This window comes from Oncorhynchus keta, chromosome 15, assembly GCF_023373465.1.
Source record: "Oncorhynchus keta strain PuntledgeMale-10-30-2019 chromosome 15, Oket_V2, whole genome shotgun sequence".
Classification (NCBI taxonomy): Eukaryota; Metazoa; Chordata; class Actinopteri; order Salmoniformes; family Salmonidae; genus Oncorhynchus; species Oncorhynchus keta.
The window spans coordinates 24778983-24923161 of NC_068435.1; the positions used below are offsets into that span (position 1 = coordinate 24778983).

At 44.0% G+C, this 144179-nt stretch overlaps 3 protein-coding genes across 5 annotated transcripts in view; 2 read left to right on the forward strand and 1 right to left on the reverse strand.

Annotated features, from left to right (window-relative positions):
* The first annotated feature begins 25932 nt into the window (after positions 1 to 25932).
* Positions 25933 to 71194, forward strand: LOC118394649 (translation initiation factor eIF-2B subunit gamma). Its single transcript, XM_035788080.2, has 12 exons — positions 25933 to 26227; positions 26497 to 26658; positions 27988 to 28145; positions 41012 to 41171; positions 41589 to 41700; positions 52037 to 52126; positions 54864 to 54997; positions 55136 to 55326; positions 55602 to 55664; positions 57171 to 57319; positions 66278 to 66381; positions 70974 to 71194. Exons 2-12 carry the CDS (start codon positions 26511 to 26513, stop codon positions 71024 to 71026), a joined length of 1362 nt encoding a protein of 453 aa, XP_035643973.1. The 5' UTR covers positions 25933 to 26227; positions 26497 to 26510; the 3' UTR covers positions 71027 to 71194.
* Positions 71195 to 78199: 7005 nt separating this feature from the next.
* On the forward strand, positions 78200 to 113359 carry LOC118394650 (protein patched homolog 1-like). Its single transcript, XM_052463745.1, has 20 exons — positions 78200 to 78713; positions 80657 to 80849; positions 90096 to 90285; positions 90388 to 90457; positions 90596 to 90687; positions 96217 to 96412; positions 96594 to 96715; positions 99614 to 99761; positions 100430 to 100561; positions 100697 to 100945; positions 101192 to 101317; positions 102561 to 103452; positions 104373 to 104515; positions 104687 to 104867; positions 105050 to 105330; positions 106526 to 106663; positions 106841 to 106983; positions 110186 to 110564; positions 110703 to 111228; positions 111430 to 113359. Exons 1-20 carry the CDS (start codon positions 78567 to 78569, stop codon positions 111462 to 111464), a joined length of 4383 nt encoding a protein of 1460 aa, XP_052319705.1. The 5' UTR covers positions 78200 to 78566; the 3' UTR covers positions 111465 to 113359.
* A 19579-nt stretch (positions 113360 to 132938) lies between these two features.
* Positions 132939 to 144179, reverse strand: part of LOC118394651 (kinesin-like protein KIF2C) — an 18553-nt gene continuing 7312 nt past the window's right edge. For all 3 annotated transcript variants that reach the window (XM_035788084.2, XM_035788085.2, XM_052463746.1), the window contains 14 exons: positions 141875 to 141970; positions 141725 to 141779; positions 141466 to 141628; positions 141198 to 141288; positions 141049 to 141112; positions 140718 to 140809; positions 140376 to 140518; positions 139791 to 139995; positions 138670 to 138780; positions 137016 to 137083; positions 136836 to 136926; positions 135819 to 135902; positions 133443 to 133536; positions 132939 to 133311 (listed from right to left, as the gene is read on the reverse strand). In XM_035788084.2, coding sequence (XP_035643977.1) covers positions 133235 to 133311; positions 133443 to 133536; positions 135819 to 135902; positions 136836 to 136926; positions 137016 to 137083; positions 138670 to 138780; positions 139791 to 139995; positions 140376 to 140518; positions 140718 to 140809; positions 141049 to 141112; positions 141198 to 141288; positions 141466 to 141628; positions 141725 to 141779; positions 141875 to 141970 — 1434 coding nt within the window. In that variant the 3' untranslated portion in view covers positions 132939 to 133234. The remainder of the gene's footprint in view (positions 133312 to 133442; positions 133537 to 135818; positions 135903 to 136835; positions 136927 to 137015; positions 137084 to 138669; positions 138781 to 139790; positions 139996 to 140375; positions 140519 to 140717; positions 140810 to 141048; positions 141113 to 141197; positions 141289 to 141465; positions 141629 to 141724; positions 141780 to 141874; positions 141971 to 144179) is intronic.

Sequence of the window (144179 nt, forward strand, 5' to 3'; positions counted from 1 at the left end):
CTGAATTCATGTAAACATTACAGTTTTGAAAACATAGCTTGTCCAAAATTGTCTCTTGACACATCTTACTCTGGATAAATTGAGCCGCGGGACAGGGTAAGTTAAGCCGCCTACACATTTCTGTAATGACTTAAATATTACCACTACGATTTTAAAACCATGTCTATCTTTATTTCCCAAACACAATTCAACACTATCACTTTTTTAAGCATATTTTAAAAGAGGCTTAACACCTAACAATAAATTTGTAAAAAAAATAAAAAAATTGCACTTCTAACAGGCCAGACCCTGTTGTTACCTCCTGTCCCAGTGATAATGACTTGCATTACACCTGGGAAGAAAACACTTCAATTTGCTCAACTTGTCACCAGCTCAACTTACTCCATGGCCATTGGCTCAACTTAGCCCAATGCAAACATTTTGACTATATTAGCCCACACAGCTACAAGGATGCAATCTAATGCTAGGTTTAGGACCTCAAATTGAAGCGCAACTGATCATATCAAACTTTATTTGTCACATGCACCAAAAACAACAAGTGTAGACCTTACCGTGAAAGGCTTACTTTACAAGCCCCTAACCAACAGTGCAGTTCAAGAAGAGTTTAAAAAAATATTTACCAAATAAACTAAAGTAAAAAATAATAAAAATATATTGAACAACCTTTAAATGTTTTTGTTTTTTTTGGTTACTACATGATTCCATATGTGTTATTTCATAGTGTTGATGTCTTCACTATTATTCTACAATGTAGAAAATAGTACAAATAAAGAAAAACCATTGAATGAGTAGGTGCGTCCAAACGTTTGACTGGTACTGTATACATTTTGTGTATGGTATCCTAGAAACAAGGGTGGCTCAACTGGACTGTTCGTGAAGTCCTGGATCACATACATGTCCACGTTACAACAAGATATTATCTAAATATTTAATGGGAAGACCAGCATTTCTTGTTAAATTCCCCATGTCTCCAATCTCGATAATTTCCATGTGGCCTGTGGTTTTACTAAAGTCAATTTCAGGTTTTCATCTAAAAAAGACACAATTTTTCATTTAGAACTTTCCATGACATTCAAATCAAGAGCATTCCAGTTGAATATATAACATCAAATATGATGACTTTATTCAATGGAAATCCTTCTTATAACTACATACAGCATGCAGCCTTTGTTTTTGACCCGTAAAAGGGGTGAGGACAGGATAACGGGCTAGTTGGGCAGACGGGGAGTTGGATGTTGGCCACTGCCACCATCTCTCTTTCTCTCTCTCTCTCTCTCCTTGTGTGGTGGTGGTATACAGGCGGTTGGCCAAGCAGGAGGAGATGCAATGTCTCTTGGGTGTCTAATGGGGGTGTTGTGGCATGGCATCCACAGGGCCTTTCAGAGGCAGAGATGGGCAGTTCAGACAGAGAGGTGGTCCTCTCTCCATTGGGGAACCCACACAGGCTTTGTGCCAGGGATGAATAGAGACTTCATTTAGCATGCGGGTGCACTCTAACCACTGCTTGGTGCCAGGTTGACCTGCCCTTTCAGGACCAACCACATTGTCCTCTGGGTAGGCTGGTTGAGTAAAAGCTCACTCTGACTCAAGTCAAATTACATTTTATTTGTCACATGCTTCGTAAACAACAGGTCGAGACTAACAGTGAAATGTTTACTTACGGGTCCTTTTCCAACAATGCAGAGTTAAAGATAGAACTATATATATATACACTGCTCAAAAAAATAAAGGGAACACTAAAATAACACATCCTGGATCTGAATGAATGAAATATTCTTATTAAATACTTTGTTTATTTATATAGTTGAATGTGCTGACAACAAAATCGCACAAATTATCAATGGAAATCAAATTTATCACCCCATGGAGGTCTGGATTTGGAGTCACACTCAAAATTAAAGTGGAAAACCACACTACAGGCTGATCCAACTTTGATGTAATGTCCTTAAAACAAGTCAAAATGAGGCTCCGTAGTGTGTGTGGCCTCCATGTGCCTGTACGACCTCCCTACAACGCCTGGGCATGCACCTGATGAGGTGGCGGATGGTCTCCTGAGGGATCTCCTCCCAGACCTGGACTAAAGCATCCGCCAACTCCTGGACAGTCTGTGGTGCAACGTGGCGTTGGTGGATGGAGCAAGACATGTTGTCCCAGATGTGCTCAATTGGATTCAGGTCTGGGGAACGGGCGGGCCAGTCCATAGCATCAACGCCTTCCTCTTGCAGGAACTGCTGACACACTCCAGCCACATGAGGTCTAGCATTGTCTTGCTTTAGGAGGAACCCAGTGCCAACCGCACCAGCATATGTTCTCACAAGGGGTCTGAGGATCTCATCTAGGTACCTAATGGCAGTCAAGCTACCTCTGGCGAGCACATGGAGGGCTGTGCGGCCCCCCCAAAGAAATGCCACCCCACACCATGACTGATCCACCGCCAAACCGGTGATGCTGGAGGATGTTGCAGGCAACAGAACATTCTCCACGGCATCTCCAGACTCTGTCACGTCTGTCACATGTGCTCAGTGTGAACCTGCTTTCATCTGTGAAGAGCACAGGGCGCCAGTGGCGAATTTGCCAATCTTGGTGTTCTCTGGCAAATGCCAAACGTCCTGCACGGTGTTGGGCTGTAAGCACAACCCCCACCTGTGGACGTCTGACTCTCATACCACCCTCATGGAGTCTGTTTCTGACCGTTTGAGCAGACACATGCACATTTGTGGCCTGCTGGAGGTCATTTTGCAGGGCTCTGGCAGTGCTCCTCCTTGCACAAAGGCGGAGGTAGCGGTCCTGCTGCTGGGTTGTTGCCCTCCTACGGCCTCCTCCACGTCTCCTGATGTACTGGCCTGTCTCCTGGTAGCGCCTCCATGCTCTGGACACTACACTGACAGACACAGCAAACCTTCTTGCCACAGCAATGGCATTGATGTGCCATCCTGGATGAGCTGCACTACCTGAGCCACTTGTATGGGTTGTAGACTCCGTCTCATGCTACCACTAGAGTGAAAGCACCGCCAGCATTCAAAAGTGACCAAAACATCAGCCAGGAAGCATAGGAACTGAGAAGTGGTCTGTGGTTATCACCTACAGAACCACTCCTTTATTTGGGGTCTCTTGCTAATTGCCTATAATTTCCACCTGTTGTCTATTCCATTTGCACAACAGCATGTGAAATTTATTGTCAGTGTTGCTTCCTAAGTGGACAGTTTGATTTCACAGAAGTGTGATTGACTTGGAGTTACATTGTGTTGTTTAAGGGTTCCCTTTTTTTTGAGCAGTGTATATCGAAATAATGACATGAGGAATAAATACCCAGTGAATAACAAATAACAATTACAAGTAAAAAATATGAGGTGTACCAGTACCGAATTGATGTCGAGTGGTACGAGTTGATGCAAATTAATTTATTTTTATTTTTTATTTTATTTCACCTTTATTTAACCAGGTAGGCAAGTTGAGAACAAGTTCTCATTTACAATTGCGACCTGGCCAAGATAAAGCAAAGCAGTTCGACAGATACAACGACACAGAGTTACACATGGAGTAAAACAAACATACAGTCAATAATACAGTATAAACAAGTCTATATACAATGTGAGCAAATGAGGTGAGAAGGGAGGTAAAGGCAAAAAAAGGCCATGGTGGCAAAGTAAATACAATATAGCAAGTAAAACACTGGAATGGTAGTTTTGCAATGGAAGAATGTGCAAAGTAGAAATAAAAATAATGGGGTGCAAAGGAGCAAAATTAATTAATTAATTAAATACAGTTGGGAAAGAGGTAGTTGCTTGGGCTAAATTATAGGTGGGCTATGTACAGGTGCAGAAATCTGTGATCTCCTCTGACAGTTGGTGCTTAAAGCTAGTGAGGGAGATAAGTGTTTCCAGTTTCAGAGATTTTTGTAGTTCGTTCCAGTCATTGGCAGCAGAGAACTGGAAGGTGAGGCGGCCAAAGAAAGAATTGGTTTTGGGGGTGACTAGAGAGATATACCTGCTGGAGCGTGTGCTACAGGTGGGACTTTACCTAGCAGGGTCTTGTAGATGACATGGAGCCAGTGGGCTTGGCGTCGAGTATGAAGCGATGGCCAGCCAACGAGAGCATACAGGTCGCAATGGTGGGTAGTATATGGGGCTTTGGTGACAAAACGGATTGCACTGTGATAGACTGCATCCAAAGAGTAGGATATTGGAGGCTATTTTGTAAATGACATCGCCAAAGTCGAGGATTGGTAGGATGGTCAGTTTTACAACGGTATGTTTGGCAGCATGAGTGAAGGATGCTTTGTTGCGAAATAGGAAGCCAATTCTAGATTTAACTTTGGATTGGAGATGTTTGATATGGGTCTGGAAGGAGAGACACCTAAGTATTTGTAGTTGTCCACGTATTCTAAGTCAGAGCCGTCCAGAGTAGTGATGTTGGACAGGCGGGTAGGTGCAGGTAGCGATCGGTTGAAGAGCATGCATTTAGTTTTACTTGTATTTAAGAGCAATTGGAGGCCACGGAAGGAGAGTTGTATGGCATTGAAGCTTGCCTGGAGGTTTGTTAACACAGTGTCCAAAGGGAAAAAAAATCATACAATGTGATTTTCTGGATTTTTGTTTTAGATTCCGTCTCTCACAGTTGAAGTGTACCTATGATATAAATTACAGACGTCTACATGCTTTGTAAGTAGGAAACACTGCCGATTTTGCAGGTTATCAAATACTTGTTCTCCCCACTATATGTGGTGTGTGTGAAAGTGTGTGTGTGTGGAATCAATTTGTATGTGTGCGTGTGTTGTGTGTGGGCATACAATTGAAGTCGGAAGTTCACATACACCTTAGCCAAATACATTTACTCAGTTTTTCAAAATTCCTGACATTTAATCCTAGTAAAAATTCAGTGTCTTAGGTCAGTTAGGATCACTCTTTATTTTAAGATTGTGAAATGTTCGAATAATAGTAGAGAGAATGATTTATTTCAGCTTTTATTTCTTTCATCACATTCCCAATGGGTAAGAAGTTTACGTAGACTCAATTAGTATTTGGTAGCATTGCCTTTAAATTGTTTAACTTGGGTCAAATGTTTCAGGCAGCCTTTCACAAGCTTCCCACAGTAAGTTGGGTGAATTTTGTCCCCTTCCTCCTGACAGAGCTGGTATACTGTAACTGAGTCAGGTTTGTAGGCCTACTTGCTCACACACGCCTTTTCAGTTCTGCCCACACATTTTCTATAGGATTGAGGTCAGGGCTTTGATGACCACTCCAATACCTTGACTTCGTTGTCCTTAAGCCATTTTGCCACAACTTTGGAAGTATGCTTGGGGTCATTGTCCATTTGGAAGACCCATTTGCGACCAAGCCTTAACTTCCTGACTGATGTCTTGAGATGTTGCTTCAACATATCCACATAATTTTCCTACCTCATGATGCCATCTATTTTGTGAAGTGCACCAGTCCCTCCTGCAGCAAAGCACCCCCACAACATGATGCTGCCACCCCCGTGCTTCACTGTTGAGATGGTGTTCTTCGGCTTGCAAGCCTCCCCCTTTTTCCTCCAAACATAACGATGGTCATTAAGGCCAAACAGTTATATTTTTCTTTCATCAGACCAGAGGACATTTCTTCAAAAAGTACGATCTTTGTCCCAATGCGCAGTTGCAAACTGTAGTCTGGCTTTTTTATGGTGGTTTTGGAGCAGTGGCTTCTTCCTTGCTGAGCTGCCTTTCAGGTTATGTCGATACAGGACTTGTTTTACTTTGGATATAGATACTTTTGTACCTGTTTCCTCCAGCATCTTCACACTATTGTTTGTACAGATGAACGTGGTACCTTCAGGCATTTGGAAATTGCTCTCAAGGATGAACCAGACTTGTGGAGGTCTACCATTTTTTTCTGAGGTCTTGGCTGATTTCTTTTGATTTTTCCCATGATATCAAGCAAAGAGGCACTGAGTGTGAAGGTAGGCCTTGAAATACATCCACAAGTACACCTCCAATTGACTCAAATTGTCAATTAGCATATCAGAAGCTTCTAAAGCCCTTTTAAATTTACTAAGCTGTTTAAAGGCACAGTCAACTTAGTGTATCTAAACTTCTGACCTGATGGAATTGTGATACAGTAAATTATAAGTGAAATTATCTGTCTGTAAACAATTGGAAAAATGACTTGTCATGCACAAAGTAGATGTCCTAAGTGTATGTAAACTTCTGAGTTCAACTGTAGGTAGTGTATATGTGTGTATTGGTGTGTCAGTGTAAGTACACTATATATACAAAGTATGTGGATACCCCTTAAAATGAGCGGATTCAGCTATTTAAGCCACACTAGTTGCTGACAGGTGAATAAAATCTGTACCTTGCAGTTGCCGTACCAAGCGGTGTTGCAGCCAGTCAAGATGCTCTCAATGCTGCAGCGGTAGAGCTGAGGAGCTGAGGGCCCATGCCAAATCTTTTCAACCTCCTGAGGGGAAGAGGCTCTGTCGTGCCCTCTTCACAATAGTGTGTGTGGATCTTGATAATTCCTTAGTGATGTGGACACAGAGGAACTTGAAGCTCTCGACCCGCTCAACTACAGCCCCATCGTTGGGAATGAGGGCGTGCTTGCCTCCCCGTTTCCTGTAGTCCAAGATCAGCTGCTTTGTCTTGCTGACATTGAGGGAGCGGTTGTTGTCCTTGCACCACAATGCCAGGTCTCTGAACTCCTCCCTATAGGCTGCCTCATCGGTGATCAGTCCTGCCAACGTTGTGTCGTCAGCAAACCTGTTGATGTTGTTGGAGAGAGTACAAGGGACTAAGTACACACACCTGAGGGGCCCCCGTGTGGATGATCACCATGGCGAATGCATTGTTGCCTACCCTCACCACCTGGGGGTGGCCCGTCGGAAAGTGCAGGATCCTTCTGCAGAGGGAGGTGTTCAGTGCCAGGGTCCTGAGCTTGGTAATGAGCTTTGAAGGTTTTGAATGTTGAGCTGTAGTCATAGTTATTCCTTTTGGCAGGTTGCATTGCCGTTATTGGGCACCGGGACTATGGTACTCTGCTTGAAACAAGTTGCTATTACAGAACGGCTCAGAGGTAGGTTGAAAATGTCAGTGAAAATACTTGCCAGCTGGCCAGTGCATGCTCTGAGTACGTGTCCTGGTATTAAGTCTGGCCCCTCGGCCTTGCGCATGTTAACCTGTTTAAAGGTCTTACTCACGTCAGCTACGGAGAATAAGATCACACAGACGTACGTAACCACTATTGCTCTCATGCATGGTTCAGTGTTTGCCGCGAAGCAAGCACAGAAGACATTTAGCTCATCTGGTAGGCTTGTGTCGCTGGGCAGCTCGTGGCTGGGTTATCCTTTGTAATCCCGTATAGTTTGAAAGCCCTGCCACATCTGTCAAGCATCAGAGTCATTGTAGTAGGATTCGATCTTAGTTCTGTATTAACGCTTTGCCTGTTTGATGTCTCATCGGAGGTCATAGTAGTATGTCTTATAAGCATCTGGATTAGTGTCCCACTCCTTGAAAATGGCAGCTCTAGAAATCAAATCACATTTTATTTGTCACATGCGCCGAATACAACAGATTATCAAGAAATTATTACTTACAAGCCCTTAAAAAATATTGCAGTTCAATAAATAAATAAAAAGTAACACAATAAAATAACAATAACGTGGATATATACCGGTATCAAGTCAATGTGCATGGGTACATGTTAGTTGAGGTGCATAGATAATAACTATGCATAAATAACAAACAGCAAGTAGCAGCAATGTAAAAACAAAGGGTGGGGGGGTCAATGTAAATAGACCAAGTGGCCATTTGAGTAATTGTTCAGTAGTGTTATGGCTTTGGGGTAGAAACTGTTAAGGAGCCTTTTGGACCTTGAGTTGGCTCTCCGGTATCGCTTGCCGTCTTTGACAATTTTTTGGGGGCCTTTCTATAACCTTTATTTCAGTGCTAATATTGCATGTAATCCATGGTTTCTGATTGGGGTATGTACATGCGGTTACTGTGGGGACGAAGTCGTTGATGCACTTATTAATGAAGCCAAGTGACTGATGTGGTAAACTGCTCAATGCCATCAGATAAATCCTGGAACATATTCCAGTCTGTGTTAGCGTAACAGTCCTGTGTCTAAGCATCCGCAACCATCACTGGTTTATTTGTTTATTTGGATCCCCTTTAGCTTTTGCAGAAGCAGCAGCTGCTCTTCCAGGGGTCCACAAAAAAATACAAAACATGAAAAGTAAAAAAACACTGATACACTAACAAGGACAATTTCAAATACAACGATATACAAACAATACCAAAACATAAATTCAAACAATACAACAAATAATCGTGTGTGAGGGCCTCCTGGGTGGCGCAGTGGTTAAGGGCGCTGTACTGCAGCGCCAGCTGTGCCACCAGAGACTCTGGGTTTGCGCCCAGGCTGGGCTCAACCGGGAGGGCCGTGGGGTGACGCACAATTGGCCAAGAGTCGACCGGCTTAGGGAGGGCTTGGCCGGTAGGGATATCCCTGACTCATCGCGCACCAGCTACTCCTGTCGCGGGCCGGGCGCAGTGCATGCAGTGCACCAAGGTTGCCAGGTGGGTTGGGTTGTGTATCTGAGGACGCATGACTTTCAACCTTCGTCTCTCACAAGCCTGTACGGGAGTTGTAGCAATGAGACAAGATAGTAGCTACTAAACAATTGGATACCACGAAAAAGGGGTAAAAATTCAACAACAAAAAAATGCAACTCCATTCAATTTTTTAAGGTAAACTATTTGCTTGAGTAATTGGAGATGATTGTGTTAAGATGGTCATATCGTAGATAATTTAGGCATAACAAATCTTGGCGATATAACAAAGCTCAGGAAATATTTTTGTTTTCTGGGCACAAAACTGCCTCCATACATTTAAAAAAAACCAGTAACGGGTTCCACCGCAGATGCGGAAGGTCGACATATAGGAGGATGCAGTGGATTGAGACACAGCCCATGCAAAAAAACGTATCTCTAGCTTCAACTGACGGAGGCATGGGGGCATCAATAGACTCTTAAGGATTAAGGGCAAGGCATGCTGCTCTGTTTTGAGCCAGCTGCAGCTTTGATAAGTCTTTCTTTGCTGAACTTGACTATATTACCAGACAGTAATCAAGATGGGACAAGACCAGAGCCTGAACAACTAGAGCAGTTGATTTTTGTGTCAAAAATACAGAACATCTATTAATAGCATACATACCCCTCCCCATCTTCTCAACAACTTTGTCAGTATGACTTGCCTGTGATAATTTACCATCCAATGTTGTACCTAGGAGTTTAACTTCATCAACTTGCTCAATGGGCATGACTTTTATGTTCAACTCCAGTTGAGGTCTTAAAAAATGTTTTGAACCAAATACAATGCTTTTTGTTTTAGATGTATTTAAGACCAGTTTATTATTTATCACCGATACTGACTGTAACTCCTTATTTTGAATTTCCATGAGCTCACTAGGTTTGGGTGCTGACATGTAGAGTGTGGAATCATCTGCATACATAGTCATTCTAGCTTTGTGTAAGACCAGTGGCAAATCATTTGTAAAAATAGAGAAGAGTAACGGCCCACGGCAGCTGCCCTGAGGGACACCGCATTGTATGTATTTGATGATGGAGAAGCTTCCATTGAAGAACACTCTCTGAGTTCAATTGGATAAATAACTCCATGTGATGGGAGGTGATATAAAGTTTTTTACAATAACTATTTATGATCAATAACATCAAAGGCTGCACTGCAATCTAACAATACAGCTACAACTATTGTCTTATCAATTTATTTTAACCAATCATCAGTCATCTGAGTCAGTGCAGTACAAGTTGAGTGCCCTTCTCCATGTTCATGCTGAGTCAGTAGTTAACTTGTTCTCTGAAAATAGCATTGTATTTGGTTAAACACAATCCTCTCCATCAGTTTACTAAGAACAGTCAGCAAACTGATTGTGCAGCTGTTAGAGACAGCAAAGGGTGTTTTACAATGTTAAGGCAGTGGAATTACCTTCCTTCCACACCTGTGGAGACATACTCATTTAGACTTTGGTTAAAGATAAAGCAAATAGGAGTGGCAATACAGCCTGCTACCATTCTCAATAGTTTCCCATCAAATTTGTCTATACCTGGTGGCTTATCATTATTGATGAATAACAATATGTTTTGCACCTCTCCCACAATAACTTGAGCAAATTCAAAACAGCAATCCTTCTCTTTCATTATTATATATTTTACTGAAAAATATTATGGTTCTCTGTTCAATGTCATCCACTTTTTCCACTTTACAAGTGAAATAGTCATCGAAATGATTGCCAATATCAAAAGTTTTTGTAATAAATGACCCATAAAATTGAGTTAAGGTACTCCAAAGTGTTTCCATTGTGTTTTATGTCATTGATCTGTGTTTGGTAATATAATGTCTTCTTCTTTTTGTTAAGTTTAGTCCAACATTTCTCAATTTGTATTATGTCAACCAATCAGCTGAGCAGCCTGACTTGTTTGCCATCTCTTTTGCATAATTTATTTGAACCATACAATTGATCAATTCATCATCAATACAGGAGGGTCTAACAGTTATCACAGATAGTTTCTTAAGAAGTGCATGCTTGTCAACAGTTGGCATGAATATTTGTTTTAATACTTCCAGTGCACTTCCAGGATTCACTTCCTCATACACATCAGACCAACATACATGTTTTACATCTTCAACAAAGGAGTTGAGAAAACATGTTGTGTGATCTCTTGTAAATTACTTTAGGCCCAACATTTGTCTTTCCTTATTGACACAATGTTATGGTCACCACAGCCAAAGGAAAAATTATATTGTTTTGGAGCAAATCACAAATCCAACACTATTGGTATGCACTCTAGTTGGTTGAGTGATAACCTGGATCATATTACAGGCATTAGTCACAGTTCGAAGCTTTGTCTTGAGAGGACAGCTAATTGCTAACCAGTCAATGTTCACCCTGAAAATAGACACCTCTGTTAAATGGAAATGTAAAAAATACTCAACATCATCAGCACCTCCCCAACATCACCAAATGTGAAAATTGCACATTTCTATGTTTTGTATTAAAAAAAGATTGAGGAAATAAGTGTTTCCAATGACATCATCAGTGTGCATCATTGGAAACACTGATCTTCCTATATATTTTTTACTACAAAACATAGAAACGGGCCATTTTCACTTGTTGATGCTGGGGTGGTGTTGAAGATGATGAATACAAAGTACAAAATGTTAGAAATTTTCATTTAAAATCACACACATTATCAAGCATTTCACACATAACATTAAAATACTGACTGTTAGCACTTGGTGGCCTATATCAGCACCGCAAAATAATAGGCTTTAAATGAGGCAGGAAAACTTGCAACCACAACATTTGACAAGAGATCTTCTCTAAACTTAACAGGAATATGGCTCTGAACATGTAAAGCAACACCTCCCCCAAAGGCATTTCTGTAAATGTTATATCCCTGTATTGCAACTGCTGTGTCATCAAAGGAATTAAATCAGTTTCAGAGATGGCCAATATATGAATGTTATCCGATGTTAGCAAGTTATTGATTTCATTAACCTTATTTCTAAGGCTACATATATTAATGTGGGCTATTCTTAATCCTTTCCTTGGTAGCTTATCGGGAATATACATAATATGGAGACAAATGTTTTGCTTGTAAGTAGGAAGCAGGATAGAGTTATGGTCTGATTTGCCAAAGGGAGGGCCTTGTAGGAGTAAAATAAATCTAGTTTTGTTTCCTCTAGTTGCACAGGTGACATGCTGGTAAAAATTTGGTAAAACAGATTTCAGTTTCCCTGCATTTACAATCACCGGACATGAGAAACGCCGCCTCTAGATGTGCATTTTCTTATATGCTTATGGCCCTATCCAGCTTGTTGAGTGCGGTCTTAGTGCCGTCATGGTAAATAGCAAGGTCTGCAGCTTATCATGAGGTTTTCTAACTCAGGCTAGCAAAACCTTGAGACTTCCTTAACATTAGAGATCGCACACCAGCTGTTGTTAACAAAGAGACACAACCCTCCTCCCTTTATCTTGAAAATGCATGGAAAAACCGTTGAGATGTATATTGTCCTTGTTCAGTCACGACTCTGAGAAGAATATAATATTAGTGTTTCAGGTCCCATTGATAGGATAGTCTCGAACGGAGCTCTTCCAGTCTGTTCTCCAGTGTCTGCACTTTTGCCAATAGTACAGATGGTGGTCTATTTTCTCGCCAATGTCGCATCACCTGCCTCTCTTTCATCGTTGCTTCCTTTTACGAGTCCAGGGGATTAGGGCCGGGTCCAGAGTAAGCAGTTTGTGCAGAGCTGTCGACTCGTTGAAGTGAAAATGTTCATGCAAGTCGAGGTTAGTGATCGCTGTTCTGATGTCCAAAATATGTTTTCGGTCATAAGAAATGATGGCGGAGACATTATGTACAAAAAAAGTTATGATCAGCGTAAAAAACACACACACAATAGCAGAATTGGTCAGGAGCCCATAACAGGGCTACTATCCACTATCCACTGCAACTTTTACATCTGACTGAACAATAAGGAACGCATACAGTGAGGAGAAGAGTAAAATTATATAGGACTGGTTTCCCGTACACAGATTAAGTTGACTGTGCCTTTAAAATGCTATTTCGTTTAAGATTCACCTTTGAGCATGCTTTTTTAGCACACAACTTATTATGTGACTTGTTAAGCACATTTTTACTCCTGAACTTTATTAGGCTTGCCATGACAAAGGAGTTGAATACCCATTGGCAAAACATTTCAGGTTTTACTTTTTTTTAAATTAATTTGTAAAAAATTCAAAAAAGATTATTCCACTTTTACGTTATGGGATATGTTGTGTAGTCCAGTGACACAAAATGTCAATGTAATATATTTTAAATTCAGCTGTAACACAACAAAATGTGGGAAAAGTCAAGGGGCATACTTTCTGAAGGCACCGTCCGTATATGCTCTGTGACATTGTATATGTCATTATACAAAGCAAAACGTCAGACCTTGGCATGTCAGCATATCCAAATCAATTACATCACAGTTTTCTACATAGCTTTTGCTGTCTTGTTGAAGTGTCATCATTTACATTCATGTGTTTTCACATATCTAGTTTGATCCTTTGAAAGAAAAACATAACATACGGTCAGTTCTGTATGTCAAATTGTCTGTGTGTTACAGTACTGTATATGAGCGTCGTTACTTCCAAACAACCGTCTTTAAATACAGCACTGTAGAAACAATTGGGATGACCGGGGTCTTATGAAACCTACTAAAAGTGTCTTCACGTCAAATGTGTGTTATTTATCCCTGCTGTGTGTGACGTTACCTTCACTGTATGATGTGACCAGGTCATCTGTACTAGGAGGTAAGGCTAATGCTCTAGTCAAAAGTAGTGCACTATGCAGGGAATAGGGTGCCATTTGGGACTCAGTCACTGTCTCCATTAGGCCGACTGTCAGGCCCCTATTTAAAAGTCTCCCTGTTTTCTGTGAAATAGTTTTGTGTAGGAGGGGGAGTATTGTTCTAGGGGTTTGGAGAGAAAGATGGATCCAGCTGCACACACATGTGTGCGCGCCCACACAAACACACGTATGCTAGCACATGCACAAATGTACGTACACAAACACACACACGCACACACACAGACACACACACAAGGCTGGGGAAGCGAAACACATGGCTGGTTTTCTGGCCTGGGCGCAGTGTGGTGTGTGAGGGGGCTAGTTAAGGATGATTTACTCCCGTTCTGGGATTCACAGGATGCCTCCAGTTCAACTGATTTCCCAGAGCCAGCGGAAGCTGCTACCAGCCACAGCAGGCAGGAATTCTCATCCCCTCCTCATCATCCATGTGTCAGACAGGCAGGCAGCCCCACAGGCTGGAGGGGGGTAGGAGGGAGGCAGACAGAATCAGGGCAGGGTACATGGAGCTACCTGTCTGGTTCTGATCTTATGGGGTTTAAACGGTAACGGTAACAGCCCTGTCTCACTGGCCGAGACGAAATATGAATCTAGCAATTCCCCAGGCTTACCACAAGGGAGAGCTGTTACAATGAGTCAAATCTAATTCTCAAATCAGATCTAAGTAGATATACATGTATAAATAATAATAGGTGAATAACGGGTGTAAACCCAGTGTGGTTGGGTTTTGTTTACTTTTATATAGGCCTCTTAATACACACAATTGTTTCCACACATTTTATGGTGCTTGGAGTTACAGTCCTATGGGGAAATTAGCAAATGCTGAAACATGCTGAAGTATCACTTAGTAGAGAATGCATTTACAACAGTGATAGCATAATTATTTTTATGGTGTGAGACCATTTTATTTGGAGTGAAACCCTATTACCTTGTTGAAGAAACAATGTTTGGCTTATTAGATTGCATGGTTATTTAAATTACATTTTCCACATGTTCAATTCTTTGTTGTGTGTCCATAGAATTGTTTCAGGTAAGGTACATGTTAAATGCATGCTGTGCTATAAAATTATCTTGTGATAATACAGATGGAGGATCTTAATTTGATCACTCTTGTTGGTGAGAATTGTCCTGCATGGCAGTAAATGCAAAGTTGTAGTTTGCATTCAAGGTTTAAAAATGCTTCTAAAGTTTGTAAATTCCTCTTTAAAATGTCAGACAAATCCTAAATAAAATGTCCATTAATTATAATCTACATAAATATTCACATTTCCTGTTGCTTCAGGATTTTTTTTCTGCTGTAGCAAACTGGCTCAAATGAAGATCCTACATCTGTAACATGATGTGTTTGAAAGTATCTTGGTGAGCCAAAAGGAGTCAGGGCTGTGACCCTAGTATAGTCTCAAGGGCCACTGTGGCTCCAGCAGGTCATGGTGTAGTGCTACATCCCAAATGGCACCCTATTCCCTATGTAGTGCACTACCCTGGTTTAAAGTAGTGCACTACATAGGGAATAGGATGTCATTTGGGACACAGACCAGACCTTATCTCAGTTCACTGGTCATGATGGCAACACCCATCCGTAGCACGCGCTCCAGCAGGTGTATCTCACTGATCATCCCTAAAGCCAACACCTCATTCGGTCGCCTTTCGTTCCAGTACTCTGCTGCCTGTGACTGGAACGAATTGCAAAAATCGCTGAAGTTGGAGACTTTTATCTCCCTCACCAACTTCAAACATCAGCTATCTGAGTAGCTAACCGATCGCTGCAGCTGTACATAGTCTATCGGTAAATAGCCCACCCCATACTGTTTTTATTTATTTACTTTTCTGCTCTTTTGCACACCAATATCTCTACCTGTACATGACCATCTGATCATTTATCACTCCAGTGTTAATCTGCAAAATTGTAATTATTCGCCTACCTCCTCATGCCTTTTGCACACAATGTATATAGACTCCCCCTTTTTTTCTACTGTGTTATTGACTTGTTAATTGTTTACTCCATGTCTAACTCTATGTTGTCTGTTCACACTGCTATGCTTTATCTTGGCCAGGTCGCAGTTTCAAATGAGAACTTGTTCTCAACTAGCCTACCTGGTAAAGGTGTAATAAAAAAATATATATAAAAAAATCTGCAACTATACCTTTACATTCAAGCAGCTCTGGTGTTGAAGGAACATCCAGGGTGGAGCTCTGCTTGTTTGTATCTGCTTCAGTTGTTACTCCATTTCAACAATATCACATGTGGCCTTACCTCGCCATGGGTGTTCCTGCAGGAAGCCACATCGCACACAGAGAAATGCATGCACACACACACACAAATGCATGCACATATGCGTCCACAAACACACCCACACACACCTTGCCCACATTACACCACACTAGGTGCTGACAGGACCACACATACTCTCATACAAAATGTTTGGAACGCTATAAACATTTATTTAAACAGAAAATAACATGTCTTAAAGGAAAGAGTAACTACACGTACACCATAGTAAGGGATAAAACATGACCAATACATTTAAATATTTTGGATGTGTTGTCCAAAGTCTGGATATGTTTAAATGTAAAAACCAGGCAAAGCGACCTATTGGATGTTAATTGTAAAGCGATGTCTGAGGAACACGTCATCTCCCCACCATTTGCATGTTTGTGTATTGTCTTGTGTTTCACTGTAACATGTAACCCAGACATATTGATGGTTTGAGTTACTGCACTGCTTCGCATAATAATGGTTTTCTACACTGAACAAAACTATAAACGCAACCTGCAACAATTTCAAAGATTTTACTGAGATACATAATAAATTCATTAGGCCCTAATCTATGGATTTCACATGACTGGGAATGCATCTCTTGGTCACATATACTTTTGTGTATATAGTATACAGTGGGGGAAAAAAGTATTTAGTCATCCACCAATTGTGCAAGTTCTCCCACTTAAAATGATGAGAGAGGCCTGTCATTTTCATCATAGGTACACTTCAACTATGACAGACAAAATTAGAAAGAAAATGCAGAAAATCACATTGTAGGATTTTTTAAATACATTTTTATGAACTTCAGTCACACCCATTGCTGACAGGTGAATAAAATCGAGCACACAGCCATGCAATCTCCATAGACAAATATTGGCAATAGAATGGCCTTACTGAAGAGCTCAGTGAATTTCAACGTGGCACCTGTCCAACGAGTCAGTTCGTCAGATTTTTGCCCTGCTGGAGCTGTTCCTGTCACCTGCAAGTGCTGTTATTGTGAAGTGGAAATGTCTAGGACCAATAGTGACTCAGCCGCAAAATGGTAGGCCACACAAGCTCACAGAATAGGACCGTCGAGTGCTGAAGCATGTAGCGCGTAAAAATTGTCTGATCTCGGTTGCAACACTCACTACCGAGTTCAAAACTGCCTCTGTAAGCAACTCAGCACAAGAACTGTTCACCAGGAGCTTCATGAAATGGGATTCTATGGCCAAGCAGCCGCATACAAACCTAAGATCACCATGCGCAATGCCAATCGCCAGCTGGAGTGGTGTAAAGCACGCCGCCATTGGACTCTGGAGCAGTGGAAACGAGTTCTCCGGAGTGATGAATCACCCACCCTTCACCATCTGGCAGTCTGACAGACTGGCCCCTTATCTTCAGTGAAGCATACAATGTCATTCTTGATTATTCTAGCTTGATTATTCTTAGCTTTCCACTACATTCTAGACGATTCTGTGCTTCCAACTTTGTGGCAACAGTTTGTGGAAGGCCCTTTGCTGTTTCAGCATGACAATGCCCCCGTGCACAAAGCGAGGTCCATATAGAAATGGTTAGTCGAGATCAGTGGGGAAGAACTTGACTGGCCTGCACAGAGTGTTGACCTCAACCCCATCAAACACCTTTGGGATTAATTAGAACTCCGACTGCGAGCCAGGCCTAGTCCCCCATCATCAGTGCCCGACCTCACAAATGCTCTTGTGGCTCAATGGAAGCAAGTCCCAGCAGCAATGTTCCAACGTCTTGTGGAAAGCCTTCACCGAAGAGTGGATGCTGTTATATCAGCAAAGGGTGGACCAACTCCATATTAATGCCCAGGATTTTCGATTTAGATTTTTTTCGACTAGCAGGTGTCCACATACTTTTGGTAATGTAGTTTACCTATAAAAAAGTAGGGGCATGGATCAGAAAACAAGCCGGTTTCTGGTGTGAACACTAGCTTCATGCAGCGTGACATCTCTTTGTTGATTGTGGCCTGTGGAATGTTGTCCTATTCCTCTTCAATGGCTGTGTTAAGTGGCTGGATATTGGCGGGAACTGGAACATGCTGTCGTAAACGTTGATTGAGAGTGTCCCAAACATGCTCAATCGGTGTCATATCTGGTGAGTATGCAGGCCATGGATGAACTGGGGCATTTTCAGATTCCAGTAATTGTGGACAGATCCTTGCTACATGTGGCTGTGTGTTATCATTCTGAAACACGAGGTGATAACGGCGAAAGAATGGCACAACAATGGGCCTCAGGATCTTGTCACAGTATCTCTGTGCATTCAAATTGCCATCAATAAAATGCAATTGTAATTGTTGTCCATTGCTTATGCCTGCCCATGCCATAACCTCACCACCACCATGGGGCACTCTGTTCACAACATTGACATCAGCAAACCGCTCGCCCATACACGCCATCTGCCTGGTACAGTTGAAACCGGGATTTATCCATGAAGATCACACTTCTCCAGCGTGCCAGTGTCCATCGAACGTGAGCATTTGCACACTGAAGTCGGTTAAAACATTGAAATACAATCAGGTCAAGACCCTGGTGAGGAAGATTAGTACACAGATGAGCTTCCCTGAAACGGTTGTGCAAACCCACAGTTTCATCATCTGTCCTGGTGGCTGTTCTCAGACGGTCCCGCAAGTGAAGAAGCCAGATGTGGAGGTCCTGGGCTGGTGTGGTACACTTGGTCTGTGGTTGTCAAATTCTATAAAATGCCGTTGAAGGCGGCTTATGGTAGAGAAATACATTTTCTCTGGCAACAGCACTGGTGGTCATTCCTGCAATCAGCATGCAAATTGCTTGCTCCCTCAACTTGAGATATCTGTGGCATTGTGTTGTTTGACAAAACTACACATTTTAGAATGGCCTTTTATTGTCCCCAGCACAAGGTGCACCTGTGTAATGATCATGCTGTTTAATCAGCTCCTTTATATGCCACACCTGCCGGGTGAATGGATTATTTTGCCAAAGAAGAAATGCTCACCAATAGGGATGTAAACAAATGTGTGCACATTTGAGGGAAATAAGCTTTTTGTTTATTTCAGCTCATGAAACATGGGACCAACACTTTACATGTTGTGTTTATATTTTTGAGGGGGAGCGAGAGAGAATGAGAGGGAGAAAGATGCATGGTCCATGACTCAGCCCAGGCCCTGCTTTGTTGGCCTCCTTCCTCTGTTTAATGAAATCAGAGTGTGTGATTTGAGCATGGTTGTATATGGTGTAGTCCCACCCATGTTTGTTCTGCCAGCAGACTGCTCACCCTGTGAAGGTGGAGGACCTCACACAGAGCTAAGCCAAAGCCACAGTTCTGCTTCCGACTTCACTGCAAGCCTGGCAGACACTTCAGGGAAACAGAGGATTTTTTTGCAGAATTACAGTGCCTGGCCAAATTAGCCCAAAGCCTGGTGAGTAATGTTCTCACTAAAGCTGTGATTAAGACAGCTGGATATCTGTCTCGATGACAAGTCTTTCTCTTCAGGGGATGTGTGCCAGCATACCTCCCTCTTAGTCTGGGAATTATTCAGTATTTAAGTAAGGCCTAACTTAGTATAATATATGTGTTTGTGTGCCATCTTTAATTCACCCAAGTTACAGGGCTCACAGTAACATACTACCACTCAATCTAGTAGTGCTTTTCTAAATGTTTTGATGGATCTCATAATCAGCATGATTGCCAACATAACACATTTATTTCAGTAATTCTCTCCACTGATCCTTTTCGATAAACATACCAAGTCATGAACACAACTTTAGATGGACACAAAATAGTTATTCTACAACTATACACTCTCGGTTTGTCCAAGACATTTCAACATCATTCAAGGGAAATCACAAATCACTCTCCTTCATGTAATCCGGGATAAATAACATGTTACTGGACTTGATTCCAGACTTTTATATCCTCCCTTTAGCCCGAGGCTGAGATGTACTGCTTCCCTTCATCTGTAATGATGATGTGACTGTTTCTGGCCAGCTCCACAGGCCAGACCACAGAGCAGAGGGACCCAGGCATGCAGAAGAATGGACATGAGGCCCATCCCAAATGGCTCCCTATTCCCAATATATTGCACTACTTTTGACCAGAGCCCAAGTAGTGTACTGATTAAGGAATAGCGAGCTACTTGGGACCTAGCCCAAAAGAGAGATGGAATATATGTTGTGTAACAGGAGGACAGTCAGCGACATGTAATGAGTGAGTCAGTGTGGATTCTGCCCCAGAATGCCTCTGGCTGGCCACTGCGTTTGTGTGTGTGTGTGCGTGGGGACACCCAGTGGAGCTGTGGCTGTCTGCAGTGTGCGGAGGCTGAGGGGATCATGGTGGTTAATGGACCTCACAGGCAGACAGGCAGACAGGCAGACAGACAGACAGACAGACAGACAGGCAGGCAGGCAGGCAGGCAGGCAGGCAGGCAGGCAGGCAGGCAGGCAGGCAGGCAGGCAGGCAGGCAGGCAGGCAGGCAGACAGACAGACAGACAGACAGACAGACAGACAGACAGACAGACAGACAGACAGACAGACAGACAGACAGACAGACAGACAGACAGACAGACAGACAGACAGACAGACAGACAGACAGACAGACAGGCCTGCTGGGCGGACACAGCCAGATGAGAGGACACACACACAGATCAGAGGTGCTGGGAAGGGTGCTGTTTGCACTCTTGTGGCTTTGCCTTGCTGGGCACCCCCAAAAACAGGCCCCAGCAGAGTTAGGGCAGTCACCCACATGGCCTGCACCACACACAGATGTCCACATGCAAGCACGCATAAACACACAGACACATTCACATAGAAGCACAGAATCACACAATCAATCATCCCCCTATAGGATCAACTATAAAGGGAGATGATGTGCTTATGTTTTAGGTACATACTGTAGATGTCCCTGTATAAACCACAATTGCTGCCAGAGGAGGGGAATTTCTGTTGGCACGACCAAAGATCAACTTTCATGTTTTCATACAGTTATAAAACCCACAACATACCCCCCCTCCCCTCTTCTCCTTCATCCCTGTTTGGGTGGGGGCTTTTACTGTAAATCCAGACCTGCAGTAGAGGAAACTCTTATCTCTTCATCTCACTGGTCCAAGCTAGCCAAACTACAAGCTGCCCAGAGTTATGGGAATCATTAAGCAGTAGAAATATGAACAATGCCAGAAATGTGTAAAACAGTCACAGACTTGACACATGCACTCAGCACTCACACAGCAGAGCGCACAGAAATGCCAGGACCTTCCGGCAGGGAGTTGCCCACCGTTTATTGCTTTGGCTCATCAAAACCATGCAGTTGAGATATTTCCTGTGTCTACCACCTGTGTCTTGGACCTTTTCATGTTGAGGTCATAGGTGCTTTGCCTACGTACATGTGAAAAGAAACTGAATGCATTCGAGAATGTTTTATGAGGCAGATCATTGCAATTACAGTAATTATAATTCCCAACCACTAGAAAACATGATGCACATCAGCTAAAGGATTGTGTCAGAGACTAGTTTCACTGATTCAAACAATTTCCTCTCATTTCTCATAATCCCAAATCAGAGTAGAAGAGACAGCAATGTTGCCACATTGCATGACAATGAACCTATTCAGAGAAATTACAAAGTTTGAATGTTTACTTAAAGTTTGACTTTTGAAGTTTACAGCATGTTTGAAGTTTACTGAAATCAATCCTTGAAGTTTACTGGATGCTGTAGATGTCCCATTCTGAGAAGGCAGTCAAAGATTTTTCCAAACTGTCAAAACACTGGAGTGGTATGGTATAGGGCCGGAGCAGAAATGCCTTCAACATATTAATAACAGTATAAACTCCATGTTTACCATGTCTTGGAATGGAAATTGTCTTGTTTCAGGCCATATAATTAGAATATGCAAGTGAATGAAAAATAGTTTATCTCTTGGAAATTCTTTCTACATTCATAAAAAATGTATCAATACCATTAAATGGTGATTTCAAATACACCACCTTCTTCTGAATAATTAAATAGTTATATAGTTAACCTACATATAACTTGTCATCACTTTTCCCTTCATCCTTCATCTTTCTGGCAGATGATAAGTGTTTTCATACTATTCAGCTTGTCCCAGCAAGAATATAATGTTTGGAATATGCTATCATGTCAGGAAATCCAGTAAATTACATGTCCTTTTGCTGCTTCCTGTAGGAGAATCAAATCTGAAATGTGTGAGACAAACAGACAGGCTCAGATAGTATGTTTATCTATGTCATCCGTGGATGACTGTGAATGGGCCTGTTTTTGTTTCCATGGCAGCTGGGGCCCCAGTGCTGGCCCTGGAAGTGGCGCAAACACAAACCACACTGAGCATGTTGTGCTTCGGCCGCACTGCAACTCAGAGGGAGGCGGCGGTCGGGCCCAAGACACACTCCCTGGGTGGTCTGGCCGGTGAATGTTTATGATATAACCCAACCCAATCCAACTGGCTTGTTTTAAGGGAATTTGAATGATTTACAAGAGCTGCTACAGCCAGGAAAAGGAAATCAGAGGAAATCACGGCAGAGCTTCAAGTCTGTGGCAGCCTTATGGTTCAGGCAGGGCTTTCTCTAGATCTCTTTATTATCATTATGGCGCCAAAATAGTTATTGACATCAATTCCTTTGATTGCCAAAATGGTCAGGCTTTGATTGTCATGATTCAGGGCTCAGTGGATTTTCAATGGGTTATGAAGTTGTAAAGCCTTGCACCTGCATTTCCATCGTTTTGCATCTAACTAATTTCCCACCAAAGATGAAAGACAGTTTTTTTTCTTGTTCTTTCTGAAAATAGAATGCTGTGTGGAGAGTCTGTGTGTAGAGGTTGAAATTGATCTGTAAGAAAATACTAATACTCTCAAGTTGTGCAATATGCCAACATAGTAGATCTAAGTTATTAAATCAGTCATGGGGTCATTCCAATCAGTCTTGGAATCATTGCCCTGCATCCAGGGTTTCTATTGGATAACCATATATAAAATATCTAAAAGACATTTTAATATTTTCAAAGCAATCACATTTGTTTAGGAAGTATATTATAGCTAGAAAATAGCATGGTCTTATAATACCTCTTATAAACATTTAATTTACTCTTTTAAGACACTTTCTTGGTGTGTACTTTGTGCCAAAATACTGAAAACACATTTTCTACTAGTCACATTATTATGAATTACACTACATGAACAAAAGTATGTGGGCACCTGTTGGTCGCCCTTTGCTGCTATAACAGCCTCCTCTCTTCTGGAAAGGCTCTCCACTAGATGTTGGAACATTGCTGTGGGACTTGCTTCCATTCAGCCAGAAGAGTATTATTGAGGTTGGGCACTGATGTTGGGCATTTAGGCTTGGCTCACAGTCGGTGTTCTAATTCATCCCAAAGGTGTTTGATGGGGTTGAGGTCAGCGCTCTCTGCAGGCCAGTCAAGTTCTTCCACACCGATTTCGACAAACCATTTCTGTATGGACCTTGTTTTGCGATTTGTGTCACGGGGAGGGGGGCGTTATCATGCTGAAAAAGGAAAGAGCCTTCCCCAAACTGTTGCCACAAAGTTGGAAGCACAGAATCGTCTAGAATGTAGTGGAAAGCTTTCCCAGAAGAGTATGCTGTAGTGTTAAGATGTATCATCACTGGAGCTAACAGGCCTAGCCTGGACCATGAAAAACAGCCCCAGACCATTATTCTTTATCCATCAAACTTTACAGTTGGCACTATGCATTCGGGCAGGTAGCGTTCTCCTGGCATCCGCCAAACCCAGATTCGTCCATAGGACTGTCAGATGGTGAAGCGTAATTCATCACTCCAGAGAACACATTTCCACTGCCCCAGAATCCAATTTCGGCAAGCTTTACACCACTTCAGCCGACACTTGGCATTGTGCATGGTAATCTTAGACTTGTGTGCTAATGCTCGGCCATGGAAACCCATTTCATGAAGCTCCCAACCAACAGTTCTTGTGCTGACGTGGCTTCCAGAGGCAGTTTGGAACTCGGTAGTGAGTGTTGCAACCCGAGAACAGGCAATTTTTATGCGCTACACGCTTCGGAACTCAGTGGTCCTGTTCTGTGAGCTTGTGTGGCCTACAACTTCACGGCTGAGCCGTTGTTGCTCCTAGACGTTTCCACTTCACAATAACAGCACTTATAGTAGACCGGGGCAGCTCTAGCAGGGCAGAAATGTTCCGAACCCACTTGTTGGAAAGGTGGCATCCTATGAGAGTGCCACATTGAAAGTCACTGAGCTCTTCAGTAAGGCCATTCTACTGCCAATGTCCGTGTATGGATGGCTGTTTGCTCGATTTGATACACCTGTCATCCACGGGTGTGGCTGAAATAGTAAAATCCACTAATTTCAAGGGATATCAACATACTTTCGTATATATAGTATATCTATTGGACCTCCTTATGTTTTGGGGCAGAAATGTGGAATGTCATGATCATGTTGTAAAAAGGCAGTGTTATGGGTTGACTTTTATGATAGCCTTAGTTTCAGCCAGATCCCTTTTTTATGACAAGATTAATGCCACCTGCATTGTAGGAAACACATAGTAAAGGGTAGTTGATGGGAAGGACCATTTTTAGTAGACTCATGTCATGTTAACCAGATTTAAATAATGAAGATATTTTGACCCTGGCTTGTATTCCCTCTCAGCTGAATATATGCTCCTATATTCTACACCCATTTTGAGTTACACAGCCAGACCAAAGTTAGCCTCTCATGGGATCATCAGGGCCAGATTATTATACAATTTCAGACAAAGTAAAAAGTTATACTTGGATGTTATGCATGGTTGAATATATCAGTAAAATGCATCTGCATGTTAAAAACCTGAAAGTTTAAGATTAAACAAGGTTAAATGTTCCTTTTTGAAAGATTACCATAAGGTGATTTCGAAACTATTTTTCTGGGATAAAATAATTATTTCTGCTTTCCATATCATTTAAATTAATGTGTGTGTTTAGCTGGTTATAAAAATGTTAATACTGTACCACTAATATTTGTTTGTGATCGTTAAATGGGATTTCATTGGCAAAATATCAGTGGTTCAGTTGTGTACCTTTATATTGAGGAGGTAGACTACTACATTACCTGCCAGTTGGCAAACTTTGCTCCCATCATGAACACATGATTATCCGGGTGGTCTAATAGCTGTTTTTCACCACAGTAAACATTCTTGTGTCTGAGCAGTGCTATGTCAAGGTGACCAGAAGGAGTTTAAAACGTTTTCTCATAGTTAAGTCACTGAACATTTACAAAGTTACACTGTATACAGATATAAATGGAGAACAACAGCAAAGGTGCTCGACGAGAGCTAAGAAATCTCCATTAAACAGCAATGTCTGTTAGTGTTCCCTCTTTTTCTCCTTCTCTCCCTTTTTCTCCCTCTCTTCAGAGTGAACTGCAACAGCCTGTCCTGTTATTCCAATGTTTCCTCAACAGGCAGCTACCAATGAAGCTCATCTCCTGTCCAGAGAAAACAAAGCCAAGCCACATTCCCAGCGTTCAATTTGCTGTTACATCGGAGGTCGGTGAATTGGGGTTTGGGCTCTGTCTGGAAGAGCTGGGTGGCTGGTAATCTGCACTGGTGGGGGCCTCAGCCTGGTCCATGGAAATTACTGGTGTGAATATTTACAGATCTTAATTTGAACAGTCTTTTGTTCATGAGAACTGTTCTGCACTACAGGAAATGCCAACATGTAGTGTATTTGAGTTTTAAAAAGTATTCTAAAGTTTGTCAATTCTACTTAGGGCAAATCCAGTCTGAATTTTATTAACGAAAAAATGTTTCATCCTCTAGAAAAACTTCCATTCATTATAATCCACATTATAATTCACATTTCCAGTTGCTGCAGGAATATTTTCCTGCTGTAGCAAACTGGCTCCAATTAATATCCTACATCTGTAGGAACGCTCTTCATGTGAAGGCACACACAGTACATTTCAGATTTCCTTTCCTAAAAATGTAATTTTAAATGATAAAATCATGGTAATAAACGAAATAGAAATATTTAAAACCATCAATGTTTTCAAATTAGCATGTCAACAAAATAGCAAATTAACATGGTGATAGCCTAGATAAAAAGCTCTAATGTGAAAAAGCCAAAAGTGATCTCGTTCTTACAAAAACAAACCACAAACATATTGATGATGATGGTAATGATAATGATGATAGCGTTGTTGTTTTTTTACTGTGTAAATCCTGAATTGTTGTAATCAGACCAATGACTGTAGGTAGGAACCGTAAATACACCGGCTCTAGTTTCCTCCCGGAGTGATTTCATCAATGGTAGCAAAGTGTCATCATACAAGCTAGCATGCCGCTAGTCAGTTTAGCGAACTGTCTCTAATATTGTTTTATTATTTCACTAAAAGTTATTACCACGTATCGGTGAAGGTCTTTACATATTAAAATAGCATCACGATATTTTGTATCTCGGTTGAGGCTGTTGAACTTTTCAGGATTAAGAACTCTTGGTTAGCTAGCTCGTAAACAGTTGACTGTACAGCACTGTCATTTGGGTGACAAGCGTGTTGCTGCTGAATAAACCAGCTGACGTTATCGAATAGGTAGGTCACGCATGTGATTTGCTTCATCTACTACTAGGGGGTCATAACCTGACAATTTGGTATTATTTTTTGCACGTATTGAATCAATTTGTTAGCTACAGTAGCTGACTGCATATGTTTACGTGTGTCGCTAGCTAGAGTGGGCTTGCTTTACGATTTTGGGATAATGCAATAACTTGCTAAATGTTTGGTGTCAACAAGAGAGCAAGTCTGGTTATCAGTACAATCATGTTGATGTGGTCACAAATGTGACGTGTGTGTGTTCCCAGGTGTATAACAGCAGATGGAGCTGCAGGCGGTATTGATGGCCGCTGGTGGTGGGTCTCGTATGATGGACCTAACCTACAACACCCCCAAACCTCTGCTACCTGTAGGAAACAAGCCCCTCATCTGGTACCCCCTCAACCTGCTGGAGAGAGTGGGGTTTGAAGGTAATATTCTCTACATTTAGGGCTTGATCCAGTCAAACCCACTTTGGTGTATTACTGTTACACATTTTTTCATGATCAAATGAATCCCCAAATCCTGGTTTTGTATACTACAACAACCAGTTAGACGCACTCACTGGTAGATGCTTCCCGTTTTCAGAATAAGAGTTGCATGTGTGTGGGCAGTATCAGTAGTTTGTAACCAATGGCCCAATAGATGTCACATAGGGACTGTCAGTCAAAAGTACTGCTCTAGTGCTATCAGTTGCAGAGTCATTCTTTTTTAAAGGACATATACCACCTTTACAATACGATGGCCTCCAACTCCAAGACGTGTTACGTAGTATTTCAGACATAAGGAGGCCTACAACCTAGCTAACATGTTTTTTTTGAGTATGTGAGTTTAGCTAGCATACTTAAATATTGCCGTTAAGACCAAGTGAATGCATGGGTAGACCTATTTACAGTGTTTATAGGTCCCAGCTGTGGTCAGTTTGCTGCCAGGCCTCAGCAGTCAGGCTGCATTTGGGTAATGATAAGTTGAAGGTAATTATTGGGGGATAAATGACAAAGATTGTTATAAAGACTACTATTTTACCCTCAAATCATATGCCTCAGGGCTTGATATAGGACTCCTTTCGGCCTAGTTGTAACTTTCATAGTCATCCACTGTGGTCTGGGAAGCTGTTCTTGTCCACCTGTGTGCTTCAGTAAAGTGCACGTCAAGGCCCTCCACTGGAGTATCAGTCTTCTAGAAAGTGTGGAGTTTGGGGGATTTTTTATGATTTCTTGTTGAGTTCCTCATTATCGTTAGTGTTGAAGTAACCTAAAGCAAGGTTTTATCCCACCAAAAGAAACTCACGCTAACTGCTTTTATTGTTAATAGGGGTCCAGTTTCACTAATTGGTGCATACAAATAGGCTATAGGGAGTTTGAAAATGGAGATAATGTAGCGAAAGTTGACATACTATCCCACCTGGAATACATGTTCTAGTCAGAGCCCTCCCAGTCCCTATAGTAACTTCATGTGTGGCAGTACTTACTGTGAGAAGCCAACTAGTAAGGCCCTGCAATTAGATTTTACAAGGCTAAATAAGGCAACAGTAAACAAACTAGTTTGGTTGAAACATTTATACAGTCAAGACTCCATTACAAGACTTCCTAGCAATGTTCTCAATGTGTAAATACATATATCACAAGCTCTGTTTCCATTTTTTCATAATGTATATTCTGCCAGTAAGCACATTGTCTAATATGTTTGGTCATTGTCATCTGTCCCATTTGCTTGACTGGGTTTAGTCTTTCTAAATGTCTTTTATTTTTCCTCTGTAGAGGTCATTGTTATCACAACCAAAGAGGTGCAGAAGATGATCAGCACAGACCCCAAGGTGAAGCTGGATGTGAAGATGAAGTTAGACTTGGTGTGTATCCAGGAGGATGCTGACATGGGCACCGCCGACGCCCTCAGGCACATCCAGCAGAAAGTCAAGGTGGGTGGAATGGCACCCTGCCATTTGGGATGCATACACAGACTGTTGATCTCAGAGCCAGATTGGCTGCTCTCTCTGCCACCGCATTGGCTGGATCTACTGTGGGTGCTCCTGGGGGATAAATCCTAATTGAGTTATGGGTGTGTTACTCATATATATATATATATATATATATATATATGTGATTTGTATCAGTATACTGTACAGGCGTATCAATACAGACCTTATTAGTGTATGTCTAACAGTCCAAGTCAACACTGTCTCATAGTAGAGCACCTCATAGATAAAGTGGAATCAATGATTAATTGCTTTGGAATTTAGGGGGGCCACAGAGTCAGCTTTAGGCTCTACGGATGACTGATCATTTAAAAAAGAAAAGGGGGAAAAAATGCCTGCACAAATGTTCTCACAGTGTGTCAGTGTTTTTACCGGACCATGTGGGTAGGGGGGGTTCATCCAGTGAGGGAGCGAGGGTACTACTAGCCCCTGAATGAGCCTATAGAAGACAGGCACCCCGTGTTTCACCTGGACACAGTATGGAAAGACTGAGGTCAGCAAGGCTATTGAAGCAGGAGATCCTGTGTGCCGCTGGGCGACCACTGATCCGTGCGTTCCTGGCTCCGGCTAAGCGAAGGGCCTCATTTCACCTGCTGAAAACCTGCCTCGCCATCCCCTCCCTCTAGCCATTGCCCTCCCTCCCCCTCCCCTCGCTGCTTTCCAAACAGATGATGTCAGAAGCAGTCCGTTGCTGTCCAACGTGCAGGGCGGTTCATTGAAACCCACCCTGGTCTGTTGCATTCTGGAGCCTGTACAGGGAGACGTGTGGGGACAGCGACCCAGAGGACTTTATATTTTGTATTTTTTGTTGTCAAAATTAGATCATATTCAATTATTTTTGTTATGTTGTTATACATGTTGGTACTGTAACTGTACAAAGTATTAAGTTCAGACTTAAGAGTGATTGTGTGGCTCATCATGAGTCCCTATTCAGACTCCCTATTTGCGTCAACTTACAGTAAAGCCACGTTACAAAGGCAAATACATATTCATTGACTGTCTGGGGGCAAACAGAACCACCCGGGCTCAGCTGGCCTCCAGGATGATGAGAGAACGGGCTCCAGCATGCTCCTTTCCTTTCCTCCCAGTGCCTCCACATGCCTTTATTCCTAATCCACCACAGTCACGTAGATTAAAGGCATTGAGTTGCACAGCACACAAACAGACACTGGGGTGATGAGAGAGGACACCTGGCAATGGGGCTCCAAATCCCTGCATAGGAATCACTCTGTCGTCTCTCCCCTCCCAGACCATCTCCTCACACGAACACACTGCGCCCGGAGAATGATGGGTGTATCTTCCTAAATACTGTTCCATTTGCCTAAAGTCACCTATTGAAAAAAGATTAGTGTACAAGCACTTTCTGTTCAGTGCAGTGATTAAGCATTAAGCCACTTTGACGTTTGCCCCTCTTTACTTGGTTGGAGATTCTGGGGAAGAAGGAGCAGTGAGTCCAGTATGTATGACACAGAGCAGCAGGCTTTTCATGTGAGTGGGGACACAGGAGACATGGTTGAGTGAGAGCGGGAGGTCGGGAATTCTTGCTATTCCCTCCCGTGCACACACAGACAGACACACACAGAGCTTTTGGTAGAGCTCCCCCTCTGTCGTAAGTGCATGTAACAGAAGAGACTACACTCTGTATAATCACAATTTGAATTAGGATTAAATAAGTTTAAACCTCTCAATCTTTGTTTTCTGATATACAATTTTTGGCATGTGTTGGAGATGAGGTATAAATTAGAGAGATTATATACGAATTGTAATTTCAATGTAATTTTTTACTATTGTAGGCTATTAGTAGGGTCGTTCCACCTCAAAAAGCACAAGAGGATTTCGACGCTCACTATATCAGATTGTCCTGAAATTGTTTCTGCAGTTAGAAACCGATAAGATTAGCATTCCTGAAACTTCATTTTGTTGAAATATAATTTGATCTCTGAGAAATTACGCAAATTGATTGTGAGCAAGACAAAGGAGCTCATTGTGGACGATAGGAAAAGGTGCGCCGAGCAGGCCCACGTCAACACCAACTGGGGTGAAGTGGAGCAGGTTGAGAGTTTCAAGTTCCTTGGTGTCCACATCACCAATGAACTATCATGGTTCAAACACACCAAGACAGTCGTGAAAAGGGCACGACAAAACCTTTTCCCCCCTCAAGATTGAAAAGATTTGGCATGGGTCCCCAGAGTAAAGTTCTACAGCGGCACCATCGAAAGCATTTCACAGTAAGGTCTACAACTGTTGTATTCGGCGCATGTGACAAATATGTTATTTTATTTTAATTTCTAGGATTCAGATTATATTAAATAAATATAGTACCCAATATCTGATTTGGACCCATTAGCTGCCAATGAAATATATATCTCAACTTTGAATTTCACCCCATCTCAAAATCTAATGGTTTTGACCGTTTGCAAGTTTTTAGTGAGCTTCTTTTCTCCTGCTGCTTTGGCCATAACAGTGTGCCTCGCAAAGGGATTTTATTTCCTCGTTACGAAATCATCAACTTTGTCCAGTATATCTAAAAAAAAACTGATATTTTAAAGCAAAACTACCAAAACTTTTGCTGATGGTGAACCTGATCAATTGTAAAAAAATATATATATTGTAAGCAGTGCTTGACTCGGACAGGAGCTCACCGGAGCTGAGTTCCGGCACCTCAAATATTCTACTGCTTGAGCTCCCGTCCTTCTCATAGAATATTAGCTAAAAAGTATTGTGGAGCACCTAAATGTAAACAGTACCGGCACCTAAAAAGGAGTACTGGCACCTATTTCAGTCCAAGCACTGATTGTAAGCTCCGTTCAGCAGTTTTTACCATCCCCAAAATGTTGCTGTTATAGAACTAATTCTACACATTTTGCCATGGGGCTTAGAGAACATTTACATTTACATTGAAGTCATTTAGCAGACGCTCTTATCCAGAGCGACTTACAAATTGGTGCATTCACCTTATGACATCCAGTGGAACAGCCACTTTACAATAGTGCATCTAAATCTTTTAAGGGGGGTGTGTGAGAAGGATTACTTTATCCTATCCTAGGTATTCCTTAAAGAAGTGGCCCGTTCCTTGGTGGGGTTTCAGGTGTCTCCGGAAGGTGGTGATTGACTCCGCTGTCCTGGCGTCGTGAGGGAGTGTGTTCCACCATTGGGGAGCCAGAGCAGCGAACAGTTTTGACTGGGCTGAGCGGGAACTGTACTTCCTCAGTGGTAGGGAGGCGAGCAGGCCAGAGGTGGATGAACGCAGTGCCATTGTTTGGGTGTAGGGCCTGATCAGAGCCTGGAGGTACTGAGGTGCCGTTCCCCTCACAGCTCCGTAGGCAAGCACCATGGTCTTGTAGCGGATGCGAGCTTCAACTGGAAGCCAGTGGAGAGAGCGGAGGAGCGGGGTGACGTGAGAGAACTTGGGAAGGTTGAACACCAGACGGGCTGCGGCGTTCTGGATGAGTTGTAGGGGTTTAATGGCACAGGCAGGGAGCCCAGCCAACAGCGAGTTGCAGTAATCCAGACGGGAGATGACAAGTGCCTGGATTAGGACCTGCGCCGCTTCCTGTGTGAGGCAGGGTTTTACTCTGCGGATGTTGTAGAGCATGAACCTACAGGAACGGGCCACCGCCTTGATGTTAGTTGAGAACGACAGGGTGTTGTCCAGGATCACGCCAAGGTTCTTAGCGCTCTGGGAGGAGGACACAATGGAGTTGTCAACCGTGATGGCGAGATCATGGAACGGGCAGTCCTTCCCCGGGAGGAAGAGCAGCTCCGTCTTGCCGAGGTTCAGCTTGAGGTGGTGATCCGTCATCCACACTGATATGTCTGCCAGACATGCAGAGATGCGATTCGCCACCTGGTCATCAGAAGGGGAAAGGAGAAGATTAATTGTGTGTCGTCTGCATAGCAATGATAGGAGAGACCATGTGAGGTTATGACAGAGCCAAGTGACTTGGTGTATAGCGAGAATAGGAGAGGGCCTAGAACAGAGCCCTGGGGACACCAGTGGTGAGAGCGCGTGGTGAGGAGACAGATTCTCGCCACGCCACCTGGTAGGAGCGACCTGTCAGATAGGACGCAATCCAAGCGTGGGCCGCGCCGGAGATGCCCAACTCGGAGAGGGTGGAGAGGAGGATCTGATGGTTCACAGTATCGAAGGCAGCCGATAGGTCTAGAAGGATGAGAGCAGAGGAGAGAGAGTTAGCTTTAGCAGTGCGGAGCGCCTCCGTGATACAGAGAAGAGCAGTCTCAGTTGAATGACTAGTCTTGAAACCTGACTGATTTGGATCAAGAAGGTCATTCTGAGAGAGATAGCGGGAGAGCTGGCCAAGGACGGCACGTTCAAGAGTTTTGGAGAGAAAAGAAAGAAGGGATACTGGTCTATAGTTGTTGACATCGGAGGGATCGAGTGTAGGTTTTTTCAGAAGGGGTGCAACTCTCGCTCTCTTGAAGACGGAAGGGACGTAGCCAGCGGTCAGGGATGAGTTGATGAGCGAGGTGAGGTAAGGGAGAAGGTCTCCGGAAATGGTCTGGAGAAGAGAGGAGGGGATAGGGTCGAGCGGGCAGGTTGTTGGGCGGCCGGCCGTCACAAGACGCGAGATTTCATCTGGAGAGAGAGGGGAGAAAGAGGTCAGAGCACAGGGTAGGGCAGTGTGAGCAGAACCAGCGGTGTCGTTTGACTTAGCAAACGAGGATCGGATGTCGTCGACCTTCTTTTCAAAATGGTTGACGAAGTCATCTGCAGAGAGGGAGGAGGGGAACATTTGCAGTTTAAAAGCTAATTTCCTGCAATTCTACACATTTTGCTATGGCTTTTTATTTTGGTGATTTGTTTGTTCTCAAATATGATCTTGCAAAAAAAATGTAGGTGTGACGCTGCTAAATACATGTAGTGGAAACACTATGTTTGACAAATAATATGAATTGCTTCTCCGTACTATGTTATGTATTCTCTGTGAATCTGGGGATGTTTATAGGCTAGGGACTAAAATGTTGTGACAACCCTAAAAAATTATTAATGCATGGCAGTCTTATGTTTTTCAATAAAATAATCAGGAAACATGTATTGTGTATTATGTATTGTGAATAGTGACACTAAACCCTTTACCATTGAATACCATTATAGACTATAACATTGAAACCAGAACTGCTGTGGCCTAATGGTTTGCTTGTTCAGCAGGAATGGTCTTAACAGTAATCCAGACGTTTTTTAAGGGAATAAACTACACACAACGGGGCCATTTCCTGGACACCGATAAAGCCTAAAAGGGCAGATTTGTTTCATGGAAGACAGGCTTGAATTGTGAGGATTATTTTCATCATGCACCAAATATATTGGTATTCTACCCTAAATTGCAAAGAAAATGCTGTGATCTATTTAATCAACTCCAGAGACTAGCAAAATGGATGTGTGGCAATATAGCAGGAACAGTGTCATCTAGTGGTCAAAACTGGGTACTTCCACACTATGGTAAATAATAGACACAAACTAATTTCTCTGAACTGGGGGAAAAAACATCACCAGATTCACATGGAATACTTTACATAGTAAAGAGAACCAATATTTTAAGCCGCAACTTCATACTACACTGAACAAAATATAAACGCGCATGAGCTGAAATTAAAGATCCCAGAAATGTTCCATATGCATTTGAAAGCTTATTTCTCTCAAATGTTGTGCATAAATTTCTTTACATCCCTATTGGTAAGTATTTCTCCTTTGCCAAGATAATCCATCCACATGAGAGGTGTGGCATATCAAGAGGCTGATTAAACAGCATTATTATTACACAGGTATGCTGGGCACAAAGAAAGGCCACTCTAAAATGTGCAGTTTTGTCACACAGCACAATGCCACAGATGTCTCATGTTTTGAGGGAATGTGCAATTGGCATTCTGACTGTGGGAATGTCCACCAGTGCTGTTGCCAAAGACTTGAATTTTAATTTCTCTACCATAAGCCGCCTACAACAGTTTTAGAGAATTTGGCAGCACATCCAACTGGCCCCACACCTGCAGACCATGTGCGGGTGAGCGGTTTGCTGATGTCAACTTGCTGAACAGAGTGCCCTATGGTGGCGGTGGTGTTCTGCTATAGACAGGCATAAGCTACGGACAACGAACACAATTACATTTTATCTATGGAAATTTGAGTGCCCAGAGATACCATGACTAGATCCTGAGGCCCATTGTCACACCATTCATCCGCCACCATCACCTTGTGTTTCAGCCTGATAATGCACAGCCCCATGTCGCAAGGATCTGTACACAATTCCTGGAAGCTGAGAATGCCGTTCTTCCATGGCCTGCATACTCACCAGACATGTCACCCATTTGAGCATGTTCGGGACGCTCTGTATTGACATGTATGACAGCGTGTTCCAGTTCCCTCCAATATCCAGCAACTTCACACACAGCCATTGAAGATGAATAGGACAACATTCCACAGGCCACAATCAACAGCCTGATCAACTCTATGTGGAGGAGAAGTCACACTGCATGAGGCGACTGGTGGTCACACCAGATACTGACTGGTTTTCTGAATCATGCCCCTACTTTAATTATTATTTATTTTTTAAAGTTATCTGTGACCAACCGATGCATATCTGTTGTCCCAGTCATGTGAAATCCATAGATTAGGGCCTAATGAATATATTTCAATTTACTGATTTCCTTATATGAACTGTAACTCAGGTAAAGCTTTGAAATTGTTGTATTTTATATTTTTGTTCAGTATGCTTGTCAAACATAGAACTGACATGTACAGTGCATTCCGAAAGTATTCAGACTCCTTGACTTCTTACACATTTTGTTACATTACAGCCTTATTCTAAAATAGATTAAATTACTTTTTTTCCTCGTCTATCTACACACAATAACCCACAATGACAAAGCAAAAACAGGTTTTTAGAATTATGGGAAATGTATTAAGTATAAAAATACAAACTTATTTACTTAAGAATTCAGACCATTTTCTATGATACTCGAAATTCAGCTCCGGTGCATCCTGTTTCCATTGATAATCCTTTGTTTCTACGACTTGATTGGATTCCACCTGTGGTAAATTCAATTGATTGGACATGATTTGGAAAGGCATACACCTGTCTATATAAAGTCCCTCAGTTGACAGTGCATGTCAGAGCAACAACCAAGCCATGAGGTCGAAGGAATTGTCCGTGGAGCTCCGAGAGAGGATCGTGTCGAGGCACACATCTGGGTAATGGTACTAAAACATTTATGCGGCATTAAAGGTTCCCAAGAACACAGTGGCCTCCATCATTCTTAAATGGAAGTAGTTTGGAACCACCAAGACCCTTCCAAGAGCTGGCCACCCGGCCAAACTGCACAATCGTGGGGAGAAGGGCCTTGGTCAGGGAGGTGACCAAGAACCCGATGGTCACTCTGGCAGAGCTCCAGAGTTCCTCTGTGGAGATGGTTGTCCCTCTGGAAGGTTCTCCCATCTATGCAGCACTCCACCAATCAGGCCTTTATGGTAGAGTGGCCAGACGGAAGACACAGCTCAGTAAAAGGTACATGACAGCCCACTTGGAGTTTGCCAAAAGGCACCGGAAGGACTCTCAGACCATGAGAAACAAGATTCTCTGATGAAAACCAAGATTGAACTCTTTGGCCGGAATGCCAACCTTCACATCTGGAGGAAACCTGGCACCATCCCTATGGGTAAGCATGGTGGTGGCAGCATCATGCTGTGGGGATGTTTTTCAGTGGCAGAGACTGTAAGACTAGTCAGGATCAAGGGAAAGGTGTATAGAGATCCTTGCTGAAAACCTGCTCCAGTGTGCTCACTGGACAATGACCCTAATCATACAGCCAAGTCAATGCAGGAGTGGCTTTGGGACAAGTCTCAATGTCCTTGAGTGGCCCAGCCAGCGCCCGGACTTGAACCTGGTCGAACATCTCTGGAGAGACCTGAAAATAGCTGTGCAGAGACGATCCCTATCGAACCTGACAAAGCTTGACAGGATCTGCGGTGAAGAATGGGAGAAACTCCCCAAATACAGGTGTGCTAAGCTTGTAGCGTCATACCCAAGAAGACTCGAGGCTGTAATCGCTATTGGATGTTGGGGTGGGATTGGCATGTGGTAAGGGTCGTCAATAGGTGGCTTTTGATTTTTGGGTGGGGATTCCCCAGCTCTTACTCAGTAGGAAGAAGTTGGGTACTATATTTATTGGATATTATCTGAAGCCTATAAATTAAAAGGGCCAATTTTGGTGCAATCAATTAGTTTAGTGAAAAACAGTTGTGCCCATCTTACCTGTTTCTTACTACAGAAACAATTTCAGAACAAATTGGCTGTAATGACATGGAACGACTCGGTAGCCTCATCTACATGATTTGTATAGTAGGTACAAAATGCATATTGAAGAGGGCCTCCCTCTACATTATCCATTTTAATAGTATAAACACTTTCTTCATGTCAAACACACATAACCCAAACTGCTAAATCGAGATCAGTTGTCACTGGAATGTCTCGCTACAATGTAAATGTCAAATTGACAGCGCTCAGCAGAGACTTAGCCTAACTGCTGAAACCACAGGTGTCTGACTGATTACACTGTGTGTGTTTGTGTGTGTCTCTGCTGTGTGTGTTGTGTGTGTTGTGTGTGTTTCTGTCTATGGACTGTGTGGAGACAGCAGGAATAGCAGGCAGGCTCTCTTGTCAGACACACCCTCTCCTCTCTCCAATGTGCTACATTCAGGGTGGTCTCACCTGGCTGGGAGGGGAGCAGGGCCTTGGGGCAGCCAGGCAGAACCAGGCAGGGGAGGAAGGCAGTGTGTGGGTGGCCCTGACCTAACCACCAGAGATCAGTCCTGCTAAATGGCCACAAACCCCGTCAGATGATCCTCCAGCTGACACCATTCCAGTGTCACACAGTCTGCATCCCAAATGGCACCCTACTCGCTATCTAGCTCACTACTTTTGAACAGGGCTCAGACTACCATCAGCCGTCACTCCGCCTCCGACCCACCGACTGGACAGCGTGTGGAGCGACAGACCGATAGCTCCTTCACGACCAGCTGCAACAAAGGGATGTTTGTTACTTTTGGTGGTTGGTTAACTTGGTACTCAAAAATAGAAATCAGTGTTATATGTTTAGCCATTAGGAGCGGCCTAGCAGATCGGTTTACCTTGACATCGTGACTTCAGCTAATGGGGGATTATCCCAGCTGTTGACAGGATACATCATTGTACGGCCAGATGTACATACCCGTGTATTAGATACAGTGCCTTTTTCCACATTTTGTTTGTTTACAAAGTGGGATGAAAGTGGATTTAATTGTATTTTTTTTTGTCAACAATCTACAAAAAATACTTTAAATTATGTTTTGAAAATAAAACACTAATATATCTTGGTTAGATAAGTATTCAAAAACAATACATGTAAGAATCACCTTTTGCAGTGATTACAGCTATGAGTCGTTATTGGTAAATCTGAGCTTTTCACAGCTGGATTGTACAATATTTCCCCATTTTTATTCTTTCTAAAATTCTTCAGGTTCTGTCAAGTTGTTTGTTCATATTTGCTTGACAGCAATTTAAGTCTTGCAATAGATTTTCAAGCAGATTTAAGTCAAAACTCAAACTAGGCCACTCCGGAATATTCAATATCGTCTTGGTAAGTAACTCCAGTGCATATTTGGCCTTGTTTTAGGCTTTTGTCCTGCTGAGAGTTGAATGTCTCCAAGTGTCTGTTGGGAAGCAGACTGAACCAAGTTTTCCTCTAGGATGTTGCCTGTGCTTAGCTCTATTCCCTTTCTTTTTATCCTAATAAACTCCCTAATCCTTGCAGATGACAAGCATACCCATAACACGATGCAGCCACCACCATGCTTGAACATATAAAAGTGGTACTCAGTAATGTGTTGTGTTGGATTTGCCCCAAACATAAAACTTTATTCAGGATAAAAACTTAATTTCTTTTCCACATTTTTTATAGTATTATTTTAGTGCCTTATTGCAAACAGGATGCATGTTATGGAAATATTGTATTCTGTACAGTTTTCCTCCTTTTCACTCTGTCAATTAGGTTAGTATTGTAGAGTAACTACAATTTTTTTTTGATCCGTCAGTTTTCTCCCATCACAGCCATTAAACTTGAACTGTTGTAAAGTCACCATTGCCCTCATGGTGAAATCCATGAGTGTGTTCCTTCTAGAGGTCGACTGATTAATCGGAATGGCCGATTAATTAGGGCCGATTTAAGTTTTCATAACAATCAGAAATCTGTATTTTTGGGCGCCGATTTCCAATATATTTTTCATTTTTAATTATTTTTTTATACCTTCTATTTAACTAGGCAAGTCAGTTAAGAACACATTCTTATTTTCAATGACTGCCTAGAAACTGTGGGTTAACTGCCTTTTTCAGGGGCAGTATGACAGATTTTCAGCTTGTCAGCTCAGTGGTTCCAATCTTGCAACCGTACAGTTAACTAGTCCAACGCTCTAACCATTGCACTTCACGAGTAGCCTGCCTGTTACGCGAATGTAGTAGAAGCCAAGGTAAATTTGGAGTAGTTATTCCCCTTGCACTGCAAGGGCCGTGGCTTTTGTGGAGCGATGGGTAACGATGCTTTGAGTGGCTGTTGTCTATGTGTTCCTGGTTCGAGCCCAGGTAGGGGCAAGGAGGGGGACGGAAGCTATACTGTTACACTGGCAATACTATAGTGCCTATAAGAACATCCAATAGTCAAAGGTATATGAAATACAAATGGTATAGAGAGAAATAGTCCTATAATTCCTATAATAACTACAACCTAAAACTTCTTACCTGGGAAGACTGAAGAATCATGTTAAAAGGAACCACCAGCAACCATATGTTCTCATGTTCTGAGCAAGGAACTTAAATGTTAGCTTTCTTACATGGCACATATTGCACTTTTACTTTCTTCTCCAACACTTTGTTTTTGCATTATTTAAACCAAATTGAACATGTTTCTTTTTTCGGCACATGTATCTTTGTAGTGACTGGGTGTATCGATACAACATCCAAAGTGTAATAACTGCACCATGCTCAACGGGATATTCAATGTCTGCTTTTTTAAATGTATTTTTACCCATCAATAGGTGCCCTTTGCGAGGCATTGGAAAACCTCCCTCTACTTATGCGACTTGTTAAGCAGATTTTTACACCTGAACTTAACAAAAGGGTTGAATACTTACTGACTAATTTCTGTATTAATGTGTAAACATTTCTAAAAACATCATTCCACTTTGACACAAAATAGTGACACAAAATCTCAATTTAATACATTTTAAATTCAGGATCTTGTACAACAAAATGGAGAAAAAGTCCAGGGGTGTGAATACTTTCTGAAGGGTGTGTGTGTGTGTGTGTGTGTGTGTGTGTGTGTGTGTGTGTGTGTGTGTGTGTGTGTGTGTTATATGAACTGAATATGATTAAATGTAGCCTTTTTTTTGGTAATGTAACTGATGTCTCTAAGGGACACTCAAAGGGAGATATATATATATTTTTTTAATGTTACTTTTGTGATTTACTGTGAATACATTTTTTTTCAGAGCTTCACAAAATCTTTCTTCTGTGTTGAAGGTTTCTATGTTTTCAGTGTTGAAACCAAACCCCCACTCCTACACATGTTCCAACTATTAAAACCTGTCTTTTGGGGTCTGAAATAAATAGCCTAACCATAGTCTTGGATTAGCAGGAGAAGATGCTGCTTTAGTCTCTCTCCAGTAGCAGTGAGAGAGACAGAGACAGTGGAGTTGAGGGGCCCTGGTTCTGGCCTGGTTGTTATCTGTTGGCCATGTGTGCTACCGTGGAGTAGAGCAGAGCCAGACTGCTGAGCTGCATGCCCCGGGTGCAGAACGTCACGGCAGGGCCTCTCCCCAGGCCTCCCCAATGAGGCATGCAGCCTTTATAGAGCCAGGCACGCTTTAACAGGCCCTGCTCCTCACTCACCTTCCCTGTTTATTTATCCACAGGCCCAAGATGGCCAGAGCAGATGGGAACCAGACATCTCAAACAGAAACAATGGCAAATGCAGCGCAGGATTTATCGCTGGATTCCCCTGTGCCCCTTGCTACACTACGCTAGGATGCCTCACTAGGAGTTAGGAGAGCACCATGTTTATCAAGGAGGTTCACCCTCCCTATCCACTCCTTCTATCTCTCTTCACCTCTCTCTTTATCTCCTCCTCTCTCTCTACCTCTGTCTCCACTTCCCCCTTATGAACCCATTTTTGTTGTGACTGTAGTTAAGAAAAACACAGCCAAACTTTTCATGCGCTATGGACTTCTTATGGAGCACCATTGCCTCATATGTTCATGCACATCATTCGAGATGAATGTCACAGCTGCGAAGAAGCTCGGGTGTTTTGAGCATAACGTGTATGTGGATGGAATAAACTGTATTTGAAGGCTGGAGTGTGATAACTTACTGAGGCGTTGCCAGGGAACAGCTTAATGTCTATTCACTTTCATTAGAAGGGTGTTCCTCCTATTAGTCAGAATAATGTAATGGACTCTGATGTGAAAGGGTCCTGGGCATGCTTTAGAAAAAGTTGAAGGGGATATTGTCATAGATCATCGCTGTCTTTTTGTTTCATTTTAAAGTTTGGCGATAAACGAATGGTACCGAGTAAGCCCTTTTGACTAGTACCAGCTATCATATTCTCCTATTCAAGTCAATGAACTGCTAATTGTTCTGAATTCTCTGTATCAGTGCTACAATACAACTGTTTGGATGGGCCTGATCATTGAGTGAAAACACCATCCTCTTCTTCTCAAGCCCTCAAATTCTGATGAATTTTCTTTTCTCCTCCATGTCTCCCTCCAGACGGACGTCTTGGTGGTGAGCTGTGACCTGATAACGGACGCTGCCCTCCACGAGGTGGTCGACCTGTTCCGAGCCCACAACGCTACCCTCTCCATGCTGATGAGCAAAGCCCACGAGTTCACCGAGACTGTTCCCGGACAGAAGGGAAAGAAAAAAACCGGTGCGATTCAGATGATTATAACACAACAAGCGTTATTACAGCAGATCCCCTGCATTTGAGTTTGAGTCAACCAAAAATACTGAATGCAGAACACTACTTCATGTCATCTGTCAGTATTTTTATGGATGGTAAAATGGTACATTTCAAAGATTCATTCCCTAAAAAGGATATTCCCCAGTTAGCAAATGTTTATTGCGCTTGTAACAATCTACGATGAAGCTCGTTGACATTTTTATTTCTAAATCTGTCTTATTAAACCGAGTGAAGGTCTGTAGGCCTAGATGTTAGTTTACAAGCCAGTTTACAAGCCATCTAGCTTAGCCATCAAGCCAAGCTAGATGGCTTGCTTGCTTAGTCGTGTGGTGATATCTTAGCCATTGATGTGTGATTGTTCCTCTGGTGTCTTCCTTCTCCCAGGGGAGCAAAGGGACTTTGTTGGGGTGGATGGTACAGGAAAGAGGCTCCTCTTTATGGCCAACGAGGCCGACCTGGACGAAGGTGTGGTCATCAGGAAGTCCATCATGAGAAAGTGAGTATGACTTTATCATCACATTTAGTGGTTAAATGTACACTCTACTAAAGGACGTTGCCATGAACAGTACTGCAGATATTGCGATAAACAAGATGCAAGATGTATTTCCCACACAGTCACACACAGTATCTGTGCATGTGCAAAGGTTCGCTTTACGCTGTTCGAGCATGGTAGGTGCGGGACCAAAACAGTGGGGGAGTTTAGCCTCACGCTTCAATGCTCTTAGTTGTTGCGGAAATTGACCCACTGTACTTTGTGCACCTACATCATATCACTGAGTCTACCTTTAAAAATGGTCTCCCCTCAAACCCAATAATGCCTATTGTCTGACTGGTGGTGATGAATTGAAACTTATGAAATGTTCGCTGTATTAGTTAGTTATTAGTTTCCATTTCAAATATTTTCATTGCCTTGTCAAATTAAATGCCCGTTCTCACTATTAATGATGTGACATTTTCATAGCCTTACAAATAATGTGACCGAGTTGGTCTGGGTAGGAACTAGGAGTCGGGTACAATAATGCCTCCCCCGGTCTAACAATACAGGGACACATATTTTATCACTTTTGAGTCTGACTCTTGAGACTTTCCATTGGGCTGTCTTATCAACTGAACTGGGTTCAATTCCTCTTTCAAAACTTTATCTGTACTTGTTTGAGCTTGAGCAACCATCACTCAACTGGTTCTCCAGGCAGGAAAAAGCTCATATTTAACGCATTTGGAAGATCTCAAATAGTATTTGAACCCAGATCTGTCTTATCAAGCCACCAGGTGTGTGTGTGTGTGTGTGTGTGTGTGTGTGTGTGTGTGTGTGTGTGTGTGTGTGTGTGTGTGTGTGTGTGTGTGTGTGTGTGTGTGTGTGTGTGTGTGTGTGTGTGTGTGTGTGTGTGTGTGTGTGTGTGTGTGTGTGTGTGTGTGTGTGTGTGAGTTAGCATAGCGCAAGGCGCGGAGTAGAGTGATGAAGGGAACAATGCAAACTTGTTCAGATCTGACCCTGCATTTGTGTGGGATTGCTAATAAAAACACAGCACTCCCCAGCCTTGGCTGTCATGAGACTAACCAATTACTTCAGCTACACAGGGATTTGCTCCTGCTTTGGCTGTGTTTGGCAGTTTTTCCACGGCAGACCTCCTGTTCCAGCTTAGCGCATGCTGTGGTCCTTTTTCTTTCACTTGTTCTCGCTCTCTTTTTCAAACATCCATGTGGGCTTTATCGTTGCGCTGGGTGGTTGTGTGTGTGCTTGCATTTGGCTGCTCTGAAGCCGTGTATTTATGCTCTTATCTCATCGCCACCCTGCGTCTTAAAGTGGCAATCGGCAGTAGAAACAATAATGCATTCTCCCTGACCCATTTTCGGGTAAAAAGCTACGGGATGCGGCTGGAGAAATGTAACCACTCTCAAATTCATAGCTATGGCTACAAGGACTGACCGTCCATAATATCAAAACATGTTTTGAGGCTAAATTGTGTTTTTATAAATGTTGGCGCAAAACAAACATATATTTTGGGTTCTGGTGGGGTTCAACAGTTGCACTACGCTCATGAGGCATTTTTACGTTATGTTAATCGCCAACGGTTATGGGTTCGATTCCCACTGGGGCCTTTAACTTTGACTTTAAGTTGCTTTGGATAAAAGTGTCTGCTAAATGGTATTTATTATTATGATCCACAATGGATGTAGTAACTGCTGATTTGCCTATTTCTTTTAAAGCTTTAAAGCAGAATTCATGTTTGTTCAATTGCCAAAGGTGTAAATCCTACTTGACCAGATCAATAAAATGATCTATTGATGTATAATACTTGCAAATGTACTGCCCACTACTAAATACATCTTGGTATTAAGGCCATTTGCAGTTGATAAAACGTCATGCATAAGTAATTTGGATAATAAGGAACTAGAATAATGAACTAGATATAGAGAGTCAGTCATATTAGCTTTTTACAGAAATGGCAAACTTGCTCATCAAATACTCATATGTCTAGTGTGCACAAAATATATGAACCCATTAGTAGCATTATCTTGAGTCCCCTGTGGGGTGTCTATGATGTCTGGGCTGAAAGAGCTGAAGCTGTCGACATCCTGGCTGGACCTGGACTGCAGCCCTGGGGCCATATTCATAAAGTAGTTAACTAGGATCAGGTCCTCCCTGTCCATAAGATCTTATCCATTATGACCTTAAAGGCAAAACTGATCCCAAATCAGCACTCCTACGAGACCTTTTGTGAAGATGGGCCCAGATCTTGTGCCTTGGTCCTGGGCTTCTGGTCCTGTTCACTGGTCTGGGCTGTGGGCTGCGGTTCTATGACCTATGTTCTAGGTTGTGGACTCTGGGCTGTGGGAGCTGGTCTGTTGGGAGCTCATAAATACTTCAGGGAGCCCGAGCCACACTAAATCCTGCCCAATAAGAGAGGGGCCGCAACAGCAGCTGCAAGCATGCTTCCCTGCAAAAGCAAATTGGCCACGTGCGCTAATGTGAGATACGCACACACATGCATGTAGCACACACACACACACACACCAGGATATCACATGCAGTTGTGGGCTTGTGGCACTACATTCATACTGAGCTTACTTACACTGAAATACTTGCATATAGGAAACATCTGAACATTTTGGCCTGCACATGCACATTGAAAGACTGGCTAATTGTATCTCCACAAACATGCACAACCTCACAGGCCTGAAGTTTATTAGACATGTTAACCCTAAACAAATTAAACTTCCAGTTGAGCTTTAAAATAGAAGTCGTCAATGAGCCCTAGGCCACTTGTTGAAAGACTGAGGTCTATTGAGTTTGTCAGTCTTATGATATCTTAAAGCTGTCGGCTAACTCTTCAGCTAGCATAAGTGTCGATGCTTTGTCGTTTATTTCAGCCCCAGATGTCAAAGGTCTCTGTTTCGACTCTGTTTCCCCCCATTAAGCCCCTTTTTCCTGAGCGTAGGAAGTTTGAGACGTCTGAAAGCCTCCCCTACCAGCTCAAGTCGTTCCCTGGCTGTTTGTCTAAGCTGTCTCCAGAGTCTTTCTTTACTTGTCTGCCGTTGTATTTAAACAGACATAGGCTGGGTGACGTATGGAATGGGATCGCTGGGCTGCCGTCACGTGCTGCTGTCCTATACTGTGGTACGGCTAACCTGGGACCAATGGCTTAACCACCACTCACTTTGGGCCACTCAATTCCTTTGTACAAATTTCCCATTGATATCAATGCATGAGTTATTCCAAGTTACAAACGCAGATCTTGGGCTAGGATAAGGTGTAGTCCACACTACCTACCAAAAGAGTTTTAATCTGTATTCTTCGTAGCTGTTTACAAACCACAATAGTCAGAGGCTGGCACTAAGACAGCATTGAATGAGCTGTATTCCGCTATAAAATATGCTCACCCAGAGGCGGCGCTCCTAGTAGCCGGGGACTTTAATGCAGGGAAACTTAAATCCGTTTGACCAAATTTCTATCAGCTCGATAAATGCTCTCCCTCGCCCTCCATTTGGCAAATCTTACCATAATTCTATCCTCCTGATTCCTGCTTACAAGCAAAAATTAAAGCAGGGAGCACCATTGACTAGACCATTACACACTACAAAGGGATCCACAGGTGCGAGCTTCCCAGTGACGTGAGTCTGCCAGACGAGCTAAACTACTTATATCCTCGCTTCGAGGATATAACACTGAAACATGCATGAGAGCACCAGCTGTTCCGGAAGACTGTGCAATCACGTTCTCCGCAGCTGATGTGAGTAAGACATTTAAACAGGTCAACATTCACAAGCCCACAGGGCCAGATGGATTACCAGGAATGCAGTGGAGCAGGTTGAGAGCTTCAAGTTCCTGGTGTCCACATCACCAACAAACTAACATGGTCCAAGCACACCAAGACAGTCATGAAGAGGGCACGACAAAAGCTATTCCCCCTCAGTTGACTGAAAAGACTTTGCATTGGTCCTCAGATCCTCAAAAGGTTCTACAGCTGCCTGGTATGGCAATTGCTCGGCCTCCATCCACAAGGCGCTACAAAGAGTAGTGCAAGCGGCAAAGTACATCACTGGGGCCAAGCTTCCTGCAATCCAGGACCTCTATACCAGGCTGTGTCAGAGGAAGGCTCTAAAATTGTCAAAGACTCCAGCCACCCTAGTCATCGACTGTTCTCTCTAATACCGCACGGAAAGCGGTACCGGAGAGCCAAGTCTAGGTCCAAGAGGCTTCTAAACAGATTCTACCCCCAAGCCGTAAACATCTAGCCCAGACTATTTGCATTGCCCCCCCCCCTCTTTACACCACTTTTACTCTCTGTTGTCATCTATGCATAGTCACCTTAATAACTCTACCTACATGTACATACTATAACTAACCGGTACCCCCTCACATTGACTCTGTATCGGTGCCCCCTGTATCAAGTCTCTCTGTTATTTTACTGCTGCTCTTTAATTACTTGTTACTTTTATCTCATTCTTATCTGTATTTTTTGGAAACTGCATTGTTGGTTAGGGGCTCGTAAGTAAGCATTTAACTTTAAGGTGAAGGTTGTATTCGGCGCATGTGACTAAGAAAATTGTCCCATGCTAGTGGTCTGTGTGGTGACACCCTTCACTACCCATTTCCACATGTGAATGAAATGCAAGCTGAAGACATGCTACACATATGATATGAGTTGGCCCCTGAATTGATTTGACAGTGTGAAGGCTCCTGCAGATTCCTCACATACAATGTTGCTCCACTTTCCACTGTAAATCCATCAGAGGTGAAGTCAGTCCTTGCTGTACTACCATTCTCTTTTAGGATGAAATCATGGATTTGGTAAATCACTTGAGGTCTACAGTACTTGGTTCCCACTAAACTAAATATATTTGAAGAATTTAGGACCATTGCAAAACAAGTAGCATGTGTCTCGTACCTTGTGTGCCATGAAGCACACTCCTCAAACATTCCTCTCTTTAAATGGCGTCAATCTATTGTCCAATGGCAAGTGGCGAAGTTTGGGAAGCTATACGTTTAACTGCACGTTTTCCTAAGTAACTACCCAAGTCTGGAATTTTTTTGTCCCTTCATATTTACTTTCTGTGCTCAGACAAGAGAGGATACAAAGAGCCTAGGTCTTTATAGTAAAGCCCTGTGGAGCTGGCCGCTTGAGCAAATTTGCCTGGACTTTGCAGTGGTGTTGACACAGACCAGGTCCAGAATAGCAGTTAGAACTGTCCCTTCAGAGAGAAGTACAAGACCATTTACCTCACAGCGCTGCTGCCATGTGGAATGTGCTCGTTTAGGGCCTACTACACATGGAGGTTTTTAGTAGTAAGTCATTATGCTATTTGGAAGTGAGTCACCCAAGCCCGAGGAGTCTTCCAACAATGTTCTGTTTCACTCACCAGCCAGGCCCTCTAGACCTGGTGTTCCCAATCTGTGGGGCGCGGTCCCTGGGGACGGGGTGGCTTTAAACTTACTCTTGAAAGTTGTAATAGTAGAATGCACAAGGTGCAATTTAGAAATTGGATCGTGCATCATCAGTTCCTCTTGGTTATTGCATACCTTAGAGCTATATATAACTTGTCAAATATTCAGCTCAGCTAGCCCATTTTGGCTAACATTTTTTTGTTTTGTACCCCATAGATATTGTTGTAATTGTAATTTTGTAATTTTGTCATTTTGTCACTCAAATATCACATGAATACATGTTATACAAGGCAAAATGTATAGAATTGCAGAAAATAAGCTTTAAACCAAAATTCTCTCCACCAACAAGAGGGGTGTGAACAGTTTGTCTCACTAACAGTGCTTGTGCCCATAGAAATAGACATGGTGCATCTGTGCGGGGAGGGATCGTGATGTTACCCAGCGCAGGCCCTGAGGGAAAAATTTGTGAACCTCTGCTGTAGACTACCAGGAATTACAAATTAAACTTGTTTGGCAAATGCAGTGGCTTTATGGCCAAACAATGTGTATTGTAGTTCTACTAAAATGATCATGCAAATCGAGGTCCTTCCTCCAACATGTAGGCCTTCCCAATAGACAGACTAAGGCTGTTGCTGCTCCTGCTTGTGTTTAACCATGGTGCAATTCTCCATAAAGGGCACATGTTGACCCCCACCAATCTCCTCCACACCACCAGCCACAGCACACTGATCCCTGGGTATCTCTCCTGCTGGCCTGCCTCCCTTCCTGCCCAGCCCCACAGGTGCCAAACAATGATGTCAGATGCTGGTTGTGTGCTAGGATATTCCTGTCTCTGTTTTCAGCCCCTCGTTGGTGGGTTCAGCACATGTCCCCTCTGTGAGCTGGTTAATGGAATGGCTCAAAGTTGTAGTAATTTACCTCTTGCTTGTTTACCCGCTTCCCTCTTCCCCCCTCAAAATGGGATTTATACGGCCCGGCATCTGGTTCTGAAATCTGCATGGCCGACCAGAGCTGACTCATTCTCAATGCTTCAAAACGCATTCTTCACCGAAGAAAAGACGGAGCGGGGGAGGCTGTCACATAAAGTCCCAGAGATGAGATGGTTTTCTTAAATGTCACATTTAGGGGAGGAGAAGAGAATGGGGGGCCCAGTTGACTGCAACACCACCAGGCAGGCTGGATAGCCGGGTCGCTATGATAGTGTTTCACCACTATGATCATGTTGGATGTTTGGTGGAGGTTTGTCATCTATTTCACCTGATGCTCTGACCCAGAGGTCATGTAGAATATAGGCTAGTGAATGTACAGCTATGGTCTTATCTGACCCATTGCGTAGGTTCTGTCCAAGGAACTGTTTATGGAGTCGGGTCACCTGGTCATACTTTAAGCTTCATTTAGAATCCAGAGAACGCGATAGTCTCTGGATCTAGCTATGCGGCTCTAAGACCACCGTCCGCGGGGGACGCACAGCCCATCTGAACGTGGTGACGGTTGGAGAAATTGCTTGAGCTGCGCTGGGATTTCAAAAAGTATGATAGAATGTTGGACCACTGGCTATCACACTGCTGTCCGTACCTATCCACGTTTTGGACTCTGAAGCATTTCACTGTAAGGTCTACTACACCTGTTGTATTCGGTGCATGTGACAAATAAAATTTGATTTGATATATGTTTTATGTGAGCAGTCCTTCTAGAGGCCTTCTCAGAGGATGAGTCCTGTGTTCACCATGGCCAGAACTGCAGTGAACAGAATACCAGCTTTTCTAACTGACACCAAAGTCTTTCAGAGCTGATGTTTGGCCAGGGGTCGGCAACAGGCGGCCCGAAGAACCAAAACAGCCTGCAAGTGTTTTTTATTTTCTATCTTACAAATAAATAGAGACATGATCATGTCTCTGTAATCAAGGTACGAAATTGTTATTTTCGGCCCGAGGCAGACTAGTTGCCTACCCCTGATGTAGGCTATTGTAGGCCATTTTGACTGCAGGTTTAGATTTAATTCTGTAACCAACATTATATTATCATGGTAATTTCACCAGAACACTTCAAAATAAACCCCAACAGAAATGATTGTCCACTCAATCAAAGCTTTTTAACACATTGGCCCACACCTTCTGATCCTCTGAGTTTTCTTTCTTTCTTTTCCTTCTTTTCGTTCTTTCTTTCTTTCGTTCTTTCTTTTCTTCAGCTGCACCTCCCACTCCAATTCTCATACGGACTCAACAGATTCACAGATGGTGCAATCTCTATTGCACTGCACACTGCCCTTTCCCACCTTGACAAAATGAATACCTATGTGAGAATGCTGTTCATTGACTGCAGCTCAGCGTTCACCATAGTGCTGCAATTGGATCCTGTACTTTCTGACGGGCCGCCCAAGTGGTGAGGGTAGGCATCATATCCGCCTCAACATGGGAGCCCCTTAGTGGTGTGTGCTTAGCTCTCTCCTGTACTCCCTGTTCACCCACAACTCCAACACCCATTTAAGTTTGCTGACGACACGATAGTGGTAGGCCTGATCACCGACGATGATGAGACTGCCTACAGGGAGAAGGTCAGAGACCTGACAGTGTGCTTCCAGGACAACAATCTCCCTCAACGTCAGCAAGACAAAGGGGCTGATCGTTGACAACAAGAAACGGAGGGTCTAGCACACCCCTATTCACATCAACGGAACTGTAGTGGAGATGGTTGAGAGCTTCAAGTTCCTCAGTGTCCACATCACTAAGGACTTATCATGGTCCAAACACACCAACACAGTCGTGAAGAGGGCACATCAACATGTATTCACCCTCAGGAGGCTGACAAGATTTGACATCAGATCCATAAAAACTTATACAGCTGCACCATCGAGAGCATCTTGACTGGCTGCATCACCGCTTGGTATGGCAACTGCTCGGCATCCAACCGCAGAGCGTGACAGAGGGTAGTGTGTAATGCCCAGTACATCATTGGGGCCGAGCTCCCTGCCATCCAGGACTTCTATACCAGGCGGTGTAAGAGAAGGTAAAGCACTAAAAAGGGTCAAAAGGTCTAAAAAGGTTCTCCTGTCACCCAAGTCACAGTCTGTTCTCTCTGTAACCACATGGCAATTGGTACCGCGCCAAGTCTGGGACCAAAAGGCTCCTGAACAGCTTCTACCCCAAAGCCATAATACTACTGAACAGATAATTAAACGGCTACCCATACTTTCTGCTTTTCACTTACTACCTACATGTACATAGTGCTTCAATTAATCACCAAACCAAACCTACATGTACATATTACCTCAGTCAATCACCCTAACTACCTCATACCCCAGTACACTGACTCGGTACCGGTACTCCTTGTATATAGCCTCGTTATTGTTATTTGATAGTGTTATTTTGTGTTAATGCACTTTATTTATTTATATATACACACACACACACACACACACACACACACACACACACACAAGTATGTGGACATTCCTTCAAATTAGTGGATTCGGCTATTTCAGCCACACTGGTTGATGACTGGTGTATAAAATCGAGCAAACAGCCATTCAATCTTCATAGACAAACATTGGCAGTAGAATGGCCTTACTGAAGTGCTCAGTGACTTTCAACGTGGCACCGTCATAGGATGCCACCTTTCCAACAAGTCAGTTCGTCAAATTCTGCCCTGCTAGAGCTGCCCTGGTCAGCTGTAAGTGCTGTTATTATGAAGTGGAAACGTCTAGGAGCAACAACTGCTCAGCCTTGAAGTGATAGGCCACACAAGCTCACAGAACGGGGCCACGAGTGCTGAAGTGCATATCATGTAAAAAATCATCTGTCTTCGGTTGCAATACACACTACCATCAGCACAATAACTGTTTGTCTGGAGCTTCATGAAATAGGTTTCCATGGCCGAGCAGCCGCACACAAGCCTACGATCACCATGCGCAATGCCATGAGTTGACTGGAGTGGTGTAAAGCTCGCCACTATTGGACTCTGGAGCAGTGGAAGCTCCTTCTCTGGAGTGATGAATCACGCTTCAACATCTGGTCTCTTGTTTTATTCGGGGTATGTGACATACAAATTGATTTTCATTTGAGACGCTTCCCACATCACACAGGTTGCTCTGCTCTCAGATTAATTACATTGGCCTCCAGGGCAGGACAGGGCACCCTATTCTCTATATAGTGCTCTACTTTTGATCAGAGCATTATGGTGTACTACCCTTTTATACAGCAATATAAATGGAATAGAGTGCCATTTACTACGGACAGAAGCTCTATACCCATAGCGTTGTCATGTCAATCTCAGGCTGTAAAACAATTGGGGGGTCTGCTTGTGTTGGCATCTCACCAGACTGGACACGGTTACCATGGCAGCCAGGCTTCTGGGGCAGGGCCTGCGGATGGAAGCTGGCAGGGGACAATACACAGGTGCCATGACATTCCAGGGACTTTTGTCACATGCCTTATTTTTTTCCCCTTATAGCAGATGTTCTGTTTGTTCAGTCACGTACTGCTTTCAGCGGAGTAAGTATGTGTCCGAATAAAAATCTGAATTAAAGGGTGCCATTATTTTCATTCTGTCATCTAATTAAAACAGAATTCTGAGAAGAAAACAGTGGTTTTGCTCGTGAGGAGGCATGCTGTCTGCTACAGGGTACTTTATGGTGTGTTGTGCCAAGAACATTGACATTCAGTTACAGTACATTACATGAAGTTATACCTGTGTAGTAAGTAACACACAACTCTAGTATTACAAAAGTGAAATTGGGATTTATCCTTAATCCACCTGGGTAATAAAAAAAAATCCCTTTAACTCCAAATGAATTGTTAACATATGTCATAGAACGCAACTATATGTCATAGAACACAACTACTGTGTTTTTACACAGGTATAGAGCAATGTCATGTATAACTCCCCAGCTTTTTAGTTTGAATTTGATTTGATTTACCTCCCACGTCTGCCTCTCTCTTTCATTCAGACATCCAAGGATGCACATCAAAACTGGCCTTGTGGACGCCCACCTGTACTGCCTGAAGAAGTCTGTGGTCGACTTCCTCGCTGATAACAAGTGAGGCCTTTTCACATGTTTGACTTTGGTTGCGTCCTAAATTGGACGAACTTTTGCATGTCATTGCATGTCAAATCTTTGCATGTTATCACAAATGTGTTTTTATATTAAATGTACACTGAGTGTACAAAACAGTAGACATAGACTGACCAAGTGAATCCAGGTGAAAGCTATGATCCCTTATTGATGTCACTTGTTAAATCCACTTCAATTAGTGTAGGGGAGGAGAAAAGGCTTAATCATTTTTTAACCTAAGACAATTGAGACATAGATTGTGTATGTGTGTCATTCATTGGGTTAATGAGCAAGACGAGATTCAAGTGCCTTTGAATGGGGTATGGTAGTAGGTGCCAGGCCCACCGGTTTGAATCAAGAACTGCAATGCTGCTGGGTTTTTCACACTCACCAGTTTTCCGTGTGTATCAAGAATGGTCCACCACCCAGGAACGCTTTTGACACCTTGTAGAGTCCATGCCCCGACAAAGTGAGGCTGTTCTGAGGGCCAACGGGTGTGCAACTCATATTAGGAAGGTGGTTCCTAATGTTTTCTACACTGTGTATATAAAATTATTTTTTTAAAGGTACCAATAACCATCCACATAAATGTGAATACAGTGTGTTGCTAGATACAGGTGAAATAACGAATGGCACCTTTCTTGCCAAGTTGCATGCGTGTTGAACTGGAGTTAATATATGAACAGACTGTGACTGTGGAAAGGCTTTGAGACTGGTATGTTCTTCTTGTTAGGTGTTAATTTGTTTTACAATGTGCCACTTGAGCAGTTTATTAGGCTTTTACCCCCCTTGAGCATTAGTGTCAGAGGTACACCTCAATCACAACTGTGGTGATCTCACTTCCTCATACTTCTTGTACTACTTCTTTTCAAGTGCAATCACTTTGGACCAATCAGAAAGTCTGTTTATTGCCCATTTTAAATGTTTGGGTTACCATATATAATAGGGCCACCACCATAGATTTACTTAAAGCTTATAACATATAGATGTAATTTATAGGAGCTCTGTAGCCACCACCACCAGATCAAATGATCCATAATTGTAAAGATATACATACACCTAATCATTCAAATCCAGGCCAAGCAATTCAATGCATTGTTAGATTCCTCACTTAGTTGAAATGCATCTCACTTTGATAAATGTATGTCCTATTGATGCAGCCTATATTTCTAATGGTGTTACATGAATCTACTCACATTCTCCAGCCCATACATCCTAGGCAGGTGATTCTCTCTCCCCCCACCCACCCACCCACCACGCCCACCACCAGCAAGACCAAAAGCAGAAGCTCCACCCTTCTACTCCTCCACCCACCCCCAGTCTAGGCCCCCAATCCCTTTATGCTTGTTAAACTGGTATTGTGAGGAGACCCAGCAGCTCTTTTAAGTGGTGTTGAAAATAAGCACAGGTGGCATTAATTGGAGAGTACATTGACTCACTAGCTCGATCCCTTTCCCTTCAAATATACATTTTCTACCGGGGATTTCCATAAATATGCAGCAACGCAGCTGCTTGTTCCTGCTGCTTCCCATTGCTTTGACATATTTTCATTGAACCTTTATTTAACTAGGTAAGTCAGTTGACCGCCTACCCCAGCCAAATCCTAACCCAGACGAATTGTGTGCTGCCCTATCGGACTCTCAATCACGGCCTGTTGTGATACAGCCTGGAATCAAACCAGGGTCTGTAGTGACGCCTCGCACCTACCGCACTGAGATGCGCCACTCGGGAGCCCTATTTATTCACCAGTCCTCCTGATATGAATATAATTTCATCTAATATGCCGTCCAGACTCAGGAGACCCCAATACCACTACCCCCCTTTTTTTATCTCATCAAAGTAGGTTGACTTTAAATTCAGCTCCCTTTTCTTTCACATTCTCCCCTTTTCCTCTTTCCCTCTCTCACTCTTCCTCCCCCCCTCTATTTCTCTCCCCCTCTCACTCTTCCTCTCCCCCTCTCTCACTCTCCCTCTTTCTCTCCCCCTCTTTCTCTCCCTCTTTCTCGCTCTTCTCTCTTTTGAAGCTGCTCTGCTGTGGAGCGCTCACGGAGAAAAATGGACAGAGTAACTGTTGTTTCTTTCTCAGCATTCAGATGGAAATTCTAATCTCCCTTCAAAGAAACTAAAAAGAGAGTGAGGAGGAGAGATGGAGAGGGACATGGAGTGTAGTGAAGAAGTGAGGAGGAGGAGAAATTAAAATAGCCTACAGGGCGTACTTGGATGTTTGAAACATTGATTCAGCCTTATTATTTTTTTGACCTGTTAGGAAGCCCTTGAACGTGTACACCATGAAATGATCATGTTTGTTTCTCTCTTTTCTGGTTAGCATAAAACCCTCATGAGCAGAGTTGGGCATTCAGCTTGTGAGAGTGTTCAGTACATGGACATTAACAATGTACACTCAAAGGAATTGTCCTCCTTCTCACGCCCCTCTCCCTACTTCTATCATTTGGATTGACCATGAGGAAATATCTCCCTCAACCTACGCTGACAATTATTGCTCATAGAAATAGAATGAGTAGAATGTGCCTCCCCATTCAGGTCAATTGCCATGGTCAGATTTCTATGCCCGCTCTACTAATTCTATGTTATTACTCTTCAAATGATTTGAGTGTCAAAGGTTACAAACATCATGAGGGTAAAATGCACCTTTTACTTTCAGTGAATGTACTATTTCAGCAATTCGGTAACTATTGTGTTTTGTTTTGTTTTTCTCTCAAAGATCAATCTCTTCGATTCGGGGAGAGTTAGTCCCCTATCTGGTCCGCAAACAGTTCTCTAAATCCACCAACTCTCCGAAGGTCATCGATGAAACTCATCAGAACCTAAAGAAAAACGATAGCAATGTAAACCAAGGTAATGAACATTCCAAATAGAGTATGCTTGAACATTTAAGACTTTCCATAGCTAGGTTGTAACTCACGTCATGTTCATGCGCACACACACGCACACACACATTCACCTGTGTGTATCTGCTGAAATATGTGTGTGTAGAGATCCAGATCTCGTCCAGGGATGAGGAGCTGCTGCATCTAACCCAGGAGAGGTCCTGTTGGAATGACCACCGTGGGGACATGAGCGATGCCTACCACGGAGGACGCCTGCGCTGCTACGTGCACATCATGGACGAGGGAATATGTTACCGCGTCAACACGCTAGCGGCCTACATCGAAGCCAATCGCCTGGTGAGTGAGTGAAGGGACACTGTGTAGAAAATGTGACGCTCTAGTTTAATAGCAGGCTCTGTGACCAACATAATGCCAGAGGGGGCGGGTTTGATTCCCACGGGGGAACAGTGTGAAAAAACAAATATACATGAAAATGTACACACTCTGGATAAGAACGTCTGCTAGATGGCACAACAAAAAAATAAAGAAATGTTCATATATTTCAATGATGATTCCTGAACATGACTGACAGTATTGCTTTATCCTCATCCATTTTCTCTCCTGTGTTCCAGGCCCCTAAGCTGTTTGACGAGCCTGCAGTCCATCCATCAGCAGTGGTCTCTGAGCGCTGTCTGGTGAGTAACTACTATGACCAACAGGGAACACACTAAGAGTAGCTAGATGGGTGGTTTTCTTAGACGTCTGGTACAATGTGGATTTTCTGACCGAGTCTGAGAGTGAGTCATTCGCAGGATTGAGAGTTTCTGGTGAGTGAGGGTGACATTAGAGTGAGTGTGCTTTGGTGAGTCACATAGTATTCTTGTTAGTTGTCTATGCTGTAGGTGTCATAGAGGATTTATGAGTAAAGCTCAATTCAGATTGGGATCCGCGATAGTCCGGCTAGTCCGTGATATATCCCGCTGGGGACGCACAGCCCTACCTTCGCACCTCCCCAAAATGTCCAACCAACGTGGATCCGCGTAAGTGGCTCTTAATCATTTGAATGTGGCAATAGTTGGATTAATTGCTTGAGCCGTGCTGAGAATTAGAAAACTATGAAAGTATATTCTAGAACACTGCTGTACGGCCATGTACGCCTTTAACTGTAGCCAACCATAACTTGATATATCTGAAACAGTCTGAATAGTGGAGCATATATGAGCGCATTCGATGCAGATTAGGGGAGACGGGGCTATACGCTGCTGAATATAGCCTACCCACGTCGCAGTTAGAGCAGCCATTGCGCTGTTTCCTCCTTCCGCATGTTGTTGAAAGACCAAAGGGAGAGTAATATGAAGTTTGGGACACAAGTTATGCTTCTTCATAATCATAGATGAATTTAACGTGCACCTTTTTCCCCAATAAACAAATTACTTGCCTGAACACTTTGTTTATTGTCACATGCCCAACAATTCAGTAATCAATATCAGTCACGAGGCATTGTTTAGGCATTTTAGTTTGTTTGTCATTTGGCAATCTGAAACCAACTGGACCAAATGAAAGAAATGCAATGTAAAAAATTGTTGAATTCTGATTCGAACTATAGCGCAGAACTACAATATGTGTGAAATCGCCCTTACAGATGTAGGATCTTAATTTGATCACTGTGTTGCAGGAGAACTTTCCTGTGTTGCAGGAGAACTTTCCTGCAATGCAGGAAATGTTTAACTTGCAGTGTATTTGAGGTTTAAAAAGGCTTCTGAAGTTTATAATTTCCAAGCCTGAAATTACAGATGTGATTTTCCCTTACGAAAAATGTATCAACCCCTACAAAAAAAAATGTCCATTAATTATAATCCACATAATAATTCACATTTCCTGTTGCTGCAAGATTATTCTCCTGCTGTAGCAAACTGGCTCAAATTAAGGCCCTACATTTGTAGGTTGCCTCTCGATTATCTTTATGTTCAAACTGCTTTCCCAACTGTCGTACACATTTGAGTTCTAAAATATCATCTTCTTCTCTATTTTCTCTCATTAACAGACATATAAAGAGTAAACATTTTTACACTGGAATGTGACTCAATAATATAGCGAAGTGTGTGAAGGGATCAGAGCGAAATGTAAATTCTGCCGTGGTCTTTTCTGCTTATTATCTTTTTACTGACAACGTTCTACCATGTCTGCCTATTGTCTGTTAGATTGGTGCAGACAGCATAATAGGAGCTTCCTGTCAGATCTCAGACAAGACATCCATCAAGAGATCGACAATCGGAGTGTCCACCACTGTCAGGGAGAAGGTCAAAGTAACCAACTCCATTATCATGCATGGAGTCACCATCGAGGAGGGGTGAGTAGAGTCTAATGTATACAGATTTGGACCATTTCTAACACTGAGCCCTTAGACCCAAGGACAGTCATTTTACCAGAAAGTCACAGATGATACTTTGTGGTGGAGAGAAAGCAGTGGAAGAAACAATGATATTTCCATTTGATAAAGGCTGGGCAGTCAACTCCCTTCCCCAATTAAGCCTAGTATAGTGTTGAACCACATTAGGGGATCAAGTAGTTTTCAGAGGTCAGTGTAGAGGGAGAGAGAGGACCAAGGGGAACAAGTAGGTTTCAGAGGCCAGTGTAGAGGGGGAGAGAGGACCAAGGGGAACAAGTAGGTTTCAGAGGCCACTGTAGAGGGAGAGAGAGGACAAGTAGGTTTCAGAGGCCACTGTAGAGGGAGAGAGAGGACAAAGGGGAACAGGGAGGGAGGGAGATGGCTGCAGCATGAGGGGACTGACTGAGGCTTGTTTTATGTGATATGTGGGTAAAATGGAGAACTCTATGTTGACAATGTCCATTGGTGTGCAGTGAACCAGAGCATGCTTACAATGTAATACAAAAACACATAGGTGATGAATATACATGGTTAAACGTCTGGATTCTCAGCAACAACGTATTTCACTTCATCCATATAACTCACAAGTTGTTGCACATTGAGTTGATAGACTTGTGAACATATTTGCACCAACATCACATTTGTTTTCTACCTTGAAAGTTTAATTTTCAACTATTTATTGTGGGTGGATTGCTGACTTTGGAAAGTACATCTACTATGAATTGGGGGGTTTTCAGTCTGGCATTGGGAGACATTTTTAATTAAAGTATTTTCACTCGTGCTGGTCGGTTGAAAGGATGTCCGGGCTGGTGATTTAAAACTGCAAGCATGACATGAATCGCAGGAGAGCGACCACTGAGAAGTAGAAAAGGAGTCTGTTATTTTAAATTCACAGATCCTCAAATCCTGGGGAAGAGCTTTAACTGGCAGAGTTAGGCTTTAGCACAGTCCCTCTTAAAGACAGGGAGGCCAGAGCCAGTGTAGGTACCCTCATGTCCCAGTTAGTGCAGAAAAAGAAAGACATGGCAATTCTTTCACAACATAAAAAAAAATGTAAGAGGGGATTAGTAAATCCCTGGCATGTTAAAGAAGGCACTTGCATTTTTGCGCCCTTTGTTTGCATGTAGGAGGGCTTGTTTACAAAGCTAAGGATATTTGGGGGGTCGAGGGAGGCCGGCGGAAGAGGTGGGTGGTTAAGGTGGGGGGGCTCACAGCAAGGAGGAGCATAGTGTCAGTAATTAGTGGTGTTTCAGTTGGGCTTCTTTGGTGGTCTCTCTGTTTAAAACTCCAATCCTTGTAATCTCCAATTGCCATCCACCCCCCAGCCGGGTTCCCTCCCTTCTCACCCCCCTCTCCCTCCAACCCTACCACCACCACCTGAATAGAATGCCCTCTGTGCAACAGCAGCCAATACAAACCTGCAGGGCCTAGCGTGTCAGAGGCTCATGCATGTTGCACCTCAGCCTGCCCCACAGAGCTCAATCTGTTGGTTCCCCCAGCTCTCCTAACTAACCCTAACCCAACACACTACCTCCGAGTCTTTCCAACTGCTGGTACTGAGATGTAGCATGCCTCTGCCTGCCACCCAGGGTCTGGAGTTTCACTGTGACAGTTACATATGGGAAGATGAGATTAAATCCTGAATTGAGGTTAATTGATTTCCTCTTTTTATTGATGAAACTTAAACTGCACAATCAAAGGTATGAAGAAACAATTTGGAATTTTAATAATGAGTCAATTAACAGTAAATGAAGATTGGGCTGAGAATTTGAAAGATCATTGACTTCTTACCATAGAGAATTTCTACTCCACTCAAAGGAATGAGTATACTGCCAACCTAGACCCCAAACCAACCTACTGTCTGAAATCCATTGTTTAGACTGAGCTCCGCGCTAATAATGATTACAACATGGGTGTTTATTTCGACATGGGGATGTGCTCGGTCTCAGCTTTGATCAACTGTCTAATGTTTCATTACTGCATGTACTCAACAACACAAACCTGACGATATCGAATTACGTGTTGTTGTTTTTTAAATGTTTTTAAAAATGTTTTTACCTTTTTATTTCACTATATAAGCGAGTTAAGAACAAATTCTTATTTACAATGACGGCCAAACCCGGACAACGCTGCCATATGGGACTGCTAATCACGGCCGAATGTGATTCAGCCTGGATTTAGTTTTTTTCCGCAATCTCTTTTTTTCATTTTTAAATTAAACTTACCTTCCGGCAACCCGCCTCAACCAATGTGATACGGATCTGCTATTTTTAGAATCTATAGCTAGAACATCCATCAGAAGCTAGCCATCAGATGCTAACCAGCTAAATACAGTGCCTTGCGAAAGTATTCGGCCCCCTTGAACTTTGCGACCTTTTGCCACATTTCAGGCTTCAAACATAAAGATATAAAACTGTATTTTCTGTGAAGAATCAACAACAAGTGGGACACAATCATGAAGTGGAACAACATTTATTGGATATTTCAAACTTTTTTAACAAATCAAGAACTGAAAAATTGGGCGTGCAAAATTATTCAGCCCCCTTAAGTTAATACTTTGTAGCGCCACCTTTTGCTGCGATTACAGCTGTAAGTCGCTTGGGGTATGTCTCTATCAGTTTTGCACATCGAGAGACTGACATTTTTTCCCATTCCTCCTTGCAAAACAGCTCGAGCTCAGTGAGGTTGGATGGAGAGCATTTGTGAACAGCAGTTTTCAGTTCTTTCCACAGATTCTCGATTGGATTCAGGTCTGGACTTTGACTTGGCCATTCTAACACCTGGTTATGTTTATTTTTGAACCATTCCATTGTAGATTTTGCTTTATGTTTTGGATCATTGTCTTGTTGGAAGACAAATCTCCGTCCCAGTCTCAGGTCTTTTGCAGAATCCATCAGATTTTCTTCCAGAATGGTCCTGTATTTGGCTCCATCCATCTTCCCATCAATTTGAACCATCTTCCCTGTCCCTGCTGAAGAAAAGCAGGCCCAAACCATGATGCTGCCACCACCATGTTTGACAGTGGGGATGGTGTGTTCAGGGTGATGAGTTGTGTTGCTTTTACGCCAAACATAACGTTTTGCATTGTTGCCAAAAAGTTCAATTTTGGTTTCATCTGACCAGAGCACCTTCTTCCACATGTTTGGTGTGTCTCCCAGGTGGCTTGTGGCAAACTTTAAACGACACTTTTTATGGATATCTTTAAGAAATGGCTTTCTTCTTGCCACTCTTCCATAAAGGCCAGATTTGTGCAATATACGACTGATTGTTGTCATATGGACAGAGTGTCCCACCTCAGCTGTAGATCTCTGCAGTTCATCCAGAGTGATCATGGGCCTCTTGGCTGCATCTCTGATCAGTCTTCTCCTTGTATGAGCTGAAAGTTTAAAGGGACGGCCAGGTCTTGGTAGATTTGCAGTGGTCTGATACTCCTTCCATTTCAATATTATCGCTTGCACAGTGCTCCTTGGGATGTTTAAAGCTTGGGAAATCTTTTTGTATCCAAATCCAGCTTTAAACTTCTTCACAACAGTATCTCGGACCTGCCTGGTGTGTTCCTTGTTCTTCATGATGCTCTCTGCGCTTTTAACGGACCTCTGAGACTATCACAGTGCAGGTGCATTTATACGGAGACTTGATTACACACAGGTGGATTGTATTTATCATCATTAGTCATTTAGGTCAACATTGGATCATTCAGAGATCCTTACTGAACTTCTGGAGAGAGTTTGCTGCACTGAAAGTAAAGGGGCTGAATAATTTTGCACGCCCACTATATCACCGGATTCCTGCCGTAAGCTCTGGACCTTTGCATCACATCATCGCAGCTACCTAGCTGCTACTGAATGACTATAGTGGCTAACGCCCTTGTCCCGAAGCTAGCACAAGTTAGCCTCAAGCCAGGAGCATCTCCCGGCTAGCAAACTTAACTACTTCAGCTACAATACCTCTTTTGCCAATTGGCCTGGACCCTTTGTCGAAACGGAGCCCCACCGATCCATCACGACTGGTTTGCCGATGTAATTCCGCCCATTGTGTCCTCAACCGGCCTTTGCCAGACGTCGGTGAAGATGCTTCTGCTAGCCCCGGCCTGCTATCTTTATGATCGCCGTGTCTCCCGCTTGCTAGCGCAGTAACGACTACCTAACGGCTTCCCTGTTTCATCTATTGCTGTTCACTGGACCCTATGATCACCTGGCTACATAGCTGATGCCTGCTGAGCTGTTTTCATTCATCACGGTACTCCATTTAGTTTATTTTGTTTATCTGTCGGCCCCAGCCTCGAACTCGGGCCCTGTGTGTAGTTAACTGACACTCTCTGCCCATTCATTGCCATTTTACCTGTTGTTGTTGTCTTAGCTAATTAGCTGTTGTTGTCTTACCCGTTGTTGTCTTAGCTAGCTCTTCCAATCAACACCTGTGATTGCTTTATGCCTCTCTCTAATGTCGATGTGCCTTGTATACTGTTGTTTAGGGTAGTTATCATTGTTTTATTTTACTGCGGAACCTCTAACCCCACTCAACATGCCTTGTCCCACCTCCCACACATGCAGTGACCTCACCCAGCATAACTAGTGCCTCTAGAGGTGCAACCTCTCTCATCGTCACTCAATGCCTAGGTTTAACCGCACCCTACCATACCCCTGTCTGTACATTATGCCCAGAAATCTGCTCCTTTTATTGTCTGTCCCCAATGCACTAGACAACCAGTTTTGATAGCCTTTAGCCGTACCCGCATCCTCCTCCTCTGTTCCTCGGGTGATGTAGAGGTTAACCCAGGCCCTGTGTGTCCCCAGGCGCTCTCATTTGTTGACTATTGTAACCGTAAAAACCTTAGTTTCATGCATGTTAACATCAGAAGCCTCCTCCCTAAGTTTGTTTTGCTCACTGCTTTAGCACACTCCGCCAACCCTGATGTCCTTGCCGTGTCTGAATCCTGGCTTAGGAATGCCACCAAAAATTCTGAGATTTCCATCCCCAACTACAAAATTTTCCGTCAAGATGGAACTGCCAAAGGGGGAGGAGTTGCAATCTACTGCAGAGAGAACCTGCAAAGTGCTGTCATACTTTCCAGGTCTATGCCCAAATAGTTTGAGCCTTTAATTTAAAAAATGATTCTCTCCAGAATTAAGTCTCTCACTGTTGCCTTCCTGTTATAGATCCCCCCCTAACCTCCCAGCTGTGCCCTGGACACCATAGGTGAATTTATTGCCACCTATCTATCTTCAGAGTTTGTTCTGCTAGGTGACCTAAACTGGGATATGCTTAACACCCCGGCCATCCTAATATCCAAATACTCTGCTGTTTTCAATCAGGATCTCAGCGATCACTGCCTCATTGCCTGCATCTGTTATGGGTCCGCGGTCAAACGACCACCCCTCATCACTATCAAACGCTCCCTAAAACACTTCTGCGAACAGGCCTTTCTAATCGACCTGGCCCGGGTGTCCTGGAAGGATATTGACCTCATCACTTCAGTAGAGGATGCCTGGTTGTTCTTTAAAAGGAATTTCCTCACCATCTTAAATAAGCATACCCCTTTCAAAAAATGTCGAACTAAGAACAGATATATCCCTTGGTTCACTCCAGACCTGACTGCCCTTTGACCAGCACAAAAACATCCTGTGGAGTACTGCATTAGCATCGAATAGTCCCCACGATATGCAACGGTTCAGGGAAGTCAGGAACCAATACACACAGTCAGTTAGGAAAGCAAAGGCTAGCTTTTTCAAACAGAGATTTGCATCCTGCAGCTCTAGCTCCAAAAGGTTCTGGGACACTGTAAAGTCCATGTTGAATAAGAGCACCTCCTCCCAGCTGCCCACTGCATTGAGGCTAGGAAACACTGTCACCACTGATAAATCCACGATAATCGAGAATTTCAATAAGCATTTCTCCATGGCTGGCCATGCTTTCCACCTGGCTACCCCAACCAACAGCTCCACACCCCCCGCAGCTACTTGCCCAAGGCTCCCCACCTTCACCCAAATCCAGATAGCAGATGTTCTGAAAGAACTGCAAAACCTGGACCCGTACAAATCAGCTGAACTAGACAATCTGGACCCTCTCTTTCTAAAATTATCCGCCGCCTTTGTTGCAACCCCTATTACTAGTCTGTTCAACCTCTCTTTCGTATGGTCTGAGATTCCTAAAGAGTGGAAAGCTGCCGCAGTCATCCCCCTCTTCAAAGGGGGTGACACTCTAGACCCAAACTGTAACAGGCCTATATCCATCCTGCCCTGCCTTTTCAAAGTCTTCAAAGGCCAAGTTAACAAACAGATCACTGACCGTTTCAAATCACACCGTACCTTCTCCGCTGTGCAATCTTGTTTCCAAGCTGGTCACGGGTGCACCTCAGCCACGCTCAATGTACTAAACGATATCATAACTGCCATCGATATCACTGTATTCACTGTATTCTTATCGGCAGACTCAACAGCCTTGGTTTCTCAAATGACTGCCTCACTTGGTTCACCAACTACTTCTCAGACAGAGTTCAGTGTGTCAAATCGGAGGGTCTGTTGTCCAAATCTCTGGCAGTCTCTATGGGGGTACCACAGGGTTCAATTCTCGGGCCGACTCTTTTCTCTGTATGTATCAATGATGTCGTTCTTATTGCGGGTGATTCGTCGATCCACCTCTATGCAGACAAAACTATTCTGTATACATCTGGCCCTTCTTTGGACACTGTTAACAAACCTCCAAACAAGCTTTAATGCACAAACAACACTGCTTCCATGGCCTCCAACTGCTCTTAAACGCTAGTAAAACTAAATGCATTTCAAACGATCGCTGCCCGCACCCGCGTGCCCGACAAGCATCACTACTCTGGATGGTTCTGGCTTAGAATATGTGGACAACTACAAATACCTAGGTGTCTGGCTAGACTGTAAACTCTCCTTCCAGACTCATGTTAAGCATCTCCAATCCAAAATTAAATCTAGAATCGGCTTCCTATTTCGCAACAAAGCCTCCTTCACTCACACTGTCAAACATACCCTCATAAAACTGACCATCCTACCGATCCTTGACTTCGCCAACACTCTCCAACACTCTACTCAGCAAACTGGATGCAGTCTATCACAGTGCTATCCGTTTTGTCATCAAAGCCCCATATACCACCCACCACTGCGACCTGTATGCTCTTGTCGGCTGGCCCTTGCTACATATTTGTCGCCAGACCCACTGGCTCCAGGTCATCTATAAGTCTTTGCTAGGTAAAGCTTCACCTTATCTCAGCTCACTGGTCACCATAACAATACCCACTCGTAGCACACACTCCAGCAGGTATATCTCACTGGTCATCCCCAAAGCCAACACTTCCTTTGGCCACCTTTCCTTCCAGTTCTCTGCTGCCAATGACTGGAACAAATTTTAATAATCGCTGAAGTTGGAGACTTATATCTCCCTTGCTAACTATAAGCATCAGCTATCTGAGCAGCTCACCGATCGCTACAGCTGTACACAGCCCATCTGTAAATAACCCATCCAACTACCTTCCTCATCCCCATATTGTTTTTATTAATATTTCTGCTCTTTTGCACACCAGTATTTCTACTTGCACATCATCTCCTGCACATCTATCACTCCAGTGTTAATTTTCTAAATTGTCATTACTTTGCTACTATGGCCTATTTATTGCCTTACCTCTTTACTCCATTTGCACACACTGTATATAGATTTTTCTATCGTTATTGACTGTACTTTTGTTTATCCCACTTGTAACTCTGTTGTTTTTTTGTCGCACTACTTTGCTTTATCTTGGCCAGGTCACAGTTGTAATTGAGAACTTGTTTTCAACTGGCCTATCTGGTGAAATAAAATATATATAATAATTTGAACCAGGGACTATAGTGACGCCTCTTGCACTGAGATGCAGTGCCATAGACCGCTGCGCCACTCGGGAGCCCTGACAATGGCATTGTTGTATTTTAAATGTTGGTGTATAATTTGCCCACACAAGGTAGAGGCTGGTGTTGTTCTTCAAAATGCATGCTCAGTCTTTCCTCTAGGTTTTCTTTTAGCAGCGCTGGTAACTGTTGTGGGGGATTTGGGGCCGGGTTGTTGAGGTATTTCTGGATCAGTAGGGTCTTAGGTGGTGGGCGGTGTGGTAATGGCTGTGCCATCAGTAATCCAGCCATGACCAAAATATTAATTTAATCTAAATAATTTTCTATTTTCACACTGTCTAGCATTTTGTTTTACTTCTGAAAGATTATAATAAAAAATATATGTCAATGATCTTTTCTGCATACTTTGTCTAGTTTTAGTCATTTTAAGTTTAGACTGAGTGCATTTTCCCATAAATACAATAACTGGTGTGGCGGCAACAATGAATGAATACAGGGGAAACACTGATGCTAATCCAGTCTCTTTAGGAAAATAAAACAAGACAGCTGAAAACTCTGAGGGATCATGTTTCCTTTTAAGGGGGGTCAGAGGCAGGAAAGGACAAGGACCTCCCTCAGCTGGGCAATTAGCTGAAGACATGAAAGAGAAGTGTTCATTGTAAATATGTTCTTCTTCCACTCTGAAAAAAAAACCTGGCCTGGCCCAGGCATGTCAAGTAAACATCAAACTGGGCAAATAAAGTTATACAGTTTTTATAGTGCCAAAGTGATCCCTGGAAAATGTGTGTGTGTGTGTGAGAGAGAGAGAGAGAGAGAGAGCCTGTGCAGTTTAAAGCAACCACAGACAACGGGACAATGTTACTGTTCATCCAGAAAACGGCCTCCTTGAAATTGGAGTAGATGTTTAAACAGTACATAAAACCAGGATTTTGACTGTGTTATTTCAGTGTCCACTGGCCAGAAATCAACTCTGCTGTGATGTCTTCATAGATACCCACAAGCTGCACAGTGTGATAACTAGTTCTGGACTAGGACTGACAGTTGATGCTGCTCTGTGTTTGTTCTACAGGTGTAACATCCAGGGCAGTGTGATCTGCAGTAATGCTGTGATTGGCCGAGGTGCAGACATCAAATACTGCCTGGTGGGGAGTGCCCAGCGCATAGAGCCAGATGGTGAGCATACTACTGCCTCACCTCACCTTGCTATCACACACAGTCCCACTCCCCTCTACTCTAACTAGCAGCAGTAGATTCCGGTGCCCCAAAATTTCCCAGGTTTTCCAGAAGTCCTGTTTGGTAGATTCCCCAAATCAGGAGAGAATAAGTAGGAAATCCAGGAAACTTTCCACTGGGATTTCTGGAAAAAAAATGGGAGTTTGAGAAAGGTACCTGAATTTGCGTCCCTCAACGGGCAGAAATGACACATGCTACAAGTCATGTGGTATTGTATCCAGGAGGAATGTTCCAAAAGTAGAATTGTGATTATTGGGTGTGAACTTGTGTGGGTCAATGTTTATGTGACTGGGTGAATGTGTGTGTGTGGCGCACGCCTGCGTGTGCCATGTGTTTTATTCTCCTTCTTAAAGCGCATTTAAACCTAACCCTATTTTTGGAATATTCTTAATCCCCTTGTCCATAGTCCTTGATCAAGCTGGGGGGTTGTGTGTGTGTTCCTGTGTGTTTGTATGTTTGTGTGTGTTTTGGGGATTGTGGGGGTGGGGAGGAAGGGTGTCTGGTGGCTGTTGTATTCCGGGTGGTCCTGGCCTGGTCTCTAACCTCTGCATCAATGACACTGTCAGGGGCGCCCCTAAGATGTCCAAGGCCTGCTCAGCCTAATTGACTGAACAACAGGGTGTTGCTACACCATGGCCCCCTGCACCAAATACTGCAACATTTACCTCCCTCCCAACCGACCCCCTTCCACCCTGCCCATCCAACTTCCCAGCCCGTTATGGTTATCGGAGTGCGACTGGACCTGATTAGCCTGCCATAACCTGGAAAGCACTGGTTTATGGAATGGCTCCCAGAAATCCCAAATTACAAGCTAGATCCTTGTACTTCCCATACACTCAGTCCCCCAGCCCAGCATCCACCCCAATCCCCCTCCCTCGCCACCAACACCACCTAACTCCTATAAGCTTAAAGCACAGCACAGTAAGAGAGCACAATTCAAAGATGGCCCCTGAAAAAAGGCGAACAGAGTGCCACAGAGCAGAGGTTAATATAACCTATCATTATAAAAGCATCACTTATAATAACTGCCATAAAGTCTCGAAATAGCCCGGAGGATGCCAACAACCGTTCTCTTTTAAGTTCTGAAGTCAAAAGCACTTTGACTCATCATATCAAAGTGCCAAGTTCCCCTTCAATTTGAATAGTTTAATCTTAATGATATAAAAAAGTACTGTTCTTTTTTTCTTACGTGATATGGATAATTAAGGCCAAATTAATGTTAAACCTGAACTTTGCCTTCGCCGTAAGGTTGGATAGTGCTTAGATACAGCCTTCTCTACTATAGTGACTGTCTCGGATTGATATACTATCACTTAGTTTTGAAGTAAAAGGTATTTATTTTCCCTTTCAATCTGGCTTCACAGGGTGGTCCTATTCATGGCTATCCATCAGACATACAGCTTTGACTTCTATCACCCCAAGCTATTGGCCCACTGTGTATACATACATATTACATGCATACTGTGAACAGTGGGTTCTCTTTTACAGAAATGATATCCATATGAAACAAAGAGCAGTTGCTTTATATATAAATCCCCTGAAGCAGTTGCTCCTCACGGGCTCAGTTTGCTTCTGAACACCATCCGTATCAGGTGGGTTGCCTCTCTCGTCAGAGGATAAATGAGGAGTATGACTGGTAAAAGCATTATGCCTCCACTCATAAAGCAGTTAGATGGAAGTGTCTGTGGAGAGAGAGACCACCCTGTCGGGCAGCTACAGACAGACAGAAGTCTTCTGACTGCACAAGCAGTCAGGTGGCGGTGGGACTCTGCAGGTGTTGCTGCTGCTTCATAAAGGACGAAGACTGTTCTCCATGCTTCAGGGAGACAGATATGCTCTTCTCTCCTCTTCCTCCTCCCCTCCTCTCCCTCACAAATACACTGCTCTCCTGGTGTTTCATGCTCTGTTTCTCTTTCCTCCTAACTCTGAATGCAAAAAACAGAGCCTTTGTTCGGATTCCTTCACACTAAAATGTATTTATATGGATCATGAATCACTTTCCCCGGTTTAGTTTGGATGAGCTTTTTTGCTCTGGATGGATAGCAGGCTCTCTTCAGGTTTGTCTCAATAGGCTGTTAGGCATCGCCCTTATGTGAGGGAAAGAATCATCTGCGTTCACCTTGTTTTTCTCCTGAAATCCTGATCCATCTGTCATTGAGAGGGAAAGTGTCGAAATCCTAGAAATGTGTATGATTTGGCACATTGTGAAAATATACAATGCCTTGTAAAAGTATTCAGAACCCTTGGATTTATTCCCTTTACTGTGTTACAACGTGGGATTAAAATGGATTAAATTTGCTTTTAGTTTTTTTCAACAATCTACACAAAATACTCTGTCGAGTCATATTATTATTATATAGAGTCAAATCATATTATTTTCAAGAGAAATGAAATTACTAAAATGTCGTTACATAAGTATTCAGTTCCCTGAGTCAATACATGTTAGAAACACCTTTGGCATCGATTTTAAAGCTGTGGATCTTCTTGGGTAATTCTATAAAAGCTTTACACACCTGGATTGTGCAATATTTGCCCATTTATTCTTTTAACAATTCTTCAAGCTCTGTCAAGATGTTGGGGATCATGGCTAGACAGCAAGTCTTAACAGATATTCAAGCAGGTTTAAGTCAAAACTGTAACTTGGCCACTCAGGAACATTCACGTTCTTCTTGGTAAGCAACTTGTGTAGATTTGGCATTGTGTTAGGTTATTGGTCTGCTGAACGGTGAATTCCTCTCTTAGTTTCTGGAGTAAAGCAAACTGAATCAGGTTTTCCTCTAGGATGTTGCATGTGCTTAGCTCCATCCCGTTTCTTTTTATCCTGAAAAAGTATTTGCCGATGTCAAGCATACCTATACCATGATGCAGCCACCACCATGCTTGAAAAGGAGGCATTTACTCAGTGCCGTGTTGGATTTTCACCAAACAAAAAGTGTTACGCAACCAGCGAAATGTCATCCTTTGCTCGTTGCATACAAGATACATATTTTTGTAAATTCTGTACATTTGTCTTCTTCTTTTCACTCTGTCATTTAGGTCATTAGCGTTGACTCACTACAATGTTGTTGATCCATTCTCAGTTTTCTCCCATCACAGCCATTGAAAAAGATAGCTGTTCTAAAAGCACCATTATAAACTGGGTGGTTCTAGCCCTGAATTTTGATTGGCTGATAGCCATTGTATATCAGACCGTATACTATGGCTATGACAAAACATGTATTTTACTGCTCCAGTTACATTGGTAACCAGTTTATAATAGCAATAAGCTTCCTCAGGGGTTTGTGGTATATGGACAATCTCAACGTCAACAGTGAAGAGGTCGACACTGGGATGCTGGCCTTCTAGGCAGAGTTGCAAAGAAAAAAACATCTCAGACTGGCAAATAAAAGAAAAGATTAAGATTGGCAAAAGAACACAGGCACTGGACAGAGGAACTCGAAGGCCAGCATCCCGGAGTTGCCTCTTCACTGTTGGCGTTGAGACTGGTGTTTTGCGGGTACTATTTAATGAAGCTGCCAGTTGAAGACTTGTGAGGCGTCTGTTTCTCAAACTAGAGACTAATGTACTTGTCCTCTTGCTCAGTTGTGCACTGTGGCCTCTCACTCCTCTTTCTATTCTGGTTAGAGCCAATTTGCACTTTTCTGCGAAGGAAGTAGTACACAGCGTTGTAAGAGATCTTCAGTTTTTTGGCAATTTCTTGCATGGAATAGCCTTCATTTCTCAGAACAAGAATAGACTGAGAAGTGTCAAAAGAAAGTCTTTGTTTCTGGCCTTTTTGAGCCTGTAATCAAACCCACAAATGATGATGCTCCATATACTCAAATAGTCTAAAGAAGGCCAGTTTTATTGCTTCTTCAATATATAAAATATAATTTTGAATTAGCTAACACAACGTGCCATTGGAACACAGGAGTGATGGTTGCTGATAATGGGCCTCTGTGCGCCTATGTAGATATTCCATAAAAGAATCTGCCGTTTCCAGCTACAATAGTCATTTACAACATTAACAATGTCTACACTGTATTTCTAATCAATTTGATGTTATTTTAGTGGACAAAAGAATCTGCTTTTCTTTTTTTTAAATGTACATTTCTAAGTGACCCCTAACTTTTGAATGGTAGTGTATATAAAAAAATCTTCCGCTTTGACAGAATATTTTGTGTAGATTGTTGACAAAAGAAATTACAATTACATCCATTTGAATCCCACTTTGTAACATGAAATGTGAAGACATCCAAAATGTCTGAATACTTTTGCAATGCACTGCATACTTTTTGAGTCTGACTTGAGCATGTTAACTGCCTTGTGACTTAATTTCTGCTTGAAAAGTACTTCAAAGACCAGAACTTGACTTCAGTGTATCGAACACTGTTGTTTTTTACAAACCCAATTAACCACTCGCTATAGGTCTAGGGATCTTCGGCCTGTTTAATTATACAGTCCATCTCAAATACTAGGTTCCACAGAAGAACAAAGGTTCATGATCTTCTAACTCAAATGTCTAATTGTGAGAGGTTTCTTCTCACCTGTAGCTGAAAGGACTAACGAGGTGATCGTTGGAACTGACCAGCTGATGGAAATCTAGACAAGGGGGAAGACTGACCGATGGGAACAACGCCTTATTGACCGATCCAACAGACCAGAGCAGTGAGGCAAACTAACTGACCACCAGGCAGTTCCACACATCACCCCACCATCTCCATTGTCTTTTTTTACATTGTGTCCAAATAAAAGCAATTTTATTTATCCCAAGGATCAGTTTCAGTGGTGTTCTTTGTGTGAGTCTTGTCTGTTGTTTCTGGGTGATTCTATAAAGCTTTGTTAAGTGTTTGTTCGGTCCGTGTGTTGTCGTCTATAGATACATTTCTACACACGACTATACAGCCTGGTAGTCTGTGTCTATGCCGTGTGATGCAGCAGAGGACCAGAGCAGCACATTGGGGGTTAAGTTTATTTGTACACAAAAATGGTGGGCTGGACCACCCAGTGAGATCTCATCAAGTAACACATAATCCCTCCCACATTCACAAACTGATAGAAATTTAGGAGTTGGTCTCTTTTCTTTGCTGTCAAAGATTTATTACATTCTTTCGCCAGCGCATTTCTTAAATTACAGGTCTGAAGTTCCTAAGTCACAAACGACGACAGATCTCCAGGAAGATGCTCCGTCTGTCGTGTGATTTACAGTGGCCTGCTTCATATTGTGTCCGTGACCAATAAAGTCATTTATCGTCATTGGCAGAGTAATTATGTTGTCTCTTTTCTCTTCTTTTGTTTTTGTCGTTAGTGATGCTAGAATGACTAAACTTTCAACTCACCTTTGCTTTTTTATTTTCTTTATACAGACAGTAGATTCAAGTCCCGATACAAAAGTTATTGTAAAAAAAATCTTCGAAGGACTCTTTTTTTGTGGCCATTTAAAGACTTGCATACACAGATAAATGGTAACATAAATTAAAGATAATGTTATTTTCATTCTTCTTCCTGCTTTAACCCTTTCTGCAGCCTCTGACCTGAGAGCATCAAGTCCAATTTATGAGATCTGGCATGGGTTGTTTTTTAAAGCCAGGTTTGTATATTTATACAGCAGCCAACTCCCAAGTCCTTGTGGCTGTGTTAGTTAGGTTAGGAGTTAACCAGCTCTATGTTCAGTGTCAGTCCCCACCTCTCTGGTCCGAATGTGGCAGATGCTTGTGTTTTCCAGGGCTCGGGATCAGATGTCATCCAACAGATCATATATCAGCTCTCGTCTCTGGGTTAGTCTCCATAGGGCTATTTGTTACTATGATAAAACATGTCCCACCACCATGGACAGACTATAAAGGATTAAATTAATTAGAGTGGTCACTCAACAGTTTGGGAACTTTTTCAAAGTGATGAAAAGAAATTGAATGTTTAATGTCTTCTAGATATACCACTGCTATTTTTTTTATTATTGTTGATTTCCTCTGTCCACACCTCCGTACCTCTGTGTCAGCTCAGCTGCATGGCTAGCCGTGAACGTTGGCAGGCTCTAATACAAATAAAGATACTAATGTTAACAGGCAGGCAGTGGTGTAATGTGCCTTTGGCAGTTGCAGGAAGTAGTGTAAGTGCAGTGGTCCTTGTGAAGCCAATGGAGATGACATGTAGACAGTAATATAAATACTGTCCAGGAGCTGGTCCAAGAGGCTGTGTCCCAAATGGCACCATATTCCCCATTTTAGTAGTGCAGTAAATAAATCAAATCCGTATAGGGATTAGGGTGCCATTTGGGACTCACACCAGGCGAGAGAGCTGGTTGACATCAGTTCTTGTGGAGGAGTACCCTGCCCTGGCTTCCAGGCCAAATGGGTGCTGGTCAAACTGACCAAATGACATCTAGGGGGAAAGGGAAGTGAAGCTCTGCTCCAAGGGAGGAGTGTGTGTGTGGTGGGGTGGAGTTTGGGACTTTTGGGGTGGGTGGTTTTGGGGCTGGAGGGCTGAGCATGTTGGAGGGTGAGAGACTGTCTAGGCCACCCAAGTGGCAAAAAACAGCATGTCTGTTGCTGACCTCTACACATTAACAGAACACTTCCTCAATTTGTCTTCTCTGTTCTTGAGGCACAAACTAATTTCCTCCCTTTTTTGCAGCCCTACCTTTTGAGACACTGCTGCGTCCCCCATGCCTCTGTTCAACCCTCACGCCCACCTCAACACACAGAAGCACACACACAGTGTCTTTTTAAGCAGCTCAACAGAAATAACACTTGCTTATGCTACTTTAACAAAGGGTGTGTGTGGGGGGGGATCCATGTATAGTATAATAACCTATAGGAACGTGAGGCACACCAACTCCGATATATCTCAGTAGTAAACCACCATGGCTTTCAGCTAGCTAAACAAGCTGTGCAGCAGGTTAGATGTATGATAAATGATCTGCACCACAGTCAGCAGACCAAACAAAGCCATGTTGGGCCATGTGCACAGGTTTTGTCACCAGTTAATGTATTTAATTGAGTCTGTCAGACAGTCTGGCAACCGGCTATTTTTATTTAGTGTTGCCAGATTAAATTCATTCCCCTGTGTGATATGTTTTCTTTTATGGACGCAAAGCTCTTCTGGGTGATTGAACTGTTCCTGTCAGATGATATATGATACATACTCTTTGCTTATGTGTCCCAGTTTGTAGTTTTTAACTTGCAAAGAGCAGTGCATAATTTCATATTACGTTTCAATGGATCATGATGCAATGATGTCAGAGCCCTGACTACACATGTCAATGCATTTTATTTGTAGTCTGTTCTCCTCGACTTTCTCTCAATTCAACCCCAACCCACCTCACAATATAGGTACATAATAGGTAGATAAATAAATTATAAGTTGATGAGAGACCCATAAACAAAGTTTGATTCTGCTATCGTTGCCACCTGCCAATGTCTGACAATACCTCTTTAAGGGAGCCAAACCATTCATGACATGACAAAGGGGGAAAGAAATACATTATCATAATGAATCGTATCTCTGGCTGTGTGGCAGGTCTCTTCTTTTAAAGACATCCCTTCAATGCTTACATGTACACGTCATTCTGCTACAATGCACCTTTTGGCTTACCAATACTTAAGAAAGCCCTTTGTAAACATTCATTAAACATGCGCTCAATGAATATTGGTTTGGTTCACTGTGTCTTTTTGTTGCTTCAAACACCAGCAGTGAAAAGATGACTTAAGAGTAAATGATAGAAGTTAACAGTACCTAAGAATATAGGATGACTTAAGAGTAAATGATAGAAGTTAACAGTACCTAAGAATAGAGGATGACTTAAGAGTAAATAGGTCCCTCCATGGATTGTACACACATTTGTGCTGCGTGCTTATTACTGTGTAAATATACTACTGTTATTACTTGTAATACTGTTGCACTGTTATCATTACGGTTTGGCACTTGTTGATTCAAATACATGATTGTGATATGTTTTGGTTATTGATTTATTCAAACCTGAAATCCATTTAGTTAATAGTGATTGTAATCGATTGTAATGGGTTCTGTTTGGACAAATATTGTTTAAAAGTGGACAAATATGGGTTGAAGGTGGAATTAGTGCACTCTTTATGGAATGTATCTGTTGCAATAACGTAAAATAAATTGAACTTAAATCAGTGGTATTCAAAGTCGGGGTCGCGACCCCTAGTGGGTTTGGGGGGGAACTGCAGTGGGGTCACCAATTATTTTTGGAACAAATCAAGAGTACTGATTATTGTATGGGACTATATTCCATGTTTTTGGGAAAGTTAATTAGAAAATTCAATTTTATTGAGTAAATGTATTTATTGGTTTCTTTTCATTTTGATAAGAGATGAAAATGCAATTAATTGAAGGATATTTGTTCATGTAAAAGTCTAAATGTACTGATTTTAAGGTGTCATTGAATTTGGGGTGGGTGGAGTGAGAAATTCTTTGGGGGAAAATCGGGTCCCCAGAAATGTTGGCAGAAAAATGTGGTCCCTGCTGAAAAAGAATACCTTATACCATGTTGAACATTGTAATTGTTCTGGTTACCAGAATGCTGTATTCACACATCATAGCAATGAAGTTATATGTAGCCTATCAGCCATATGAAGTTACAAGTAGTTGCACGGTTGTTAAGAAAATTGAAATTAATGTATCTACAAAACTAAAGTTACTTATTTTGTTGACTTTCATATGATGTACAAAAATTGCCGATATGCCAAGTTCTACCCTTATGGGTTGGTTTCCTGGACACATATTAAAGGCATGGACACCAGTAGAGTTTGCCAGCTGAGAGTACTTAGCACCTCTGAACAGAGTGTCGCTCCAGACTTAATTTTCTGGCATAATTTGCCAACCGAGTGAAAACTGGCCGAAAATGTCAGCAGTCAGATAGATGCCTACCGGCGGGTGGTCCCTTAATCACAGCGGGCCGAACAAAAGGTGAAAGAATTGCAGATGAACGGCAGATCAACATTCGGTGCTGCATGTGCAGTCCCTAAGACTAGTCCTGGACTAAAAACATATTTCAAGGGAGAATACCCATTGAACATGCTTTTTAGTCCAGGAATATGCTTAAGCTGTGTCCAGAAGACCAGCCTTTTTAGCGTTTAAAACTTGAACTTCTCTGCATGTACTATTTCACAAATAACAACTAATCCCCCAACGTAAACTGCAAATGATTTGTCCCCGTCAGTTCATGTGAACTCTAACCTAGTAGAATGTGTGCCCGTCTCCACTGGTCCATATGAGAAAGAAATGCAAGCACGCCTAGGTTTACGATAACTAATCACGCAGTCAACTGCAGCACAGATCGTGTGATGCTTGAGTGCGAGAGTGGTTCCGTACTTTGCAATTGCACATACAGAACCGGGGCTAGGCAGGCAGGCCAGGGCCCAAGAGGGAGTGGTTTATGTTGGGGAGGCCGTGTGATGGCAGATATCTGGACAGCGCATGGTCATCTCTGGGGTTTATTTATCCAAGGCCTCTAGACCTCGGACCAGACCTCCCTCAGTTTGTTAGGCTTCAAGGGGCCCCCTACCACACAGGGCAATTCCTCACATTCCATATTAGCTCCAATTTCCAGTTGCCTTTTCCCCTCATCCAATTGAACAAATTGAGTAACTAGCTGATCTCTAGTACCACCCCTGTATGCCACCATGATATGAATATCCTTTCCCACTCATCTCTGTCCACGCTCACACACAGTATGTAGGCTAGACCTGGAGTCTGAGGTTTGCATTGAATTAAATCAAAAATCCCCTACAGTATGTAACATTGTGTATGTATACTGATATAGTTGCAATTATACATGTATGCTTGTCAAGTATCACACTTCTTTTTTTTAAGTCAGTCTAAATCAAATTGGCAGCCCAATGGTCATCTTGAAGGCCTGGGTTGAAAGCTACATGTTATCCACCAACTGAAATGTTTTTTATAAATTGGCCAAAGGATGCGTAGACTAAAAGAGAGTATGTCTCAGTCTTGTAGGTGTGTGCTAATCTATTTAAATGTGAAGTCATTCTCTTCACAGTTTTTGAACAATGTACAAGATGAAAGGATTATAGAGCTGGGAGGAAATAACCTTAATGGTTCCATAAAGTGGCAACTATTGCTGTTGTTACACATCCAAAGTGCAAGTAGCAAGTTTATTGAACTTATCAGCAGTTTGTTGTCCCATCTTGATTGTTACGTATGCCAACCATAATCATTTGTTGTCATTGAACTTTCTGTAATAAAGTGGTTATCAAGACAAGCACATGGGGGTTGTTTCACTCCTGACTGCATTTATTTATTCAATAGAGCACAAATAATCTATACTTTATATTGCTTTATATTCCATCCTGGTGTATACATGTCTTACATTCACTCTATAATAAACTATATTGCCTTCAGACTCAGGTAAACAAAGTCAGAATGAAGTACTTGACAGTAGGCTGTGACAGGGAGGAAACAAATAACTACCTGGCAATAGTAGGAGGGTCCTGCTCAAACCCCATTAGAAGTGAAATGCCCTACACCGGGGCAAGTAGAACCTGCAGCTGTCAATGTTGAAGACCAACACCACACACACTCATCACAGCTGTTTGGTAAACTGCACAGCACAGTGGAATTAAACATGTCAGTACATCCTTAGCAATTAGGTGTAAATAGACACAACCCCTGCACACATAATACAGTACCAAACAGAGTATATCTTGTTTAATGAAATAGTGAGATTGATATGGGCCAAAGTCAAGCAAAGGAATTCACTTTGAAGCTGTGAACCATAGTCTGAGAGTTAGAATTTGTTTAAACCTATTTTAAAAGTAACATTGAATGTTTTACAGTTAACACTTGGTTTACTTTATAGAGTTGAAAACTCTCATGCCAATAAATAAGGCTAGTTTAGTACACAATTTAGACTATTCAGTCCCTTGTATTTATGTGTGAGAAACTACTCGATTCATTTCTACTTTTATTTATATCCGACTCTGTTTTATCAATAGATGGCATGTGTGATTGCTTCTTATATCCGACTCTGTTTTATCAATAGATGGCATGTGTGGTTGCTTCTTATATCCGACTCTGTTTTATCAATAGATGGCATGTGTGGTTGCTTCTTATATCCGACTCTGTTTTATCAATAGATGGCATGTGTGGTTGCTTCTTATATCCGACTCTGTTTTATCAATAGATGGCATGTGTGATTGCTTCTTATATCCGACTCTGTTTTATCAATAGATGGCATGTGGGATTGCTTCTTATATCCGACTCTGTTTTATCAATAGATGGCATGTGTGGTTGCTTCTTATATCCGACTCTGTTTTATCAATAGATGGCATGTGTGGTTGCTTCTTATATCCGACTCTGTTTTATCAATAGATGGCATGTGTGATTGCTTCTTATATCCGACTCTGTTTTATCAATAGATGGCATGTGGGATTGCTTCTTATATCCGACTCTGTTTTATCAATAGATGGCATGTGTGGTTGCTTCTTATATCCGACTCTGTTTTATCAATAGATGGCATGTGTGGTTGCTTCTTATATCCGACTCTGTTTTATCAATAGATGGCATGTGTGATTGCTTCTTATATCCGAGATAAGGCAATTGGGAGTGTGCAGAACAGCGCAGGCAGCAGTGTGCTGAGTTTATTGAAAGAGTTCCTCTCTCTGACGCCCCCTCGCTCTCCCCCCTCCCCTCGATTTGAAGGGCTGCCTGGGTGGTCTCCCCCTCTCTCCACTTTGGTGAGCTGTTGCTTAGCAGCTAATAATAGGAGATGTTTGCAAAGTAATTTGCCTCTTCCTTGGCCAATGAGAACCAGAGCACTTTTCCATCAAACCACCCTTTTCAGGATTTGCAGAGGGGCTAACTTATCCAAATGTTACTGCTACGGGATCAGAGGCAGACTTAGAGATCTGATCGAGACGTTCCTACTTCGAAACGTTGTTTTATAAGCTATTAGGACGGATGAAGACTGAAGGATCTATACGGATTTGGGCACATAATGTTGGGATGGAGTTGCAAGACTTTGGCTCAAGGAAAGACTAGAATATATTATCCAAACTTTTACCCGGTGGATGCGCTAGTATTCTATCTTGGATTATTGTCGCTTTTGCTGAACTCGCACTGTTTCTCTCTCGCTTTGCTCTGTGCTTTGTTTTCTTGTTTGGACTATGGCCTCGGATCCCAGAGTCCCAGGGGCTGGTGTTTTTGGAGATTTACCCCCAAATTATATGCGTTCTCCGCCGCCAGTAAACTCAGATCTTCTCCGGAGACCCAGCTACTGCCACGCTGCTTTCGCATTAAAACAGATTTCTAAGGTGATGAAATGCTTTCGATGGAATATGGTTAATGTTTCATTCATCGTCTCTGTGAATGAGTGTTATGTTCTGGTACTTTTGCGGAAACTGATGTTATTACTACTCGAATGGAGGAATATCAATTGAGGGAGTTTTATGTCAAAATGACATACAATGTGATATACACGGTGATATTACACTCTAGTGATATACACGGTGATATTACACTCTAGTGATATTTCGGTGTTACATTGTAACATTTACTGGCACGCACTGATTTTACACTTCCAGCCCCGATCCCCCTATGAATGAGAATAACTTTATCCATTCATTTTTAGAAGCAATACAACTCAAAATAGTTATTTCTGCGTGTGTGGGATCTGTTCAACTCTGTTTGTAACCAGATAGACGCAGGGTCCCCGTTGTGGGCTAGTTTGTTTGAAAATGCAGTGGGTCTTACAGAGGAATTCACTGATTACGTTTTATCTGACAAAGCATCACTGGACCGCATGAACGCTTGGAAATGTGTCAAAACTCCTAAGTGAAACCAAAACATCTGTCCAGTGTCTGTACCAGACCGGTGACATTGTTTGTAAAGGAGAAGGTCTTCAGACAGTGTTTTAATTTTAAATTATAGGAGAAGGGATTTTTGGTATAGAAACTGCTTATTGTCAAATCCTTGCATAGCCTGTAAGAAGGTATGTAGCCTATAAAGGAAAGTACGCTATAGTCTACATCACTCCTGACTCAAATATGTGCAATCTTGTAATCTTTCAACTTCCATTAAAAACTAGAAGTTGTGTTAGTGCACAACAGCATTGGGTTTCATATTTTTTTACCAGGAGGTTGTTAGGGGCAGCTGGCTGAGTGTTTAAAAAATGAAATATTGTAAGATTGGACAAAAATCGAAGTACTAGTCCAAGTACACAACAGTGTTCAACTCAAATTGTATTGGTCACACACATATTTAGAAGATGTTATTGCTGGTGGAGCGAAATGCTGTTCCTAGCTCCAACAGAGAAGTAATATTTAACAGTGTAGTACTATCCAAAACGATTCACAACAAAAAACACACATCTAAAAGTAAAATAATGGAATTAAGAAATATAGAAATATTACATTGAGGAATGTCGGAGTGGCTTTGATTAAAATACAGTATAATAGAATACAGTATATACTAATGAAATGAGTAAGGCAGTATGCAAACATGATAGCCTCTATTAGATACTTATTTAATCCTAGTTGTTAATAGTGTATTATTCATGTGTAGTAGGCTACACAAGAACAGCATAGAGTACTTGATATCCCATTTGACAACTATGCTGTTTATTTTTGTTAAGTCCAAACCATGTAACCATAATTGTGATGTCATGGGTTTTTGATTCCATCGCAAACCCCCATGACTCTGGTGATGAGTGGCACCCTGACTTCGCTTGTGCCAACTGTGAGGGCCAATTCCAATCCAAAGACTGGCCATTGCTTTACCCTTTTTTATGTTGGGCCCTCAATGACCTACTATCAAATTAGGGTTCTGGCTGGTTATATTCTGATATTCACATGGTCTCTAGATCTGACATTAGCTCAGTGATGTATTTCACATAGATATGATTTGCTTACAGGACAACTGACATGAAGACTCTCAAGTAGCTGACTAATACAGTAGATACTGTAATGTTGAACATGCCCTTAAGTATGTCACGTTATCACAATGAAAGTCATACTCAAGTTAGCTATCTTATTAGCATAGCATTCTCTGCCCTTGTAGTTGAATCTTAGTAATACTAGAAAGATATGGAGTTTTTTTAAATCTTACAGTTAGAAACAATGTATTCTTCCATTAGTGAAAACTTGTACTCGTCTATGCCATAGCCATACAGTCCATGTAATGCAATATGTTGTTATTAATGTGTAATAACAATGTAATAACACTTTTCTCTCCCTCCATGTTCCTCTTGTCTCTTTAGGGGAAGGCTGTGGGTCAGAAGGCCCCGTTGTGGGTTCGGGCGAGGTTCCAGGCTCTTCTGTTTTCTTTGGGCTGTCACATCCAGCGACATTGTGGAAAAGTCCTTTTCATTGGACTGCTTGTGTTCGGTGCCTTGTCTGTGGGTTTGCGGGTTGCTGCCATTGAGACGGACATTGAGCAACTGTGGGTTGAAGGTGAGTCTGGCGTTTCAGTTTTGGGGTATGGTTTGGGGGGGTTGTCTGGGAAGGGGAGAAAGGGGTCATTTTTTTGCCCAAATGAACTTGTTGTAGACATTTTGCCATCTAAACTACTGAAGGGGGGACAGGAAACTGTACGGGTGCTGTCTGACTGATTTGTCGATCAGTAGTTGAGATGGCTGTTTTTTGTAGAGACAATCCTCTACAGTTGTTTATTCATGATTGGGTGATATACAAAAATGTGTTTGTTTTTCCTTTGTAATCTTTTGTAAACATTGAAAGTTGTGGTACTTTGTAAGATCTGCACTTTTGAGTGTGTTTTTTTGCTGATGCCAAAGTTGCTTTGCATTGGGAATGGAGAATGGGCCAAGATATTCCTACTTTATTGCACACAAGGAGCTAGCATTGGTGTTCACTGCAAATGCAGGCCTTCTCTTGATCTTCTCATCAGCCTTGTATTGTTTGCCATGGTGGTTCCATGATCCATGTTTTATTTGCCCTCCTTTCTGTGTGCAGGCTGGGTTATCGGTGCATATTCGGGCAGCTTTATTTGGTTTTCACACTGCCAAATTCCTTTTAAGCCCCCCTAGGCTTTTGCCGCACTCCTGATCCCAAGAGCAGATGGGCTGTGTGAATCGTTAGCCATCTTTGAGGAGCTGACCCTCCCCCCTCGCTCCCTGTGTGGTCCTTAACTATTCTTGGATTCCATTCAACAATAAAAGCACCCCCTTTCCTACAAAAAATATGTTAATACAACTGAAGATTTCCCACCTGTTTTGCACATTCTAAAAAGAGTCACAGCAGTTGTAGTATAAACACTCACTCAGTATCTGTGTATTTTATTCCGTACCAACACTTTGGCTGGGAAGGGGACTACTACTACTGTTGTCAATGAAATGCCTGTGGTCTGACACACTGTGTTTGAGTTTTTGTCAGATTGGTGAAGCCAAAGATTTTCAGATTTACTTGTCAGATTGTAGTTGAGTTGTCTGAGTCTGACTCACAAACAAGATGTGAAGTTATCGCAGTGTAATTTGTCATGATCACAGTATTTTGGTAATGTACTGGTGTGTATTTCATACACATTAAATAAGCTAACCGTTTGTCTTCTGAAAGGAGGTTGTTAGATGTAGCCATATGGGTTTGTTATGCCTAATCATGGAGTCATTCTGAGTGAAATGCCCAAATGCTGAAAAGGAATGCTGTTCCTTTAAGAGGCAGTGCCCATGTTTCTAAAGTTTCTGCCTGTGTTGTTTCCCCCAATAGCCCATTGACAAAGCTGCTCAGAGTTGAATGAAAAGTAAGTGGTTTGGTAACAAGGAGAGGTTAGATCTTCTCGCACGCACACACACACACACACACACACACTTTTACAAAAGGGAGGAAATATCTCCTAATAAAACAGAGAAGTTCATTGCTCTCTTAAAAAAGATGAATGTCCAAAGAGCATTATTTTATTAATCAACAACTTTAAAAATAGCAAGTGTAGAAGGCTTAATATTTTCTCAGTACAGAACGCACATCTATAGGGTCTTCTTGTCAACACATGCAGAGGTGTATTCTGACCGCATATGTGGGATGAGGGTGCTGATATGAGGCCTCCTGGGCTCACACTTGGCCAGCTGGGAGTTCCTGAGAGCATATGCCCCCCATCATATATCCTCAGGCCATATCTGTCCCCAACTCAACTCCCACCCAAATGTCACGTTTGCCACCATGCTAGTATAGATGTCCGGCTGTTTGTGAAGTCTGACCACCAGGGTCCTTACCTAAGCCTACCCTATACCCTACCTGGCCTACCCCATTCTACCCAACCCTAACCTAGCCCAGCATAATGTGATAAAACTTGTGCCATAGGACAGTAGAAAATAGTGTTTTGGAAAGAATTTGTTTACTGACCCTGATAATGCAAATCCCTGCTGTACACTGTCACTACAGCCTTAGCTGGAACTAGTATGTCTGTTCTGAATGTTGATATACTATTGGTGGTATATAAACCAGTAGTTGGTGCTAGTCAGAAACATATGGGAGTAGGTTTCTTCAAACTGAGGAAAGGTGTGGTAGTTGAACATATGGTACTTGTTAAGGTGTACATATGGGGTTGTGACAGATACAAGCCTAAGCGGTTCTTTCTCTAGGTGGACAGACGACTTCCACTGGTTGGCTAATACAGACAGAGTGCTGACTAATAATGCACGCTAAATTAATCTAAGGAACCTTTTTTTGTTAGTCATATGTTGTTTTCTTTTGAATTTTTTTTTGCTACCTCAGAAGCAATGAAGAGCAAGCAACAACACAGGAAAGGGGGCTAGCAGTCATGGGTGGGACCTGGGGAGAATGTGACCTAGCGTGTATTGTCTGTCGGAAGAAAAGGGGAATAATAAAGTGCAGGGAGATGAGGGTGGGGGTGGGGGAGCATTGGAGTTGAAGGTTTTAGGGGTATACACTTCAACATTTTCCCATTCCCTAAAAACAACAGTATGGCTTCTCTCTCAGGACACATTTCTCTCACCAGTTCAAGCAGGACTTAGAAGAAAAAGTATATTGCCTGGGTAGGGAGTTGTTTTTTCTGGATGTAATATATGTTTAGCTATAGCATTATTACTATGGCAACAGTAGATTACCCAAAAGGTTTGATATTTTGTATTGGGTAAAATATACCACCAAAGACCAGCAAAAAGCTTTGAATAGAGCATTTAGAGTGGAAAATAAATGTTTACATGTAATGTACAAGTATGTACTGGTAGCCCACATGAACTAAACCCATCCTTCTTGACACAGTTTTGATGATCTTGACAGACATGTACACACAGACAAGCTGTGCAAATATTACAAAGTGACTTGGGATTTGTGTTTTAAAAAGAGACTGTAGAGTGGGGAAAATAACATATACAGAGAGCATGAATGACCTACTCCAAATGGCGAACAGTAGGTACCTTCTAGAGCCCTAGCAGCACGAGGGGAACAGTAGGTACCTTCTAGAGCCCGAGCAGCACGAGGGGAACAGTAGGTACCTTCTAGAGCCCGAGCAGCACGAGGGGAACAGTAGGTACCTTCTAGAGACCTAGCAGCACAAGGGGAACAGTAGGTACCTTCTAGAGCCCTCGCAGCACGAGGGGAACAGTAGGTACCTTCTAGAGCCCTAGCAGCATGAGGGGAACAGTAGGTACCTTCTAGAGCCCTAGCAGCACGAGGGGAACAGTAGGTACCTTCTAGAGCCCTAGCAGCACGAGGGGAACAGTAGGTACCTTCTAGAGCCCTAGCAGCACGAGGGGAACAGTAGGTACCTTCTAGAGCCTTAGCAGCACGAGGGGAACAGTAGGTACCTTCTAGAGCCCGAGCAGCACGTGGGGAACAGTAGGTACCTTCTAGAGCCCTAGCAGCACGAGGGGAACAGTAGGTACCTTCTAGAGCCCGAGCAGCACGAGGGGAACAGTAGGTACCTTCTAGAGCCCTAGCAGGACGAGGGGAACAGTAGGTACCTTCTAGAGTCCTCGCAACACGAGGGGAACAGTAGGTACCTTCTAGAGCCTTAGCAGCACGAGGGGAACAGTAGGTACCTTCTAGAGCCCGAGCAGCACGAGGGGAACAGTAGGTACCTTCTAGAGCCCTAGCAGCACGAAGGGAACAGTAGGTACCTTCTAGAGCCCGAGCAGCACGAGGGGAACAGTAGGTACCTTCTAGAGCCCTAGCAGCACGAGGGGAACAGTAGGTACCTTCTAGAGCCCTAGCAGCACGAGGGGAACAGTAGGTACCTTCTAGAGACCTAGCAGCACGAGGGGAACAGTAGGTACCTTCTAGAGCCCTAGCAGGACGAGGGGAACAGTAGGTACCTTCTAGAGCCCTAGCAGCACGAGGGGAACAGTAGGTACCTTCTAGAGCCCTAGCAGGACGAGGGGAACAGTAGGTACTTTCTAGAGCCCTAGCAGCACGAGGGAAACATGTGGACGTTTCAGTGTTTGGAACAGTTATCTAAACAAAAATGCAAGGTAAATGCTATAATTAATCAGAAAATACACAGTTTTCCAGTTCAGGGTCTGCTACAAGAGAATGAAAGGTCTATGAGGCATTATTGTAGGTGAATGGCAAGCCACAGTGCCCCAGCTAGATAAATAAACTCCAACTGCTGAGCCTCAGACCTCACCAGTAGAAAGAACAAACAAGGCCAGAGTCAACCTGGGTCAGTTGAAAATGTTTATTTCAACCCCCTCCCTCCCTTCCTTCGTTCCCCCCACACCTCCCACTACTCTGCAATCCTCCAGCCTCAGTCCTCTCCTCAAGGGGCAGACACAAGAGCTGAATGCAAAACCTCACCAGCTCCCTCAGTTATTGAAGTCTCCATTAACCGTCCACTGTGGACAGAATTATAATATACAGTGCTAAGTTATATCCTTTTTGGAGATATGCAGTATTAAAGCAGTGACTCATAGCCACTCTATCTTTTCAAGTTATGTAGTGTTTATGGGACTTGGCTTTTTTACATGTATAGTTACATTTCAGCACTATATGTAACTGTAGACCTGTTTAGCATCCTGTATTTTATGTTGCCAGTCCTTGCAGACACTGGTGTGCATTTTTGAGAGTGCTGAAGGCCTATCCCTGTTACAGACCTGCAAGCCCAGTCTCACACATCTCCTGTATAAATCTCTATTTCATTCACTTGGACAGTTTCTTAAATCCTGCCAAAAGAGATTGTTCTCCTTGGTCAACTTTAAATAAAGTGACACCAGTCACCTTTTTGGGTAGAGTTTGCCCATTTTCCTCTCCGCTTTGCACCCCCTCTGGAAAAAGAAGAATGGAGAAAAACATTTTCTTTGTACTTGGTGTTGGGGGGGATGGTCCTTGGGCTCAATAAATGTATTTCTAGGCTGAATGAGACCAGCAATTTGGGACATTTTTGCCTTTCACCGTGGGATGAATGTATGTTTCAACCACACATTAAGCTGCATTAGCAGCCAGTGGAGTGCCTAATGTGACTATTTTTCGCAGCAGCCAACACTAGGGATGATTAGCATAATTAGTACAGGCAAGCCTATACATATGGAAATGGAAAGTGCCTAAATGCCAACACCAGTGGAAATTTATGTCAATGCTGACAGAAGTATCAAGATCTGAATAGATTATAACTGAAACTGATTCTTTTTGCCTTTCGCATTCAACGGTATTTTTTCAGTTCTTCCTCTCAAATTGAACTTAATTTTTCATCCTCTCACTTTTTGGGGTGAAGGAATACCTCAGTGTCCTCTCCTTTTACCACCTTGTCCAATTCAGACCCCCCCCCCCACAGACCGACACACACTGTATTTCTCGTTAAGGTAGAAAGCCAGGCCCCCAACGCCTGCATTGTTTTATTTGCTGGGAAAAAGTCTTGGTCCATTTGCTTTTGTTGTGAAAGTTCCCTCTTTATTTTTTCCTGCTTGTTGGGAAACATCTGAAAGAAATTCAGGAGGGGAGTGACAAAAGCCTGTATTCAATCTCTGCTGCTCTGCCTGCTTTCCCTCAGAATTAGGAGCCTCTCTATCTGCTAAGTAACACATTGAACTGGGTTGGGGAGGTTCTGCTGATTCTGTAAAAGGATGGCCTACAGAAAATGGCAGTAGAACTAAAGCTTGATTTCAGCAAAGACTTGTTTCGCTCTCTACCAGCCAGGGCCAAATCTAGCCCTCTGGTTTTATACTGCATGCTTTTTTAAATGGATAACAAAGAGAGGGGAAATGGGCAAGATGACAGATTGACAGTTCCTAAACAGAACCATTCCAGCAAAGTCTATTTTCTATGTGAATGTATTTAAGTGAGGGAGTGAGTGAGTGGTGAGGCTGTGTGCGCATTTGAGTTTGTACATCTGTGATTTTGTATCCTAGAAGGTCTAATCTGTGCTACAGTACAACACCGTATATTCTTTGTTTTATTCCTTTGGCGGCTGAAGCAGGTAAAGCATGTCTCTTCCTTGTGGGACTTCCTCCAAAGCAGCATGGGTCCTTTCAGTGGCCTCCTAATCCAGCTAATCTGGCCCACAACACTTTGAAGGTGGTCTCCGCTAATGGAGACTGGAATTGGACCTAGAGCTTGCATGCGAATGGTGCTGCTGCTGGCTCAGTCCTAATTGGGTTTTTTGTGATGGCGCCTAAAAGTCTCTGAGCGAAGCTGGAGAAGTAGCTCGGCTTCTTGTGTTGGACTTCTTCCTCATTTGATTGGCTACATTGTGTTGCCTTTGACCAACACTTTTTGAGTTTGATCTCAACTGTTTACAATCACTAAACCTGTGCAGATGGATAGGCAGACAACATAACAGACAGGCATGGAGAGGGTATACATTGATACAGTACAGTATGGTACGGTTGTCTCCTGTGAGGTCTGTGGGTGGTGGTCTTTTCCTGGGTGGTGGTGGGCTGGACATGAGGGAGATTGGAGCTGACAGGGTCCATCAGTGGTCTGACACCAAGGAGCAGGGGTCTTTATCTCCTTGGTTAATTACATGCCACTTTCCATACTGCCCACTGATAGGGGAGCTAACATACAGACACAGACACAGACACAGACACGCACCTGGCCCTGGGTCCGGACGCTGGGTGGGAGGCCTTCTCCCTGAAACCTGCTACCATTGTCTCTCTGCCTCTGGCCAGCCCCAACCCCCAGCCTTCTCCTGAGAAGAAGTGAGAACCCCATCTGGATGGAGATTAGCTTCAGCTTTAGCATAGGAATGGCTATGGTAGGCAGTCCTCGCTCCACTATGTCTGTGATATAAACACGTTTGACTGATGGATAGTATCCCTGCATATGCTTGCAAGATGAGATGGACCATAACTGGGGATTAATTGGTCTGTAAAGGGGGTGTCACCTCCGGGGGTTGAAGTGAAAAATGGAACAGAGGGAGAACAAATAGAGGTGCTTTTCTTGGAGTGGCTTTGTGAAGAAGTATGAGCTCCCTGATCTCTTCAACTATGTTATGTTGATATGATTTACTGTTATCTCATTTCCCCATCCAATATGGGATTGCTGAAGGACACTGAGAGCTACATGTCTTAGGTCTTGACAACTGTCTCTTAATTAAAAGTTATTTTGGCTTAATGCTAACCCTTCACATCGGTTTCTGCAGGTTTCCAAAGGACACCAAATCCAGACAGTTCTCTATAAATTTCTGCTTTGTGAAAAGTATTTGGGCGCCTGTCTCTTTAACGGCTCCTGGTTGCAGGCTAAGTGGATCAGAACAGAGAGTGGAGCAGAGAGTGGAGCAGAGCAGAGAGTGGAGCAGAGAGTGGAGCAGAGCTAGTGAAGCCTCCATCTGGTGAGTGGTTGAGCTTTCTCTCACAGAGCAGAGCAGTGACTGAGTGTTGGGCCGGGGCCCCAACCGGGGTTCTAGCTGGGTGGTCCAGATGGGCGGAACGAGACACAAATAGCTATAATTTACTTCAGGATCCCTGTAATTACAGGCCCAAAGCTTGAAAGTCAGTTCCTGTAGATGTCCCAATGTATTAAATATGAGCACAATGTCTCAAGTCAAACAAGTGTCTGTTCTTAAGTCTGGTTTGATTTTAATCAGAGTTCGAAAACAAGTTAACACGTACTAGTGTGAATGTAACCTGAGTGTTTCAGGTTGTTGTTCATTGGATAGGACAGTTTGTTCATGAGTGGCACCAAGGCTGACTTCAAAAGTGATGGCTTCACGAACATAAAGCACTTTGCTTTTGATTATTTGGTGCATGGGCACATTCTGCATGATCACAAATTACATTAGCTTACCTTCTTTTATGAATCCACCAGTAGGCTATGAAGGCTAGAAGAAAGCAGTGAAAGATTGTGATGTGTTTCCAAGCCAGTTATAACTTGATCTTACACTTCGAGACCCGTTTTTCTCCTCCCTCAATTAGAGGAGCTGGCTCAGGATTTGGGGAGGTGGTGCGAGGAAGACAGACAGGACGAGAGAGAGGGAGAGATTCGGAGAGGCGAGGTGGCCACAGTGAGAGCCAGCCTCTGCGGGATTGTCATGTAGTGGAACACGGAGGGGCAGACGAGCCCACTCTGATCCAGAGCGGTGTGTTTCATGTGCCCTTGGCATGGCCACAGATACCCTGCTCACTCTTTTCAGGGCAGCCTCTGGTAATTAGGGGGCTGGACTCCAAAGTTTCCTCTCAGGGCTTTGATGCTTTCAGCCCGGCTCTGCATACCACATCAACAGAATTTCTGCCTCGTTGTTCTCCCTCATCCAGCCCTGGCACCACCTTTTGTTCTTTCTCTCTCCTAGTTTCTCCCTCTCCTTCTCTGATGGGTTAGTTCTGGTATGGTGGAAGTTTGCTGTAAAGAATGGATAGCATATCGTGCCTTGGTTTTTTACTGAAACCGTCTGTCTAGGCTGTGTTTTTGGCTGTTTCTGTTTCTTACACATTCAAGCCCCAGGTGAAACAGACTGTGAAACTGGGGATGGTGGTGCTGCCATTCTGTGTCGTGCCGTGTTGTTAGTGATGGGGTTTGGGCACAGTGAGGAGGATTTCCCTAACAGGACACATCTGCTTCACAGAGGGAGCCAATGAGAAGCTTTGACTCATTTCTCTTGGCTAGACGTTTTGTGTCTGAAGTTCCTTCAGAACCAACATTGGCAAGGGTGTTGGCCAATCTGTGTTCATGTGTGTGTACTGCGTTCACTACACTCACGCGACACTCATTTCAATGCAGGGAGCCAACTCTGAACTTGTTTGTGTGTCTGCAATGCTTGTTGCACTAGTCTGATAATAATATGAGCTGTGCATAGTCATAATCAGCCGATTTCTCCCCGTCTCTCTCTCTCTCCATCTCTCCACCCCTCTCTCTCTGCTGTGGTCTCTGTATCACTTGGGCCCATGCCAAGGTCTCTGGTTTGAACTACACAGCTATTTAGAATCTAAGTCTTGGAGAGTCGGGAGGAGGGGTTGGCAGAAAGTTGGACATTTGAAACTCAGCCTAATTAATGACTTTTTTTCCCCCACCACCCTGGTTGCTATTGAATTAAACTGTGAATCTTAAAACTGTCTTCAAAAGTCTTCAAAAGGGTATATTTCTAGAACTGTACAATCTGTGGACCTTTCTGTTCTTCACTCTCTCTGTTGATTGACGTTTCAACTTGCGTCATGCTTCCTCTGCAGTGGTAATGAGGCTGAGCTGTCTTGCCACATCGCAGCGCAATGACCATAAATAACCCGATAGCTCTTATATACGTGAGAGATGAGATTAATCTTTAACCCAATCCATCTCTCTTCTTCTCTCTTCTAGCCGGTAGCCGAGTGAGTCGGGAGCTGCGCTACACCAAGGAGAAACAGGGAGAGGAGTCTGTGTTCACATCACAGATGCTCATACAAACCCCTAAACAGGAAGGGACCAACATTCTGACCCAGGGTGCTTTGCTGCTTCACCTGGAGGCAGCGCTCTCGGCCAGCAAGGTCCAGGTGTCTCTGTTTGGAAAGTAGGTAGACCCATGGGATCACTGGTGATTACGTCACAGCTAAAGAAAGGGGGTTGTCTGGGCTCACATATATGTCATGTTCTGTATGTCTTCTCTCCTCAGATCATGGGATCTCAATAAAATCTGCTACAAATCTGGTGTCCCTATCATAGAAAATGTCATGATTGAAAGGGTAAGTTGATTTTTTTTTTAAGGAAATATCCCTGCCTGTAATTTTTTGTCCATGACTATTCACATGTATGTTTTTATTCTGTATTATGTACTCTTGATAGTTTGCTTAATAACTGATGAATGTATCCATGGTTTGCAGATGATTGACAAGCTGTTCCCCTGTATGATTGTTACCCCACTGGACTGTTTCTGGGAAGGTGCAAAGCTACAGGGGGGGTCAGCATACTTACCGTAAGTTCCAGAATAATTGTTCTTCAAATGATGCAAATTGTTTTCTTCCATATTGCTTGGAAATACAGAATGTGTTTTAGTGTTTATACGAGTCAGCTATCTTGAATTCCAGTATTAGAGTTACGTTAGGGCCCGTGCCCAGCCAGCTTGGCCTCTTTCACCTTATTCATACGTTGGGTTTGGCAGGGGCCAGGGAATGTGACTTGGCTACAAAATCTCAATTGACCTCCTGGTTCTCCCACACTCTTCACAACAAGAGGCTTTAGTTTGGATCCAATACAGTGGCGACGGTAATAACCTACAGTGGCGGCGGTAATAACCTACAGTGGCGGTGGTAATAACCTACAGTAGCGACGGTAATAACCTACAGTGGCGGCGGTAATAACCTACAGTGGTGGCGGTAATAAATCAAATCAAATCAAATTTATTTATATGCCCTTCGTACATCAGCTGATATCTCAAAGTGCTGTACAGAAACCCAGCCTAAAACCCCAAACAACAAGCAATGCAGGTGTAGAAGCACGGTGGCTAGGAAAAACTCCCTTGAAAGGCCAAAACCTAGGAAGAAACCTAGAGAGGAACCAGGCTATGTGGGGTGGCCAGTCCTCTTCTGGCTGTGCCGGGTGGAGATTATAACAGAACATGGCCAAGATGTTCAAATGTTCATAAATGACCAGCATAGTCGAATAATAATAAGGCAGAACAGTTGAAACTGGAGCAGCAGCATGGTCAGGTGGACTGGGGACAGCAAGGAGTCATCATGTCAGGTCGTCCTGGGGCATGGTCCTAGGGCTCAGGTCCTCCGAGAGAGAGAAAGAAAGAGAGAAGGAGAGAATTAGAGAATGCACACTTAGATTCACACAGGACACCGAATAGGACAGGAGAAGTACTCCAGATATAACAAACTGACCCTAGCCCCCCGACACAAACTACTGCAGCATAAATACTGGAGGCTGAGACAGGAGGGGTCAGGAGAATAACCTACAGTGGCGACGTTAATAAACTACAGTGATGGCGGTAATAACCTACAGTGGCGGCGGTAATAACCTACAGTGGCGGCGGTAATAACCTACAGTGGCGGCGGTAATAACCTACAGTGGCGGCGGTAATAACCTACAGTGGCGACGGTAATAACCTACAGTGGAGGCGATAATAACCTACAGTGGCGACGGTAATAACCTACAGTGGTGGCGGTAATAACCTACAGTGGCGACGGTAATAACCTACAGTGGAGGCGATAATAACCTACAGTGGCGGCAGTAATAACCTACGGTGGCAACGGTAGTAACCTACAGTGGTGGCGGTAATAACCTACAGTGGCGGCAGTAATAACCTACGGTGGCGACGGTAATAACCTACAGTGGCGGCAGTAATAACCTACAGTGGTGGCGGTAATAATCTACAGTGGCGGCGGTAATAACCTACAGTGGCGGCGGTAATAACCTACAGTGGTGGCGGACATCAAGATGTGACTGAATAGCCGGTTAGCCTTGTTGTTAGGAAGAGGCCTACTTCAGTCGTCACCTATGCTTTTCCTGTCGCGGGGGCTAACCCCCGCACACACGCACACACACACACACATACTGCCATGCACACACAGTCCCCCGGCCGAGTAGGGGAAGGCCCTCATGGAAAGGGGACAGGGGAGGGAGGGAGGGGATGGCTGCTACTGGGTGGGTTGGTAAAGGAGGGAGGGAGGGAGGGAGAGATGGTTGCTACTGGGTGGGTTGGTAAAGGGGACAGGGAGAGGGAGGGAGGGAGGGAGGGAGGGAGGGAGGGAGGGAGGGAGGGAGGGAGGGAGGGAGGGAGGGAGGGAGGGAGGGAGGGAGGGTGGGGGGAGGGAGGGATGGCTGCTACTGGGTGGGTTGATAAAGGGGGCAGGGAGAGGGAGGGAGAGATGGCTGATACTGGGTGGGTTGGTAAAGGGGAGAGGGAGGGAGACATGGCTGATACTGGGTGGGTTGATAAAGGGGGCAGGGAGAGGGAGGGAGACATGGCTGATACTGGGTGGGTTGGTAAAGGGGACAGGGAGAGGGAGGGAGAGATGGCTGCTACTGGATGGGTTGGTAAAGGGGACAGGGAGAGGGAGGGAGGGAGGGAGGGAGGGAGGGAGGGAGGGAGGGAGGGAGGGAGGGAGGGAGGGGGCTGCTACTGGGTGGGTGGGTCGGTAAAGGGGGCAGGGAGAGGGAGGGAGGGAGAGATGGCTGCTACTGGGTGGGTTGGTAAAGGAGACGGGGAGAGAGAGGGAGGGAGGGAGGGAGGGAGGGAGGGAGGGAGGGAGGGGGAGGGAGGGAGGGAGGGAGGGAGGGAGGGAGGGAGGGAGGGAGGGCTGCTACTGGGTGGGTGGGTCGGTAAAGGGGGCAGGGAGAGGGAGGGAGGGAGAGATGGCTGCTACTGGGTGGGTTGGTAAAGGAGACGGGGAGAGGGAGAGATGGCTGCTACTGGGTGGGTTGGTAAAGGGGACAGGGAGAGGGAGAGATGGCTGCTACTGGGTGGGTTGGTAAGGGGACAGGGAGAGGGAGAGGGAGAGATGGCTGCTACTGGGTGGGTTGGTAAAGGAGACAGGGAGAGGGAGAGATGGCTGCTACTGGGTGGGTTGGTAAAGGGGACAGGGAGAGGGAGGGAGAGATGGCTGCTACTGGGTGGGTTGGTAAAGGGGACAGGGAGAGAGAGGGAGGGAGAGATGGCTGCTACTGGGTGGGTTGGTAAAGGGGACAGGGAGAGGGAGAGATGGCTGCTACTGGGTTGGTTGGTAAAGGAGACAGGGAGAGGGAGGGAGAGATGGCTGCTACTGGGTGGGTTGGTAAAGGGGACAGGGAGAGGGAGGGAGAGATGGCTGCTACTGGGTGGGTTGGTAAAGGGGGGCAGGGGAGCCTTTGGGTCAGACAATGGTAAGCATTCTTTCAGTTTACGAGTGAGTGTCCATCAGTGAGGGGGCCCTGGAGGGGGGCTCAGCTTTGTCAGCAACGAGTAACACTGTGCATTCTCATGGTAATCGCCCGGGCTCCGAGCTGTAAGTTGTCCAACAAATAAAAAGTGCATTATTCAAGTCTTGGTCCCCAAAGAGCGTATAATAAATTAACAGTGGAGTTTGGTTATTTTACGATGCTTTTTACCATATTCCTTGCTAATTCTCTCTAAATTGATAGTTACATTCTCTTTCACTTTCTGTGTATCAAAAAGTTTGATTATAAATTCTACTAAAACCAATAGTTCAATTTAAGAGTCTGGTTTTGAAACTAGTTTTCTGCAGCCACATGCCTGCACATTGAACAACAAACAGTGTTTTCTCCTGTTTTCACCCAGCAGGCAGCTCTCTCTCTCTCTCTCTCTCTCTCTCTCTCTCTCTCTCTCTCTCTCTCTCTCTCTCTCTCTCTCTCTCTCTCTCTCTCTGTCTCTCTCTCTCTCTCTCTCTCTCTCTCTCTCTCTCTCTCTCTCTCTCTCTCTGTCTCTCTCTGTCTCTCTCTGTCTCTCTCTCTCTCTGTGTCTCTCTCTCTCTGTGTCTCTCTCTCTCTCACTCTGTCTCTCTATGTCTCTCTCTCTCTCTCTCTCTCTCTCTCTCTCTGTCTCTCTCTTTCTCTCTCTCTCTCGCTCTCTGTCTCTCGCTCTCTGTCTCTCTCTCTCTGTCTCTCTCTCTCTGTCTCTCTCTCTCTCTGTCTCTCTCTCTCTCTGTCTCTCTCTCTCTGTCTCTCTCTGTCTCTCTCTCTCTCTGTCTCTCTCTCTCTCTTTCTCTCATGTAGTGTGAGAGGAGAGAGTAGGGAAGAGCCTTTGATGATCACAGATCCACAAGTATTCCCCTAAATCACAGTGTTGAAATATGTTCTTAAAAATGTCTTTGTTGTTATTTATTTGCTGTTTCTTTTTGCTGTTCTGAAGAGAGCTGGGGGTGGCCTGGCCACTGAGGCTAATGCCCCTCTAGCTTCCGCTTCAGTTCAGCCGAGTTTAATGCAAAAAGAGGGAGAGAGAGAGAGAGAGAGAGAGAGAGAGAGAGAGAGAGAGAGAGAGAGAGAGAGAGAGAGAGAGAGAGAGAGAGAGAGAGAGGAAGAGAGAGGGAGAAAAAAATCTTTAGAGAACAAAGAGCAGCAATCTATGGAAAAACAAAAGGGCCTAGGCCGGTTCACTCAAGCAAAAAATAGCAGATAAAGGAGCCTCTCTTTGCAAGCAGGAGCAAAGGCGCTTGGTATGTGGGAATGGGAGACTAGCAGCTTTATTTGAAGCCACTCTCTTCATGAATCATTGGAGTGAGGTTGGGCCCAGAGTTAGGACACTTCGGGGATTCCTTTCTCTCTCTCTACCAACTAAAGTAAATGGCCTCGAAGTATCTAGATAAAAAAATATATATATACTTTTTATATGATTGGTACAACATTATTTTATGACTTGTAATGTTCCGAGTTCTAGTTTTTGTGTTCACATTATTTTAATATAGTTTGATTATTGGATTTTTTGGAGGTGCGAGAATGTCAAATTAGAACATAAAATCGACCAATAGGGTTATATATTTGCCATGAGACATCTTTAGATTATTGTAAGAAATAAATGGTACAATTTTAACACAGGACAAAGTCAAAAAGATTTTGATGATCATCTACAGCACCTGACTACTCCAGAAAATGGAGACATTACGACCTATGCAGCCGAGGCCATTTCCCGTTGTCTGGTGTATTATGGGTAATGTGATATGATTTAGATGTCACAAGGGCAATCTTGTAAAGCAGGGGTGCTTCCTCTTGACAAGTACTCTCCTTGTATTAGTGGGAGCCACTGAGTTAGCGCACTGTACAAAGTTGACTTTGTGCAGCCAAAGCTGTCAACTGACACCAAAGCATTATCCCTCAGGCCACATAATTGCCTGCTCTTTGGGGCAAATTATAAATTTTGCATGGGAGGAGGACCCAAAGGCAGCAGCAGCAAAAGGCTTCAGGATTAGGCCTTTTGAAAGGCTCTGTGAACATCACACCACTAAACAGTGTGAGAGGCAGGCAGGCAATCAGCCCGGCCTCCCAGCAGAGAGAGCACACAGACAGGCTCCCTGCTCAGCTCAGCCACCAGCCAGCCAGCCCTCTCACTGCTCTACTGCAGCGTTATCAAGATGTCTGCGAGACAGAGGTAATTGTTATGACTTGATGCACAAAGTTAAGAAATAGGAGCGAGTAGCCTGCCGCCGTGCCTTTCCCTCTGCATTGTGGCCCCGTGTAACAGGATAATAAACGCTACTTTATAAACGCAGCATCTGCAGCTCCTCGCCACCAAGGAGAGTACGGGAGAGGCAGGGCAAGACCAGAACCACCCAATGGCATACAGGAAGGCAGGGAAGTCTGGAGGTGTAGGAACAGTGGCATGGGGTGCAGCTGGAAGAGGAAAGGAAAAGGAAGATCCAGAAGGTTCTGTAGAAAGAGCACAGCTGAACTGCACTGGATAGGACTATATATAAAGACATGCAGTGATGCAGATTGCTATGTCCATGTTATCTCTCTACTGTGCCCTGCGACTCCCTCTGAGCCTGTATGCTTCTCTGTTCCTCTACAGGGGGATGCCTGACATCCAGTGGATGAACCTGGACCCTCTGAAGCTGATGGAGGAGCTCAGCCAGTTCACAAGTCTGGAGGGCTTCAGGGAAATGCTGGACAAGGCCCAGGTGGGTCACGCTTATATGAACCGCCCCTGCCTGGACCCCAACGACCCCGAGTGCCCCCTCAGTGCCCCCAACAAGGACCTGAGAGAGGTAAGCTAGCGCCACCGTACCCCTATCCCCCTTCCACCGCTCTCCATCTCTGCCTCTCTATCTCCTTCCACCACCACTCTCCCTTTCTTTTAAAGAAGAGGGTATTTTAGTGAGCCCAATGTGCCTGGTTGTTAAATAAGCTAACTGTTGGCCCTGCCTGTCTGTCTGTCTCCCTCCACAGAGTCCTGACATTGCCGGGCGGCTCCAAGGCGGTTGCCACGGCTTCTCCAAAAAGTTCATGCACTGGCAGGAGGAGCTTATCCTGGGCGGCCGGGTCAAGAACACCCAGAATGCTTTGCAGAGGTAAGAGGGGGAGGGGTGTACACCAGGGCCAGGGGAGGATTGAGGGTGAGTGAAGGGAGTGGAGCGAGGACAGGGAGGGCCTAGCTAGTAGTGAGGAATCCCTCTGAGTCCTAAGAACCTCACACAGCCGAAGAATTTCTCTGAGTCCTAAGAACCTCACACAGCCGAGGAATGCCTCTGACTCCTAAGAACCTCACACAGCCGAAGAATGTCTCTGAGTCCTAAGAACCTCACACAGCCGAAGAATGTCTCTGAGTCCTAAGAACCTCACACAGCCGAAGAATGTCTCTGAGTCCTAAGAACCTCACACAGCCGAAGAATGTCTCTGAGTCCTAAGAACCTCACACAGCCGAAGAATGTCTCTGAGTCCTAAGAACCTCACACAGCCGAAGAATGTCTCTGAGTCCTAAGAACCTCACACAGCCGAAGAATGTCTCTGAGTCCTAAGAACCTCACACAGCCGAGGAATGCCTCTGACTCCTAAGAACCTCACACAGCCGAGGAATGCCTCTGACTCCTAAGGACCTCACACAGCCGAGGAATGCCTCTGACTCCTAAGAACCTCACACAGCCGAAGAATGTCTCTGAGTCCTAAGAACCTCACACAGCCGAAGAATGTCTCTGAGTCCTAAGAACCTCACACAGCCGAAGAATGTCTCTGAGTCCTAAGAACCTCACACAGCCGAGGAATGCCTCTGACTCCTAAGAACCTCACACAGCCGAAGAATGCCTCTGAGTCCTAAGAACCTCACACAGCCGAGGAATGTCTCTGAGTCCTAAGAACCTCACACAGCCGAAGAATGTCTCTGAGTCCTAAGGACCTCACACAGCCGAGGAATGTCTCTGACTCCTAAGAACCTCACACAGCCGAAGAATGCCTCTGAGTCCTAAGAACCTCACACAGCCGAGGAATGTCTCTGAGTCCTAAGAACCTCACACAGCCGAAGAATGTCTCTGAGTCCTAAGAACCTCACACAGCCGAGGAATGCCTCTGATTCCTAAGAACCTCACACAGCCGAAGAATGTCTCTGAGTCCTAAGAACCTCACACAGCCGAGGAATGCCTCTGACTCCTAAGAACCTCACACAGCCGAAGAATGCCTCTGAGTCCTAAGGACCTCACACAGCCGAGGAATGTCTCTGAGTCCTAAGAACCTCACACAGCCGAAGAATGTCTCTGAGTCCTAAGGACCTCACACAGCCGAGGAATGTCTCTGACTCCTAAGAACCTCACACAGCCGAAGAATGCCTCTGAGTCCTAAGAACCTCACACAGCCGAGGAATGTCTCTGAGTCCTAAGAACCTCACACAGCCGAAGAATGTCTCTGAGTCCTAAGAACCTCACACAGCCGAGGAATGCCTCTGATTCCTAAGAACCTCACACAGCCGAAGAATGTCTCTGAGTCCTAAGAACCTCACACAGCCGAGGAATGTCTCTGAGTCCTAAGAACCTCACACAGCCGAGGAATGTCTCTGACTCCTAAGAACCTCACACAGCCGAAGAATGCCTCTGAGTCCTAAGAACCTCACACAGCCGAGGAATGTCTCTGAGTCCTAAGAACCTCACACAGCCGAAGAATGTCTCTGAGTCCTAAGAACCTCACACAGCCGAGGAATGTCTCTGAGTCCTAAGAACCTCACACAGCCGAGGAATGTCTCTGACTCCTAAGAACCTCACACAGCCGAAGAATGCCTCTGAGTCCTAAGAACCTCACACAGCCGAGGAATGTCTCTGAGTCCTAAGAACCTCACACAGCCAAAGAATGTCTCTGAGTCCTAAGGACCTCACACAGCCGAGGAATGCCTCTGATTCCTAAGAACCTCACACAGCCGAGGAATGTCTCTGAGTCCTAAGAACCTCACACAGCCGAAGAATGCCTCTGACTCCTAAGAACCTCACACAGCCGAGGAATGTCTCTGACTCCTAAGAACCTCACACAGCCGAGGAATGTCTCTGAGTCCTAAGAACCTCACACAGCCGAAGAATGTCTCTGACTCATAAGAACCTCACACAGCCGAGGAATGTCTCTGACTCCTAAGAACCTCACACAGCCGAGGAATGTCTCTGAGTCCTCAGAACCTCACACAGCCGAGGAATGCCTCTGAGTCTTAAGAACCTCACACAGCCGAGGAATGCCTCGCATGAAGCAGGATCAGTTTCCTCCTTTGGCCCCTGCGTGGGAAAGATCAATCAAACATGATGGACAGCCACATAAACTAAAGACAGATTTGTTGTGGAGAGAAGTGGGGGAAAAGGCAGCCTCTCCTTTAAGTCAGAGAATGAAAAAGGGGACGCCAAAGATAATTCCAAATACAAGGGTGTACCACCACACATTTCTAATGCTAAGGATATGTAAAACATCTTATTATGTAAGACACATTTCCTGGGCTCTGTTATGTATTATGAATGATTTATTTTATTTCAATTTAATTTAAAACCACAACACAAATGTGAATGGATTGACAGTGTTGGGTCTCTGCCCAGATCACGACCCTGGCAAATATGGAGGGAGGGATACAGTCATTTAAAGCCACAGAGTTTTTTCCATGATATGACTTACGATAATCTCATTCACATTTTTAACACCACAACTCTCACATCGGTGCCAAGTTGCCTTCAGGTCCATCTGTGCTCGCTGTGGAAAAAGGCATCAAGACACCTGCTTTCACCCGTTCAGGCAATAGAGCCTGTATCTGCATTCAGAAACACTAGCCAACAGCTGAATTCTCCACCCGTTTCTCCACGTACTCTGTATAGAACCACCGTTTGGTTGATATGCCACTAATCACTACTATTTGGGGGTTTTGAATGTGGAGAACATGACTCCTCTGTGTGGTCTGAGCTCACTTGGCTGCAGGCGTCTGACGGTGTCTCTCTCTCTCTCTCTGCCTCCTGCAGTGCGGAGGCCCTCCAGACCATGTTTCTCCTGATGAGCCCCAAGCAGCTCTACGAGCACTTTAAGGACGACTATGAGATCCATGACATCAACTGGAACGAGGACAAGGCCACCGCCATCCTGGAGTCCTGGCAAAGGAAGTTTGTAGAGGTATGTTTGGGTCAAAAGTGGCACACTCATTAGTGCACTACACCTGGTCAAAAGTATCAAACTATATAGGGAATCGAATGCCATTTGGTATGAAGCCTATGTTTCTGGACCCTAGCGCCCCGCCTCTGCCACCTGCACCTTTCAACAACCTGTCTTGACCCGTTTGAGTAATATGCCGGCAAATAAGAAATCAGAGAACAAATCATAGAGCGTTCTTTGGGTAGGCCTCAGGTCGGCTTGTTTTTCCCTACTCCTTTAAATTTGAGTCATGCTGTTTACCCACCACAGGCATAGAGGACTGGCTTTGGCCCAGGGACTGCAACCTCTGCCTGAATTCCATCAATCCTCAACTGCCTAGTAAACAGAGTCCTCCAAGGAGGCCACTGACAGACTACCAGTTATAGGAACAAGCTGTTTTTGTGATAGCTGACACCCAGCATGCTGACTGAAGGAGTGGGAGGGTCATGCCTCCACCAATGCCCGCTCGCAAGAGAGGAGAAGAGGGAGAGAGTGAACGGGAGATGAGGAGAGGGTCACTGTAAAAACAAAGTGCAGGGTGTTGGGTTCCCCTAAGGTTGTCGGCCATTCATGGTGCTGATGGAGTAGCTTGAGAGACCACGTGATCTCATTTATCCCCTTGACCCATGCTCTCTGGTATTCCCCCCCAGGTGGCTCATGGCAGTATCCCCCAGAACTCCACTTCAGAGATCCACGCCTTCTCCACCACCACCCTCAACGACATCATGAAGTCCTTCTCTGATGTCAGTGTCATCCGGGTGGCTGGAGGCTACCTGCTCATGGTAAGAAGTAGTAACCAACTCTCTCTACTGTAGGTTCATCATTGATATCAGTGGTTCGTTACAGATGCATATTTGCCTGTGCTGAGTTCAAAGTTCAAATCCTCACCCTCTCTCTTCTCTCCCGTCCTATTCCAGCTGGCCTACGCCTGTGTGACCATGCTCCGTTGGGACTGTGCCAAGTCCCAGGGGGCCGTGGGGCTGGCTGGTGTGCTCCTGGTGGCTCTGTCTGTGGCAGCTGGCCTGGGGCTGTGCTCTCTGCTGGGCCTGTCCTTTAACGCTGCCACCACACAGGTTCTCCCCTTCCTGGCTCTGGGGATCGGTGTGGATGACATGTTCCTTCTGGCCCATTCCTTCACTGAGACTGGCATCAACATCCCCTTTAAGGTAAGCTAGCGACCTCCACTCCCCAAGCCCCCTAGTTCAATCACCTGTAGATCCACTGTAACCTCATACTTGGTCTCTGTCCCAAAATCATGGCTCTGGTCAACATTAGTGCAGTATACAGGGAATAGGGTGCCATTTGTGACGCATACTTAGTTATATTAGTTAGAATGACAACAGTTACTTATATTAATGTACTCTGGCTGGCCTGGCACTAACCGTTGGCTGTGTTTTGGTTTACCCCTGCAGGAGAGGACGGGGGACTGCCTGAGGAGGACTGGCACCAGCGTGGCGCTCACCTCCATCAACAACATGATCGCCTTCTTCATGGCAGCCCTGGTCCCCATCCCAGCACTGCGTGCCTTCTCTCTGCAGGTACTAGACTGTGCTGTATTCCCCACTGTTTACACTGCCTAGCTCTGCCATGGAACCAGGAGTGCCAGGCACCCGCGCTGAAGGAGACACACATAAAATTGGGCCACATGCTTTTTTAGAAGTGACATTCATTAAGGGGGGGGGTGTCTTTGTTCTTTTCTCACTGCACCCTTTATCTCACTCTCTCACCCTTTATCTCACTCTCTCACACTTTATCTCACTCTCTCACCCTTTATCTCACTCTCTCACTTTATCGCACTCTCTCACCCTTTATCTCACTCTCTCACTTTATCTCACTCTCTCACCCTTTATCTCACTCTCTCACTTTATCTCACTCTCTCACCCTTTATCTCACTCCCTCCCGCTCTCTCTCTCTTTCTCCCTTCTTTCCTTCTTTCTTTCTTTCTTTCTTTCTTTCTTTCTTTCTTTCTTTCTTTCTTTCTTTCTTTCTCCCCTCTCTCCCTTCCTCCCTTTCTCCCTCTCTCTTTCTCCTGTTCTCCCGCTCTCTCTCTCTCTCTCTCTCTTTCTCACATTCTCTCTATCTCTCACTCTCTCTCAGGTGGGGAGGGTGGAAATAATCAGAGGAGGGAGTGGATCAGTATATCACTGGGCCGTCACCCTCTAGCTCTGTGATCTACCCGCCTCTCCCTGGGTGGTCTGTGGTGCAGTGAAACCATACCAACTATAATGTCAGCCCCAGGGTGATAGAGTAGAGCGGTAGGAGGGGTTCTGCACAGACACGCAGAGAGGGGAAGGGGGATACCTAATCAGTTGCACAACTGAATGCATTCAACCAAAACGTGTCTTCCCGCATTTAACCCAATCCTTCTGAATCAGAGAGGTGTGGGGGGCTGTCTTAATCAATGTCCAACTGCCTTGCTCAAGGGCAGAATGGCACATTTTTCCAACTTGCCAGCTCTGGGATTCGATTCAGCGACCTTTCGGTTTCTAGCCCAACACTCTTTAAAGCAGCAGCGGCCTCAGTTCCCTGGCTTGTTGACTATTTTCGCTGGTGATTTAGGGAGCATTTTTTTACTTTGTTTGTTTTCTTTTACTTTCTGGGACTGAATCCGAGGCACTAAAACAGCAAGAGAGCTTGAATGTAGAGCCCTTTTTTGTGGAGCTCAAGAAGGCAGCTGTGGAGTTGGGTGGCAGCATTGGAGCGAAGTCATGAACAGGGTTGGCCCCTCTCCTAAACAGTATTTCTCCCCCCCCACCTCTCTCTCTCTCTCTCTTTCCCTAGGCGGCCATTATTGTGGTGTTCAACTTTGCCATGGTGCTCCTCATCTTCCCGGCCATTCTGAGTTTGGACCTGCACCGTCGGGAGGACAAGCGTCTGGACATCCTGTGTTGTTTCTATAGCCCCTGCTCCTCCCGGGTCATCCAGATCCAACCCCAGGAGTTCTCCGATGCCAACGACAACACCACCACCACCACCCACAGCCACGTGCCTGGCGCCCAGACTACAACGACCTACACAGGCTCCACCATCATTACCAGCACCCAGATCACCACCACCGTCCAGGCCTTCACCCAGTGTGATGCGGCAGGCCAGCACATAGTCACCATTCTGCCCCCCACCTCCCAGATCTCCACCAGCCCTCCCTCTGTGTTGGTGGCCTCCTCCCCTGTTCCCGCCTCCCCCACCGACTCCTACGGCTCCCAGCTCTTCACCCCCTCCAGCTCCACGCGGGACCTCCTGGCCCAGATGGACGAGTCCAAGGAGGCCAGGGAGTGTGTTCCACTCCCCTTCTTCCGCTGGAACCTGTCAAGCTTCGCCCGGGAGAAGTACGCTCCTCTCCTCCTAAAGCCAGAGAGCAAGGTGGTGGTCGTTGTCCTCTTTGTGGCTCTGCTGGGGCTCAGCCTGTACGGAACCACCATGGTCCATGACGGACTCTACCTGACCGACATTGTGCCACGCGACACCAAGGAGTACGACTTCATCAATGCCCAGTTCAAGTACTTCTCTTTCTACAACATGTACCTGGTGACCATGGACGGCTTTGACTACGCCCGCTCCCAGCGTCTCCTCATCCAGCTGCACAACTCTTTCACCTCGGTCAAGTATGTGGTGAAGGACAGCGACCAGCAGCTGCCCCGGATGTGGCTGCACTATTTCCAAGACTGGCTCAGAGGTAAATACAGTTTAATTAAAGGAGACCTTGTTTTTTTTTTCATTCCAGAAGCACCATAGTGATTCTAATGTTAGCCAGTGTGTGTTTGAAATGGAACTCCGTCTGCGGTGGGTTCTTGCCCTTGAGGTAGAGAGTTTGGTGATGTCAGGGCCTTTGGAGTGACAGGCTGGGGTTTGATGTTTATCTTTAGTCTGACAAAGGTGGAGGATGGGAGGTGGATGGGAGGTGGATGGGAGGTGAAAATTCACCACCATCCAGCAGGGCTGGAGGGCAGATGATATCGTAGGAAGGCCAAAGGTGACCTTTTTGGCCTCTTCCCTCCAGCTTAACGTTGTTGGAGGTCCTAGACTAGTCCTGAGGAAGTATTACGCTACAGGATATTAAGCTATTGAGGGTCGGCCGTGGGTAACCAGATTTGCTGTTCCAAAACATGAGGAACAGAACTCTTCAATCGATGGAGAACTGGGGAGGCATAAAAGACCAGGCTATTTCCTTTCTAGTCAGAATCTCCCTGTAATTAGAGAAAGGTTGTGTGGAACTGGTTTTCAGCTGCAGCGCCAGACTTTGTCATTTCGAAAACACGAAAGGCTTTGCTGGTTAGTTTATTCAGCCCATACACATGAGGAACAGAGCTGCTGTTTTTGGATGTGTGTGTGTGATTGTAGGAGGTTGATATTCAGAACACTCTGTAAAACGTCTTGTTTTAATTTGATGACTCATTCTAAACGTGCCAGTCTACCATCATGTTTTCACTACTCTAAAATATAACTCCTAGCGTAGTACTCAAAACATATCGGCGTAGGTTGTGGCCCCGTCAATAGTTATATGATATAATAACCATGAGAATGTAGTGGTAAAAGTAGATCCGACAGAGATGGCTAACCCTGTGCTGTCCTGTGTTCTTCTTCTCTCTCCTTTAGGACTGCAGGCTGCCTTTGATACAGACTGGGAGGCAGGCAGAATCACCTGGGATAACTACCATAACGGCACCGAGGATGGTGTTCTGGCCTACAAGCTGCTCATCCAGACCGGCTCCAAGAAGGACCCCTTCAACTACAACCAGGTGTGTACCGTTACAGTGCCATGCCCCTACTGAGTTCAATAGAACTCCGTTTCCCAGCTTTGACCTCAATGGGACTTCCTGGTTAGGTTGAATCACCCGTCAATATGTTAGAAGGTATAGTCCTGCTACCGCGAATGCTAAACCCAGTCTCTCTCTGTCTGTCTATTCCAGCTGACTTCTCGTCGTCTGATGAATGAGGAGGGTCTGATTCACCCAGAGGTCTTCTATATCTACCTGACTGTGTGGGTGAGCAATGACCCTCTGGGCTATGCTGCCTCTCAGGGTAACTTCTACCCTCAGCCTCGCGAGTGGATCCACGACAAGTATGACACCACCGGAGAGAATCTGCGCAGTAAGTAGGCGTCTCTTTAAAATCATATGAATCATTTTTAATCAAGTTGCTACCACGATCCAAGTTCATAATGGCCTAGGACATGTGTATCCTTCCTTCAATATAAAGGTATTGCTGATACTAACAACAGATTGTAAATCTGTGAGAACCTGAGTGTCTAACCTTTCCTCCATCTGTCACAGTCCCTGCCGCGGAGCCCCTGGAGTTTGCTCAGTTCCCTTTCTATCTGAACGGCCTGAGGCAGGCGTCCGACTTCATCGAGAGCATCGAGAGCGTGCGCGCCATCTGCGAGGAATTCACCCGTAAAGGTGTTCTCAACTACCCCAATGGTTACCCATTCCTGTTCTGGGAGCAGTACATCGGCTTGCGACACTGGTTCCTCCTGGCTGTCAGCGTGGTGCTAGCCTGCACCTTCCTGGTCTGTGCCATCCTCCTGCTCAACCCCTGGACCGCTGGCATCATTGTAGGTCCCCTCAGCATCCCTCCTCCTCTGTCTCCTCCTCTTCTTTCTCCTCCTCCTCCTCCTTCGAGGCCTCCCTCCCTCAGCACAGCTCAATAACCCTGCTACAGAGAGGGTGGAGGCCCCATCTCTGGGGAGGGCCCATGGCGGGTTGGCCTGGGGGGTGCGACTCACACCCCCCAGGCCTTTGTCATTCTAATCTGGCCCGGCCGGTCTTAGAAAAGGAAATGCAAAGCCTCTGCTGAAGACTTTACCTCCAGCTCTCTTTGTCAAAAATTGGGGACAGGACAGATCTGCCCAGTCGCGACCTTGGCCTGCTAAACCCATCCATCAGGCCTGGGGGGAGATGGCCTGTCAGCTCAGCGGCTGGGAAACATTTCACATAGCCTGGTCGTGAGGGGAGGGTCCCTGGGCCGCCCGCCCGGTCAGACCGCACTGAAGGGTGACTCTCGTGACCGACCGTTGGGGCTGTAGTGGCGCGGTTCAGTCAGTGTGGCACAGGTTTCAGTTGGAATTGAAATGTATTTCATTTCACTATTTAAGTAGTCAGTCCTACTGAAAGACAGACGGCACCATCTTCCAAACACGCAGGGGCGTCCTTTCAGACCTACATCACAGTCACATTGTCCCTCTTTAAGCTGGAGCTTCTATAGTTTCACTGCCTATATGTGGCCGCGCAATAAAACAGGGTTTTATCATTTCCAATTTAACCGTGACCAAATTGGGACCCCTGCAAACATCAGAGGTTCACGAGGCTAAGGATTTCCAAAGTCCTCTCTCTCTCTCTATCTTATAAAAAATAATGTTTTTCTAAAGAAGTACATTAGTGGTGAAATTGTGTCAGGAGGAATGACAAGCAGTAGAAGGGGAACGGTGAGAGTCTGACATTGTCACTCATCTCAGCAACCTTGAAAGAGGGATCAGCTAGGGAGGGAGAGTGAGACTAGGGCCTAAGTGTAATTCAATGCCGTGCAGATGACAGTGAAAACCTTCCGAATGTAGGGTCAAAAATGATGTGGGGTGAAGACCTAACTCTTACCTAATTGTATTATGGAAATAGGCACTGAGAGTTGTGGGTGCAAGACATAACTTTCTCTCTCTTCATCTCTAACACGTTTAACTACACTTCAATGGTTGTGTTTCATTGTGACTCCAGAGTTTGAGGCAGTGTCTAACCAACCCGTGTTCCTCTCCTCAGGTCTTCATCCTGGCCATGATGACGGTGGAGCTGTTTGGTATCATGGGCCTGATCGGCATCAAGCTCAGTGCCATCCCAGTGGTCATCCTCATCGCCTCTGTGGGCATCGGCGTTGAGTTCACTGTCCATATCGCACTGGTAAAAAACCTTCCTGACTCTCTTGGGCAGGGTACAAAACAAAGTCAATGAAGATAAGAAGTGTTGTCAGGGATGGAATGATGATATAGCCACTAGTTACTACTTTTTTCCCATGAGTCTGTTCTACTGGATAGCCTGACTCTAACCCTCTGTCTCTGTCCGCTCTCCTGTCCCCAGGCCTTTCTGACAGCCATAGGCAATAGGAACAGGCGTTCTGCGGTGGCCCTGGAGCACATGTTTGCTCCTGTGATTGACGGGGCCATCTCTACTCTGTTAGGGGTCCTCATGCTGGCTGGCTCCGAGTTTGACTTCATTCTGAGGTGAGTGTGAGAGACTTCACTTCTGCCAGGGCAGATTCTCCCTTTCCCCCCAGTCCATATGTTGCCTTACAGAGGAAGTGGTGGTGTTGTGTTTATGTTGCTGAGGGGTAGGCCGAGGGGGCTGATGCATGGAGACAATTGTCTGTTTCCCCCTGGGTGAGGGAGCCAGTGTGGGTGGGGGGTCAGGGGTGCATGCAGGTGGGAATGTGGACCCCCACCTGGCCCTGTCTGTCAGGCCTTTGTGCTGCTGCCTGCCTGCCTCCCCCAGCGCCCTAATGGCCCCACCCTAATAGCACAACAAATGGAGAAAACATCAAGGGTGTGGAACAGCTGCTTGTAAACATGTAAATGTTTGACTACCCACTGGGTGGTGGTGACTCGCACACATGCATACACCACACATACGAGCACACACACACGCATGTAAACACACATACTATTTTCATACGGAATCTGTGAACATGCCAATCATCCGGTTGAAAGCTTTTGTGCCCAAATAGGGCACCACAATAAAAAAAAAAGGGTTTGAACTGGTCAGTTGTACCCCTACCAGAAGTCACCACCACAACCCTCACTCCCAACCAAGACCTCTGGCTTCTGTTGGATGGTAATTTTTTCTCTGCCAAAATGCATCAGTGGAAAAAAGCAAATAGCAATGTTTTCAGCTGAATCTGGCCTCAGCTGAAACTGAACCACAGCCTTGAGAACAGCCTCAAACAGGCCCATGACATAAAAAAATCACTAACTGAGAAAGCAGGGCAGCATATTGAAAATATTAATACGCTCAGGGTGGCTTTTTGGCAGAAACACTCCAAGCTTTCTCTAAGTGTTTGAGTCAAGCATGGTGGTACTGGGAAGGTTTGTTTTCCCACCAAAAATGGAGAGAAGGAAAAAGAGATGAGAGAAGGACAAGAACAACAGGGTGGGGAAGAAAGAGGAATGAGGAATAGAGAGTTGTGAGGAGGAGGGTGCCTGGTTCTAGGATAGTGGTGGAGCTTGGATGCTTGGTTGGAGAACTAAGTGTTGTGGTGGTGGTGGGCTTGCAGGCAGCACGAGGAGGGCATTCACACTAGGAGGTCCTGTTTAGATGTAGCAGAGGAGAGCAGAGCCGTCCCTCAAGCTGGGGAGTAGCATAAATACATTGCTGTAAACATCTCCTGGCGGTGGTACCGTGGATAAACACCCCAGCGAGCTCAGCAGCCCCTCTCCAAAGGAGCCACCCTTTCCAACCCCTGACTCCGAATGGAAAAGATTACAGTTTATATAAACAACAGAATTCCTAACACTAGGTCTTCTCTGGAGGTCTAGCCCAACCAGGCCCGTGGATAGTTTAGGTACTCTCTCTCTTTTTTCTCTTTTTTTACCCCTTAAATAAATCAAGCTCCACTTTCGGAATGTTGACTTAGTAAAATAAACAAGTAACTTTTTTTCTTGCCTTTTCCCAGATGCAGGATAGTTATTATAGTGAGTGGTTGTATCTAACGAGTATCTAACGAGTTGAGTTGGACGGTAACTAGAGATGAACCGAGATGGTGGTTTCTGTTTCATCTGGTTTTCTACTCTTCCTTAGGGTATGTGTGTTTTCATTTGATACTACTTTCAGGGGCATGAGAAGTGACCAGTCACGTGTGTGTCTTTTTGAAGTAGGTCATGGTTGAGAAGACTGAACTGAAATGTTTGGTGAAGTATTTGGTCATAACAAGTTAAGTTGAGGGATAGATTCTCAGAGTAAAACGGAGAGGCCTCCATTTGCCTTGTTAAAGAGACAGACGTAGGGATAGTAGAACAGTAAATGGGAGGGTGCACAAGGTGAAATAAAGGCAAGTGCTATACCAAACTTAAAGAATGACCTTCCCTTCTGAGGTGTGACACGAACGAAGCCGATGTGGTAGAGTCGGGGCAGGGATGAACGAAAGTTCCAGAATGCTATTATCCTTGTCCTTGTTTTTCATAATCCACTCTCTTTTTCTTACCTCTAAGTCTGGACCGCAGTTAAAAGAGCTGAGCTCTCTGTTTTCTGTTAGTGTTGAAGTGGAGTGCTCTCTAATTTTCTCATGCGCTCTTTCTTGTGGCAACCTCAGCCCTCCCTCAGAGCACAGAGAGGCTCACAGAAACCCAGGCAACCTCACAGCTCTGTGGCCCATTATAGAGTACCATTCACCACGCAACCATTTAGGGCAGAGCTAGGAACCACAACAGCTCCATACAATTCCAAGAGAGACAAAGACGAGGCTCTCAACAGCATTGGGAGCATCAAAGGCTGTTTTAGTTGGAGCATGTTGAGAATCTGATTTACCCCCTGCCCTTAACACACAAACACCATTTTTTTCCAGAGCAGCTTCCCATCCACTCTGGTTCTCTTCAGATACCAGACTGAGTATATGGTTTCCTCTCTGTTCTCATTACAAAGAGACACGGACTCTACTATCATGTGTGGCCCACTCCACACACTAATCAGCAGTGACGTTGAATACAAAACAGGATAGGAGGAATAGCAGCTCTGGGACACATCCAAACAGCAGGCCTTGTCTATCTCTCTCATGTAGTGTCTATGAGGTGTAATGTGATTTGGCTGACGTAGGCAGGCGGCTCGGCAGGCAGGCAGGAAGAGCAGGCAGGCTCCACTGGCCAGCCCAGTATAAACATAGAGGTGCCTTGCCCTCGCCACACTGAAATTGGAGCTCAATGACTTTGGATATTAAGTTGTTAAAGGGAAAATTACATTAGCAGCAGCGGCAGCAGCAGCTCGGAGGCCAGGAGGGGCACGTTTCTTTTCCCCAGCCTGCAGTCAGACAGGGGAGGGAGGGCCCTGGCATTTCTGACGTGTAGGATCTGCTGGCTAATGTAAACACATATTTTCAGGAAGTGGCAGTACTGTAGATAGATGAGGGCTCCCAAAGGGAGAAGATCGAGCCCAGGAATTTTCTTCCAACTTGTCAAGTTGCCAGTAGTAAAGAGGGACGGACAGAAGGAGAGAGGAAATCGAGGGGAAGGGGGGGAAAGGGAATGAAAAATAATGAGGAAAGTAGAGGCAAACATAGGGCTTGAGGGAGGTGGTCTGATTCTATCTACCCCCAGCTCTGCAATGTCCTCCCATCCAGTGTGTCCTCATGTCACCTGTTTACTAATGTGCCTGAGTGCTGGTGGCGCTGAGAAGGAGCCTTGGTGACTGAATGTTCTTTCTGTGTTGGTTGTGTTCCAGGTACTTCTTTGCGGTGCTGGCTATTCTGACCGTACTGGGGATCCTGAATGGACTGGTGCTGCTGCCCGTGCTGCTCTCCCTCATGGGCCCACCCCCGGAGGTCACTCCGGCTGACAACGGCAGCCGCCTGCCCACCCCATCGCCGGAGCCCCTCCCCCCTCCCATGACCCATCACGGCTACTACGGAGGACACGGTCCACAGGGCCCACGACAACAGGCCTTCTCAGAGTCGTCGGACTCTGAGTACTACTCGGAAACGACTACCACATCAGGAATTGGGGAGGAGTATAAGTACTGTGACCGCAGTCCTTACATCACCTCTCCTACCTCTCATATACTACTGGAGGACAGCAAGAACCCCAGCTTCCCCAAACTCACGGTACGATAGTGCCACTGTATAGTTGCTACTTCATACATGATACTGCCCAAAAACAGTATGATATGTGAATTGCATTGTTATTAACAATGAAAATCATGATTGTAACCTATCATGCATATTATTGTTCTGCTCTTCCAGGTGGTGAAACCGTTCAGAGAGGGCCCGACCGTAACCGCTCAGAAAGATCTCTTAAATGAGTCTTCTCTGAATGCGGTGACTTCGGTCAGCTCTCAACTCACGCAGTGGGATAACAAACATGATTACAAATCTGACCAGGGACCCAGGAGGCAACATTTACCCAGTGATAGGACCCAGGGTCCTGAGAGGACTAATCACTGTGGTCCCAGGTCTCAGACCAACAGAGGGCCTCATCAGAACAGGACTAAGATGCCGGTCTATAATGGCGGTACCGTGCCCAGTAGTGCTGTTACTACTATGGTTACGGCCACAGCCTCTGTGACTGTGGCTGTGCACCCCAGCTTGCCGGGGGCCTACCATGGGTACATGCACGAGGGCTACGTGGACAGTGAATCAGACTGTTTTGAGGACACTAAGAGGACTTCACAATCTTGTGGGAAAGCTACCCAATCTTCCAAGCGTGAATCCTTGGAGGTTGAAGACCTGGAATCTGTGCAGAACCAGCATCAGGTGAACCAGGCACAAGGTGAGTCTCACGCTGAAGCTAAAACACCATTTTACATACTTGGACTTTTCATTTTATGGTAGATCAACATTAGGCTATATGAGCACATTTTTACATTAACATTCTGTTCATAAGCTGTCTGTGTATGTCTCTGTGTGTGCAGTTATGACTGATGTTCAACAATGGTTCTCACTGTCCTCTTTCTTCCTTCTTGTGTTCCAGTTGGCCCACGGATCCAGGCAGCCAAAGATTACTAGACACCCTGCTACCCCACCCTGCCCCCTATGTCTGGAATCCATCTCTGGCTGGCTGCCTCTCACTTGGGAGCTCCCGATACCCAGCCCTTTCACTTTCAACTGTACATAGACACAGACAAGGATTTATTTTTAAAGATATTAAAAAAGGTCGTTTTAAGAATATATAAATTTATGAATATATATTTTAATACTAAATAGAGGGAAACAACTATTTAAAAGAGTACTGTATAACTTGGATATTCTCTTGTGTAAAACTTGGATGTATAGCATGATTTGGGGGGTTTTCCTCCCTCTGTATAGATAAAGAAGATGTGCTATATGTATAAAAAAAAAGTTCAGAAAAGTGAGACGTTAAGATATTAGGTTATTGTGTTTGTTTTTTTGCTGCTACACTTCAAAAAATGGAAATGGTTTGCAGTACCCCCCTCCCCCGATCTAAGTTGAGAAATCATTTATAGATGTTCTTACGCTGAGGGTGGAGGGCGTCTTATTGATTAAGCTCTGCAACACATGATGATCTATTCTGATTCTCCATCGTTGGTTATGATTGCACTGTACAAATACAAACAAGCTCAGCAAATCCTCTTTTCCTTCTAACAATAACCATTGTGCCTTCACAACACCTTCCCTCTTGAAATGCAGAAGCGCAGTATATATTCAAAGTGAGACATAAATATGATATATGTGGTGTTTGTTTGAGAGCATCAATTTCACCGTTTTTATTTTGCGCTTAGAATCCCCAGATATGGACTTCATTTACTAATGTGACATGATGTACAGACAAACAAGAGAATCTCCCACTTTGGCTTCTACCATTATACATGGGCTGTTCATCCAGAACAATGCCTGTGTTCAGACAGCACATTCATATATTACCATGTATTTGTCCATTTCAATTAACCTGTAGCTCTGTAAGTCTGTGTGCAGTCAGCAACTTGACTTGTGTCACTTTGGGTTGACGTTTCTTGAGCGTCATTCATTGTGTCCCAGCTCACTGGCATGTTGCATTCTGTTTATTGTCAAGTTGATATTTTGCAGTCGACATGTTTTATTACTTGAAGGAGCTGTTAAGGGTTTCATTTCTTTCCTGAGTTTATCTAAGCTGTACATTGGGTAAGGTCAACTTTGTCACCCCCCTTGTCCTCCAACTTAACTGGGGTCTAGGGGGTAATGTTTGACAAATGCTGGTTGTTTCCCCAATCTTATTCTGAAAGGGAATTTAAATCAAATGCAAAGGGAAAAATATATATATTTGACATTTTTTGGGCTGCTTTAGGGTTGTGGTAGACATTATTTCAACCTTGTGCAATTGTTGACTAGGTAGTGCATTTTGAACAGGACAAGTACTCCAAGACCCACTTCCTGTGTCATGGAGGAAGTCTGTGCAGTCACATGCTCTTCCCCTGTCTCTCTCGCTCTCTCTCTCGTTTGTGTAGGCCTCATGCAAGCCAGCATTTCAGTGATTTTCTTGTTATTTCATTTTTACCTTTGTGTTATGATCAAAGTTGGTCGTTCATTTGGTCACATCACTGCCAATTTAAATGCAGGGAAATGTAATAGATTTAAGTGTCAGCTTGGGTTTCTTTTGTACATAGAGTTATGAAAGAAAAATAAAGTAGCTACTGTGCATTCTGGAAGTAAACAACAACAATTATATGTTTCAAGTACAACCGACATTCATTCACTGCTTCAATACAGAAATACATGAGGGTGTAAGTTATAGGAGTGCTAGGGTAGGGGTTGGGGGTTCTGCATAGAGTTGTAGTTTTATTTCAAATGTATGACATGCCATATAAATTATTTATATACAAATTTTATTTTTGTAGTTTGTACAGATGTTAGTCACTAGACTGAAGTTCTATTTTTAAAGAGTAAATATATATTATATATAATTATATCTATTGTTGCAGAGTTGTTTTTGTTTGTTTGCTTTTATTTTTGGGAGGGGGGGGGTGGGGTTGTCCACAATGAGTAGAGGGGGTTTCAGACAGACCCTATGTTTTGTTTTTGTTTTTTGGAGAGAAGGGTTCACTTGAAAATGAAGGAGAGGTGTGGCAGACACTGTCCACCATATTTAGTTTCCTCACCTTTCCTTCTTCATGTAATGAATTGAAGTGTTATTACTCTTTTTGTCGATGTCTAAAACACTGTGACTTTCCGAAAACTATGCTCAAGAAAACCCTTGTGTGACCATTATTTTCCCTCACCTTCTATAGGAATTGAACTAACAAAATAAATTCAAATGAAAAAAATAAAATAATCCTCTGTTTCCATGAGTCTTTTCTAAATGAACTCGGTGTGTTCTTTTCTGTTATCATCTATTAACACAGTCAACAGCTTTATCACCTCCCTATGTCATCTTACAACTTGTTGGTGACAGATCTGTTTTCTGGGTAAATACACAGTCCCGTTAGATAGCCCTGCTGACCTCCACAAGTTCTCCAGGGCACATTGTTGAGAAGCTCATCAACTAACAAATATTTAAGATTGTGTCTCCAAAAGTCATTCCATCAACCTTATTGTGACACAAGTAGTGGACACAATCCTGACCTGCTGTCTTATCTTTAGTCAATCGTTTTCTTTCCGGCACTTCAGTCTCCTTTTCACCTTTTCATTTGCGATGACATCATAAATTCCCATAGGACCAACTCCTTCAATGCCCTACTCCTTGAAGTTTTCAGTTCTCAAAAAAAACATTATTTCCCTCAAAATAGATTTTCTTTACTCTATAGTGTTCTCCTAACTGTATTTATACTTGGGATATAATTTTTTAAGAGGAAAAGTTCAAAAATCACTGGAGGACATTTTTAACCTCAAGCCAAGTTATTTTACATACAAATGATGATTTGGTCATGGAGGAATGGCTCTGTTAAATCTGGATCGCTGAAGCATTTAATTGCGTGATAGAAATGTAAAGGTAAATTCCAATTGAGCCTATGCAGCGTTCCAATTGAGCCCATGCAGCGTTCCAATTGAGTCTATGCAGCGTTTCAATTGAGCCTATGCAGCGTTTCAATTGAGCCTATGCAGCATTCCAATTGAGCCCATGCAGCGTTCCAATTGAGTCTATGCAGCGTTCCAATTGAGTCTATGCAGCGTTTCAATTGAGCCTATGCAGCGTTTCAATTGAGCCTATGCAGCGTTCCAATTGAGTCTATGCAGCGTTCCAATTGAGTCTATGCAGCGTTCCAATTGAGTCTATGCAGCGTTTCAATTGAGTCTATGCAGCGTTTCAATTGAGCCTATTCAGGGTTCCAATTGAGTCTATGCAGCGTTTCAATTGAGCCTATTCAGGGTTCCAATTGAGTCTATGCAGCGTTTCAATTGAGCCTATGCAGCGTTCCAATTGAGCCTATGCAGCATTTCAATTGAGCCTATGCAGCGTTCCAATTGAGCCTATGCAGCATTTCAATTGAGCCTATGCAGCGTTCCAATTGAGCCTATGCAGCATTTCAATTGAGCCTATTCAGGGTTCCAATTGAGTCTATGCAGCGTTTCAATTGAGCCTATTCAGGGTTCCAATTGAGTCTATGCAGCGTTTCAATTGAGCCTATTCAGGGTTCCAATTGAGTCTATGCAGCGTTCCAATTGAGCCTATGCAGCGTTTCAATTGAGCCATTCAGGGTTCCAATTGAGTCTATGCAGCGTTTCAATTGAGCCTATTCAGGGTCCAATTGAGCCTATGCAGCGTTTCAATTGAGCCTATGCAGCGTTTCAATTGAGCCTATTCAGGGTCCAATTGAGCCTATGCATTGTTCCAATTGCTGTGCTTATAATTATGTAACCTAGGCCTACTGGTTGTATGAATTTGGGATCTACCATCCCACAACTGTCCCAGAGTGTTTGGAATACTATATGACCAATAGAATAGGTAAACTTGCGAGATAGTAGATTGACATAGGCTAGAGATTTTGCTGTTCTTACTCATGTTGTTGGCTGAGGAAAGGTACATGTGGACAGCTATTCTAACATCTTCAAAGTGTGCATCATAATTAGGTAAAAAAGGGCCGCATCCTCAACTTGCATGTTCTATTAATATGAATTACCATAATCTAAATGTGATTTCTGTCATTCTGACCATTGTGGGTGGATTCCCAAATCAGGTTATATGGGTCCGGTACATTTTTCAAATGTCTGGTAAATTAAAATGCTGCCGGTCAAATGTCCAGTGCCACATTTTCCTAATGGAAACCCTGTAGTAGCCGCATCTCTGCCACGCCTTCATTTCTGTGATCTCCAACCGAAATAATAGCTGGCTGAAACATGCCCAAATTGAAGGTCAGAATTTGAATAGAGAGAAAAGTGCATCAAAAGGGAAGTCGGGTCTCAATCGGCCCAACGGAGGGCTCAGGGCTGTGTGACTGTGTGACTGCATCACAGTCTGGTTTACCTCAAATCCCCGTTTACAATTTCCCTCCAAACTGTCCATGCAGCCTGTAACCTACGGGGCTCTCCTCTGTCTCCAACCCAGGATTCACTCTCTCTCTCACCCTCACAAATCTAGCTTCACCTAATGGTTGACTTGAACCTGGAATTATTACATTGTAGCTGTGTTTGCGATGACAAAAGTGGTTGAGATATTACTCATGAAGATAATTCTGCAAACATTAAAACTTTGTTTTAAAGTAATATGACATCGTTTAAAACACAGTCCTTGAAAATGATTGTTTTTGTTTTACGGGTTAATAAACTATAACGCATGACATAAGTGAATTGAGACCATGCTTACAAAATGCATGGCTGGATGCATTTAGAACTACTGTATGTGGTTCTAACAACCCAAACTAGGGGATAAAAGATAAACATGTTTTGATTTTAACTGGTTTCGATGGCATTGGTTTTAAGAAGTTAATTTAGATACAACGTTTTTCTAGACAACTTGAAAGCCTAGTTATTTGTATTTTTTTAACGACACTGGAGGTCTAGGGGACATGTTTCACAGCTTCCGTTGGGAAGCCCGGAAACTTTTGGTACTGACGTAACCTTAACTGCCTCTTACTGTGGACCTCCGTGACGTATGCTTCAACAGAAAGCAGCAGGCTGATGGTGGGGGTTGATATGGCACTGCTCATTCATGCCTACTCCCTGCCTGGCACAGCTCTGACTGCATGGGCACTGAAGCCAAGAATCAGACTGAGTGGCACTTTGTGCAGCAGCAAAATCATGGGGGAGTTCTATTCTGTCAACTGTTCCTTCTCCTCTCTTTATCCCACCCGCTTCTATGAACTTTATCAAGACAGATTAGTGTTGAAGTTTGAAAAAGGGTGGAAGGGAAAGAGAGCATAGGGGAGAAGTGTGTGGGGGGGACTGTGGAGAAGTGTGTGTGTCTGTGGCATGGGGATGTGTTTGTGTGTGTGGGGGGACTGTGGAGAAGTGTGTGTGTCTGTGGCATGGGGATGTGTGTGTGGGGGGGGACTGTGGAGAAGTGTGTGTGTCTGTGGCATGGGGATGTGTGTGTGTTTGTGTGTGTGTGGGGGGGGGGCGGACTGTGGAGAAGTGTGTGTGTTTGTGTGTGTGTGTGTGGGGGGACTGTGGAGAAGTGTGTGTGTCTGTGGCATGGGTATGTGTGTGTGTTTGTGTGTGTGTGTGTGGGGGGGACTGTGGAGAAGTGTGTGTGTCTGTGGCATGGGGATGTGTGTGTGTGTGTGTGGGGGGGGGGACTTTGGAGAAGTGTGTGTGTCTGTGGCATGGGGATGTGTGTGTGTGGGGGGGGACTGTGGAGAAGGTTGTGTGTCTGTGGCATGGGGATGTGTGTGTGTAGGGGGGACTGTGGAGAAGTGTGTGTGTCTGTGGCATGGGGATGTGTGTGTGTGTTGTGTGTGTGTGTGGGGGGATGGGGGGCGGACTGTGGAGAAGTGTGTGTGTCTGTGGCATGGGGATGTGTGTGTGTGTGGGGGGGACTTTGGAGAAGTGTGTGTGTCTGTGGCATGGGGATGTGTGTGTGTGGGGGGGGACTGTGGAGAAGTGTGTGTGTCTGTGGCATGGGGATGTGTGTGTGTGGGGGGGACTGTGGAGAAGTGTGTGTGTCTGTGGCATGGGTATGTGTGTGTGTTTGTGTGTGTGTGTGGGGGGGGGACTGTGGAGAAGTGTGTGTGTCTGTGGCATGGGGATGTGTGTGTGTGGGGGGGACTGTGGAGAAGTGTGTGTGTCTGTGGCATGGGGATGTGTGTGTGTGGGGGGGGACTGTGGAGAAGTGTGTGTGTCTGTGGCATGGGTATGTGTGTGTGTTTGTGTGTGTGTGTGTGGGGGGGACTGTGGAGAAGTGTGTGTCTGTGGCATGGGGATGTGTGTGTGTGTGTGTGGGGGGACTTTGGAGAAGTGTGTGTGTCTGTGGCATGGGGATGTGTGTGTGTGGGGGGACTGTGGAGAAGTGTGTGTGTCTGTGGCATGGGGATGTGTGTGTGTAGGGGGGACTGTGGAGAAGTGTGTGTGTCTGTGGCATGGGGATGTGTGTGTGTTTGTGTGTGTGTGTGGGGGATGGGGGCGGACTGTGGAGAAGTGTGTGTGTCTGTGGCATGGGGATGTGTGTGTGTGTGGGGGGGGACTTTGGAGAAGTGTGTGTGTCTGTGGCATGGGGATGTGTGTGTGTGGGGGGGACTGTGGAGAAGTGTGTGTGTCTGTGGCATGGGGATGTGTGTGTGTGGGGGGACTGTGGAGAAGTGTGTGTGTCTGTGGCATGGGGATGTGTGTGTGTGGGGGGGAGGGACTGTGGAGAAGGGTGTGTGTTTGTGTGTGTGTGTGTGTGGGGGGGGACTGTGGAGAAGTGTGTGTGTCTGTGGCATGGGGATGTGTGTGTGTTTGTGTGTGTGTGTGTGGGGGGACTGTGGAGAAGTGTGTGTCTGTGGCATGGGGATGTGTGTGTGTGTGGGGGGGACTGTGGAGAAGTGTGTGTGTCTGTGGCATGGGGATGTGTGTGTGTTTGTGTGTGTGTGTGGGGGCGGACTGTGGAGAAGTGTGTGTGTTTGTGTGTGTGTGTGGGGGGGACTGTGGAGAAGTGTGTGTGTCTGTGGCATGGGTATGTGTGTGTGTTTGTGTGTGTGTGTGGGGGGACTGTGGAGAAGTGTGTGTGTCTGTGGCATGGGGATGTGTGTGTGTGTGTGTGGGGGGGGGACTTTGGAGAAGTGTGTGTGTCTGTGGCATGGGGATGTGTGTGTGTGGGGGGGACTGTGGAGAAGTGTGTGTGTCTGTGGCATGGGGATGTGTGTGTGGGGGGACTGTGGAGAAGTGTGTGTGTCTGTGGCATGGGGATGTGTGTGTGTTTGTGTGTGTGTGTGGGGGATGGGGGCGGACTGTGGAGAAGTGTGTGTGTCTGTGGCATGGGGATGTGTGTGTGTGTGGGGGGGGGACTTTGGAGAAGTGTGTGTGTCTGTGGCATGGGGATGTGTGTGTGTGTGGGGGGGACTGTGGAGAAGTGTGTGTGTCTGTGGCATGGGGATGTGTGTGTGTGGGGGGGACTGTGGAGAAGTGTGTGTGTCTGTGGCATGGGGATGTGTGTGTGTGGGGGGAGGGACTGTGGAGAAGTGTGTGTGTTTGTGTGTGTGTGTGTGGGGGGGACTGTGGAGAAGTGTGTGTGTCTGTGGCATGGGGATGTGTGTGTTTGTGTGTGTGTGATGTGTGGGGGGACTGTGGATAAGTGTGTGTGTCTGTGGCATGGGGATGTGTGTGTGTGGGTGGGGTGGGGGGACTGGGGAGAAGTGTGTGTGTCTGTGGCATGGGGATGTGTGTGTGTTTGTGTGTGTGTGTGTGGGGGTGACTGTGGAGAAGTGTGTGTGTCTGTGGCATGGGGATGTGTGTGTTTGTGTGTGTGTGATGTGTGGGGGACTGTGGATAAGTGTGTGTGTCTGTGGCATGGGGATGTGTGTGTGGGGCGGGGGGGACTGTGGAGAAGTGTGTGTGTCTGTGGCATGGGGATGTGTGTGTGTTTGTGTGTGTGTGAGGGGGGACTGTGGAGAAGTGTGTGTGTCTGTGGCATGGGGATGTGTGTGTGTTTGTGTGTGTGTTTGTGGGGGGCTAGCTGAAAGACCTTATCCACTTTAAATAGCCTGCAATATACAGTATGGGTGAGATAACAGCTGACATCTTTAACAACAGGCAAAAATCAGGACCAACCAGTCTCTGTAAAGAATTGGCAAAGGAGAAAAAAAAACTGAGGGGGACAAAAGAGCTAACACATGATCTGCTGTGCATCTTGGGTGGCCTGAGTATGAGTGCCCATTGTTGTTAGAATTCAATAGGGCTGATTAGTAAGAAGTGTATGTGTGTGTGTATGTGTGTATGTGTGTGTGCGCACAGCGCACTGGAATGAGTGTTTGAATTTGTGTGAGGGGGTGTTCTGTGTTTGCACGTTTGTAGCAACAGTGGAAAAAGTAAAAGAATGAATAGAAATGAAAAAGTACTAGCTGACAACATACCTCCTGAAATGTTCTTCCTTCTGGAGTCTTCAGTTGAAGTAATCCCTCTAAAGCACTGTGAAACATTTTAAACTGGATATATAACATCGCTTTAGAGATGTATAACATAAATAACTATGCAATAGTTTTGAATGGCAATCATTATCTTACATAAATGTATAATAAGCTACATAGTTTACTTAACTTAAAACTAATAAGCAGTTACTCATTTACTATTCATTTACTACTCATTTACTACAAACACAATGTAAAACTTGATGCAATGTTTATTGTGTTTGTGCAGGCATGCACCTATAGAATATTGCACCTATAGAATATTGCTCCTATAGAATGTTGCTCCCTCCATTTTGTTTCTTCTAATCAGTCGTCTGACTACACTCCATCACGCAGAGAAGATATCAATATTTACTAAATGTATGTCAAGCTAACAAATGTGTTTGAAATTTATACATTCTCTCCTGACTGGAGGAACAATATGAATTTCCAGGCCGGCCCCTGCAGTGTAAACAGGAACCAACGTAATGCCCTTTTAATTGATTCTTTCTGGCCCGCCATGTTTACAGAAGGGCCTAAATATAAACTTGCAATGCAAAACTAGTGTATAGAAGTGGTTTGTTTGGTTAAAACAATAACAATTTGAATGCCAGCAACATCAGGGTTGGTTGCGTTGTGTTTCAATGATTGGGGCTCCGTTTGGGGACGAAAGACCAGTGAATCCATGCTGGCTGTTCTTTTACAAATTACACACACCACAGCACAGTGTGAATGCGAAAAGTTCTAAATTCTAAATTGGAAGAGAGAATAATCATACACTCTTAGAAAAGGGGTGCTATCCGGAACCTAAAAGGGTTCTTCAGTTGTCCCCATAGGATAACCCTTTGAAGAACCCTTTTGAGTTCCATGTAGAACTCTTTCCACAGAGGGTTCTACCTGGAACCAAAAAGTGTTCTCCTATGGGGACAGCCGAAGAACCCTTTCGGAAACCCTTTTTTCTAAGAGTGCAAGGTGGCATGGCATTGTAGAGCAATCTGGAGAGGAAGAGAAGCAGAAGATTATAATTAAACACATGCAAGTGGCAATAAAAGCTAGGCATAGTGCAAACTGGCAGGCATTTAATGTGGCCGGCTCAACATGGCGCATAGCTGTGGGATGTCCCTCGCTCTGTCCATAAAAAGGATGCTTGAAACCAATGCTAACAGCACATTGATATGTTTCTGCACTAGGCTATTTATGTTCCTTTTTATGTTCTCCCTAGTCTAACATACCTCTCTCTCTCTCTGTTCAGAATCTGAAAGTGAATAGGATACTTTATTAGCCAAAATAGCATATCATAGCATATGTTAGGCCCTATATCTTGATCCTAACCATGATTTTCTATAGCCTACAACTGTTAAAAACGGCATGGTTAAAAGTATTGCACTAAATACATAATAAAGTGCCATTTGGGATGCATCCCAGAGCTTTTGCTTGCTGTTCTGTTCTGTTCCAGACCAGAAGCCTGTCTGTTCTTTGCTCTACAGTACACTGAACTACTTCTCCACAGGGGGGAGTATTGCAGTGCGACTGAGCACCAACGGGGAAATTGTGAAAGACAGAGTGGCCCTACGGACTACTTACCACATGTAGAAACGAGGAAAACTCTGCTCAAGCATAACAGCTGCTCCAGGAAAGGGCTCTGAAGAAAGACTGTTCCCATGGGGACCTGCATTACTTACTACTCTAATACTGAGTGGAGGGCTGACTGTCATCAAAGCTACAAGTCTAACTGTAGTTATTTGATTAAGGCACGTTTTATGTCTGTTATAGTTTAACTCTACACTACAGTGCTTAGGTAATTATGTTGGACACTGTAAACATAATTTCTAAAGGCTGACACTGTTTAAGTGTTACGGTGCTAAGCACTAAGAAATGTTTTCAGCTACAGTGTAATGATTTGACTTGGTGGTTGACTTGCCTGGCTACCCATCCACATTGCTCCGGCCAAACTGACATTTCTTTTCCACGTTGAGTCTGGATTTACCCCCCTCCCCTATGATTTCTAGAAGGCGAATTGATTGGTCCCGGAAACCAATGGGTTGGGCCAGAGCTAGCCTACATGATGACGTTATCAACTGTGATACTCTGATTGGTTAGATTTGTTAGAGACGATCCAATCACTGATTCATTTGTTTTGAAGGGTCACACAAATGTTGTACAAATGTCTTCTAGGGTGGCAGATTCAGACGTGTGTAGTGATCAACAGAGCAGCGGAATTCAATTAAGGGTAAGTCGTCATGCAATGACTAGAGCATGCTAGATGAAGTTACAAATCACTAATCAAATTACTCTCATCATCTAAGTACATCAGTGGTGGATTGAGCTCTTCTAGGAGCCCGGCCCGAGCCCACCTAGCCCCAACCCAAACCCCACCCAGCCCAAACTAGCCCCCATCCCACCCTGCCGAGTTCCAGCCCAAACTAGCCACAGCCCACCCATCCCTTGCCCAGATTGCATGCTGCATGTCCCAGAGCTGACTCACTGTGGGCCCAAAGGGCCTCACCACATGAAACAGGGGTTTGGGCCAAAGGCCTGTCCACAAAGATACATATGCTTTTGCTATTAACCATATTTAAGATTAATGGAGGGAATGCCCTTTCAAATGGGGTAAGACACATTTTTGTTTCCCTTTTGAGCATGACAACGAACAACCCAAACTAGAAACCTTATGTAACTCCAAATCCATAGCAGACAACTAGATACTTCACTTCTGTAAATATATCTTTAGCAAGTGTTACATTTGCTGCATGTATGGAAGACAAAGTACTATCTACTGAATTGAGCAGTGTAATTCAGTCATTTCTGTATGAAATGTGAGATCACTATCTGTGCTTGTTGTAATGGTTTGTGGGAACAACTGGTAAAACGAACAGTATGTAGTTAAACCTGTGTGTACCAAGCTGGCTATTAAGTCATTACTGACCAAACAAGAAAATAAATCAAAACAAACAATCATAGCCAGCTGAACAAACCAACACTTACATGGTGTGGTGTTGAGAAAATGTCGACGGGGGTGGTAACGTACATTTTTTAAATAATCACTAGGTTGTGCAAACAGTGTATCATTGTGAGGGTATACAGTGCCTTCGGAAAGTATTCAGACCCATTGACTTTTCCACATTTTGTTAGACCATATTCTAAATGAATTAAATTGGTTTTTTTTTCTCCTCATCAATCTGTACACAATACCCCACAATGACAAATCAAAAACAGGTTTTTAGAATTGTTTAGAATTTCACATTTATTAAAAATAAACTTTATTACATAAGTACTTTGTTGAAGCACCTTTGGCAGCGATTACGGCTCGAGTCTTCTTGGGTATGACACACCTGTATTTGGGGAGTTTCCCCTATTCTCCTCTGCATGGCCTCTCAAGCTCTGTCAGGTTGGATGGGGAGTGTCGCTGCAGAGCTATTTTCAGGTCTCTCCAGAGATGTTAGATCGGGTTCAAGTCCGGGCTCTGGCTGGGCCACTCAAGGACATTCAGAGACTTGTCTCGAAGCCACTCCTGCGTTGTCTTGGCTGTGTGCTTAGGGGCATTGTTTTGTTGGAAGGTGAACCATCGCCCCAGTATGAGAGCTCTGGAACAGGTTTTAATCAAGGATCGTTCTGTACTTTGCTATGTTCATCTTTGCCTCAATCTTGACTAGTCTCCCAGTCCCTGCCGCTGAAAAATATCCCCATAGCATGACTCTGCCACCACCATGCTTCACTGTAGGGATGGTGCCAAGTTTCCTCCAGACGTGACACTTGGCATTCAGGCCAAAGACTTCAATCTTGTTCATCAGACCAGAGAATCTTGATTCTCATGGTTCGAGTCTTTAGGTGAATTTTGGCAAACTCCAAGCAGACAGTCATGTGCCTTTTACTGAGCAGTGGCTTCTGTCTGGCCACTCTACCATAAAGGCCTGATTGGTGGAGTGCTGCAGAGATGGTTGTCCTTCTAGAAGTTTCTCCCATCTCCAAAGAGGAACTCTGGAGCTTGGTCAGAGTGACCATCGGATTCTTGGTCGCCTCCCTGACCAAGGCCCTTCTCCCCAGATTGTTCAGTTTGGCCGGGCGGCCAGCTCTAGGAAGAGTCTTGGTGGTTCCAAACATCTTCCATTCAAGATTGTTGGGGGCCACTGTGCTTTTGGGGACCTTCAACACTGCAAAAATGTTTTGGTACCCTTCCCCAGATCTCTCTCGACACTATCCTGTCTCGGAGCTCGATGGACAATTCCTTCGACTTCATGGCTTGGTTTTTGTTGTGACATGCGCTGTCAACTGTGGGACCTTATATAAACAGGTGTGAGCCTTTCCAAATCAATTGAATTTACCACAGGTGGACTCCAATCAAGTTGTAGAAACATCTCAAGGATGATCAATGTAAAACAGGATGCTCCTCAGCTCAATTTCAATTCTCATCGCATAGGGTCTGAATACTTATGTAAATAAGATGTTTGTTTTTCTACATAATTACATTACATTACATTTTAAAAAATTAAACACTGATTATTTCTGAGTATGAACTACAAGTATACACTAATGTTCTTACATACAGGTCTCACAGATTGACCAAAGAAACATTTAAATGATCTCTCTACTCATTTTTGTGATTTAATCCCACTGAAAGATTGTAGGAGTACTGTATTGAGTGGCCCATGTAGCAGCCCTCGTATGGCTCCCCCAGTTGCAGTTAGAGTGACCAATATTATATCCAGCCAGGCAATTGTAATAAATGAACAAAAAGTTAGTTTACATATTTTATTCACTAAAAGAGAATGTGACTGAGGTAAAAACATTTACCGTTTTAATCAACCAAATAAAACCTTTAAAACTTAATTTCATTGCAAAAGAAGATTAAGACGACAAACACCCACAGGAATTCAAACTATGCTTTCTATCCCATGTTTGGCTGATGTATCCATAACTGCCTCCATTAAAAATATCATCTTGGTGTGTTTAGTGCTACACACACAGGACTCATGTTGATAGACACATACAGGCTGTTCAGATAACGAACACCAGAGACAGACAGAGCAGTCCTGAGAGGAGAGTGCAAAAGGAGACGGTCAGAGGGAAAGGGGCAGGAAGAAAAGAAAAACACAGGACCGGTCGGCGCTCCGCTCTCCTCCGATGGACCGACTCGCTGGGTGGTTAGTCTGTTTATTTAGTCTGTGGAGGTGATAGGAACAGAGTAACAGCCACTGCCAATTTTCTTTGCACAGAGAAAATATTCATGTGGACAGCTGGAATCCAGGGCAGTCAAAATGTGCATCCCAAACAGCACCCTATTCCTGTCATAGTGCACTACTTTTGACCAGGGCATTATGGAGTGCACTATAAAGGGAAAGGGGTTCTATTTGGGATGCATACGAAAAGTCTCAGGGCCAACAGATACAAGACAAAGCTCACATGAAAACACAGCTCCAGATTCAAATCCCAGCACCATTCAAACGGAATTTGAGAGGAGACAAGGGGATTTGACAAGGCAATTAGCAATTCAGAAATGATCAGTGTTGTGAAATAGTAGATATGGGAGAATGAATCTGTCTGAAACGTGAGCCTATTACCGTTTCAAAATGACAACGAATAAAAGATAAGTACCGCAACTGCTAATCACAGATCTCATTCAAATCAAATAAATGTATATAGCACTTCGTGCATCAGTTGATATCTCAAAGTGCTGTACAGAAACCCAGCCTAAAACCCCAAACAGCACGCAATGCAGGTGTAGAATCACAGTGGCTTGGAAAAACTCAGTAGAAAGGCCAAAACCTAGGAAGAAACATAGAGAAGAACCAGGCTATGAGGGGTGGCCAGTCCTCTTCCGGCTGTGCCGGGTAGAGATTATAACAGAACATGGCCAAGATGTTCAAATGTTCATACAGTGCCTTGCGAAAGTATTCGGGCCCCTTGAACTTTGCGACCCTTTGCCACATTTCAGGCTTCAAACATAAAGATATAAAACTGTATTTTTTGGTGAAGAATCAACAACAAGTGGGACACAATCATGAAGTGGAACGACATTTATTGGATATTTCAAACTTTTTTAACAATTCAAAAATTGAAAAATTGGGCGTGCAAAATTATTTAGCCCCCTTAAGTTAATACTTTGTAGCGCCACCTTTTGCTGCGATTACAGCTGTAAGTCGCTTGGGGTATGCCTCTATCAGTTTTGCACACCGAGAGACTGACATTTTTTCCCATTCCTCCTTGCAAAACAGCTTGAGCTCAGTGAGGTTGGATGCAGAGCATTTGTGAACAGCAGTTTTCAGTTCTTTCCACAGATTCTCGATTGGATTCAGGTCTGGACTTTGACTTGGCCATTCTAACACCTGGATATGTTTATTTTTGAACCATTCCATTGTAGATTTTGCTTTATGTTTTGGATCATTGTCTTGTTGGAAGACAAATCTCCGTCCCCAGTCTCAGGTCTTTTGCAGAATCCATCAGATTTTCTTCCAGAATGGTCCTGTATTTGGCTCCATCCATCTTCCCATCAATTTTAACCATCTTCCCTGTCCCTGCTGAAGAAAAGCAGGCCCAAACCATGATGCTGCCACCACCATGTTTGACAGTGGGGATGGTGTGTTCAGGGTGATGAGCTGTGTTGCTTTTACGCCAAACATAATGTTTGGCATTGTTGCCAAAAAGTTCAATTTTGGTTTCATCTGACCAGAGCACCTTCTTCCACATGTTTGGTGTGTCTCCCAGGTGGCTTGTGGCAAACTTTAAACAACACTTTTTATGGATATCTTTAAGAAATGGCTTTCTTCTTGCCACTCTTCCATAAAGGCCAGATTTGTGCAATATACAACTGATTGTTGTCCTATGTCTCCTAAGTCTCCCACCTCAGCTGTAGATCTCTGCAGTTCATCCACAGTGATCATGGGCCTCTTGGCTGCATCTCTGATCAGTCTTCTCCTTTTATGAGCTGAAAGTTTAGAGGGACGGCCAGGTCTTGGTAGATTTGCAGTGGTCTGATACTCCTTCCATTTCAATATTATCGCTTGCACAATGCTCCTTGGGATGTTTAAAGCTTGGGAAATCTTTTTGTATCCAAATCCGGCTTTAAAGTTCTTCACAACAGTATCTCGGACCTGCCTGGTGTGTTCCTTGTTCTTCATGATGCTCTCTGCGCTTTTAACGGACCTCTGAGACTATCACAGTGCAGGTGCATTTATACGGAGACTTGATTACACACAGGTGGATTGTATTTATCATCATTAGTCATTTAGGTCAACATTGGATCATTCAGAGATCCTCACTGAACTTCTGGAGAGAGTTTGCTGCACTGAAAGTAAAGGGGGTGAATAATTTTGCACGCCCAATTTTTCAGTTTTTGATTTGTTAAAAAAGTTTGAAATATCCAATAAATGTCGTTCCACTTCATGATTGTGTCCCACTTGTTGTTGATTCTTCACAAAGAAATACAGTTTTATATCTTTATGTTTGAAGCCTGAAATGTGGCAAAAGGTCTCAAAGTTCAAGGGGGCCGAATACTTTCGCAAGGCACTGTAAATGATGAGCATGGTCAAATAATAATAATCACAGTAGTTGTTGAGGGTGCAGCAAGTCAGCACCTCAGGAGTAAATGTCAGTTGGCTTTTCATAGCCGATCATTAAGAGTATCTCTACCACTCCTGCTGTCTCTAGAGAGTTGAAAACAGCAGGTCTGGGACAGGTAGCACGTCCGGTGAACAGGTCAGCCTTCCATAGCCGCAGGCAGAACAGTTGAAACTGGAGCAGCAGCACAGCCAGGTGGACTGGGGACAGGACTCATCATGCCAGGTCATGCTCCGAGAGAAAGAAAGAGAGAATTAGAGAGAGCATACTTAAATTCACACAGGACACCGGATAAGACAGGAGAAGTGCTCCAGATATAACAAACTGACCCTAGACCCCCGACACATAAACTACTGCAGCATATATACTGGAGGCTGAGACAGGAGGGGTCAGGAGACACTGTGGCCCCCATCCGATGATACCCCCAGACAGGGCCAAACAGGAAGGATATAACCCCATCTACTTTGCCAAAGCACAGCCCCCACACCACCAGAGGGATATCTTCAACCACCAACCTACCATCCTGAGACAAGGCCGAGTAAAGCTCACAAAGATCTCCGCCACGGTACAACCCAAGGGGGGGGGGGTGCCAACCCAGACAGGAAGATAACATCAGTGACTCAACCCACTTTAGTGACGCACCCCTCCTAGGGACGGCATGAAAGAGCACCAGTAAGCCAGTGACTCAGCCCCTGTAATAGGGTTAGAGGCAGAGAATCCCAGTGGAAAGAGGGGAACCGGCCAGGCAGAGACAGCAAGGGCTATTCGTTGCTCCAGAGCCTTTACGTTCACCTTCATACTCCTGGGCCAGACTACACTCAATCATATGACCCACTGAAGAGATTAGTCTTCAGTAAAGACTTAAAGGTTGAGACCGAGTCTGCGTCTCTCACATGGGTAGGCAGACCATTCCATAAAAATGGAGCTCTATAGGAGAAAGCGCTGCCTCCAGCTGTTTGCTTAGAAATTCTAGGGACAATTAGGAGGCCTGCGTCTTGTGACCGTAGCGTACGTGTAGGTATGTACGGCAGGACCAAATCAGAGAGATAGGTAGGAGCAAGCCCATGTAATGCTTTGTAGGTTAGCAGTAAAACCTTGAAAGCAGCCCTTGCCTTAACAGGAAGCCAGTGTAGGGAGGCTAGCACTGGAGTAATATGATCACATTTTTTGGTTCTAGTCGGGATTCTAGCCGCCGTATTTAGCACTAACTGAAGTTTATTTAGTGCTTTATCCGGGTAGCCGGAAAGTAGAGCATTGCAGTAGTCTAACCTAGAAGTAACAAAAGCATGGATTAATTTTTCTGCATCATTTTTGGACAGAAAGTTTCTGATTTTTCCAATGTTATGTAGATGGAAAAAAGCTGTCCTTGAAACAGTCTTGATATGTTTGTCAAAAGAGAGATCAGGGTCCAGAGTAACACAGAGGTCCTTCACAGTTTTATTTGAGATGGCTGTACAACCATTAAGAATAATTGTCAGATTCAACAGAAGATCTATTTGTTTCTTGGGACCTAGAACAAGCATCTCTGTTTGTCTGAGTTTAAAAGTAGAACGTTTGCAGCCATCCACTTCCTTATGTCTGAAACACAGGCTTCTAGCGAGGGCAATTTTGGGGCTTCACCATGTTTCATTGAAATGTGCAGCTGTGTGTCATCCGCATGGCAGTGAAAGTTAACCTTATGTTTTCGAATTACACCCCCAAGAGGTAAAATATATAGTGAAAACAATAGTGGTCCTAAAACCGAACCTTGAGGAACACCGAAATTTACAGTTGATTTGTCAGAGGACAAACCATTCACAGATACAAACTGATATCTTTCCGACAGATAAGATCTAAACCAGGCCAGAACTTGTCCATGTAGACCAATTTGGGCTTCCAATCTCTCCAAAAGAATGTGGTGATCGATGGTATCAAAAGCAGCACTAAGGTCTTGGAGCACAAGGATAGATGCAGCGCCTCGGCCTGATGCCATTAAAAGGTAATTTACCAGTGCAGTATCAGTGCTATGATGGGGTCTAGAACCAGACTGAAGCATTTCGTATAGCTTTTTCAATTTGTTTTGAGGAATGGAAGATTTGATATAGGCCGATAGTTTTTGATATTTTCTGGGTCAAGGTTTGGCATTTTCAAGAGGCTTTATTACTGCCACTTTTAGTGAGTTTTGTACACATCCGGTGGATAGAGAGCTGTTTATGTTCAACATAGGAGGGCCAAGCACAGGAAGCATCTCTTTCAGTAGTTTAGTTGGAATAGGGTCCAGTATGCAGCTTGAAGGTTTAGAGGCCATGATTATTTTTATCATTGTATCAAGAGATATAGTACTAAAACACTTGAGTGTTTCTCTTGATCCTAGGTCGTGGCAGAGTTGTGCAGACTCGGGACAATTGAGCTTTGAAGGAATATGTAGATTTAAAGAGTCTAATTTGCTTTCTAATAATCATGACCTTTTCTTCAAAGAAGTTCATGAATGTATTACTGCTGAAGTGAAAGCCATCCTCACTTGGAGAATGCTGCTTTCTAGTTAGCTTTGCGACAGTATCAAAAAGGAATTTCGGATTGTTCTTATTTTCCTCAATTAAGTTGCAAAAATAGGATGATCGAGCAGCAGTGAGGGCTCTTCAATACCGCACGGTACTGTCTTTCCAAGCTAGTTGGAAGACTTCCAGTGGTGTGGCGCCAATTTCATTCCAATTTTCTGGAAGCTTGTTTCAGAGCTCAGGTATTTTCTGTATACCAGGGAGTTAGTTTCTTATGAGAAATGTTTTTTTGTTTTTAGGGGTGCAACTGCATCTAGGGTATTGCGCAAGGTTAAATTGAGTTCCTCAGTTAGGTGGTTAACTGATTTTTGTCCTCTGACGTCCTTGGGTAGGCAGAGGGTGTCTGGAAGGGCATCAAGGAATCTTTGTGTTGTCTATGAATTTATAGTGCGACTTTTGATGCTCCTTGGTTGTGTTCTGAGCAGATTATTTGTTGCAAACGTAATAAAATGGTGGTCCGATAGTCCAGGATTATGAGGAAAAACATTAAGATCCACAACGTTTATTCCATGGGACAAAACTCGGTCCAGAGTATAACTAAAACGGAGTAGGTCCAGAGACATGTTGGACAAATGGATGGTGGCTCAGAAAGCCTTTTGGAGTGGGTCTGTGGACTTTTCCATGTGAATATTAAAGTCACCAAAAATTAGAATATTATCTGCTATGACAAGGTCCAATGGGAACTCAATGAGGAACGCTGTATATGGCCCAGGAGGCCTGTAAACAGTAGCTATAAAAAGTGATTCAGTAGGCTGCATAGATTTCATGACTAGAAGCTCAAAAGAAAAAAACGTTTTTTGTAAATCAAAATTTGCTATCGTAAATGTTAGCAACACCTCCACCTTTGCGGGATGCATGGGGGATATGGTCACTAGTATAAGCAGGAGGTGAGGCCTCATTTTAACACAGTACATTCATCAGGCTTAAGCTATGTTTCAGTCAGGCCAATCACATCAAGATTATGATCAGTGATTATTTCATTGACTAGAACTGCCTTTGAAGTAAGGGATCTAACATTAAGTAGCCCTATTTTAAGATGTGAGGTATCACGATCTCTTTCAATAATGGCAGGAATGGAGGTAGTCTTTATCCTAGTGAGATTGCCAAGGCGAACACCGCCATGTTTAGTTTTGCCCAACTTGGGTCGAGGCACAGACACGGTCTCAATGGGGATAACTGAGCTGACTACACTGACTGTGCTAGTGGCAGACTCCACTAAGCTGGCAGGCTGGCTAACAGCCTGCTGCCTGGCCTGCACCCTATTTCATTGTGGAGCTAAAGGAGTTAGAGCCCTGTCTATGTTGGTAGATAAGATGAGAGCACCCCTCCAGCTAGGATGGAGTCATCACTCCTCAGCAGGCCAGGCTTGGTCCTGTTTGTGTCCCAGAAAGAGGGCCAATTATCTAGAAATTCTATCTTTTGGGAGGGGCAGAAAACAGTTTAACCAGCAATTGAGTTGTGAGACTCTGCTGTAGAGCTCATCACTCCCCCTAACTGGGAGGGGGGAGTGTGAATAACGTAGTAGGTCGGGGTTCTCTGCTAATCCACTATACAAAACATTAGGAACACTTGCTCGTTCTGCAGAGTGAGCAGGTGAATACTATGATCCCGTATTGGATGAAGGGGAGGAATCAGGTTAAAGAAGGATTTTTAAGCCTTGAGACAAGGATTGTGTGTGTTCCATTCAGAGGTTGAATAAGCAAGAAAAGGTTTAAGTGCCTTTGAACAGGATGTTAGTAGGTTCCAGGCACTGTGTATCAAGAATGGTCCACCACCCAAAGGACATCTAGCCAACTTGACAACTGTGGGAAGCATTGGAGTCAATATGAGCCAGCATCCATGTGGAACGCTTGACACCTTGTAGAGTCCATGCCCAGACAAATTGAAGCTGTTCTAAAAGGAAACGGGGGGGACGACAACTCAATATTAGGCAGGTGTATAACTGAATAAATGTGCCTTCATAAAACCTACTACACTTATCACTATAGGAAAGTACCAATCACACTGTTGGAGTGCCGTTTCTGATCTCTATTTTATATTAAAAAAGGGAGCTCCCAAACAACCGAGGAAAGCAGATGAAAAGGGCGCAAAAAAAATGGGAAATTAAATTCTGAAACTAGTGTAGCAACACAACACTAGATGGACATCAAGAATGAGGCTGATAATAGATATGGCCATGAGCCGTGGTTACGTGCGGTCTGGGTAACAAATGATTTTCTATCAACAAAAAAAACAACTCAAGAAGCAGAGCATGTCATCACGAATAAGGAAAGAGTAACCAAAAACCGATGTGCTCTTGTTAACCATTATTGAGATGCCGAGTTCAAAGAAAAGTTTACGTTTGTGGTATACAAGGCCATAGGAAAGTGTTTCGCATTGCGCTTGCCTGTGAAAATTAGCAGACAGACTGCTGGTTGGGGGAGGGTTGGTTTGGGAGAAGGGAGGAGAATACCACCCAGTGAGATGGGGGCTGGGGTTGTGCTCATAGGAAACAGTTGTGCTGACTACAAGGCCTCACACAATGCAGTAGGGCCACCCAGTTGCAGGCAGAATTTGTTTATTTTTATCCTGTCGGGAAAATTGTTCAGTGTGAGCTGTTTATTAGGGCTTTGATTTGTTATGTATCAACTTTTGCTTGCAGGGTGTGTGTATACACAAGATGGACTTGTGTATAGTGGAGGTTTGGGGTCAAGAAGGAGAAAAGGGGCAAAAAGCCCCCGCACTGAGTGCTAGGCAGAGGTGCATGGGTCATCCTCCAGCTGCCTCTGTTGATGTCATGGGGCTAGAATGCAGCTCTGGGGTAGAGCATGTGTATAAACACAGGGAAACACATTTAAACTACTTAAACAAAATAAACATTGGAACACAAGCATCAGGCAAATGTTTGGTTGGTAAATGCAACAAAATAACATTACCTTAAGGACGACATATCAATAGAATTCATTAAAAAAACTTTAATCAAATCATTTTAAAACTGGACAAATTTCCATTTTGTATACAAATACATTGAAAACATGAATTGTTAACATTCTTTCATGGACATCTATGGTATGTAGTGGGTTTAATGTTAGAGGTAATGTTTTATTTATTTTGCTATTAATTCAAGTTAGTGGAAATTAATTTATGTCCAATTGAACCCTTGCACAATAGTAACTGCATGATAAAACATTCACAACTCAACGGTACTTTTAATAGCACCATATTTCCAAGTGAACAAGTCGAGGGGCTGTCCCTCTCAGCAATAGCCTGATTTGGGTGTCATCCTTGCCAGTCGCTCTCCATCAATGGCATATTGCAATGCCAGGACTGTGTCTGTCAAGAGTAAGCCAAGGCCACAAAGTTAGAACATCTAGAGGGCACACTTGGGATCAACATTGGCTTTAGATATCAGGTTAGGCAAATGGAACTAGAAAAGTAACTGGTTACTCAACACATTCACATACCCAGTAATTTTCTTGCGTAGTCCACAATATCTGTCACCCCAGCCTCAATGTCATATGATGGCATCTCCATTGGCTTGAGAAAATCACTGGCCCTCTGGACAACACATAAGAAAACAAAAGACTTATGGAACTTACTCATGCAATACAAGTCATTTGATGTGTCAAATCTTTGATTATATTTCAATTCAAGCCAAAATTGGTGCAGTTATAGGTTCAGAATGTTTAAAGCCGCCCACTCAAGAAAAAACTTCAAACTGTAACCAGTGCCTGCAACCTGGTTCAGGTTGTCAGTCAACCTAACAGGGTATTTAAAAACAACAGGAATGAAATCAACATGTATTGATCACATCTTTACTAACGCTGCAGCAATTTGCTTTAAAGCAGTATCCAAATCCGTGGATATAGTGATCACAATATAGTAGCCATATCTAGGAAAACCAAAGTTCCAAAGGTTGTGCCTAATGTAGTGTATAAGAGGTCATACAAGAAGTTTTGTTGTGATTCATATGTAGATGTAAAGAATATTTGCTGGTCTGTGGTGTGTAATGAGAAACAACCAGACACCGAACTTGACATTTATGAAATTGCCGATTCCAGTTACTAATAAGCACGCACCCATTAAGAAAATGTCTGAAATCTGTTAAATCGATTGATGAGGAATTTTTAAAAAACTGTATAGTTGAGAGGGATGAGGCAAAAGGTATGGCAAATAACTGACAGCACAACTGATTGGCAAATGTACTGCAAATTAAGAAATCATGCAACTAAATTAAAAACTATACTATGAAGCGAAAATAAATTATGTAGAAGAATGATAGTAAAAAGCTTTGGAGCACCTTAGAATGACATTGTTTAAAAAAAAAAAAAGGCAAACTCCATGCCATCATTAATCGAATCAAATGGCTCATTGGTCACAAAACTCACTGGATGAAAAATTACTGAGGATAGAGGATGATATTGCCACATCTTCAATTTAAGCCTACTACAAAGTGTTTGCCCTCAAGCCTGGAGGGAAGCAGAAGTCATTCCCCTACCCAAGAATAGTAAACGCCCCCTTTACTGGCTCAAATAGATGACCAATCAGCCAGTTAATAACCCTTTGACCAGATACAATGCTATTTCACAGTAACCAATTGACAGACTTTCAGCACGCGTATAGGGAAGGACATTCAACAAGCACAGTACTTACACAAATGACCGATTGGCTTCAGTGCAGCTTTTGACATTACTGATCATAGTCTGCTGCTGGAAAAACGTGTGTTATGGCTTTACATCCCCTGCTATAATGTGGATAAAGAGTTACTTGTCTAACAGAACACAGAGGGTGTTCTTTAAGGGAAGTCTCAAACATAAATCAGGAAATCTCCAGGGTAGCTGTTTAGGCCCCTTAATGTTTCAATCTTAACTAACGAGTAAAGCCAGTGTATCTACGCATGTGAATGACTCAACACTAAACGCGTCAGCTACTACAGCAACTGAAATGACTGCAACACTTAGAGCTGCAGTCAGTTTCAGAATGGGTAGCAAGGAATAAGTTAGTCCTAAATATTTCCAAAACTAAATATCATGTGGAAATTTAATTTTTAATTTTATAATTTTACCTTTATTTAACCAGGCAAGTCAGTTAAGAACATATTCTTATTTTCAATGACGGCCTGGGAACAGTGGGTTAACTGCCTGTTCAGGGGCAGAACGACAGATTTGTACCTTGTCAGCTCGGGGGGGTCGGGGGAAATGGAGCAAGTTGAGTTGACTACACTGCTTGGAGTAACCCTGGATTGTAAACTGTCCTAGTCAAAACATATTGATACAACAGTAATTAAGATGGGAAGAAGTCTGTCCATAATAAAGCGCTGCTCTGCCTTAACGACACTATCAGAAAGGCAGGTCCTACAGGCCCTAGTTTTGTAGCACCTGGACTACTGTTCAGTCGTGTGGTGCCAGGTGCCACAAAGAGGGACTTGGGAAAATTGCAGTTGGCTCAGAACATGGTAGCATAGCTGGCCCTTAAAATTACACAGAGAGCTAACATTAATGACATGCATGTCAATCTCTCATGGCTCAAAGTGGAAGAGAGATTGACTTCATCACAACTTGTTTTTGTAAGAGGTGTTGACACGCTGAATGTACCGAGCTGTCTGTTTAAACTACTAGCACACAGCTCAGACACCCAACAATACCTACTCTCAATTGGTTAAAATCACACAATGCACACCAGTGATGACATTGGAAAAACATATTTTTTTACTACAAAACATAGAAATGCACCATTTTCACATACTTTGATGTTGGCGTGGTGCTGGAGATGATGAATATGAAGTAGAACAATTGTGTAATTTCCCATTAAAGACGAGGTGAGAAAAAAGATAGGTATACCGTCAACTCCTCATGCACTAACTCCTCCAGCTCAGACACCTGGGAGATGGCCTCATACATGTCGGTCATGGGCACAATGGAGTCCTGCAAACATGACTGGGAGTTAATATTCTTGAACACATCACTGTCTAATGTCCACTTGATACTATGTCAGACTGAAGAAAAGGAAGTATCTAGTATCATCTCTTTAAAAAGTACATTTTTTTGTGACAAGCAACTAAACGGGATGCATCTGAAATTGCACCCCACTTCCTAGTCAGGGTCTAAAATTAACAAGCGCCACTGCAAAGTGCAGGTAAAATTTGGCATTGGTGGGTAAGGTGGTCAGGGCTCTACTGTGTGAGCACTTCACTCGCTTTTGTGAATAAAAACAGTTAAGTACGATTACAATTATAGTCAAATAAATGCTGCAGTAGCTGTATTCAAGTGTTTCTGCCGTTTGTGTCATAGCTGATCAAATAAAATCACACAAAGTCAAAATCCTATAGCCTATCCCACCTTGCACTGCAACACTGCCTGGGGGACGTGAGCATGTTAAGAGCTGCGCAGAGGCATAAAAGCTGAAAACTTACTTGAAATTAAAGTCTACTGAACTGAGACTTTGTATTGTGTTTCCTGGCTATTTAAATAGTTTTGTTCACAAGCGAGGTTGTTTTTCAATGAGAGTTTCAACTGCTAGGGAAGATAAGACAACGCTGCTCCTAATCAGACAATCTCACAGGCACAAACATGACTAAGCATGGTAACCTCCCAACCTTAAAGGAGCAGGTGAACAGTTCTCATCTTTGATATTTTTCACAAAAAAATATTAAAATGAAAACAATATACAACGTTACTTCTTAGTAGTAATACATTTTTTTTTTTAGAAACATTACAAAGCATCCTCGTCAGTTTGTGTTTTGTAGGTGTAATTTTAGTTGCATTTATTGAGTGGTGAGTCGATGTTTTAATTTACCTGCCAGTGGCTGGTGGACCAAAAAGTACTACTTTATCAAAGCCAAGGGATTTTGATCTTACCTCCTCTGATGAGCTGTTCTCCACTTCCATCTCAATCTTCTTGGGAAGATCAGCATCAATCACCCTGGATGTCCCATTCAGTTCCTTTGCTCTATGACAAGGAACAAAATACATAAGAAACAATTACCATTGAAAATCAATAACAAGATACTTACTATCCATTCATGGGTTTGAGTGTACCTGTCTGCATAGCGTAGTGTGTTTAGAGTGTAATCGCATGAGGCCATTCCAGGAGACACCATAGCAATCTGGAACATAAGAAAACATTATAGCCGATATTAAGTTACAGGAACAAAGTGGAGGAGCGATTCAGCGGGTCGGACACGAGTCGTATGTGGCAGGGGCTCCTAACGATCACAGACTACAAAAAGAAAGCCACCCTACCGGACGAGCAAAACACCCGTTTCCCCACGCTTTCAGTACAATGATGACTAGGACGACAAGGAGAGTGCCTGAGGACAACGAGGGCTACATATTTACGGTCTCCACAGAGGATGTGTAAGTCATTCAGCGTTAACCCTCGCAAGGCTGCCAGCATCCCTATCCGCACCCTCAGAGCATTTTCAGACTAGCTGGCTGTTGTGTTTTCGGGCCTTTTCAATCTCTCCAACTCAGGCCGCTATCCCCACCTGCTTCAAGACGTCCACTATCATCCCCGTGCCCAAGAAAGGGGAAGTAACTGAATGACTAGCAACGCGTAGCACTCACTTCCATCATGAAGTGCTTCAAGAGACTAGATAAAAAGACCACCTCTTCCCTCCCCAATACGCCAACCACCCGACAGATTCACTGACAATGCAAATGCCATTGCACTGCACACTGCCCTAACCCACCTGGACAAAAGGAATGCCTATGTGAGGATTCTGTTCATTGACTACAGCTCGGCATTCAATACCATAGTGCCCTCTTAAGTTTACCAAAGCTCACAGCCCTGAGACAGAACTCCTACCTATGCAACTGGGTCCTGGACTTCCTGACGTACCACTCCCAGGTGGTGAAGGTAGTCAACATTCTCTCTTCGACACGGATCCTTAACACGGGGGTGCCACAAGGTGCGACCTCAGTCCCCTCACGACTGAGTGGCCTCACACAGTTCCAACTCCATCAAGTTTGCTGACGACACGACAGTAGTAGGCCTGATTACCAACAGCGACAAGACTGCCTACAGGGAGGATGCGAGTACTCTGACAGCGTGGTGCCAGGTAAACAATATCTCAACATCAGAAAAATAAACAGGAGTCGATTGTGGACAAGAGAAACAAGGCTAGGCACACCCCCTTCCTCATCAATGGAGCCACCATGGAAACTGTCAAAAATGTATACAGAGGAACTTGACACCTGAGAAGCTGAAATGGTCAAACCACAGACACCGTGGTGAAGGCAAGACTCTACAATCTCAGGATGCTGAAAAAAAAAATGTGGCCTGTCTCCATGGGCCCTCGCAGTGTTCTACAGGAGCACCAGAGAGCATACTGTCGGGCTGCATCACACTGGTACGGACTGCAAGGTCCTAGAGGGTGGTATGCTCAACCGAACACACCCATGGGACACCTGCAACACCATGGGGGCAAAAAGATACATCAGGGACCCCAGCAACAGCCTGTTCCCATCACTTAGATGCAGACAGTATAGGAACATCATGGCAAAATGTGTAAGACTGGCCAATAGCTTGTACCCCCAGATGAGACGGCTGTGAATAGACACCACTAGTCAGCTACCTGCTCCCCGTTCTCCTCCTGCCCCCCATAACCATAGCTACATCAGTAGTTAATAAGCCATTTTTAAGATTGTGCCTCTAGAGCTAAAGCCCAAAGAGGAGTCACCAAGCCTTTACCATGCATGTCCTGGAGTTCTCTCCGATGAAGGAGTCTCGGAGCACCTGTGTCAGCTTGCTCATCCTGAAGGGTATGTGTTGGCTGTCCATCCCCAAGGAGCGAATACATTCCTACAGGGAGAGGAGGGAGAAAGTAGGGTTTAAATCAGCATTTTGCAAACTAGGGGTCGCAACCCCCCACAAGAGAAAATAAGAACCAGGGTTACATCAGTAACCTCTGGTAGCCAGTAGATGCGGTTGTAATAAACAGTGATTTGCAGCCTACAAAATGTGGCTCTATCCTTTGAACCGCTTAAACTACAAAGTATTATGACCCCCACCACTGAAAGACAACTCTCAGGAACGCGTAGGAGTCTGCTTTTTCCTTCCACAATGCCCACAACCCAAAGGATTCATTAGAACAGTGGACAAGACCAAGCACTAAATCAGACAAGGTAAAAAAATATATATATTTTCTACACATTATTGCATGACAATCCCAATACCTTTCTGATGCATTTCAGTCACTTCAAACCATACCTCCTTCAGATTGAAGTACTGTCAAAAGTTCTGTCAGACTGATTTGTAATAGAATAATAGCCCCAACTAAAAAAAGTAAACATGGATTACTTTTTATTATTATTATACATTCATTGATTGAGATATAAATAAAATGGGGTTGCGGGCCCAAAACGTTTGGAAAGCCCTGGCTTAGAATGAGTGAGGAGCTGCAGCTCACAGCTCTAAACTTAGTTACATTTAGAAAGAAACCCCTTGCAGAATAAGCTGCTCAGTGTATATTCTCAAATCATACAAAAAAATGTTTAAAATTATTGACGTCACAAGATAGTTACATTAATAATCTTGACATTGCCTACACATTTATGAGGGCTTTTGCTGTATATACAGGTGGTTCATACCTGCTATATGATCATATTCACTAGGCACAAAACAGAAGAAAACAGACTGCAGAGGGACTAACTGAACATGTCCAATTAGAAACACCTGCTCCCATTTTCTGTTGCAAACATTTTGCTACGGTGTGTACACAAATGAATACACCCCAGGTAAAAGGATTTCTAAAGATTGAAAAATAGGACAGTGGGCTAGTAGTTGTAATAGTAGAGAGTAGTTGTATTCACCTTGAGAGCCAGCAGGCTGCGGTTGATCTCGGCCGTCTCTGCCAGGGTCTGTCTGTCGTTGCTGCTGACGTCTGTGCCCCTCTCATTCCCCGCCAGGTCCACCAGGGAGAACTTCCCGTGCAGCTGGTTCCTCCTCCGCAGGATCACCTGCAGGATGGCGTGGGAGCGAGACGAGTTGGCGTTGGCGGACGTCTGGCCGGACGTCCTGTGAAAGATGCAGCAAATCATCGTCACAAATAAATCACTACTTCAGTTGCTTACATTTTAAAATAAGTTGCATCCTGAAGGACTCTATAGGGCTTTAGTATGCTAAAGTTGGATGAGATATTCATATTTGTCAAACTACAAAACAGGAACAGAAGACAACACACATGCTAGACAGGGCGAGGGAAAACCAGGGGTCTGTTCAGGAGGACGCAATGTTCCAGAACAATCAGGTGGAAATGTGCAGCGTTGACAAGATATGATTGTGCGTCAAGAAGAATAGGGAATCCTGTCAGCTCTATTCATTCCATGTATATCTAACATTTTGAATGTTTCACCTCACTGAACACACTCCGGGTGGAGTCAAAACAACATATGTACCTGCAAGCACTGCCCATCTCAATCATCTTGATGACGTCTTGCGCACACGACACGTACATCTCCTGCAGGCCGACCACCTGGACCTGTTGTTTCTCATCCTCTAGCACTCGCAGCGTGGCCTTCTTGTTCAGCAGATCAAACACCTGCATATGCGAAGCCAAGTGTGTTAGTAGTGCTTTGGTCAAAAGTAGTTCACTATATAGGTTGCCATTTGGGATACACAGCCTTAGTCATACCTAAAATTAGTCTAAACTTTTGTTCTAATCATGATGGATTTCTCCACCAACAACAAAATCAAATCCCCAAGCTGCTTGAGGAGCACTACGAGCGCTTCCTTCTCACCTTGCCATTGTAGATCTCAAAAAAGGTCACATAGGGGCACAGGTCCTGACTGGAATATCTCCTCTGCTTCAGAAGGGTGAACACATCCTGAGCTAAGCAACAAGTAAGAGGAACAAGGAGTTACAAGACACTAAGACATCATGGAAGTATGGTCTAAGTAAAGGTCATGTATAACATTTACATACATAAATTCTAAAATGTGAGGTGGAAAGATCTATTCTTTAGTAGTGACCTCAAAAATATCTATCAAAATATTTTCAGAAAACAATCAAAAAGGATAACTAAGCCAATATTGTAATGTTGATGCTGATAGAAAATATCAATAATTTACCTGCCAAGGCATAGATCCCTTTGGAACTGTTCTGGCTCTTCCCTGAAAAGTCTCCTCCCATTGTCTGAATAGGGTAAAAGATGGGTACAAATTTGACATGAGAGAGAACTGCTATAGTGTCAACCTGACAGGTAAAGGCAAAGACTTACGTGAGTTTTACCACTTCCAGTTTGGCCGTAAGCAAAACAAGTTGCCATTCCTCCGTCAAAGATGGTCTGGACAAGAGGCTTGGCGGTAAACCTATCATTAAGAAATACAAGTATGTGATTGTCTTGCAAAAACAAGTAATGTTGATACACCCAACAAACTTCATAAAGAGAACATGCACGCAAACAGTATTTTAACAGAACGTTTTGAAATCGGCAAATTGTAAAATAAACTGAAGATAATATTGTTTAGAAAACAAAAAGTGAATACCTGTACACTAAGTCATTGGTGGATGACTCATCAAAGGAGTAGTCAAAATGGAAGACCTGGTTGTCCAGGTATTTGGTCAGGTCCACTTTCTGCTTGGGTTCATGAACAAGCAGCGTTCCATTTCCAGGGATAGTCACCACATCAATTTCTTTCTTGGTCACCTCTAAGAATATCACACACATAAACACAGAACATTAGAATGGACCAAAGATGCAGGGTGATGATACAAGGAGTGAGTTAAAACGTTCATTAAGCATACCTTTATTGTTGAGAGGACGCTTGCGAACACACACACAAATTCTATGAGCTTCAACCTGTTGACCAAAAATAATTATTTAAGATACATTCTCTAATATAAGCAATAATTATAAATTACCTTCCACATTTCAACACTTGTTCTTCATCTTACCGTATCCGATGGACTTAAAGGAAATACTTCCAAGGTCTCTCTGAAGTCTTCAATCATCTGGTAAAACTGCTTGTTCGGTCGGTTTGTGTCACCAAACTACAGGAAGCAGAACTACATGTATAAGAGAAGTGATAAACTGGTAGGTCTGTAGTATTTCAAAATATTTTAGTAAATGCTTTCACTAGTTTAACACCGATGTGGAAAACCGATGTCAAAGCTGTGCATACCTATTTAATGTAGGCATATTACGTAATGTCGCCACGTAAAATGTTGCGCTACACGTGCAACACAGCTTTGCTAACCTAGCCCACAATGTTTGATGTGTGCATCGAGCAGTCAAGTTGAACAGTCATTTGAAAGAGTAAGAACATTTAAGCGGGACAACTCAAAGGCGAAATCCATTAACCAAAATAATGTAATTCATTGCCCTTGACAATCAACCGTTCTCGGTCGTGAGTGATATTGGCTTTCGCGACTGGTCCAGCACCGGTACACACTAGGAGGAGGGAGGTGGTGAGTGTGGTGTCAGGAAAACAACCTCTCGCTCAACGTCAAAACTAAAAGGAGAGGATTATGGACTTCAGGAAACAGCAGAGCGAGCACCCCCCTATCCACATCGAACAGCAGGGGACAAGGTGGAAAGTTAAGTTCCTCGGCATACACGTCACAGACAAACTGAAATGGTCCACCCACACAGACAGTGTGGTGAAGAACGTGCAACAGCACCTCTTCAACCTCAGAAGGCTGAAGAAATTTGGCTTGACACCCAAAACCCTGAAACTTTTATAGCACATTCGAGAGCATCCTGTCAGGCTGTATCACAGCCTGGTACGGCAACTGCACTGGCTCTCCTCAACCACAGGGCTCTCCAGAGACCGCGTTGTGCGGTCTGCACAACGCATCACCGGGGGCAAACTACCTGCCCTCCATGACACCTACAGCACCCGATGTCACAGGAAGGCAAAAAAGATCCAGGACAACAACTACCCGAGCCACTGCCTGTTCACACCGCTACCATCCAGAAGGTGAGGTCAGTACAGGTGCATCAAATCTGCAACCGAGAGACTGAAGAACAGCTTCTATCTCAAGGCCATCAGACTGCTAAACAGCAATCACTAACTCAGAGAGGCTGCCGCCTATATTGAGACTCAATGACTGGCCACTTTAATAAATGGATCACTAGTCACTTTATACAATGCCACTTCAATCATGTTTACATAACTTAAAATTACTCATATCACATGTATATACTGTATTTTATACCATCTATTGCACTTGCTAATGCAGCTCGGCCAGCCGTATACATATTTTCATTCACCCCTTTAGATGTGTGTATTAGGTAGTTTTTGGGGGCTGTTAGATATTACTGCACTGTCGGAACTAGAAGCACAAGCATTTCGCTACACTCGCATTAACATCTGCTAACCATGTGTATGTGACCAATAAAAATTGATTTGACTACCAAGTGTGCTATTATTCCATTATTCTATTATTCACTGCTATTAGTTTCACGCCATATGGAATGCCGTTTGGGTCTTTGTGTGTCAAATATTCACGTCAAATAACACAGTTCTATTATTGAATGTTGTGTGTTCTGAATTTGCACGAGCAAGCCAAGCGCCACCACTACTATCAGTAGCACTGTCAAAGCTGTACAAAGAAAGCCTGCAAACAAGCAAATCCTGGCCACAAATGATGCGTTTACAACACTGTTGGTAATAAAGCATTATTTGCTCCACCACAACTTCTGGGGTAGCTAGCTAGCTTTAGCTTGGTATCTAGCTAGCACCAATACAACCAGCCTGAAAACAATGACCATTAGAAACTGCAGTCATTGTCATTATTCTTAGCAATGATTTAGGAATCCTTGTGAGTAAGTATTAGCTAGGTTGCCACTTGTATGCACTATTGTAAAGTGACTATTCTACTGGATGTCATAAGGTGAATGCACCAATTTGTAAGCCGCTCTGGATAAGAGCGTCTGCTAAATGACTTAAATGTAAATGTAAATGTTGTTGTTTGCCTATTGAAATTGAACTTCAGATCATGAAAATAAATATCTAGCCAGCTACTTAACCCAGTGAGGCTCAAACAGACCGTATTGTGTAGCTAGCCACAATAAGGATTAGGCACAAGTGTAGTTTGCGGTTTGCCTTCAAAATAAAAAAAGTACCTATTTGAAAGTGATGCAGAAGGTTACAATTGGTGGAATCATGCCATATTTAGACTAGATAGATAATGTTAAACCAGGTTTGAATGTGAAGCAATGAAATGGGGTATCAGTCTCTCTGGAATAGTGTTCAAT

What these genes read in the sequence shown, in the direction of transcription:
- LOC118394649 (XM_035788080.2), top strand. Translation starts at nt 26,511, where the DNA reads ATGGAGCTGCAGGCGGTATTGATGGCCGCTGGTGGTGGGTCTCGTATG. An exon ending in GACTTCCTCGCTGATAACAA is followed by an intron (nt 52,127 to 54,863) that starts GTGAGGCCTTTT and finishes TTTCTCTCAAAG; the next exon opens with ATCAATCTCTTCGATTCGGG. An exon ending in TGGTCTCTGAGCGCTGTCTG is followed by an intron (nt 55,665 to 57,170) that starts GTGAGTAACTAC and finishes ATTGTCTGTTAG; the next exon opens with ATTGGTGCAGACAGCATAAT.
- LOC118394650 (XM_052463745.1), top strand. Translation starts at nt 78,567, where the DNA reads ATGGCCTCGGATCCCAGAGTCCCAGGGGCTGGTGTTTTTGGAGATTTA. An exon ending in GCATCAACATCCCCTTTAAG is followed by an intron (nt 100,946 to 101,191) that starts GTAAGCTAGCGA and finishes TTACCCCTGCAG; the next exon opens with GAGAGGACGGGGGACTGCCT. An exon ending in TGCGTGCCTTCTCTCTGCAG is followed by an intron (nt 101,318 to 102,560) that starts GTACTAGACTGT and finishes CTCTTTCCCTAG; the next exon opens with GCGGCCATTATTGTGGTGTT.